This window comes from Microcebus murinus, chromosome 8 (genome assembly GCF_040939455.1).
Source record: "Microcebus murinus isolate Inina chromosome 8, M.murinus_Inina_mat1.0, whole genome shotgun sequence".
NCBI classification, from domain to species: domain Eukaryota; kingdom Metazoa; phylum Chordata; class Mammalia; order Primates; family Cheirogaleidae; genus Microcebus; species Microcebus murinus.
In genome coordinates this window covers 19159673-19303851 of record NC_134111.1, presented here as the reverse complement: position 1 = coordinate 19303851, position 144179 = coordinate 19159673, and the positions used below count along the sequence as shown (strand labels likewise).

At 38.1% G+C, this 144179-nt stretch overlaps 1 protein-coding gene, 1 long non-coding RNA gene and 2 pseudogenes across 2 annotated transcripts; 3 read left to right on the top strand and 1 right to left on the bottom strand.

Annotated features, from left to right (window-relative positions):
• Positions 1-22023: 22023 nt before the first annotated feature.
• Positions 22024-25359, top strand: LOC105857628 (uncharacterized). The gene is made up of 2 exons (XR_012920492.1): positions 22024-23077; positions 25101-25359. It is a non-coding gene; the product is annotated as an uncharacterized LOC105857628 (long non-coding RNA).
• Positions 25360-37206: 11847 nt separating this feature from the next.
• On the top strand, positions 37207-42620 carry LOC142872317 (mini-chromosome maintenance complex-binding protein-like; annotated as a pseudogene).
• A 14187-nt stretch (positions 42621-56807) lies between these two features.
• Positions 56808-142556, top strand: DARS1 (aspartyl-tRNA synthetase 1). The gene is made up of 16 exons (XM_012740094.3): positions 56808-57245; positions 59278-59335; positions 62385-62477; positions 79113-79215; positions 101900-102002; positions 105103-105183; positions 106205-106264; positions 113245-113356; positions 114492-114626; positions 116518-116665; positions 120723-120869; positions 122152-122194; positions 123972-124052; positions 125457-125568; positions 125771-125842; positions 132921-142556. The coding sequence occupies exons 1-16, from the start codon at positions 56826-56828 to the stop codon at positions 133010-133012; spliced, it is 1860 nt and encodes a 619-aa protein (XP_012595548.2). The 5' UTR covers positions 56808-56825; the 3' UTR covers positions 133013-142556.
• On the bottom strand, positions 74987-75623 carry LOC142872343 (nucleophosmin pseudogene; annotated as a pseudogene).
• Positions 142557-144179: the final 1623 nt, after the last annotated feature.

Below are 144179 nucleotides of genomic sequence, written 5' to 3'. Positions count from 1 at the left end.
CAGCTCTCCCAGTGTATTGTCCTCATGATTATTTTCTGAGCATCTAAATGTGAGTTATATTGAAATCTTAATTCCCTACTTTTTTCCTCCTGTGAATCAACTTCTTTGTCATTTCACTGCTCATTAGCACCTCTACTAGAGAACACGGGAAAGGAGAGGAAATTCACCTATAATTACACAATATCAAGAAAAATTTGATTCAGTCAATACTGTAAGAAAAAGAGCCCTAGAACAAAATGACTTTACAGATCATCACTTTGTCGTGGTTAAGATGACTTAAGATGTGAGTTTGTGCAAGACAGAAAACCTGAGTTTGTTTAAGCGCTAAAAACGTGATCACTTCACATAAGAGAAAGTCCGTGGGTCACCAATCTTTAGACTGGGGCAGCGGCTCTGCAGTGGCATCAAGAACCCAGGCTCTTGCTGTCTTCAGGCTCTGCCATCCTCAGGGGGTTGACTTTTCATCCTTATGCTTGTACACAGGTGAGATGGTTATCCCAATCCCAAGCATCTCTGTCCCCTACAACTGCTTTCAAGTCATGAGCAGAAGGCAGCGAACAAGCCATCTTCCCATGTCTCTGCCACTTGATCTAGGCAAATTTCTCTTCCCAGAGCCCCTCCACCAAACAGCTCCTTAGATCACACAAGCCAAGCCTAACTGCAAGGCACAGGCTGAGAGAAGTTGTGTGTCATTCTGCAGCTTCTATTCTATACTGGGAAGTGGGCAGGAAAAGGGAATTTGAAATGACTATAGAGTTAGCTGATCAATAGTATCTGCTACAGGGAAAAACTGACCTGCTTGACAAAAAAAAGAAAATTAAGGCCAAGAAAATTTAAGAAACATACATTTAACATTTGTTGGGAAACCACTGTGCGCGGGACCCACAGTTAGTTGGTGACAAAACCAAAGCTAAGAACTGGGTTGACCTGACCCCATCTCTAAGCATGTGGTCTGTTCAGCAGCAGAAGAGAGGAAGGTGTAGGGTGGATTTTTTTGCATTAGACAGATGAAATGACTAAAAAAGTGACAGGGAGCTTATTTGATACTTCTTGAGTAATATAGACACAAACACCTTTCTACTAGATATTAGCATTGGTGTAAAAAAAAAAAAAAAGCAGCCCATGCATGAGAGAAAGAGAAAGAGGGAGAGAGATGCATCGGGGAAGAAATCTTGAAACTACTGGCTAGTATAAGACTTGGGAGAATTAGATATAGATTTCTTCTATGCTAGGTATCCACAAGGAATCAAGATTCCACCATCCACAAGACTAAAAAATAAAAATATAAAAAAATTCCACTGTTTTGGAACCTATTTGTCATCTCTGATTTCATAGTGAAGAAGCTGAAAGTAAAGTTCAATGACTCAAGTTAAGTCTCAAGGAGACTCGATGACACAGTTCAGATCAGCGATCAGTGAACGGTTTGTATGATCTCAGGCAGTAGAGCTTGAGCCATACGTTTAAGTAGAGTATTGTGTTGCATTGCTATGAAGGCATGTCTGAGGCTGGGTAGTTTATAAAGAAAAGAGGTTTATTTGGCTCACGGTTCTGCAGGCTGTACAAGACGTATGTCTGCACTTATGGCGGAAGGCCAAGGGGAACAGGCATGTCACATGGCAAGAGAGGGAGCAAGAGAGGGGAGGAGGAGGTGCCAGGCTCTTCTCAACAACCAGCTTTCACGTGAACTGATAGAGCAAGAGCTCATCACCGTGGAGAGGCACCAAGCCATTTGTGAGTAATCTGCCCCTGTGACCCTAATGTGGGCCCCACCTCCAACACTGGGGATAAAACTTTAGCATTAGATCTGGAGGGGCCAAATATCTAAACTATATCAAGTATATATTTTATGTTTCTGAAGCTTGTCAGCGCTGAGTCCCCAGACAGCTCAGGCAGAGGCAGGGATACTAATCTGAATCACTCTTGGAATTCATCCCAAAGTGGGGACTATGACCTCGATAAGTGGTCCCCAACCTTTTTAGCACTGGGGACTGGTTACATGGATGATAATTTTTCCATGGACTAGTCGTGGGTGGAGGAGTGATGGTTTCTGGATGATTCAAGTGCATTACACTTACTGTGCAGTCAAACCTCTCTGCTGATGACAATCTGTATGTGCAGCCACTCCCCAGCGCTAGCGTCACTGCCTTAGCTCATCTCAGATCAGCAGGCATTGGAGTCTCATAAGGAGCTGCAACCTAGACCCTTGCATGCAGCTGAGAGTAGGGTTCTCACTGTTACAAGAATCTAATGCCAAGGGCTAGTCTGACAGGAGGTGGAACTTATGCTGCGATGCAAGCAATGGGGAGTGGCTGTAAACACAGATGAAGCTTTGCTGGCTGGCTGCCGCTCACCTCAATTAGGAATTGCAGCCCAGTTCCTAACAAGCCATGGATCAGTACTGTCAGTGGCCCAGGGGTTGGGGACCGCAGACCTAGATAACTGTAGCTATGGTCTAGTCATTATGGCCCTGCAAGTAATTTTACAAGGAGACTTCTAATGACAATGGTAAATTGTTCAATGTGTAGCTTACAAATGAAAATAAGAAGTTCGAAATTATACTCTAGTGTGAATATTAACATCCCCAAATGACCAGCACACCTTTGTCCTGAACAAATGGTCACAACAAGCCTATGCCTAGAGGACATTGACACAGGTCCTCCCTCAGATACACCAAGGCAGGATGGGGAGGGTGTCGCCAGTAGGGCAGGAGCGAGTGGGTGAGTCTCCACCTCTGCTCAGACCCCAGGCCATTTCCAGGACATCTTGTGTGACACAAGAAACTTTATTTCCTGTAGCATTAAGGAAGGCCTCCTACTGTCTGGAAAGTTTGGGCAGGATTTGAGGGGTGGGAATTTCACTCTCTTCACCCTATTCCCTGACTAAAACATTGTTTTGATCTAACCAAGGCCAGTCCTTTGGAGAAAGACAGAGCCCTTTGTTCTTTGCAAGGGAATCCACATTAGATTTGGCATGGAGGCCCAGTTTTACCAATTATGTCACCATGTAATAATACTGTGACTATGAAGAAACCCCAGAAAAAATATGAATGTATAAACATGTTCTTGTCCTGTTGTATGCAAATGGTTTTTGTTCCCTAATTCAGATTATTAATACAACTGCTCTAGAGAGATTCCAACGCTAGAGACAAAGAAGCTCTAGAGATGATGTACTTAGACTCTCCCATTTGACAGGACAGAACAGGACACTCTAATAGTATTAAGTAGGCAGTCAAGCCAGGACCACAATCCAGAGCTCCTAAACCATTCAATTCTCTTATATAATGAAGAGATAAAGTGCTTCCTTCTGTGTGGATCTATCCATGACCACCTAGCGTGGGAGACGTCTCCCTTCCTGGGATCCAGAACATACCTTTTAATGAAGAAACAGTTTTATAAAGAGAAATTGATAAAGTTGGAATCATACTATACTTCATGTGCATTGTGGTCTTTTATGGACTTACTAGGCAACCTCACTATTACTTACTGTTTCTATGGGGGGAAGATGTGTTTAGAGTTCCAAACAACTCATTGGCAATGCAGTTTTAGAATCAAGGCATTCCATAAACAGCCTGAGACTATGACCCCTGAGGTATAGCTCTTGGAAATTCTTGCATCATTTCCTTGATCGCAGATGCACCGTGACTCTAAGAGGGCTACAGTGGCTGGTAGGGGGTTCCCAACCGTGGGGTCTCCCACCTATGCCTTTCCAAGCGTCAGAATGGCTGCATCCCCAGCAGCTGAGGCAACAAGTCCTTCCTGAAGATGGATCTGAGATGGACGCTAGTGTGGTGGACACAGACATGGCCACCCGGATCCCCTGTCCAGGCAGGGCTTGCTGCCCAGCTGCCAGGAGTGTGGCCAACAGATGGCCTCCAGCTGTCTGCTTTTTCAGTGTCAGCTTCAGCTAGAAAGAGCCCTTTTGCCCAAGACTGTGCCTTCCTGGCGTCGTCTGCATCTAGTGACCGAGTGAGAATAAAGGCCCAGACAGTTTAGTTCAGCATGGGAAACACAGGCAGGCAAGGCTGTCTCCAAATTTCCCCCACAAATTGGCCAAGGTTTTGATGGTCCTGCATTGTGATTCAACTTTTTCTTCTGCCCAATTCTATCTCCCTCTTCCTTTGACAGATTGTTTGCAATAGACTATGCTTTTTAGAACAGTTTCTGGTGTACAGAAAAATTGAGATGATGGTACAGAGATCCCACACACCCTGTATCCAGTTTCCACATTACTAACACCTTATGCTAGGGTGATAAGTTTGCTACAATTAATTAGCCAATACTAACTGAAGTTGGTAGTTTATTTCTATTTCTTTAGTGTTTACTGAATGTCCTTTCTTGGTTCCAGGGTGACATCCAGAGTCTCACTCTGTTGCCCAGGCTAGAGTGCCATGGCATCAGGCTAGCTCACAGCAACCTCAAACTCCTGGGCTCAAGCAATCCTGCTGCCTCAGCCTCCCGAGTAGCTGGGACTACAGGCATGCACCACCATGTCTGGCTGTATATTTTCTTAGTTGTCTAGCTAATATCTTTCTATTTTTAGTAGAGACAGAGTCTCACTCTTGCTCAGGCTGGTCTTGAACTCCTGATCATGAGCAATCCTCCCTCTTCGGTCCCCCAGAGTGCTAGGATGACAGGCGTGAGCCACCACGCCTGGCCTACACTCCTCTCCTTTTACAGGTTTTGATCCCAGTTAATGTCTTCATCCCAAATTCCATCTTAGAATCTGCTTCCAGAGAACCCAATCTGTGACTGCTGGTTGCCTACCCAACAGCCATTCTCCCTTCTTCTTGCTAACAGCATCTCAATTTCTGACAGGCAGCAAAGGGTCCAGCCCTAGGACATGAATCACAGTGGGTCTGATCCAATAGGTCAATCCCAACCCTGTTTGCTGGTGACTGACCCAGGGGAGGGCCACATGACCCTGTCCTGGCCAGGACAAAGGGGACATCTGCCAGGGGCTCTCCAGGAATATTTCCCTCCTTGATTTTTTAAATTATCATAAGGGTTCAAGGAGAAAGTCCGTTTGTTTGTCTGGCCCACTTGTCTCTCTGTCTGCTTTTAGTCACTGCCATGTGACGTCTGAAAGTGCCACAGCCCCGGGCAATGAGGCAACAGAGAACAGGCAAAGGCTACTGGGTCTCTCGTGGCATCATCAAGCTACAGACCCCACACTATAACTGGAATTCTTGTTAGGTAAATAATGAATGTCCTTATGTTTAAGACACTGCCAGTTGAATTTTCCATTACTTGCAGCTAAAAGCATTTCTAACACGCATTCTCTCAGGCCAGCACAAGAAAAGGGTTTACTATAAGGATTCACATAGTGAAAACGAAGAGAGAATCTCAGAAAATTTGAAGAACAGGGCTAGGCTTCATATAGCCTGAATTGAACAGTAGTTCCAAATCCAAGGCAGGTGTAAAGATCCTCATTAGTAGTTTTAAAAGTCCTCACTCCAATGCTCAACTCTATATATCTTTTCTCTGTTTCATAACTTCTACTTTCTCGTTAATTATGACTAAGTTAAGACATCTTAAGTCTCTCTTAATCTAATGAGCTTTCAGCTTCGGCTCCCACTAGAAATTCTCAATATATCTCTGTTTGAAATCCCTCAGGAGAAACTATAGTTGACCCAACTCATTTTTTTCTACCAGGACATATCCCAGGACACTGGCCAGCCTACAGCTTATCTGTCTTTGTCATAAGTATATCCTGTCTTAGTCAAATCAGCCACGCTTGGTGGAACAAGGTCACATGGCATAAAACCCAGCCATGGAGGGCTGCCCCTTCAACAGGACTATTCATGAGACTGAGGACTGGTCAGTTACAGGGACACATAGAGTTTAGCACAACAGCACTTAGGAGCAGAAAGGTGGAGATACCAATGCCTTGCACTCAGCCTCACTTCTGCTCTCTCCCTAACCCAATTAGTCTGGTTCTAATACTTTGGGGGAGGGGGGTTAAAATCTTTATAACTGGAAACATTCCTATCTCACACAAGTAAAAGACAAGATGTCTCAAAATACATCTTTGGTTACTGCTAGTAGGAAAGAAAAAGAGAGGGGCCAAAAAAGAAAGTGTGGGGTGGGGAGAGAAGAGAAGAGAGAAAGAGAAGAGAGGAGAGAGAGAGAGAGAGAGAGAGAGAGAGAGAGAGAGAGAGAGAGAGAGAGAGAGAGAGAGAGAGAGAGAGAGAGAGAAGGAGAGAGAGACAGAGGGAGGGAGGGGAGGAAGAAAGAAAAAAGCAGACAAAGAGAGTGTCGTATTTGACAGGCACAAACAGGTGTTGAAGGCAAAGACTTGGCACTTTCGCAAGAAAAAGAGACAGAAAGCAAAGCCATGGAGGAGTGAGGTCCAAGCCAGCTCCCAACTCAACCCAGAACCAATAGGAAACAGAGAAGGTTTCATGGGAGATGAATGTCTTAATGGGTGACATAAACTAGACTAATCCCACAGGCTCCGGCAGCACAGTCCTGCCCCACGGAAAGCATTCCATGGACTCAGCCATGCCATGGGCCATTCCATTCTTCCCACGGGACTGTCATCTCCCTTACCTTGACATCAGTGTGACGATACATTTTTACTGCATAGCTCATCGGAGAGGCCTACATTAATTCCATTTCCAAAACAACAAAAGTACCCAACTTACTCCCGGGAATAGACAAGCAACGGGAAAATCCAGCCCAACATATCTAAAAGCACAGAGTGAAACTATGAAAATGGGATTTTGCTCCATGACTACCAGAAGTTTCTTGCAAGCATTTGCTTTGCAGAAACCTTGGCTTTCATTCCTCTCTTGATTTTTTAAGCTGGTCTTTGAACACTACTCAGTAGGTAGTTGGCCCTTTTGATGTTTGGCACTTGCATAAAAAGATGAGTTATTTAATTTTCTGCAAAGGCGACCAAGCCTGTTCTATATGTAAAGAGGCAAGCGGTTCAGGCATATGTGACCGTGAGGGAATGAAAGCTTTTCTTCTTTGAAGGTTCAAAGTTAACATGTCATTTGAATCCCAAGGAATTGTGCACTGGACCTTGAAATGTGGAAACTAAGTTAGGCAACTTGAAGTGCAAGGTTAAAGCAATTATCAGGAAAATTAAAATGAACTGAAGAACTGCTCGTGGTGGAAAACTTTTCTTTTTCTTTTTTGTTTCCAATTAACTAGCTTGGCTATCTTCTCACCAGATAGAATGCTGGCAATCCAAAGGAAAACCCAAAAGAAACTTAAATTGTCTATGTCCACAAAAGCAGGACAAATTACAAGTCTGGCTTGATTACGCAGATGGGTTAGAATATAGGCTAATGAGAAAGGTAGTTTAGTCTGAATGGTCCAGATTGGTCACTTATTTGGAATTGAGTTGATGTAGAAGCTTTTAATTTGTGTATAAACAAGGCCCGAGGGGAAGTGAATGACACTCAACAAATTTAGTGAATATCTGTATGTGTTAGGCTATGCGCTAAGCACTAGATACAGAAATACAAATTTAAAAAACCGACAAACAGGCCGGTCACAGTGGCTCAGGCCTGTAATCCCAGCACTCTGGGAGGCTGAGGCAGGAGGATCACTTGAGGCCAGGAGTCCGAGATCAGCCTGGGCAACACAGCGAGACCTTGTCACTACAAAAAATAGAAATATTAGCCAGGCATGGTGGCAGACCTCAGGAGGCTGAGGCGGGAGCATCACCTGAGCCGAGGCATCTGAGGTCGCAGTGAGTTATGATGACACCATCACACTCTACCCTAGGCAATTGAGCGAGACCCTATCTCTAAATAAATAAATAAAAGGGGAAAAGAAGGAAAAGAAAAAAAACCCAAATATCTACCAAAACTATTCTATGAAATGAACCTAAGAAGGATAAACTGAAAATAAATTAAATATCCACAGAAATTATGGGTTTTTGAGGATAATGAAGCATTTTGAGTATCATGAACTTTCAAAAACCCCTAGACTACTTGAATCCAATCCAGTTACCTTAAATGGAATTGAAGATCTTCTACAATTTGGTCTCAAATACAGTACTTTCCCACTCTTATCCTCAACCAAACATCTCCAGCCCCACACCATACACTCCATGGTCAATGCAACTATTTTCGGATGTACTGTCGCTATGGTTTCCGTCAAGCCACTCTCTCTGCCTGGAACATCCTCCCCTCCTGCATTCCTCCTAACCCCACTCTCTCCGCCACCAGTCCTTCTCTGTCCTAGCATATCTGACTGTTGAAGCCCACTTTTTTTTTTAGCGTGATTAAATGCAAAAGTCTCCATACAGAACATCACTGATTCCTCTAAGTCACAATTACCATGTACTTTAAGGTCTCCTATTATATTTTGTTTATACCTCTTGTTGGGAGCACATTGCTTTTACCTGGCACTGTAGCATGTACATATCAACATCCCCTACTGCACTGTTACTATTCTGAAGGGAGTCATGGTCTGAATTCATTTCCTTAGTCGTGCTAGACCTGCAGAGTAGGTACACAGCACATATTCATGAACGTGTTGAACTGAGTTGAAGAAGGACAAGCCAGGTGCACAACTGTTCTCCTTACATAAGCACAGCCAACAAATAAAATCCAGATAGCCTATGAAAATTTTTCTGTATATTTTCTTGTTTTCTGTATCAGCATGTTGCTTTCTCCATGGGTTTCCCCTCCAGGTTTCTGTAATTCTTGATATTTCTCATTTTTAAAATTTATTTTTGTTCGGAGGCACTCTTCCTTTGTGTGTCTATCTGTACCAGGAAGCTGGGCCACGTCAGGAAGGCATGGCCCAGTATATGGCTGACAGAACTTCCTTATCATCAGAACATGCCCCTGCCCAGACATTTCAAGGAAATGCACATTTTACGAGAATGTTCACAAAGCTTTCAGCTAGAGGAGGTTTCTTTAATCCAGAGCATGTCAGTCAGTCACACGAGGAGAGCGTTTGGACAGACATATCCCAAATAAGGAGTTTCCTATTTGCAACAAAACTAATTAGATCCCTGGGCTAATTCCAGCTAACTCTTCCAAAGACTGAAAGAGGAAAAACGGACTGGGGAGAGGATTATTTTATGTCAAGGACTATAAAAATTCAAGATAGAAGGGCAAGGAAAAAGGAAAAGGCAGCAGGGAAAGTATTCCTTATATGAATCAGGTTGCTTTTGACTTCATGGGCTTCTGAGGTTTGAAGGAAAAGGATGGTCAACATTATTAATGACAGCCCAGAGACAGAGTCATTCATTCAAGCATTCAATCAATATTTACTGAATGTCTAATACACAGCAGAACTGTTCACAGGATGAGGCAAGGCAGACATTGTCTCTGTTCTCATAGAGCCTTCAGTCTAGTGAGGAGGTCAGATCTTAAACAATTACACAATTAATTGTGGGACGTGGGACTGTGGGAAGGCGTACAGTGCCATGAGAATGAATGGCAGGGAAGGACAACCTAGTCTGGGAGTCAAGGAAGTCCTCTCTGTGGAAATAGCATCTCAGGTAGACCTAGAAAGACAAGCAGATGTGCACCACGTTAAAAAGTGAAAAGAACTGGTTTCAGGCAGAAAGAATATGAACATAGGTGCAATCAGGCCCAGAAGTTATAATCGGAAGATAGACGTAGGAGACAAGAAAAATGGAGTGTGGATTTATATATAAGTGTGGACCCAACCCTGACTGTCCCCACTAGCCAGGCCTCCTTATGTGTTCTTATAGCGCCTGTCTCTGTCTTCCACAGTCCATAATCGTGTGTGTGTGTGTGTGTGTGTGTGTGTTTGCCCACCCAACAATGTCAGTCTCCATTACCAAATTGCACGACCCAAGAAGGAGGGAACCACTTTCTGTTCCATTCACTGTCGCACACCCAGCACCTAACACAAGATCCAGAACGTCACATACACTCAATAAATATTTGTGGAATGAATGAATGACTAAGTGAATAAATGGTTGGTATAGGATGAAAAAACGCTGCAAGGAATTGGGTTCCAGTTCCGGTTCTAGCATTAATTCCCTGTTGATCTTGTATATTTCTTATATATTTCTTACTTCTTTTTCCCTATTTCTTGTATATTTCATTGGGACTCATTTTCCTCCATGACCAAAATTTAAATGTTGAACGCCATTATCTCTAAACTCTTTTCCAACTCAAAATTTAAATGTGTTCTATTGTATTTAAATGTGTTCTATCCCCAATTTAAATGTGTTCTAGTCCCTCAAAAAATATTTATATTTTTTGTTCTTTTTCTTGTTTTTATATTTTCCACTGAATAGTGTATTCTTTCCCATCGCTTATTATTAATATTTGCTGCTCACAGGCAAAGCCCAATACACCAGATGCTGTGTATAAAATGGAAATTTTAAGTCCATCCTACCTCGGCCAATGGAAGCAAATCCTGAAGAGTTATCTTTCCCTCTACCCATAAACATGTGGGTTATCAAAAGATTAACATCAAAGCTGATTACTTCACCAAGCCGAGTATCCCTTTTATTTGCTTTTACTGCTTACATACTAACATAAAGCCAGTTAAAAAACCAAATTCAAAAGCTGTTTTCATTTACATTTTTGGCTTTTCCAGTAAAGCAGGTTACCTAAAACTAATTCACCACCAGAGGGGTACAATTTCTCCTCTACATCCCATACTGAAACACACGCACGATAGATTTCCAGCAAGGTGCATTTTTTTCCTGAAATTAAAGCACGTATCGGTATAAAGACTTACACATGAATGTTCACGGGTTTTATTTGTAATCACCAAACACTGGAAACAATCCAAATGTCCTGTGATAGATGTATGGATAAACAATTGTGGTATGTCCATACAATGAAATACTGCTCAACTATAATGAAAAATGAACTATTAATGAAAGCTACAATCTGGGTGAATGTCAAGTACTGAATAAAAGAAACCAGACGAAACAACACTGCATGCTGCGTGGTTACTTTTATATTTCTAGGAAATGCAAACTAATCAATAGTGACAGGAAGAAAATCAGTGATTGCCAGGGGATTGTTGGAGTGGGGGAGGATGAAGTAGGGTGGAAAAGTGGGATTAGAAAGGGGAATGAGGACACTCTGTGTTGTAATGGATAGCAGTGGTTTCAGGAGTGTACACATATGTCACAATTTATCAAACTGTATGCTTAAATATACACACTTATTATATGCCAATTGTACCTCAAGAAAGCTCTTTTTAAATGTGTATATAATGCAAAGACTCAGAAAAATTGGATTTTATGCAATGTTAAATATGTCTTTTGCACTGGGGCCAGATTAAGGCATTTTTCAATCTAAATGTCTTACTGGTTAGTTCAGTTGTCTATCATAGGCTATTGAAATTCTAAAATTATAAGTGATAAACTAATTTGTGCAGCTCATCTCATTCTGTTTTGTTCCATGAATTGTTCTTTTGGCAAATTTGTGTTTGGTTGGGAGGGTAACAGGGTGACAGCATGTGGAGAGAAAAGAGCCTCAAAATAAACGAAGTAGGTCATTTCACGTTCTCCTCTTATACAAAAGACAGCACACTGTATTTCTACAAAAATGTATTTTATATCTACACTTTTACTGAGCATCTCCTTGCAAATATCAGCTCCTAGAGACAGAAATCACATTATTTATGAGTGTTTCATAGAGCAATTGGAGCTTAAACATACTATTTGATGAGAATGAGCATGTTCCAACCAAATCTTAATCTAGCTCTAAAGTTCTATTTAGTTATTTTGCAGCCACTGAAACAAGTGTGGCCTTTTAGGGCTCTAAAAAAGGCGAATGAGCAAATATAACCCGTTCTTTTAGACACCATCTGAATCTCATGAGGTTCACTTTGTATAGCTATGTTTTAGATTCTGGGCATGCGGGCCTTTATTTATCTTCATGGCAGACTAAGTACTCTCACTTCTGCAGGCTTTCCCTGGAGATCTGCTGATGACCATTTCAGTTATGGGCTTCTCAACCAAAGGGTATTTTACCCACAATTGAACTTGCTTCAGCCTGTCACCTCTAGATATCATTAACTTAATCATATTTTAAGCCTATTCCACTGCATTGAAAGGAAGAGAGGAAGATTAATATATTTTATAAACAGTAAGTTAGGTGACTCTATTCAATATAGCGATGCTTCAAAAGGTTTCCACTTTTACAGGTAACATGAATAGCTTTTCTCCAATGAACCAGCTTCTTCATTTCCCTCTTCCATGTATTGGTTTTTCTTTCTTGACATCCTTGAAATGACTGCCCATTGAGAGGTACAAATTGGAGGATTGCAAGCTCTATCTAGGACAGTAAATACTCCTCACTCTGAACATGGATTGAACATATCATCTGAACCTCTTCATTGTTACTTTTAAAACTCTTCTTCAGAGGCTAAATATGAAAGGGCAGAAGAATTTGAGAGGTTTATATCACCTTTAATCAACACATTTAGAGCATTACCGTTGGTGCCTAGTATGGTACTAGACCAGCAGGAAAGACAAAATTATGCCAAGTTATCACAGAAATCCAATGAGATTCTATGGAAGAGAATCCCCTGTGCAAGGCCAAAGAGTTTGGGCAGGATAGGGAGCCACCAAAGGTCTTTAAGCAGGGGAACAACAAGATGAAAGTTTTTAGGAAGATTCATCTAATGGAATATGCAGGATGGATAAACTGAGGGCAAACTACAGGCAAAAGCTGGAGTAGTTAAGGATTGAGATTATTAAAATTAAGACACAGAAAAGGTAGTGGAAGCCAAAGGTAGTGGAAGTGGAGAAAGGAAGATAACAATGGGTAGAAAATTGATACTGGAAGTACAACATCAATTAGGTGAGTACCTAGTATTTTTCTCTATTATTTTTATTCTTTACTCTCTCTCTCTCTCTCTCTTTTTTTTTCTCTCTCTCTCTCTATATATATATGTGTGTGTGTATATATATATATATATATATGCATACACACACGTGTATACACGTATACAAACACGCAGTTGTCCCTCAGTATATGCAGAGGATTGGTTCCAGGACCTGCCCCCCAACATATACCAAAACCCAACATATTCAAGTTCCACACCATATTTCTCAAAATGTGATCTATAGACTATTGATATTAACTAGGGCACTTGATTTTAAAAATGTAGGTTCCTGGGCCTCCCCTACAATGTAACAAATTATCCTCTTTATGGGAGGGGCTTCAGAAATCTAGCTTTTAAAAAAAATTTCCCAAGTATTTCTTATGCACACTGATATTGGACTAGAGCTAAATTTTTCAGTATACAGGTAGACCCATTATGGAGTGTGAAATCAAATCTTTGAATTATCATGAGCATTTTTTATATGATACACAAAAATAAAATAGACTAGAATATATCAAAATGCACCCCAGTTATTAGGATATGGAATCAGGGTAAATATTCTTAGGATAAATTTTGTGAACACATGCATTTTATCATATAAAATATATACAATTTAACATAAATAAAATGTTTGCATGCATGTGTATATATATCACATAGTGATTATGATATATATGAAATATCATGAGATTACATTTATATTTCTTATAGTCATTGTGTATTCTTTCCCCATGAAAACCACTAGCTAGAGGACAACCTTCCCTTTGGACTGCTTTCTCCACTCAGTTTTTATTAAGCTCTGAGCAACAGTGAGTCTGAAGTCATACATATGAGAACTCTGTAGCAAGATAGGTGTCATATGTCCTAAACTGCCAGCCTAGCTGAGGCAGGAATGAGTCACATTTGTGAGTCAGGCAAAAATCAGAAACGGAACATAAGGCCAGAGACCTCAACAAACTCCCTGAAGACCAGGCCAAGGGTCTCCTCGGGACAGAAGTTGGGATCCAGCAAACACAGAGGTGGAATCAGAAAGTCTGGGTTCACCTCTGAGGCTGAAGCTCCTCCCCTGTCTAACCACTCGCTCACTCTCTCTTCCTAAGTACTACCTCTCCTGCTCAGGAAAGATCTGATCTCTGTGAAGCCGTGCCTTATAGCTGATGCATCTGTTCCCTGCCTTCTCCACCTAAGAAAGATCCATGTCTCAAGGCCAAGCTTAATTTCTACCTCCTCAGTAAAAACTTCCCGAACCACAGTCAAGGTTCCCTTCTCTGAATTTCTAAATTTTTTATTCATTATTCCAGTTTATCTTCTATGCATTCATGTGTTTATGCAAAACCAATATTTATTAAACACCTGTGACATGTCAGATACTGTAAGGGTCAGAAATTCTGATGGCTTTGAATTCCCCACACTATTGGAGCCAATGACTTATATTGTTTGACTATAAGGCAAACAGAAATTGTTAACTAATTGACTATTAATATATACTTTTGCTTCCTATGTATGTTTTTCTTTTTTCTTTTTCTTTTCTTTTTAACTGGGAAATAATAGATGTAGTAAAAGAACATGAAAGTTCAGAGCAAATTGAATGGCAGGCAGCTATGCTCATTTTCTTGTAGCTTTATAATACAAGGCTGCTCTTGTGTAGACGTGACCTTCATAAATCATATTTAATTAAATTAAAAACACTTATCAGGAATGTATCTGAATACATTTCAAGTATCATTTATCCTAAAAAAGCAAGTCCGTTGAATGCATAATAACTTTTTCATTTATTTCAGTTTCATCAACCTGAGATGCTTAAATGAATACTTAATATACTCACATCTCCCTAGGAATATTCTAAATTAAACACTAACAATGACTTGCTCCTTTCTTTGCTAAACGAGCTTTAGGAGTGAAAATATCACCTTTATGCATTTTTAAACAATGAAATAAAAATAAATATGTTCTTATTTTGAAAAAAGTGAGGCAAAAAATTTACCCTGGCTGTCTGTGATTGAGTAATTTGAAAAAACTAGGAAGCTGGACTCACTAACCCTCTTAACAATAAAGCTTTTGAAATACACAATAATATATATTAGTTGCAGAACATTTTGAAAGCAGGTAAACACAAAGAAAAAAATTTTATTAATCACCTGTAATTCTACCACCTATGAAATAACACTTGGAATGTAGCCTTATAGGTTTGATTTAAGAAGTCTTTAGTTTATTGAATATTTATGTGAAATCTGTGGATTTACTAAGGATAGGACTTTGTCATCCAGCCTTTGATATAATGGTCAAAATCAGATAGAAGAAAATAATATGGAACAGGCAGTCTGTTCAGAGAAAATTCATTAGGCACCTTTCTTCATGCAGCTATTCAAGTGGGGGAGAAAAACTGTTAACAAACGGTAACTTTATCACCAGGACAAGATATGCTATTATTTCCTTAATAACCAAATTACTCTGAGATATTACTTTCACTCAAGAATGTTATATGCTTAATAAGAAGTGCCAGTATGGGATGTGCTCGGCATTTTCATACTCATTTATTGCAATACCTCAGAGCATTATAGAATGTTCAGTTGAAATGTAATTTTCCAGCTAAGTTACATCTCTGCAAAGGGTTAGGGAAACTCAAACCTTAGATTTTTGTCCTAGAGATTTTGAAGTTTAATGTTATGACTATCTCACATGCCAGGGTAAATCCAACAGTGTTAAGTTACACTCATGAGAATAGAGTGAAACGAGTATGCAATCACCAACTTAACAACTGACTTACAACAACAACAACAAAAAACCCCAGAGACTTAAACTGCTGCTTCAAAGGAAACATAACTAAGGTCGGTATTGCAAAGATGAAAGAAACTTGATTCCTACATATTATTAATGTCAATATGTCAATGCCTATCTGACTATAATGACAATATAAAAATGGAAAGAGGTCAGGATATCTAAGCATGATGTTGAAGTCCAGACCAAATTAAATCTGATCGAAGACCAAAGAAATGGTAACTACCAAATCTTAACTGCATTCTGTTAAGTTTAATTCAAAGTGTACCCATAATTTATTTCTGAGATCTCCAAGACATCCTGACTAGCACTCTGAAATTTTTTACCTAACAGTTCAGAGCTTGAGATAGTTTAAGACTCTAAGCCTACAATAGCATATTTATAGATAATTATATGCTGTGGGGTGCAGAACATGATTCCCTGATCTTTTGATAATGCTAGGAGGCGTTGAATGAGAGCCTGAGTGAAAGCAGTAATTCAAAATTTCCTTCCTTTGTGATTTTTTTGGTCTAAATCTCACCATTGCTTCTTTTTCATTGTTTGGGCTTTATTGTATTAAAGGGCAGGGCAAGTCTGATAAGAGCAAAAGAAAGGCTCACCACAGTTTGGAGAAGGCAATGTGGATTTCCTCCAAAATCAGCACAGAGACCCACCCTGGGGGCCTGGAACCATGGGAATTTCCTACTGAAGGATGTACCAGCCTGTAACTTAATTTTCACTGTAAGATTAATGGGACTTCCAGTATGGAACATTCTCTGACTCTGGGTAAAATCAAATACCACAAGTTAGAGGTTCGGGTGAATTTCTTTTTTATGGATACTAGCATATTGTCAAGGAGACCCACAGACTGCAAGAAGGGAGAAAAAGGATTTCTCCTGCAGCTCCTGTGAACTGTGAAGAGTTGAAATTCTATGCTTGAGGACAGCAACTACACAAAGCCTCAGAAGAAAAAAAACTTTTAAGCCACTTCTGAAAACCCATGAATGTCACATGTTATGCTCACAGGATATCTTATCCAAAAGGATTTGCTTCTTTCCACTGTCAACTCCCAGCTGTGACTGTCACATTCTTGGGGAAAAACTATGCTCCATGTCCACTTAAGCCTGATCTGCCTATGAAAGCTACAAACCACAAATATGCAGCCATTGGTGCATCCCCCCCTCCCAAATCTACCGTAAACACTTTGGATGCTACTTGATTAATTAACATGGTAAGTGATTCTACTAGAACGAGGGTTCTAAATATGGGGTGATTTTTGCCACCAGAGGACATTTGGCAATGCATGGAAACATTTTCGATTGTCACAACTGGGGGTAGGGGGGTGGTTGCTACTGGCATCAGTGGGTAGAGGCCAGAGATGTTGCTAAATATCCTACAAGGCATAGAAGAGCCCCCCACAACTACGAACTATCATGCTCAACATGTTAATAGTGCCAAGGTTGACATGCACCAAACTATAATGCTATTCTTTTTATAACTGCTCCATGAAAATGAGCATATATCTGGGTAGGGATGAGATAGGAATGTATTTATTTGCTCCCATATTTTTCCAGCCCTCAACACCCTGCCCTCTACTTTTATGTAACTGGTTACCATTCTGCTTTCACCTAAATCTATGGCTTCCTACTGAGAGACACAAAGGGTCACTTTTAGCACAAAACAAATGTTTCTGTCTTCCAGGAGCCAAATGGTAAGTGCTAACTTTTCAAGTGACTTCAACCATTTTGATGAATTAAGCTGCTTCTCTAGCTGGTGATGAAAAATGACCTAGATAATAGTCTCTGCAGCTGTTGGGAGGTTTGTATGGTGTGTGTGTGTGTGTGGTGTGTGTGCGTGTGCGTGTGTGTGTGTGTGTGTGTGTGTGTGTGTGTGTGTGTTTGGTCTAGATTAGCTGCCCTGGCTACATCAATTCATACACTTTACCAAGCAAAATGTCACATGCCTAAAATAGGGTTGTCAAAGAAACCAGATCAACCTGGAAGGAAACATGAAACCATGGGAAAGAAGATAAGGCTGACCACATAATCATCTTGTTTGCAGAAGAATCAAAGTCTTACAATGCCAAGGCCACCTGCTGAAGTCCAGGAAAAGAAACACTGGAAGAAGACAAAAATGCCAATAAGGATACAATGACAGGCTACACTAGAAATAAAGGTTGGAGGACAGGAGAGGGCACCTTCTTTTCCCATATCTACCTCATAACCATCCCCCAGAATACAGGTATTGCTTGCCTTCTTTTAAACATGTCAAAGGATAATCCACATCCTCCCTTGGTTACCCATCACAGAGCTCACAGCCCTATTCTGATCAAAGGCAGATAGCTCTATTTCCAGGGATGTCTGAGTCTGGAAGCAGAGTGGCCTAAATGACCCGATAAGCCCTTATCTGATATCATCCTTTGACAGCGGAGCACATTTTCATTCCACATGCCTGGGTTACACAGAATATAATGTGAAGAAAAAGACCAAGCCCTTACCAAAAACCAGAGCCCATTATTTGGGGAGGAGGGGACTTGAACTTATAATAAGACAGAGTGACATAAAGGAGAGTCCCTTGCTCCAAAATAAGTTTTCCACTATCACGTGCTTGAAAGTCCCTCACCAGAGTTCGCGCCTCCTTGCTCCTCACGCTCCAGCTACAGAAGGAAGTGTAGGTTTTCACACTTCAGGATTCTGTTTCCTGCTCCCATTTCCTTTGTCCCGCTGTTCCCTCAGCGGCAAACACTGTCCTCCACCCTCATCCCCATTCTTGTCTTCCTTTCACTAAGATTAGGCTCAGGTGTCATTTGTGGGGAACTTCCCTTTCCACCCATCCACCCATCTGTGTCTCTACAGTAACCAGTGTATCACACCCTTGTCACACCTAAGGCATTTTTCACACCCATTCACATTTCCAGTGGATCTCAAATGCTTAATGAGCAAAATATTCACTTGAGGAATTTCCTGAAAATATAGGTTTTGATTCAGTAATTGTGAGGTGGACCCAGAAAACTGCATTTGTAAATAAAACCTTCCCTAGTGATTCTTTTTCAAAATAATCTTTCAGCTTTATTGAGGCATAATTGACAAATTTAAAAATGATGTACATTTAAGGTGTTCAATGTGGTGTTTTGATGTAAGTATACCTTGTATAATGATTCCCACGATCAAGGCAATTAACATAACCATCACCTCACATAGTTACCTTTTTCTGTGTGTAGTGATAAAACACTTAGGATCTATTCCTTTAGCAAATTTCCAATATAACAATACATTATTATTAACCATAGTTACCATGTTGTACATTAGGTCTCCAGATATCATTCATCTTTTTCTTTTCTTTTCTTTTCTTTTTTTGGGACAAAGTCTCACTCTGTTGCCTGGACTAGAGTGGTGTGGTGTCAGCCTAGCTCACAGCAACCTCAACCACAGCCCAGCAAACTCCTGGGCTCAAGCAATCCTTCTGCTTCAGCCTCCCGAGTAGCTGGGACTACAGGCATGCACCACCATGCCCAGCTAATTTTTTTATATATATATTTTTAGTTGGCCAATTAATTTCTTTCTATTTTTAATAGAGATGGGGTCTTGCTCTTGCTCAGGCTGGTCTCGAACTCCTGAGCTCAAATGATCCATCGGCCTCAGCCTCTCAGAGTGCTAGGATTACAGGTGTGAGCCACTGTGCCCGGTCCTCATTCATCTTATAACTGAAATTTTGTTCCCTTTTACCAGCATCTCCCATTTCCCACATCCCCCAGGCCCTGGCAACTGCTATTCTACTCTCTGCTTCTCCACATTCAACATTTTTAGACTCCACATATCAGTAATATCACACAAAATTTGTCTTTCTGTGAACCCCAGTGATTCTGATGCTGGTGTCCACCAAGCCACATGGAAGAGCTTGGCCTTGTCTACACTCCAAGCCCCATGATGCTCAAGGCTGGAAGCTATCCTTAATTCATCTGCATGTCCCCGGCCCAGTCTATGACTAGCACAGGGAAACTCCGCACTTGATAACAGTTGTTAAATGAATGAATTCTGAAACACCTGCGATTGAAAAAGCCAATTAAGATATCAAAGTCTCAATGTGGAGCAGTTGAGAATGTGAGAAAAGGCCAGGCGTGGTGGCTCATGGCTGTAATCCTACCTAGCACTCTGGGAGGCCGAGGCAGGCGGATTGCTCCAGGTCAGGAGTTCGAAACCAGCCTGAGCAAGAGCAAGACCTTGTCTCTACCATAAATAGAAAGAAATTAATTGGCCAACTAATATATATAGAAAAAAAATTAGCCGGGCATGGTGGCGCATGCCTGTAGTCCCAGCTACTCGGGAGGCTGAGGCAGTAGGATTGCTTGAGCCCAGGAGTTTGAGGTTGCTGTGAGCCAGGCTGACGCCACGGCACTCACTCTAGCCTGGGCAACAAAGCAAGACTCTGTCTCAAAAAAAAAAAAAAAGGATGTGAGAGAAGAAAAAGAAATAAGAAGGCAGAGATGATGGAAAACCCCTGAAATCAAATTTCCAGTTGCTCCACATTTTGCCAAGGAACACTATGCCAGTGCCTCCTTCACTTTCACCATTGACCCTGGCTACTAAGCCTCCCTCTGCCCACCATGACGGGGTTACACCAGTGCTACCTGTGGGCTTTTATATCACCTTTATACTGCAGCTCACATCTTCTTATTCCTATAGTCAGTCAGGAAGAAGGTGTACTTTATGTTGAGTGCCCTCTTGTACTTTCTCATTATCCATTCTTTTTCTTACTTTAGCTTTACTTAAGTATAATTGATATACCAAAACACGCACATATTGAACATATATATCTCAATGAGTTTGGACATATGTATATACCTATGATACCATCACCATAACCAAAGTGTTCAATATATCTATCATCTCCAAAAATTTCTTCATGTTCATTTTTTTGGGGTGGTGGTAAGAACACTTTAACATGAGACATATCCTATCAACATATTTTAAAATGCACAATACATAGTATTGTTAGCTACAGGTACTACGTCTTACAGCAGCTCTCTAGAACTTAGTTATCATCCATTCTTAATAATTGGTAGTGCCAAGCCTGAGACAGAATATTTTAGAGTTCAATCTGAAAGAAGGCAAGGAGAGGGTCTCATAATATCATACTACTTTTAGACAAATATAAAGAAAAATCTGAATTCACACAACTAGTAAAAATAGGAAAGGAGTACAGACCCTGGTTTGTAAAGCAAAGTCTTGTCTGTGCTCTGTTTGGTATTGTTGTTAGCCAGATTAGAAAAGAAAAAAAGGAGTGTGTGTGTGTGTGTGTGTGCGCGCACATACACACTCATATGTGGGCGTGCGGTTAAAAATGAGCAATTGAGCTGGCCAAGAATTTTCTAGTTTCCTGCTGGAGAAAAATGAGTTTGATTCTTTGTCCTAATGTTTCCCATCCTGGTTCAGTAGGAGCTGAAAATATTGTTTGCTCAACCCTCAGGGTCAGAGTTCTGTGTAATTGGAATGCTATTTTGTTTTCAGGCCGTTTGATGTTAATTGCTTGATTACCAATATAGTGGTGTTTCATTTTGGGAGGTCTTAGTACCACATGTCAACAAATACTGGGAAAAACATTCCTTCATGTCTCCAACACACACACACACACACACAAACACAATAAACTCTGACTTACTCTCCTTCCCACAACAAATCCCTTTCCAAACATTCCATCTAAAAAGCTTTCCATATCAATACTTTTAAAAATAAATTTTTTTGTTTTGGAATAATTTTAGATTTACAGAAAAGTTGCAAAAAGTGTACGAAATTCTCATATACCCTTCCTCAATCTCTCCTAATGTTAACATCTTACATAACTTAGGTCCATTTGTCCTAACTTGGGGATGACAAACTGTAGCAGCACACTGCCTGTTTATAGTAGAGCCTGCAAGCAAAAGTCATTTGTATTTTTAAATGGTTGGAAAAGATCAAAAGAAGACTAATATTTCATGACATGTGGAAATTATATGGCATTCAAATTTCAGTGTCCATAAATAAAGTTTTATTGAAACACAGCCATGCCCATTCCTTTACATACTGTCTGGTTGCTTTAGCACGGCTATGGCAGAGTTGAACATTTGCGGCAGAAATCATCTGGCTCACAAAACCCAAAGTCTATACTCTCTGGTCCTTTACAGAAAAAGTTTGCTGACTCCTGGTCTAAACTAAGAAATTAACACTGTTACATTACTATTGACTAAACTACGGGTGTTGTAGCACTAGTTTTTCCACTGATGCTTCACGATGCAATCCCGTGGTGAGCCTCAGTCTGTTTACCCACCAGGTGCATGATAGGTAGGTCCAACTTTGGAAAATATTCCTGCCTAACAAATAAGTTTCAGCTGGCCGCTTGAAACAGGGTTTGTTTTTGTTGTTTGTTTGGGGCTGTTTACGTGTTTTACACAATAGGCGGAGACAATTGAATACAACATCTGGGCTAGGAAGGCTGTGAACTTGAAGATGGGAGGAAGAGCTATATTTGTTCAAGCAGTTCACGCGCTGGGCCAAGTCAGGGCGCCAACTCAGGCCCTTGAGAAAAGGGGGCTCCCCGTATGCCCCCTCGTAGGGAATGGGGCCTCCCTCTGGTCCCACACAGTCCCGGTCCCAGCTCCCAGGCCTTTGTCTCTTCCTCCCCAGCCCAGCCTGTGAACGCCGTGCCTCCGCCATTCACCCGGCCGCCGCGGCTTTCAGCGGGCTCCGCGGGCGCGGGCGGGCGGCGTCCGGTTGCCCAGCAACGGTCCGAAAGGCAGCTCACGTCGCCGCCAGGGCCGAGACACATCCGCACCAGCCAGTCTGCGCCGCGGGCCGGTGGCCTGATTTCTCCCCTTCCTTTGTTGTAGCTCACACAAAAGACTACGACTCCAGTGTGGTCACCGGGCCCGCGCTGGATTACACGCCAGGCCATTCTTTGGGCCGGAGCCTTTGGGGGGGCCGGGGTGCGTCCCCTCCCAGGGCCAGAACTCCGGGCCTCGCCAGCGTCTGCGACCTGTCTCCCTCCCTCCGCCACATCCACCCACCTACCGCCTTTGTCCCTTTCAGCTGGCGGCCAGGCCCGCGCTTGCCTTTTGGCCGCTCTGAGATCGCTCTGGCGGCGGCCGCGGGCGTCCTCCCCGCCCCTCCCTTCCTCCCAAAGCCCATTCAGTCGCCCGTCCTTATCTCTCCCTCGCCCGTCCCTCTCCATCCCTCTCTCTCCAGTTTCCAAGGCTGCCGTTGCCATGGAGCTCACACAACTTGAGGGCTGAACAGGGGGGTTTTCTATGGTGTCTGCCAAACTCTCAAAACTCGGGAGGATGAAGGCCGCCCAAAGTCCTTGGGATTCCCCCAGCGCTGAGGAGAGTGACATTTAACTCACCACCCTCTCTACTCAGTGACCCCAGTGTTCAACAGCGTGCTCGGATTCTGGGAAATTCAGCGCTGAATTGGGAAGATAATTCGAGTCACGCTTAGGGACAATTTGCTTGTAAAAGCTGGACGGGGTCCCCCTCCAAAGAAATACATCCCAGGGTATGAGCTGATTTTTCTTTAACATGGTGCAACATGGACGTCAGCTATTTAGTACCAGACCTTACTTAAAGAGGGGGGAAGTGCATGGAGGTAACAGTATGCTACCCGACTTTTTAAACACCGTTATCAATGTGAAATCCCTGTTCATTAGGGTCCCCAAGCGTGGCTCCCACCCACAGCGCCATCCTCAGGCCAGGGGTGGGAGCGCAGGCGCTTGCCCCGCCTTACAGCACGCTGGCGGAAATCCAGGTGCACCTTGCACCTGCCATCTCTTTGTGTTTCTCATTATTCCCACTACCCTCCGCATAATATTCCATTAAAATGTAGGCACAATGAAGTAAGGTAGGCCATGAGAGGGAGTTAAAGTATATAGTTGTAACTTTTTTTTTTTTTGAGATAGGATCTTGCTTTGCAGCCCGGGCTAGAGTGCAGTGGCATATCATCACAGCTCGCTGTAACCGCAAACTACGGGGCTCAAGTGATCTCCCTGCCTCAACCTCCCAGGTAGCTGGGACTACAGACGCACACCACCAAACCCTGCCAATTTTTCTATTTTTTTTTTCCAATTTTTCTAGCTCTTGCTCAGGCTGGTCTCGAACTCCTAGCCTGAAGCAAGCAATCCTCCTGCCTCAGCCTCCCAAAGTGCTAGGATTATAGGTGTGAGCCATCCTTCCTGGACTACAACTAATTTTTAATACAGAATTCATATTATGGGGATGGCAGGGAGAGAGCAAAAGCCTGTATGACTTTCATCTATCTTAACTTTTTCAGTTGGTTGATGTAAACTCCAGTTACCATAAATCAGCCAAGCAGGGAGCATGTGCAAATATTTGTCAACCAATGTGGCACAAGCACTGACCCATCAGAACAGACGTACTGATGGCATGAACCCTGGCATGTAGCCTGCATGAGGGTGAACTGCCAAACACTGCTCCTGATGGCCCCTGGAGTCACAGCCCCATGCTAGGCAGTTGGTGGGCTTTGAAGGGAGGCCCAAAAGGCAAAACATTGTCTTTTCCTCAAGATATTTACTATGCAGTTAAAAAAAAAAACTAGCATACACAAAATGATACCAAGTATTAGCAGACAATACAATTAACTATTCATAGCTTGGAATTTTTTATTAATAATAACTAAACTTTCACAACAACCCTATGAAATTATTGGTATTATGATTACCCCCATTTTACATATATGGAAACTGAAAGAATCACTAGAGACTTCTTCCTCCAGCTTTCGTCTACGTAAGGTAGACAGAAAAAGAAGAGGGAGATCTTTATTAACTGCCTGCAATGTTGAAGGCCCGGTTCAGGGAAGATGGGTCATGCGCACAAATGACCACACTTTAGAAACATGGATTTAGCAGCCATGTGCAGGACAAATAGGAGAAAGAATAGCTGTGATGAAGGGCACTTTTTAGGAGAAGTTTGGAAGAGTCTAGTCCAGGTCAAAGATTATAGGAAGGAAACTAGGGGAATGGTGTTAATAGTAAACTAACTTCAGTTACCTAGCAAACCCAGAGGAGCAAAAGTAATGTCAGTGTCAGTGGGGATCCTGGGGAGGAGGAGCTCCAAGCCTCAACCACAGACCAGAGGTGGCAGTTGAGTAACAGGGCCTTCCTTCAAGACAAGCAGATGAAGAAAGGATAGAAGTGATGTAAGAGGCATTTAGGAAAGAATCTTAGCCGCTGATTTATGTGGGGGATGAGACAGAAGAGTAAAAAGTGGTGGAGGTTTCAAATGTGGGGAAATTTGTTATCATAAATAGCTCAAGTGGGCTATAAGAATTCACTCGGCTTAACACTACTCCTGACGCCCCCTGAAAAGTGCTTACCTCACCTCCAAGCAGTTTACTGTCAGAAAACCCGAACCAATACATAATATTAAATTACTTTATGTTATGTAAAACAGTGCTAGGCACTTAGTAGAAGCTAATTGAGTATTTATGGATTGCTTAAATAAATTGAGGAACAAAAGATCTGTGCAAATCCTAAAACTTTTCTTCATATCAATGTATTTTTCAGCTTTTTCCCTGTGACTATCTGAAGGCATCCAAGGCATGGAGGTGCAATGGCAAGGAGCAGGAGACTTGGGTTTTTGTCCTGGTTCTGGCTCTAATTTGCACGTAATACATTAAGAATCCATTTAGTTCCTCTCTGTACTTGGGTATCCTTGCCTGTTAAATGTTGAGGTTGGACTAAATAAACTATGAAAATCCAAATTTTACAAATATATGTCTACCCAAAGTACTTGAAGAAAAATAAATGAAGCATTTTGCACTTAGCAGAGTTTGGATATTTTCTCTAAAGATAATAGAAGTGCGTTTTGCTAAATGGCAAAGGAGATGATTGTAGTATTTCTAGGCTCTTTTCCTATAAGAATCCTGGCAATGTTCACTAGTTTGGAGCGACTTTCCCATCAATTTTGAGTTCCATGATTTCACACTCATGGATATTTCCTCAGAGAAGTGGTTTCTTTGGTAACTTCATGCTCATGATCATCTTAGCATCAATTGGAATTACCCAGACATGTCAGCAGGAGAATAGGCTTCTTCTGGGCAGGGGGAAAAAGGAGCTGTCTCCTTTTATTACCAAAAAATAAATACAGAAGACACAAAAGATTTTTACCACACTTGTCACATATGGTGGAGTAAGCTGAAGATGAAACTAAAATTGCCTCCATAAAACAAAAGGCTTTGTGTGTATTTCAAAGGCATTTTATGTTGCATAACATGGAATTAACCCCAGCTCCAGCCCTTTGAGCATTATGTGTATAAATATATTCTGAAATGAAAGTATATTGAATTCCTCCTTATGCTTCTCTTCCCAGGAAAATAGAACACTATTTAAAAAAAAAAAAAAAAAAGGCTGAAAGGAAACATTGTTTAAGGAGAGCTTAGCTATAAACAATGAAGTACCCTAAATAGTAAACAGTTCCAGCAGGTTGTACCAGTGGTCAAACTCACTGTATACTTCAGCTTAGTATTTGCTGTATTTCTAAAATCTAGACTTAGTTTTATTATTGTCTGTTCATTCCCGTGTTCTTTCAAGTGTGGCCCGTGGATCAGCTGCAAGAGCATTATCTGGGAGTTTGGTAGAAATGAAGAATCTCCAGTCCCATCCAGACTTGCTGCACCAGAATCTGCATTTAACAAAACACCCAAGTGATTTTTATGCTACCACCAGAGAGGACTGCTCTAGTCCACAGCATGCATCCAGTAGAGATGACGTTCAAAAGTGGTTTGTTTATTTTGAAATGACAGTTTTCCTTTCTGGGGAAAAAAATTGTGGAAATTATTGATTACATAAGTCAAAAATGGTACTAGACCCTCCCTAGTGACAGAAAACAATAAAATACAGCATGCTATCATTAGTATAAGAGAATGCCAGCAGAGGCCTATGATTAATGAGGCTTGAGTTTGGGGTAATGTTGAGACTCCTCCATCCTCATTCTCTTGACTCAAGCTTTATGTGACCAAACACTCACTTTTGCAAGATGGCTGAGGTTAAGAGTGCAATCTGGCCACAGAAAGGAGAAAAGCTCACTGACCCATGCTGACCCCTGACCTTGACCTCATTAGCTAACCAAATGAGCTAACCAGCCACGGACATCAGAGAGCATTATGTGTTGATTAAGCCAGAGCATGAGAAGAACCAGCAGAAGATCAGTTATACAGATGTTTTTACCTTGATCACACATATTTATTAACCATAAATATGAGGAGCACATATACAAATTCTCTTCCATCTTCCAGCATCTTTTCCCCATTGTATTGCAGATCAAGGACTTGAAGGCAACAAAAGGTTCTTCTCTTTCATAGCTCTCTAGTCTTTCCCTTCAAAGTACTTAAGACACATTGTAATTATAAATGTATTTTTGTTTTTATTCTTTTACAATAGTCTCCATCACTAAATTCCCTAAAGGCAGAGATCTTCTTCCTCTGATTTGCCATCTATACCCAGCACTTAACGATAACTTCGGTGCCCAGTAAGAGTTCAAGAAACATTTGTTGAGTGATGGACTAAATGAATAAATATGTGAATAGTGAGTCAGAGCTCTAAAAGCAAACCTATTAAACTATTTTGCAATATTCAATAAACATTGAATAAAATATTATGCTAAGGAGTGGATTTACAAATTTGCCTCGCCTTTTAGAATTTCACATTCTTGTGGAAAAGATATAAATAGATTTATAATAATATTAACAGCTAACATTTTAGTCACTGTTCCAGACACTTACACATATTAACTCATTGATTCTAACAGGTTCTTTGGACATTATATTAATATACATTATATTAATAATTATCTCCATTCTGCAGATGTGAAAACTGAGGCACAGAAAGGTTAAGGGACTTGCCCAAGGCCACACATCTAGTACTAGGTGGAACTGTACAGGAACACAGGCAGTCCTGCTCCAGAAGCCATACTCTTAATAAGGCGCTTTGGTAACTTGCCTTCCAATAAGCCATCCATGGGAAGACTCCATACCATGAGAAGTGATCAGGGAGCTATACACAGGATCTAAAGAAGCAGAGAAGGGACAACTGGTTCCAAACCCAGCCTATGCTCTTCAAACAAATAAACAAAAGCAAGCACTTGCTGCCAGTGAAGAATCCTCTGGCAAAGTCCCTGTGGTGGGTGCAGAATGCAGCACAGTGTTCTCCGGGAGCTGGAGTCAGCCCGCCCAAGGGTCAGCCTCATCCTTCCTCAGCTGGCTCTTCTCAGCCTTGACAGCAACAGAGATTCCAGTCCAATAAAAACATGTATTATGGCCAGGCGCGGTGGCTCACGCCTGTAATCCTAGCACTCTGGGAGGCCGAGTCATGCAGATTTCTGGAGGTCAGGAGTTCGAAACCAGCCTGAGCAAGAGCGAGACCTATCTCTAGTATAAATAGAAAGAAATTAACTGGCCATCTAATATATATAGAAAAAATTAGCCGGGCATGGTGGCTCATGCCTGTCGTCCCAGCTACTCGGGAGGCCGAGGCAGCAGGATAGCCTGAGCCCAGGAGTTTGAGGTTGCTGTGAGCTAGGCTGACGCCATGGCACTCACTCTAGCCAGGGCAACAAAGCAAGACTCTGTCTCAAAAAAAAAAAAAAAAAAAAGAAAGAAAGAAAAAGAAAAACAAAACAAAACAAAACAAAAAAACACGTATTAACCTACATTGTGAGCTTGGTGCAGGAACCAAGCTCTGGCTTCAACCGTTTAATAGATTCAGAGGAAGTTGGAACAGGATATCAATGACATTCACATTTAGAATTTAGGACACAACAAGATAATCACTTACCCAGGCACAATACATATAACTGTTTTCCCTTTGGGCCTCTTCTCTACCTATGTTCTCCCTTTCTCTCCTCCAGTCTTGACATACATTAGGGTCTTTCAAGTGGAATCACTTCCTTTAATTCCTCATAGGTTATGAGTGTGACCTCTGGTTCCGCTTCATGTGTTTCAAACTGAGATACCATCAGAACTCACGTTTCCCTTCCAGGCTTCAAAAGTTACTCTGGTGTGCAGATTACATAAAATATATTCTCGGTTCCTGGAAATATTTTAACAGAACTGGAATTTGGGGGAAATTATACACTGGCACAATTTTTAAATAACTTAATTAGACCAGTCAGGTTTGAGAAAGGAAGAGGTCATTAAATTTAAGTCTTCTCAAAGGCAGCTATCTTTAATTAGCTCCTTGGTCAATGAATGGATAAAGCTGGGACCTTTTTCTAAGGAACCAGTTATAAGAAGTAAAACAAAAGAAATCTTCCACTAAATTAAAAGTTACTGGGTATAGTCTTTGTCCACTTTGCCTCTTTCTACCTTCTGCCTCCCTTTTTGGATAACTTTATCTTTCAACATGCTTTCTTTTGTTTCTTTTCCTCATTCCTTTTATACTTAGAAGGTAGCTGCATTTTTTTTATTCAAAAGAAAATCTCTTCTTGCAGTGATTCCATTTACCCCTTGGAGTTTGGTTGTACTCCTTCCTTCCCCACTCATTTTCACCAGCCCCCTCCAAAATTCTTTGCCCTCTCCAATTCTCTTTGCTTGTTCTCCTATCACCATAGTTTATCTTGTTCCTATTCCCTCTTATATACTTGGATGGAACAAAATGTGCAGTATGAGACAAGGGTATTTTTCTAGGTGCCATTACATTTATCTGTATTCTTTCCTATCTGTGGATATGTTATCACAGAACTTGGTCATTCCTTGGAAAACACTACCAATCTCCACGATCCCCATTGTTTTAGCAATACACCAATTTGTAGCCATATCAAGTGGAACCAATGGCCAGTATGAATGTTCAGCACCCTTCCCTGCAGCGGCCTGGGTGAAGGGGACCACTGAAGTAAGGGCACAGTGAGTGGCAATGGGGTGGGGTGCCGTGGTAGCAAGTGTTCTCATTAGAAACCATTCTGTTGATCTCATGTTCCCTGCATGGGCTGATAGCAGAATCTGAGAGCTTTAAACTTAACATGAATAACTAACCACTTACCTGTGATTTTCTAGCCACGTCCACTTTCTGTGTAACTGAAATACTTTTCTGTTCCTGATTTCAGACAAGCAGTACTTTCAATATGCCACTGACTAAGGCACACACAAAAAAAATGAATATGAAATCTCAATAAAATTTGGAAGAAATATAAATCCAGTCAAATATGCATTTAATAACAATGCATTTAATAACAATGTTTTATTATTAAACTTATGCAGCATGGTATGGTTCAAATGCTTTTAATACTTGGGTAACCACCTCCTATTAACTAGTGCTTGCTAAGAAGAATAATCATAAGCTACCTGAAGTTCTCATTACCTTCCTAACAGAGTTGTGACCATTCAGCCCACTAAAAGCATAAGCAAGAATAGGGGCAATTTTATTTGCATTGTGAAATATCAATTTCATTTACATCCAAAGAAAGTATGGATGAAATAAGTACAGTTGAGTGGTTGGACTGAGGTGGTGTGTAGCACTGCCTAATACATCAAGTTTTCTGCTCATAGTATTTTAAAATCTGTTTCCTTATTAATATGAAATGTAATTGATGATTTGCTATGCATGCAAATAGAAATCAAGTTGGAAGCTTGTTTCTTCCATAGGTCTTCTGCAGTGTCACTGTTCAAAACAAAGTCTCTTTCAACAAAATGCCCACATCCGACAAGTGATGTTGAAATGTTAAGTGATTTGTAATTCCTAATAATAACTTTCGTTTTGTTAAGTCCCTTTTTTTCTGCCCAATAGCATCCTTCATAGCTTTAATGACCCATGTAATTAAATTACAATTCAGAATGAGAACTTCCTGGAAACAAATAATACTAGAAATATAGATTTTGCTTAAAATCAAAGCAATGTAATTTAAAGACAAATGGCTAGATGTGATTGAAACTGGGGGAGGCTGGGCCTGAAACAAGTGCTTCTGATAAAGAAGTGAGTTGAAGATGTGTGAGAGGGCAGAGACCCACACCCCAGAGGCCAAGGTCAAGATTAATTCACTCTCTAACTAAGACAGATGAGAATCATTGCTCAGGAGCCCACAGAGATGAGGGTCATGCATCAAGCCCTGATGCCTATGGATCTCAAATGCTGCAAATGGCCGCTGAAAACTCATCAATTCCGTTTCGATGGGGCGTCTTAATGACCTGGGAACAGGGCCCATGCAATCACGTAGTTCAGACTTGGGGGAGTTTCTGCCCACAGACTTTCATCATCATGGGAGAACATTGTGCTATTTTGTCCCCTGAAAAGAAATAACAGCACAACTTCACAGCTGATGCCTGTGAATGAGGCCCTGCTGTCTTCAGAGAAAAGGGAATGTCTGACGGAAAAGCATGGCGAGATTCTCAATCTGGATTCCACTGCTTTCGTGGTTTTTAAAAGGTGGAAAAAAATGTTAAGGTATGAAGTGGGTGTGAGTGCATGTATGTGTGGGCATGCATGCCCTCAACCTCACTGCTAAATATATTGTGAGATTTCTTATTGCTAGACAAAGCAAATTAGCCATGCTGTTCCAGGTGGTCAGAGGACAAAGGAAAGAGCTCATCCTCCTCCCCCCAGTCCCACCCCTCCTACGGTCTGGGAGAAAATGTCTCCCAGCTATCGTAGTGCACTTTAGAGGATGATTAGCCTGGTCAGGCCCAATTCTAGCATAGCATTTGGGTAGAGCACATCTGTTAGAATATCTAGACTGATTCTCCTATGTCTGCTCCCTAGAGACTCAATTTAACACATCTACCAGACAGAGATTACAATCTCTTGATATCACATGTTATCCACAGATCAAAACAGCAGGCCACATAACAGCTCTAGCTCCATCTAGCAGTTTCCACAATAGCTCAGCTCTGACCCATTATCTACAATGCCCAGAACTCATTTCACCTTGGAATTGTGAAGAAATAGCCAAAATTCAGATTAGACAGAAACTTCCCTGTAGGTTTCTCTTTCTGCCCCTTAGGGACATTTACTGTATCTTTCTTACATCCTTTTAATCCACTTTTTGAAATTACAACAGTTCATAGCTTTATGATACCTTCAAAATACTAGAGAAGAGGTTTTCCTAAACTTAACCTTTGCTGAACTTGGAAAATCCATATGGAGAGATAAGTAACAATTCACAAATGCCAACTCAATTTTGTTTGGTTTATGCTACCTTTAATTATCTGCATTTAAGCCAATGAGATTATTTCTCTTTGACTTGAAGCCCAGTCTAAATTATATGGTGGTTTTTTGTTTTTTTTTTTAAATGACAGTGCTGCTTCCAGACGGTCTTCCAAGAGAGTAATATATCTTGGACTATCTAAGAATTCCTGAAAGCCAGGACCCTGAAATTCCAGACCTGTCTGTTGTCCAGCCCTTTGGCATCCAAACCTTGTTAGTGCCTTTCCCATACCTCCCAGCTAGTCTTCCCTCCCCTCCTCCACAGGGAGCCATTCACAAAGAAGGGCTGGGGACCAACAGAGTAGGGAAGTAGAGGAAGCCCAGTGGAATGTGCCTGAAGGAGCCTGAAAAGAAAGAAAAATCTTTTGGGGAGGCAGAATACTAGAGAACAGCTGTGTTCGGAATACCAACTGAACAGGGCGCTAAAGAGAAGGGTTTTTAAAATAACATTTTTGTATTAATGTAACCACCATGACACTTAGAGTTAGGGAAAAGTCAAGTGAAAAGTAAATATTCCATATATTCCACATACTCCAATTGAATATTCCCACTGTAATTTGTTTGTCCTATATTTTATACACAGGAATTTAGGACAATATAACGCCTTCCTTTAAAAACAAGCAGTTTTCCCTTCTGGCCACGGTAGCATAATAGAATACAATTGTGATCCTGGCGGGCCTGGAAGGGCCTGTGGAGGCTGCAGCCTCTCCTTCCTCGCAGCTCTGGGAGCTTCCTTCATACACCGTGCCTTGCTTGGACTGTGCCTGTTTATAGCACTGGGGGAGGAAGAAACAAAGCAATTGTGAAGCTCGTTAAGAGGCCGTTCATACGATATTAAAGGTGACCTTGCCATTTCCAGTTCTATTTATTCCACTTCCTTCCAAACCGGGGCAAATCCTTCCTTTCAGGGCAAGAGCACCACTCTGTGGATACGGTCTGTGGGAACAGAGAAGAGTTCAAGCCCTCAGAGGTTATTCATTACCCTAGTCTGGAATTAGAGTATTTCCCATTTACTCCCATGTCGGGTCTGTAAATCACTGCTACTTGGCAGAAGAAGAACTTTGGTGAAAAGCAGTTTTTGTTGTTGTTTACTGCAAAAAAAAAAAAAAAATCATCCACTTCAGTGAGGTTTAATTTCACCACCCTAGTTAACTTTTTCAAAAAAAGTAATGATCCCCTCCTTCCCTGAAATTGTGTATACATGCAAGGATTCATACATACCTACACACATAAGAAGATCTATATGATGTGGATTCTCGATGTATTTACATACATATATATATGAATTTCTTTTTTGAGCTTGGCCATCAGACGGCCTGCAAATATTCATCACTCAAACACCTAACGCTGTGAGAAAGGGAACCAGAGTTCACAGTGCGGTCTCAGCTGGTTGTTGTGGTGGTGTTCTGTGCTGTAGTTTGTTGCATTCCTCAGGAAGTAAAGGCATTTCCTGAGGCCCCCTGTGAAAGCCAGCAGGTGTAATGCTAAGTGAAATAGCACATGTAGGTATGGGTTAGACTAGGTGGGAGAGAAAATGCAAGACTCAGGCTTGACTATTTTGAACAGAAGTTCGGCTGCTCAGCTTAATAACTTCCTCGTGGACAGTGTCAAGGCATTTGCACCGGCAACATAAATGGAGTTTCCACTGTATATTCAATCTGGGAATGTATAAATCAATGTGCATCATTAAAACTATTCCTTTTTTCTCCACTGAGAACATTCTATTTTTATTTTTCACCTCAACTGTATGGATAGTCCTAATCTCTTCATTTTGTGGACAAGTGTGCTGTTTTTTGGACAGATATTGTTGAGATGGTATAAACAACTGGTAACTTACCAGAAGTGCTTACTTCTTCGCCAGGTCTTCACCCAGTTCTCCCTCTTGGTTACAATTCCAATCTTCCCCTCTTCCACTAAATGTTGGGGTGATGGGTGGGGGTTGACAGTGGGAAAGACTGCAGTTGGTTTTACTATCCTGGTCTCCCCCGCCAGTCTTGGTCTTTCCTGTTCTCATCTGATGGCTCATGTGGAAGGTTTCAGCCTGAGTTCTCATGCCACATAAAAAATCAAGGAGCATCTTTAGCACTTTTCAAGTTCATTCCACGTCTGCAGAGAACATTAGCATCTAGCTCCTAGTACACTCCCTCTGCATTCACTTACTCGCTCATTTAGTCAGTCGACAACCATTTACCCAGCATGCTTCATAACTACAGGGGATAAAACTCTGAACAAGATTGGCCCCTGCCCTCAAGTTGTGAAAATCTAGTAGAGGGGAAATATATATATATTTATATACATATATATATATTCCAATAATTCTAACACAGGAAAGAGAGTAAGAAAAATCATAGAAGATAAACAAAATGCTATGAGGGTATGGATGGGTGATCAAGGAGAACATCACTATAACATGGTGTAAGGCGGTTTACAGAATTGAGTCTTCTGGAGGTAAGACCTCAGAGATTGAGGAAGGGCATTCAGACAGTGGGAAAAGCACAGGAAAAGGCAAGGAGGCAAAGAAGTGTACAAGGTCAGTCCAGGGCACAAATAGCAAGTAGTCCTATCTGGCAGAAGCACAGATTATCTGAAGAGGAGAAAACAGAAGGGAGGGCATTGGCCTTGAGTAGAATTACTAACCTAAAACACTCAAGAAGGTTTTCCCAGGCCACAAGGCATGCTTTCTAGGCATAGTGGATTACCACTGTTCCCTTTCCTAGCATAATACCTTTTATATTTATTAACCTATTATTGGGCATTTAGTTCTTAACTATTTTACCCAATAATAAGCAAAACACTGATGAATATTTTTGTACGTGAGTTTTTGCATATATGCATCCTATTCCCTTGGAATATATTCCTAAGAGACTTGATGGGCTATAGGACATGGATTGTCCCCAGCCATGGTGAACCAAGGAGTACTCCACAGGTAGAAGGAGAAGGCCTGTCCCTCCAAACCTCCCCAACACTTGGTAGTCATTTTAAATCTTTACCAATTTGACAGATCAAAAACAATGACTAAATTGTTATTCTAATTTTCATTTCTTTGATTACTAATAAGGCTAAACATTTCAATCAAATATTATTAGCCATAAAACCAACATATAAAGTCCTTTAAATTGGATTTTATTATTAAGAAATGAACTAAGAAGAATACATCAGGTTCATTTGCATTTTGCTTCCTGAAATGAGACTGCAAAATTATTGATCACGAAACTGCATCTCCAGGAAAATAGGGGAGGGTGGCCTGATTTTCCCATTGATTGCACCTTCCCTCATCTTTGGTCTTCATTTGACCGGGAACAGCTGGCCTTTGAAAATTGGCCACGCAGTAATGCATTGTACCAGAACCCCAGTCCTACGCCTTATCTTAGGCTCTTTGAACCCTGACCTCTTCTTCCAGCTCTTTGAAGCCTCATTAAAATTTATTCCTCTCCAAAGGCATGTATCATATTTTGTTTCAAATAGGTACTTATCTTTCCCTTCTACTAAGTTATAAGTTTCTTTGAGAGTAACTTCATCATACACATGTTATCTCCTATAATGGCTAACACAATGCCTCCAACATTTCTGAATGGAAATAAATGTCACAATTTAAAAAGTATTTATTTCCTTTTCTTAAAAACACTTCTCTTTTGTTGTCATTGGGATCTCTTATTCTTGGAAAAACTTCCCCCAACATGAAAACAAAATCTCAAAAAAAAGATATAACCAAATTAAATACCACAATGAATTAAATAATGCCCTTAATATATAAGTAACATCCAAAGAGGGTATTTACTCCTTTCTAGAAACTCTCCCTTTCATGGCCCATCTGTCATCACATTATCTTGTATTCTAGTGGATGCAAATAAGAACTTATTTTTAAGGTAAATTAAATATGGTTTGATGTTTGAACCCAGTCTTTTTTTTCTTTTGATTCACAAATAACTTGAGGTATTTTTTTTCATATTTAAAGATTATTTATTTAAAAATCCCAGGTTGAAGTATTTTCTAAACGTAATTCACATTGTATTTCTCCACTGAAAAGGTTCACCTCTATTGAGCACAGGACTTCTAAAACAGAACCTTAATAGCATACTTAGCAAAGGAATAGTCGCCAGCTGACTAGATATTGATTTAATGTTCCATCATTTCCATGGTTCAATCACACCTACCATGGTGAATCAGTTGGAGCATCCTCAATGAACCAATAAATGAGCAATTTCCCCCACCAAAGGGATATGTTTGATGTGTGGCAGAGGCATACATAACTTATCACAATGTGGGGATCAAATGCAGCACTGATTCACCTTGGATCATCTAGCCTTCTGTTTTCAGTAATGGTTTATTCTTCTAATTGGCACTCACCACAGACCAGCTTTTTGTTTAAATATTTGGGCATGTGATCTATCTCTGCTCGAGGTCAGGGACCATTTCTTACATGGTTTATCATTTTCCAGGACATATATTAATAGGTGGTCAATATACATTTGTCAAACGAGAATCATATGTTAACACAGAATAGGGTCGAGCTTGCTATTAATATATGCCTGTGGTTCTCAGCCCTGGATCCCCATTAGAATCACCTGGGGATCTTTTTAAAAACTACCCAGGCCCCATCCCCAAAGCTGTGGGCTTAATTGGGTCTAAGGTAGGGTCTGAACATTCCACCCAGACTCTATGTTTTAAAAGCTTCACAAGTAATGCTAATGGACAGCTAGGGCTGAGAAACACTGCTGTATGGTGACATAAGAAGACAGGCAGGCAGACCAGCAAGTGGTCTAACCAGTACCCCTATTATGTCTTCTTTTAAAAGAGAGATCCTCCAAGTGAGGTCCATAGACCAGCGGCATCAGCATGGTCCAGCCACTTGTTAGAAATGAAAATCTGGGGGCTCCTTCCCAGACCTACAGAATCAGAAACTCTGTGGGTGAGGTCCAGAAATCTGTGTTCTGACAAGGCCTCCATTTGAATCTGACACCTGCTAAAGTTTGGGGACCACTGCAATAGACAAATCTATGTTGAACTAAAAATGGTGAGGCTGGAAATGTCTCAGAGAAACTGATTGCAAAACTTATTTCAAAACTTAAAGCAGGTTATGCTTCATGAAACAACTCTCTGAACCAGAGTTTTTCTTAGTATTCACCTTTTGGCACCTGAAAGAAAGCAAACTTCAGTGTGCATAAGAAATACTCTGCCCAGACCAGACAGTGGAGATGACTGCGGTCAACCTCTCTACACAGAGACACTCAGCCTAGAGGAGGGCACCAACCGCATATCATCAAGTCCTGTCTCCATTGCTCTATGCTTTGCGGTGGCCCTCAACACTTGGGCAAGAGACCTGTTACTCAACTTCACTTTCTACTCATTGTAAAATCAAAGGCAGCAGGAACTTCAAACCATGGACCCAACTTTCTAAGCAGGTTTGCGGGGCTTCTTAAGAAGCCAGGGTCAGAAGTAGATGTTGTTTTGCTCCCAGCTGTGGGACTTTGAGTGTAGAATGGGAACGCCCTCATCCCATCTTTCTCAAGCGCTCAACACGGGATCTGACTGCCTTGGAGGGTAAGGAGCAGAGGGGTAGTGGCAGTTGGTGTTGGCAAGGGGGAAGTGACAAAGGGAAACTCGGGGGTTGGTGGCCACAGCAGAAGTGGGGAGTGGCGCACACGATGTGGTAAGGGGATGCCGCCATGACTGTCACACCCCACCGTGACCGGTGCCTGGTTTGCCACACCTTTATCCAGATCCACTCAAGGGACGAGCAGATTAGGGTTGCTGGTTTAAAGCTGATTAAAGGCCTAACCTAAAGTAAGGCTGGTGATGTGGACCTGTGAACAAATTTCTCCAAGTTCAGCCCCTGAGCTACCTGTGTCAAAATCACCAGGGGTACTTGCTAAGGCTGCAGCCTCCTGGACCCCTGCCCCAAAACTGCTGAATCAGCAGTTCTGAGGGTGAGGGGTCTGGAAATATGCACACTAGACAAGCTCCTCAGTGGCCTCTGATACAGATGGTTCCTAAGATCTTACAGAAAGCTGCCCAAACAATATTTTGTTGATTTGAAATTCAAAGTTACCTGTTGCTTAACGTTGACTCCATGCAAAAACCTGTAACAGATACGTAAGTCTTAAGATATAGTCCCCTACAAAGAGGAATTAGCCATAAGTATTAGTAGGAAGAGGAATAGTAATAGTGATAAATAAACAATAAACCGTGGCCAGGCGCGGTGGCTCACACCTGTAATCCAAGCACTCTGGGAGGCCGAGGCGGGTGTATTACTCAAGGTCAGGAGTTCAAAACCAGCCTGAGCAAGAGTGAGACCCCATCTCTATTATAAATAGACCAACTAATATATATAGAAAAAATTAGCCGGGCATGGTGGCGCATGCCTGTAGTCCCAGCTACTCGGGAGGCTGAGGCAGAAGGATTGCTTAAGCCCAGGAGTTTGAGGTTGCTGTGAGCTAGGCTGACGCCATGGCATTCCCTCTAGCCTGGGCAACAAAGTGAGACTCTGTCTCAAAAAAAAACCAAACCAAAACAAACAAACAAACAAAAAAAACAATAAACCGTAACAAGGCAGAAGGAGATAGGAAAAGTGGCAATGAAGATTTGTGGGCATTCAAATCAGACAGATTAAAACTCAGGGTTTGGGAAAGGCATTGGGCAGGAGGTGGTAGTTCAGATTTTTTAAATAATTTTTTTCCTTAAAACAAGAATACGTGTCTAACAGAAGTTTATCTTCCCTGCAGACATCAGAGATCATTCTTGGAGGAATGGACAGGATTTCAACAAGTGGAGCAGGAAGGGGAAAAAGCAGGATTCCAGGTGGAGGGAACATCGCAAGCAGTGATGTCAATCGACTAGTATTTCTACCATTTCTGGAATTTGCTCTTAGTAAAAATCCTCAAGTGCCTTGGAGTTAGGGTCTGCAGAAGTCGGGCTCTCTGTTAGACTAACTGATGCTAGTTTACATTTATTGGGTACAGTGACTTCTTGTAATTTTTCCTAATTCCATAATGTATATAAAACTGAGGTATTAAATAATATGATGATAAAAGATGATAAAACACGATGCTGCTTTAAGGGAAGGAGTACAGATGTCTGCAGTTCACCTTAAAATGCATCCAACAAATAAGATAGAATGATAGAGGATGGATAGATAAGTGATAAACAAGTTTAAATAAAGGTTGACAGTAGAATCCAGGAAATGGGCATAAGATATTCTGTGTAAAAATCCTTTTAACTTTGCTGTGTGTTTAAGTCTTTTCATAATAACATGGGGATGAGCGATTTTCTGCTTCTATACTTTATGTGACCTTGAGTGAGTCCCTGCTTAGCTCCTCTGGGCTTCCCTTTGCTCAGCCATTAAGGGGTTGAACTGGTTAATCTCCAAAGTCCTGTTCAGTTCCCAAATACCCACTCATTCCCTCTCCCTCTCAAAAGGAAACACAAGAGTCACTACCACAGAGAGGCAGTCATCTAACCCACCACGACTTAGCTCTGCTAATAAAGATAGTTAATCTTCCTTAGAGCGTAGCGTGGCAGGGATGACCTAACGTGGACCCAGACAGTGTCACGCTGCTGTCTGTGGTCCTCGAGCAGGTGCCGGGCGAGTCAGACCTTGAAATTTGTTTTGAAACTGACCACCTGTTACTGTGATTGTGTGGCTGTTTTCCTGGCTTATGGGATTTTACTTCAGCTGTTGTTCTCAGGCGAGAGTTTATTTCCTCTAGGAATCACTCAGGTCACTTGCCCTAAACTTAGCATGTGAGTGTAGGGACCTTCCGGAGACTGAGTCAACTATGCAAATCTGAATCTTCTGTCAAAAATCCTGAGGTTACCTACAGACTCGAGTAATAGATTCTAAGGGGGAAAATGAGAATCCTCTTTCAAGTCTTTTATTACAGATAATCATCTCTTTGAATTTTGCTTCAGGAAGAAGGAGCCAAAGGATCAGATTTAAAGTTGCTCCTGACTCCTTCTTGTGTCCTGCTGAACAGACAGCATTGTGCTGAGTCAGAACTTGCCTGGCATTCGCTGCCTTGCTTAAAATTCCTGTGCCCATAAAATTTTACTGCGAGTTAAAACTTATCAGAGAAGAAGTCAATTTTCCCTGATAGTTTGAAGGCAATGATACAGTTTTGGAACGAATATGGATCTTAGTGATTAACTAGTCTAGCCTTCATTTTAGAATTGAAGCAAGCGGAGTTCAATGACATTATTATAAAGAGACATGATCAAGATCATAAATCTTGTTAAGGGCTGAGATAGAAATCTCCTTACATTGCAGACTATACTCATATAAAGGGGAGAACAATAAAAGCTTCAAAGGCTGTGCTTATGAATATCAGGTTATTTTCTCTTAAAAAAAAATCATAGTGTTCTAGTTTCCTATTGCTTGTCTGACAAACCACCACAAAACAGAGTGGCTTCAAACAACAATCTGTCCTGGTTCTGTGACAGAGGATAATATGAGGCTCCTCTAGGCAGTTCTCACTTGGGGTGTCTTACGCAGTCAGATGGTGGCTGGGGCTGCACATTTAGATGGCTTTGTCACTCACATAACTGGTACCTGAGCTGAGATGGCCGGCATGGAGGCTCTCCAGGCGTCCTCAAACTATGGCCCATGGGCCACATGCAGGTGTTTTTGCCGTTTGTTTCTTTACTTCAAAATAAGATATATGCAGTGTACATAGGAATTTGTTCATAGGTTTTTTTTAAACTATAGCCTGGCCTTCCAATGGTCTGAGGGACAGTGAACTGGCCCCCTGTTTAAAAAGTTTGAGGACTCCTGCTCTAGACAGTCAGATATACCACATGGCAGCTGGCTTCCTCCAGGGCAAGTGTTCTGGGTGGGCACTGAGAGGCTTCTTCTCACCCCACCATGGAAGCCCAGCAGCACTGCTTCTGCTACATTCTACTGGCTACTCGGAACCAGCCTACATTGAAGGAGGAGGACTATGGAAGGGCATAAATAGCAGGAGGCAGGACTTATTGGGGACCATCTTTGGAGACCACCAAAGTACACATGGTATCACCATTACCTTTTGAGATGAAATATGTTAGCATTTTGCAAACAAAGAGTGGGAAATCATTCTAAAACATATGGCTTGAGCCAGGCTAACAAACTAGAGGCCAGCATGGGATGGACAGAAGAACATGGAGTTTGGAGTTAGTATATGTTAGAAAACTCCAAGCACTATCATTTACTAACTATAAGACCTCAAGCAAGTAATGTAATTACCTTGAACCTGAGTTTCAACATGTATAAAAGTGTAATAACATCCATTTCCACGTATTATCTGTAAAAAATAAATAATGAATGTTAAGCTCTTCATACATAATAGTTGCTCAATACATTTTAGTTCCTCTTACCCTCAGCTATCTCTGGAATCCAGACCTCTAGACAGGTAATCACTGAACACATGTTTGAGTGTCTCAATGGGCCAGGTTCTGTACTAGAGGGTGGTGATTCAAGCATGAAGATGGCATGTTAATTAGAGCATGAGTCAGAGCTCATGCTCTGACGAGGGGAAGAAAATATAGAGGCATGCAACCTACTGAGCAAGGTACTACAATGAAGGCAGACTACATGCTAGCTTAGGAGCACAAAGGAGGGAATGGTTTACTCTATAGAGCAGCAGTCCCCAATCTTTTTGGCACCACGAACCGGTTTCATGGAAGACAAGTTTTCCATGGACCAGGGTGGGGAGGGGTGGGATGGGGTGTAGTGGTGGGGTTTGTGGAGCTCAGGCTCCATTTCCTAACATGCCACTGACCGGTACCAGGCCAAGGCCCAGGGGCTGGGGACCACAGCTACAGAGCAATCCTCAGAGAGAAAATGACACTTGAGTGGAATCAAGAAAAACAAGCAGGAGTTTGCCATCCACAGGAGATGGGAAAAGAAAAATCAACAGAGCAGATGTAGCATGTGCAAAGGCACAGGGGCATAAAACACCATTAAGAAGTGAAAGCAAGGCCGGGCGCGGTGGCTCACGCCTGTAATCCTAGCACTTTGGGAGGCCGAGACGGGCGGATTGCTCAAGGTCAGGAGTTCGAAACCAGCCTGAGCGAGACCCTGTCTCTACCAAAAATAGAAAGAAATTAATTGGCCAACTAAACATATATAAATACAAAAAATTAGCCGGGCATGGTGGCACATGCCTGTAGTCCCAGCTACCCGGGAGGCTGAGGCAGTAGGATTGCTGAGCCCAGGAGTTTGAGGTTGCTGTGAGCCAGGCTGACGCAACGGCACTCACTCAAGCCTGGGCAACAAAGTAAGACTCTGTCTCGAAAAAAAAAAAAAGAAGTGAAAGCAGCTGTACACTGAGAATGAGGGTACAGGGACTCTTCCCTCAAAAAGAGCCCAAAATGGAGCTAATCCTACCTGGGAAAGGAAAGTCATTGAATATTTTAAGGAAAAGCTGAAGGAAAATAATGCTTCTTAATGAGTACCATCTTTGAATGAAGTTCCCCTTCATTGTTTGAAGCCAGACACTTTTGTGAAATTTCATTGCACGATTCAGGATGTGTTTGAGCCTGAGTTTTACATAGGAGTTTATAAAACAGTTAACCAAAACACAAAAGCATGTATTCTTCATTTTGGAAAATACAGAGATGTAGCAGAGTGTGGACCTCAATAAAAAGTTGATTTAAGCTCTCCCCAAACTACCATTTTGGAAAGAGAGACTGTTTATTCCAGTGCCTGAGGAATCTGCATGGGTAAAAGAAGCTGATGTTAATGCAAACCGAGCTCAGGTCGGTTTTTCAGCATCCGACGCTCCCAGTCGCCCCAAGAGAAGTTATGAAGATGGTGAAGATATGGACCTACAGCCCGATAAACAGAAAAACCATTTGCAGGTGCTAGACAACCAGGGAGTGTTGGTGGTCTTCCGTGGTGTGGACAGCCAAAACCTTTAGAAACTGAAACTCCTTGTGGGTGATAACTGAACTCCCTGAAGCTCTCTTCTTTTGATTTTTCTGCTGACAGGAGAGAAGGTTCCTGTGTGCCTTGCGAATGTAACAGAACTTTTAGAGACTTGACATTGACACAGATGTGTCATGTGTCTCAGACATTAAAACGGAAAACTCTTAAAAAAAAAAAGAAGAAGAAATGAAAGCAGTTTGATGGCACTGAAGCATATGGTTGGAAGCATGGAAGAGGGGAAATGAAGTCAACTAGAAGCACAGATGAGGGGGCCACTTTGGAAGGCATCATGGCAGCCCAAGCAGGAGATGATGAGGGCTTGAGGGACAGCTGAGTTGAGATGAAGAGCAGAGGAGGGATTAGAGACAGAGCCGACAAGTAAACTGAAAGGCCTGGTTCACTACCCAGAGAGAGGGGATGGAAGGAATCCAAAGATAATTCCTAGATTTCTGGCTAAGATGATGCAGTGGATGGGATGTATGGTCATTAGCTCATAGAGTGTATCCAGGAGGAAGAATGGATAGGTGAGGGAAGAAGCTAATGAATTTGGTTTGGGATATATGGAGATTAAGATGTCTACAGGGCATCTACAAGAGAGCTGTTCTGTATGCAGTTGAATTTATCAGTCTGGAGTTTTGGGGGAATTGATTAGGCAGGAAAAAGAGGGGAGTTACCTACCACCTGCCAATGTGAAGTCTTTTTAAATTAGCCTTTTCCAGACCACTCAGGTAAATTAATGATGTCTGTGGTCACAATGATTGCTTAAACAGCCGTAGCTGTTGGATTTGAAGAATTTCTTTTTCTAAAATTTTCTTCTTAATTGGAAGGTGTTAGCAAAAAAAGTAAGCACAGCCATTGGTAAAGAAGTGAAGGAGTGCCCCAAACAGGTCAAATACTTACAATGGTTCTCACAGCAGAAAAAATAAATAAAAATTCCTGTATTGGCCTGGCGTGGTGGCTCATGCCTATAATCCTAGCATTCTGGGAGGCCGAAGCAGGAGAATAATTTGAGCTTAGGAGTTCAGCCTGAGCAAGAGCAAGACCCTGTCTCTACTAAAAAATAGAAAGAAATTAGCTGGACAACTAAAAAAAAAAAAATATATATATATATATATATATATATATAGTTAGCTGGCACATGCCTGTAGTCCTAGCTGGTTTGGAGGCTGAGGCAGGAGGATCACTTGAGCCCAGGAGTTTGAGGTTGCTGTGAGCTAGGCTGATGCCACAGCACTCTAGCCCGAGCAACAGAGGAAGACTCTGTCTCAAAAAAAAAAAAAAAATTCCTATATCACACACTAACCAACAAAACCTGCCACACTTTAGTTGATTCCATAATAATCACAACTAAATTATATACAAAAACAGCCCATTGTCATAGAATTTCATTCTCCTTAGTTACAAGGGCAGCAAATATAGTTAGGGTCTAATAAAGGTGAAAGAACTACTGAGAGTTTGGTTTAACTATTTTCACTAAAGGTACTAAAGATCAGTATCATTTGTACCTACCCTTCTCAAGATCTTCTATGAGCAGTAGGAACGAGGGGCTATGAGTTCTCATTCCTACTCTACTGTTTCCTGTTGCAGTTGGTTCTCAAATTTTAGAAGCTGTAGAATCTCCTAAGGAGCTTTAAAAAAAAAAAAAAATCTAGATGTCAGAGCCCCAGCCCCAGTGATTCTGATTCAGTAGGTCCAGGATAGAGCCCAGGTATCTGCAATTTTAACAAGCATCCCAAGTGATTCTGATGAAACAGTATGACTGTAGGCAAACCAAATCAGTTCTTAGGGCTCAATTTCTTCATCTATAAGATGGGAATAATGACACCTGCCTTGCCTATTCTCAGGGCTTTTTTAAAGTCCAGAATAACAGTGATATATGTAAAAGGGCTGTGAACACACAGGTAAGATATTGGTATTGTCTGGGGCAGTGCATCAGAATTACCTGGAAGTCTCATTAAAACACAGATTGCTGAACCCTACTGCCAAGGTTTCTGACTCAGTAGGTCTGTGGTGAGACCAGAGAATTTGCCTTTCTATCAAGTTCCCCAGTGATACGGGTGCAACCAGTCAGGGGACCAGGCTTTGAGCACTACTGACCTGGGGACTCGAAAGCATTGGTTTTAGGTCAGTTAACTGAAAGCTGTTGGGTTGGCTCAGAAGGTGCCAGATCTTACCTTAGAATTGTCTGGGCCTATGTTCTCACTGTTCATGATCCCCAAAACTTGATTCATTCATCCGATAAATATTTATTCAGCACCTTTGATGTACCAGGTACTGCTCTGGGCACTGGAAATACAACCCTGAACAAAACAGCCATGAAAATGAATTAATAAAATAACCCCAGATGACAATCAGTGCCATAAAAAAAAATATGAAACAGGGTAATGGGATAGAGAGACCGAGTTGGGAGTGGTTCTTCATAGAGTGGTCAGGGAAACGTTCTCTAAGGAAGTTACATTTATGCTGAAGCCACAGTGAAATAAAAGCCAGCCATACTAAGATGGGGCAAGAGCATTCCAGGCAGAGGGAACAGAGAGTGCAAAGGCTTGGAGGCCAGAACAAGCGAGGAGAGTGGGGCTGGAACTAGTGAATGACAGGTGGAATGTGATATGGGATGAGAGCGGGGAAGGCCAGAGAATGTAGGATCTTGCAGGCCTTGGGGAGTGTGGATTATGAGTCAGGTCTACAGATCAGATCTGTATAGATCAGCCCTTCCCAAAGTTTGATGCGTATGCAAATCACCAAGGATCCCACTAAAATGCTAATGCTGACTCAGTAGTTATAGGACAGGGTCCAAGATTCTGCACCCTCTGCTGCTGTTCCTGCAGCTGGGACCTGGACCACACTTTCAGTAGTGACAGCCATAGAAGAAAATGCTAGGAAGTAAATAGGTTCTGTCTTCCTTCAATTAGGGAAACACGTGGATATAAGTTTAAAGGAATGGGGAATGATAGGGACTGATGGAAAAATCATGAAGTTGGGGAATTGTGGACATGAAAAATTATTATTCAGGAGGATCTATAATGTTCCTTTCAGCATACAGCTCAAAAGATTAAAAGGTTGTCACCAAAATGAGGAATCTAAATAAAATAATAATTCTCTTGATAGTTTATTTAGAAGTGGCTACAATAGAACTTCCAAAGTGAGTGTGTCTGCTTACAGTTTAGTGCTGCTGCTTTATCTTTGCACCCCACCCACCTGCTTGCAAAAGTAGTGACTATTTCCACAACCTCTTTAACCCTCCATGGCTCCCTATGGCCACTGCCTCCCCCTCAAACATTCTCTCCAGCCCTGTCACCCAATGTTGCTGGCCCTTCTTCCTCCATCTCCTGAGTAAGGGCCTGGGACTTGGATGGGATGAGAGGGGACTCAGAGACCTAAGGATAGCAGGGAGAAGAGGGCATTTCAGAGACCTGCCTGTTGCCTCTACTGTACTGCCTGGAGTGCAGCCATGAAACTACAGCTAGAACCTGCTTCCCCTCCTCCATGCTTTTCGGGGGGGGTGGGGGGGGTGGGAACTGAGCAGTTTTACGTTATAAGCCATATGGCTTTTTCTTTTAAGGAATGATCTTCCTAGAATGCATCCAGAATCCCAGCTCAGTCAAAAACAAAAAACAAAACCCTTAAAAATCGGATGCCTCTTTGTGTAAACTTCTATACCACACGATAGATCCCTTGTTTGTTATCATAGTCATGTGTTTCCCCCAAATTTCCTGTTTTTTAGATGATTTGTGAATTGAAAATTTTGTCTGTGGAAGGAAAGCCACATTATTGAAGCCATAAACAATAGAATGACTATGGCTTTAATCCTTTGAATAAGGCTTTGTTTCCCATTGACCGAAAACTTCCTAAAGGAAGGAAAGCTAGGAACATTCAGGAAGGATTTGTATTTTATTTTACAACAGTTTTGTGAAGTGGGAAAAATCATTTGAAAGCCTTAGACTCCCTTTCCTGGTTGATGGGCATCAGAACACACAGCCGTGCTGGGCGCTAGCTGCAGATGGTGGCTTCCCCGCCCACCAAAGACTTCCCTGCCCAAAGCCAACTTAGTTTTGTTATTGTTATGCTGACACCAACAGACGTTCATCCTGTGCTGGAGTTTCACATATTCCTGGGACATGGCTAGGAACAGGTGCACCCACAGCTTATCGCAATTTATTTGCATGGATCAAAAATGTTTCCCTAATATATTCCACGAGGCTTATATTGCATACTCCTTAATTTATGAATCTCCTGTTAATTAAAGAAATGTAATAATAACAACTGAAAATATAGTCAGCAACAACTGAACTCTTAAGTTACATTAAATTATACCCCTCCCTGATTGTATTTTCATTTAAATAATAATAATAATAATTTTCTTTTACAATAAAATGAAATCAATGAGCTGCTTCATCATCCTTACAATTTGAGGAAGAGGATCTGTGGGTAAGACAAGACAGCTTTAAATCCCAAAATGCTGATGTGGCCATTGCTGCTTTGCACAGATTCTGTGCCAGAGGCATAAATTATGGAGGTCAGTGCACGGGCTGTCAGGCCCCATTGCAGACGTCAAAAGGGCCTCTTGGACACCTGCCCCTTCCAAGATTCTCAGTGATATCATTCTCATTTATTAATCCCCACTGAATGAAGAGTACCGCATGCACCCCCTTACGGGCATCGGCCCTTAGGGTTTTGTCTCAGGTATGTGTCTAGGGACATAATTTAGATATTCATCTTCCTGAGAATTATGTTTCAGGTAGCAAATCCTAATTATAGGTCTGCTCCTTAAGTGACTTCCCAGAGACAGAAGGTGCAGCTGATGTTAGGATTGGGTCTTTGTTAGCTGTAATTAGAGAGAGCGATACCTCTTCATCCACAGAGTCCTGTCTTCATGGCATTACCTGTGCCTGTGGGATACACTAGAGAAAAGAGACCAGTCTTTGGTTGAGAAAAACAGGATCTATTTCCAGTGCTTCGCAAGCAGTGCCTGCTTTGTCTTAAGCCAAGGAAGGCCTTCGAATTACTTTCAACAGAAGATTTAAAAAAATGTTCTATATTAGGGTTTTCAGTCTTTTCTCCAAGCATGGACCTCTTTGGGAATCTGTTGATAATTATGAATCATTTCCTCTCAAAAATGCACATACATGTAAACACAGGCAATGTTGCATACAATTTCAAGAGATTCACGGACCACTCCTGAGCCTCAGATTAACAGCATTTGATCAAAACCCAAATACTTTTAAAACTTATAGAAGTCAGTTTCTTTTTCTTTTTGAGACAGAGTCTCACTCTGTTGCTGGGGCTAGAGTGCCGTGGCCTCAGCCTACCTCACAGCGACCTCAAACTCCTGGGCTCAAGTGATCTTCCTGCCTCAGCTGCCAAACTAGCTGGGACTATAAGCCACCACATCCAGCTAATATTTCCTATTTTTAGTAGAGACGGGGTCTTGCTCTTGCTCAGGCTAGTCTCAAACTCCTGAGCTCAAGCTATCCTCCTGCCTACACCTCCCAGAGTGCTAGTAGAAGTCAGTTTGATACCACATACCTCCAAAGCATTTAGAGGACAAAACTAAAATAAGTAAAAAGAGAAGAGTTTAAAAGACAGCACTTTTCTAAAATAGATTGTGGTGATTATCTTTTTTCCCTGAGCAAACGTTGTATAGTAGAGCATGAAACACCTGCTCCACCCTTTGCAGCTTACATGCTAAGTCTACAGGCTGTATTAATGGTCCTATAGATACACAATATGTACTGTGTATGTAAATAATAGCTACCCTGATGGCTGCCTGGTATTTATGAGGCCAAGGGCTTTGACTACAGGGCTGACTTACTTACTCCTCATAACAAGCGCATAAGATAAAGATCACTGACCCATTCTTCAGCTAAAGACATGGAGGCTCAGAGGAGAAAGCAACTTTCCCAAAGCCACAGAGTGATAAAGCAGCAGACATGGAGCTCTGACCCAGGGCTGTCTGTCTCCAAAGGCCTTGTTCTTAACACAGTAGAAGGAAGAAGGCCTACTGAATTTTATACCTAGCTTTTAAAAATGTCCTTCAGAGTCCCTGGGGGCAGTTATCAGGTAAATAGGAAGCAGGAGGACCTCAAGGGCTGCCTGAAGCAAAGTCACACCCTTTGCCCTGACAGCTGCAGCATCACAAGCAAGGAGACTTTCCTCCACTTCGGGTCCGACTGGCACGGTTTGGGCTGGTTTGGGCTGCCGTGGCCATTGTTATTAGAAGACGCTGTCCCCTCCTGCAGTCGGAGGGCGATGAGGGACTGGGGGCTGCGCTCCCGCCTGGCTCCCAAGGCGCAGGGGACCCGCGAAGAGCTCCGCCCGCCCCTGCACCGCCTGGGGCCTTCCGCCAGTTCCTCTTCTCCGTCCCCTCCGCCCCCTGGCTGCCTGTCACTCTGCTGCCCTCTGCGGTGGCCGGTGGCCGCACAGGGATGCGGAACCTGGGAAAACTGGGCGAACGCTCTATCCCACGCTGAGCTGGGAATGGAGGAGTAGTCGACTAGTTTAGACTTTCCTAACATTAGACTTCTCCAAATGTAACTGGCAGCAGGGGACATAGCCCAGAACCTAGAAGCAATAATTGAGGCAACCAAAGCCTTGAAGGACTTTCTGAACTGAAGCAGGAGGACCAAGTAACACAGATTAAAGAAATAACACGCCACTCACCTAAGTCATTTTAGGATTAACCTGGTAAACTTGAGGCATTACTTATGGGAGGCAGGACATCACAGTAGCTAAGCATGTGGCTCCAGCGTCTGATGGCTGGGGTTCTAATGGTGATTTCCAACACTTACTGGTTGACTTTGTACAAGCTTCTTTGCCTCTCTGTGCCTTAGTTTTCCCACCTATAAAATGGGTATAATAATAGAACTAGTTTAAAAAGTTGTTCTAAAAATTGAATATATGAATAAATACATTACGCTTAAAACAGTGCCTGGACCATCATAAGCACTGAAAAAGTGTTAATTAGTATTGTGATTATTATTTGGCCATTTTCATAATCACTGAAGGGTTAGCCTCCTTGCCCATAGGGATAATCTCACCAAATAAATTATTTAACCTTGAACCTTCCAGTTCCCCACAATTGCAGAAAGTCTGATCTTTGAGATAAGTTTCAGTTGGATAATGTTAAAAAGGAAAAAGCAGAAAGACTTTCGTAGATTTTTGAATGTTAGAGAGAAGAGAAAGCAATAAGAAATGACACCAAGATTTGTGGCCTAGATGATAAATGAATGCTTATGTTTTGTAGAGTGATTAAGATGGTGAGTGGAAGGAAAAGAGAACCGGGTATTGCAGGGAAGGATTACAAAAACAACAAGTTTGGGACTAAAAGACTATTTTAAGGGAAAGTAGCAGCCATCCAGCACTTTCGTAATATCTGGTGTCCCTGGCTTACTTCTGTTTGGGAGAGGGGCCCCACTCATTCTCATTTTATGAGACTATAACTTTTTATTATTCATTTTAGTGTTTGTCGTTTATTGAGTTGTTTCTACCCAGTGTGTTTACAACTCACATAAAATACTGAAGACAATCAAATATACAGAAACAAGGCTGGGAAATGCAACTTGCCCAGTGAAAATGTCATTAGTATCTAGTGGCAGCTGCATACTGTAAAACAATTGGAATAGCCTCAGATAGAAGGCAGATGAAAAACAAGGGAAATGACTATCTAGATGCCTTGATGGAAAACAGTTTTTAATAGAAGGTGGTTTTAAATGGGCTGTCAGAGAAAGGGGATAAGTTGTCCAAGTGAGAAACCAGACAATCCATCAAGAACAGAATGCAAAGAGGAGAAAAAGGTAAAGTTCTCATGGGAACAGGATATAAAATTGATGACAATAGGCTTCCATAGAGGATGAAGAGCAACATAACAATGTGTGCTATGTATTATTTGCATAAACTCCAAAGAACTTGGCATGATTTGCATTTTCCACAACACAATCATAAACCAGGAAATAAGAAAAAATACAGTGAGTATCAAGCAGTCAAAATAGGCACTGGAGTGTCCAACTTTACTCAGAGGAGTTCTCAGGTCCTCACTTTACAAATAATTCCAATAAACTTGGCTGTTTTTTCAAACTCAATCATTTCAAATGAGATTCGGATTCACCATTTCCATGTTATGTACCTTAACAGTAGCTCACACTTGCTGAACATTATGCACCAAGAACTGTTCTAAATTCTATCTAGACAGCCTTATCACCATAGCAACCTAAGAGGTAGGGACTAGAATTATCCCCATTTTACAGATGAGGAAACTGAAACACAGAGAGGTTTTTTAAAGTACCCCAAATCACATAGCTCGTAAGTAGGAGAGTCAGGATGTGAACCCAAGATAGTCAGGTTCCTATATCCTTAACAACTGGGCGAGGCTAGGCCAGTGCATAAGAATCACCTAAAGCGCTTTGAAAACACAGATTGCTGGGCTTTATCCTCAGTTTCTGATTCAGAAGGTCTAGGATAGAGCAGAGACTCTACCTTTCCAACAAGTAGTGTATGAGTTTGCCTGGGCTGCAATAACGAAGCACCACATAGTGGGTGGCTTAAACGAAAGAAATTTATTTTCTGACAGTTCTGTAAGCTAGAAGTCTGCGATTAAGATGCTGACAGGGTTGGTTTCTTCCAAAGCCTCTCTCCTTGGCTTGTAAATGGCTGTCTTCTCCCTGTGTCTTCATATGGTCTTCCCTCTGTGTGTGTCTGTGTCCTAATTTCTTCTCCTAAGGACATCAGCATATTGGATTAGGACCCACCCTAATCACCTCATTTTAACTTAATCTCCTCTTTTAAAGCCTTATCTACAGATACAATCACATTCTGAGGTATGGGGGGGGGGTTAGGGCTTTAACATGGGAATTGGGGAGGGGCAGGGGGATTATAATTCAGCCAGTAACACCACACAATGCTGATGCTGATACTGTTGGTCCAGGGACCAGAGTTTGAGAACCACTGAACCAAACAATAGTACGTGCCATGGACTGTCCTGGGTGTTTTACATGTGTTGTTTTTTTTTTTTTTTTGAGACAGAGTGTCACTTAGTGGCCCAGGCTAGAGTGAGTGCCATGGCGTCAACCAAGCTCACAGCAACCTCAAACTCCTGGGCTCAAGCAATCCTTCTGCCTCAGCCTCCCGAGTAGCTGGGACTACAGGCATGCGCCACCACGCTTGGCTAATTTTTCCTATATATATTAGTTGGCCAATTAATTTCTTTCTATTTATAGTAGAGATGGGTCTCCCTCTTGCTCAGGCTGGTTTCAAACTCCTGACCTCGAGCAATCCGCCCGCCTTGGCCTCCCAGAGTGCTAGGATTACAGGTGTGAGCCACCATGCCCGGCCTGGGCCTGTGTTTTCTCATTTTGATTATTATGTCATATAATCCTTACATGAGAAAAATACCATTATCCTTATTTTCTTGAGAAAGCTAAGGAACAGAGATGTTAAATGACTTTCCTCAAATCACACAGCTAATGTCGTGGACAGCGTTTGCTGTCTGTTCAGCATCCGTTCTCTCCTTTCTCCTTCCTAACAGAATTTGATTTTATTCAGGTGTCCATCCCTCTCTCATGTATCCGTGTGCTCCAGTAAAATCCCACAAAATCCTGGGGCCTGATTGGCTGACTGATCCCATTGCCCCTACCAGTAACTGATCCAAGCATAGGCGCATGATCCAATTTTGGCTAATGAGATGTGAGGAATTTTGAAGAGAGGTTTCTATGTTTAAGACAGCAGCACAGTAAGGTACAAGGTCTGTCTGCTTCTCTGATGTGGTCATGACTGGATATAATGCTGAATTAGGTGCAGCCATCTTGCTACCAACCTGAGGACGAAGCCTACAGAGCAGGGAAAGAACTGCTCGATCCTTGATGACATTGCTAGATGGCTGGATCAACTAAATCCAGATCCAACTAAATCTCCCTTTTTCCACACTTCCTATTGTGTGAGCAATATACTCCTTCACTATTTAAAACAGTCTGAGTCAGGGTTTCTTCTCATTGAATTCAGCTGGCATACAGGGTGCTAAGATTTGAATTACATGCAAATATGAGAGAAGCAATAACTAAATCCAGCATGACAGCAAGGCTGGAACCAGAATGAATTTGCAATACAAGAACTCAAAAAGCTGGGCAATTTGCAACAGGATAAATACTACACGATTCCATTTATACGTGATATCTAGAGTAGTCAAAGTTGTGAAATCAGACAGAATGGTAGTTGCCAGGGACTGGGGGAAGGGAGAAATGGAGAGTTGTTGTTCCATGGGAATCGAATTTCAGTTTCTCAGAAAAAGTTCTTGAGATCTGTTATACAACAATGTGAATATAGTTAACATTACTGAACTGTATACTTGAAAAAGGTTAAAAACGTAAATTTTACATTATGTGTTTTTTTACCACAATTTTTTTAAAAAGCTTGGCAAATGGGAGTCATTCAGGATAGACAAAGAACCCTACACACTCCAGAGCCCTTAAAGATATTACTCTAGATATAGAACCTTGGCCTCCTTGTTCCTCCCACCTTAAAGCCTTTGCACTGGCTGTTCTTCTGCCTGGAATGCTCTTCCCCTAGACATGTACATGGGCACATCTCTCACTGCCTTCAAATCTTCAAATGTCACCTTCTCAATGAGGCCCTACCTTGACCACCATATTTAACATGGCAACCCACTCCACCTCCCTGCCCCTAGCACTCTCATTCTCCTTACCTTGCTCTACTTTTCCTTTCTTTTTTATTATCACTTTCTAAAATGTTATATAATTGACTTATTGGGTTTAATATTTATTATCTACCTCCATCCTCTAAAACAGGAGTCCTCAAACTTTTTAAACAGGGGGCTAGTTCACTGTCCCTCAGACCGTTGGAGGGCCAAACTAAAGTTTAAAAAAAACTATGAAAAAATTCCTATACACACTGCACATATCTTATTTGGAAGTAAAAAAACAAACAGGCAAAAACACCGGCATGTGGCCCGCAGGCTGTAGATTGAGGACACGTGCTCTAAAACATAAGATCCACAAGAATAGGGATCTCTATCTACTTTGTTCTCTGATGTATCCCAAATGTCTACACCTGGCACATAGTCAGCGCTCAATAAATACTTGTTTAAAGAATATATGAGGTTGGTGTACATTCTGGTAACTACAGGCATCAGCTCTAGACCTTGTATTACAGTGACATTATAAAATAAAACATGAAAAGCTACTTCTGTGCTAAAATGGCAGCTCTAATCTTGCTCCTTCCCCTAATCCCACCAAAACTACAATCAAGTGGATGGGAGAACAAGAAAGGAGATGATAGCTCCAAAATGTGGGAAGCTACAAAGTAGTAATCTACTTAGCAGATATAAAAAAGCTGAATCCTAAAGTAGCCGTCAGGAAAGCTGAGAAACAACTTATTTTATACCATAGAAACCACAAAAGACTCAGGAAAAGCAGCACCAAGTACCTCCAGAAATGAAGGTGGGGAGTGGGGATTATAAGGACTGTTTGGGGGAAAGCTACATGAGAAGTGTGATCCCTGCATCCCTCCCTACTCTACTCTCTTGGCAAGAGTCCTCTCCTATCCTGTGGGTACTTTGACTTCAGGAACTGGGTACCATACCATAACTAGGGGTACGGTACTTAAACTAGGGGAATTTGGTGACCAAATACATATTGGATAAAAAATATTCCTAGAACACTGGCAGTCAAACCTTTACTCTTAAGGCAGGAGATCAGAAGAGTTGGTTTTTGTTTGTTTGTTTTTCCCAGAAAAATCTGACCAGCCAAAGGGAAAGATCTAAAGATCCTGACACCCATCAAATGGCCCAACCAGATCATCACACAGTAAAACTAAAAATTGACAACCCCCCCCATGCTCAGAGCTTCTAATTAGCTTTTTAGTCCCACCTTTGACATAAGCAGGCAATCAAAGATTCACCAAACAGCTGAGGTAAGTCTGTAACATGGAAGATAGAGACCAGAAACAAACAAACAAAAAAAGCAACTTGTAAGAAATGGGCTATGTAGAGAGAACATTTTAAAATTTTTACTCAAAATATCACTTTATTAATACGCACAGTAAGATGAGAAGATTTTATATACACGTTAAAAGATTAGGATTCTATTCCTTTAAAGGACCATTCAAAGAACAAAAAAGTACTTTAGGAAGCTCTGAACATAATGACGAAAATAAGAAACCTTCAATTGAAAGATTAGAAGATAAAGTTGAAGGAGTATCTCAAAAGCAAAGGGCAATAAGATGGAAAATGGAGAGAAATGACAAGAAAATTAGAAGACCAAAAAGGCCAATGCATGAATAATAAGAATTCAAGAAAGAAAGAAACGTCCAGAACAGAATTTTAGTTCAACTTTAAATTAACCCAAAGTGATCTAAAACCCAATGTAAATTTAAAGAAAATTTCAAAGAAATTTTTCAAGAAAATGGCCCAGAACTAAACGAGTTTCCAGATCGAAAGGCCTGGATGGATGACCAGCACAATGATGGATTTAGACCCACAGGCTGTCATGCATTATGAAATTCTAGAGCATTAGGAACAAAGAGAAGGGCCTTGTGAGCTTCTTTTTTCCAGGGGTAAAAGAATCACATACAACGGATGGAGAATCACAATGGTGCTTCAAACCTCTGAACAGCAACACCTAGAATGGGTCCTGTGGGTCCATGAGCCTACCCATACGTCATTTTCCCGATTCCTAAATGTATCATTTGGAATAGATGTATTGGTAGTTGGAAAAGCCCCACAATGATTCCCGTCAAGACTGGAACACACAAGACAGCCAAGGCCAAGATCAAGGCCTGACTGATTCCATCAGTAAAGCTGTAACAAAACGCTTTTAGATTTAGACAGTTTATTACTTAGTGAAAAGAAGAGTAAGTCAAAGGTTCCATCTCCCTGTGATCCTTGTCCCACACACCAAAAAGAACAATACTGAAACAAAAGGGACCAGATATCTGCAACTTGAGTTGTGGGACACCCTGTTGCTAAAGAGCTACTTCTCCATGCCAACCATCCAGTTTTATATTCTGTAGCTTTACTGGGGAAGGAGGACAAGAAGTTTCACACCTCATCAGAACCAGGGAGGTGATGCGACACTATCCCATGACAGCCCGCCAGGGAAATGGGGAAGTGAATGTGAGATGGCCTCCCTTCCTCTCACGTTCCAGGAAGATCACAAGGTGTTCTCCCAATATTCGGATTAGCTGCAGTTCAAGCCCTTGCCTACGTGGCTTATTTAGATATCTGCAAGGTAGCCAGGGTGACACAGCAGAGCTGTTTCCCCTACAGTTTCTTGGCCTGTGGAATAAGGCTACCATATTGCAGAAAGCTAAGAGGAAAACCCTAAAATCGCTTCCCCAGCCTCCAACTGAGATAGTAAATCACAAATAACATCACATCCCCAGGGGAATGGCAGAATTTAGTGCAACCCGTAAAGACCTGATGGTTGGTAGTCTCCATCATACTCCTATTGTCACCAGTATGGTTCCTGCAAACATCAGATCCAGGAGGTTGACATTAGACTACTGTGAATTCAACCAAGTCATAGGATCAATTAGCTGCAGCTGTGGTATCTTTACTGGAGCATATTCATGAGTCTTCAGGCATCTGATATGTGGCCACTAATCTGGCAAATGCTTCTTTTCTACCGTTATCAAGAAAGAGGGCCAGAACCAAGAGTATATATTTAAAGTCTTACTACAGGGCTATTATCTAAATAAGAATAATCTATCAAGGAAAGGGAGCCGAAGGAAGAAGTGCATGGAGAGACCTCATGGACAGATGGAAAGATAGGATCCCCACCCTAGCAAAGGAGTAACAGACAGGACTTGCATTCAGGTTTTAGAAAAGCCTAATTTGGGGAGATTCATCCACTGAACAACCAACACTATGCACTCCCTCTAACAATGCAACAGATCCAGGCAATCAGTGCACTTGTGTGGGGTTTGTTGTCGTTGCTGCCGTTGTGTTTATACCTAACATTTAGATACCAAGCGGTACCCCACTGGCCTTGGCAAGCCAGTTTCACCCGTGTCCCAACACGCAGAGCCAATGGTTTGCAGAGGCCTCCTCTGACCCCAAGCAGGCTACGTCGCTGCTGGGAAGAGTACGGTGGGAAAGTTCAAGAGAGGAAAACCGAGGCCTGAGCTTGGGTGGGTATTTTAGTGAATTGCCATTGGTTAAAGCCGGAGGAGCTTAAAGGGCTGGAAGGACAATGGAGTTGAACAGCGGTGAAGTTCGACCACCTGACCACGACCACGGCGCACCCCTTAGAGTCAATCCGCGGCACTTTAACAAATTCTCCGGAATTCCCGCCAACTTCGGGAAAACTTCCATAGGGGCGGGGCAGGAGGGGGAGGAGACTCGGCGAGCGGCAGCCGGCGCTCCGGGATCTCGAGATAGTCGCGGCTCTCGCGATCTTTCCGAAGCAGCCCCCTCCACGCGGAGTCCGAGCGCGTGTGCTGAGGGCCGGAGGGCGGAGACTGTGCGGGAGGGAGAAAGCCCCTTTGGCCTGCTCTACGGAAGCCTGCGAGGGAGGGTGGTGTCCACTGCCCATTTCTGTGTCCTGATGCCCAGCGCCAACGCCAGCCGCAAGAGTCAGGAGAAGCCGCGGGAGATCATGGACGCGGCGGAAGTGGGTTTCCTCTTTTCCTGGGCTTGGGAGGACAGACCCCTGGGCCGGCCGGCTCTGAGGGAGGGAGGAGGGTGAGCTGGGGGCCCTGCCTTCGGGAGCTCTGCCTTTGGGATCCCTGTGGGCACTCACCCTGCGGGCCGCGGGCCTGGCGTCCGGGCGCCCCGAGCCCCCACAGGGCCTGCAGGGCAGTTGCCCCAGCGGCGGGGCCAGACCTGCTCCGCACCGCATTCCTCACAAGGTCACCTGGGAGTTCTGGCCCACAAGAAGCGTGTCCCCGGGCTAGGGTGGGCGTGAAGCACCAACTGCCCCGGAAGTAGGAGCTGGGGGACCACCCTTTAGCTTCCCTGGGTTGGGCACGTTCTGCACGTAATGCACTCCCCCTCCCCCAGGAAAATTTGAATAACAGGGTGGTATAATAACTGAGTACATAATTGATATGTACTCAGCCCTCATGTTCCCAGTGTTTTGGCAAGTAAAGACACTACTTAGCAAAACCGTCTGCCAATATATTTAATGATCAAGTTTTCTATGTGACAGCTTTAAAGAGTACATGTCTTTTTCCTTTTCTCCCTCTGAGTGACCCAGTGATGTGTAGGTATTGATGGTTGCAGAGAATTCGTTCGGGGTGAAGTGACCCCAAATCACGTGAGGTTGTTCGTAACAGCCCGTGATCCTTCAGTGCTTTTCAGAAATCAAAGTTCCAAACCACCCTACAAGTGATGTGTGTTGTAATATTAAACCTCAGTTCCTGCCTGACTCCTGATTTTTGTGTTGAGGAATTCTTAATTTGTGGTAAACTACATAAGAAATAGGTCGTCTTGGAATACCAAATGGAATAAGGGTTGCTGAAATAAGAATAGTACTAATTAGAATGTATGACACTTTTTTGTGTCTTCACACAATTTAACCTGTTTATGCTGCCCTCTGCCTTCATTGTGTAACTGTATCTCTCTGGCTGGGGTTACCTTTGTCCTTAACGTGTATTTTTTATATATATGTGGAAAAAAAATGTTCAGTAAGCACCTTAACATGTTTTGGTTTACCTTGGTATACATAAAAAATCCAGTATCCTCCAGATCTAAAAGAGGATTTCAGCAGGTAGCTGCAGAGTGACAGAACTCATTGTTTCATACAGATTTAAATTACCTTGAAAAAAAATCTAAGAAATTATTTTTGTGTATTCTTCATCTGATTAATTACATAAACAGTGCACCCTACTGATAGCAGAGGTGTAGGTATAAGGTAAACAATGTGGCAAAGTTATGTCATTTTATAGCTAAAGTGATCTGAAAAGATCATTTAGAGGTAAAGTAAGATTAAAATAAAAGGCCACATATCTATTTAGTAAATATAGTTTGTTAATTGTCTGGACCGTAGGTCTCCTGTTTCCTTTTCCTAACTCTAATCTGTAACAAGAAATTTGATATTATTATATTGTCAGTGTTGAACCCTTGTAACCTGGCATCCTAAAGCTAGTTTTTAGAAACAGGAAGCTGGTGGATTTTTTGATGATGTTTTACAAAAGGAAAGTTGTAGCCAGCTTTTACCCAACATCTCAAATTTCTAAAAACTGTGGACATCTGGTGCTCAAAAAGCTTACCCAAAACTTTGGTTCTCTTTGAACATCTCTTCCTGTAATAGGAAGTTAATAAAACTGTGGTACTTCATCCTACTCCCTTCACAGAGGAAATATATATTCCTGCTTTGAAGTAGTTTCATCTCCTTTTTGAAGAAGGCAGTTAAGATGTTGTACATGTGTGTAAATTTTATCTGAGAGTGCTATTAAGTATGGTACATCCATCTAGGAGTGGTGAGATTAAAAACTAACTGGAAACTGGGTGCTTTTCTTTTTTCTATAGAGTACATAAATAAATGAATGACAGATTTCCCCATTATAAAACTACTGACTTCTCTGAATTAAAAAAATAATCCTGAAAGTTAAATTCATTTTTGTATCATTATTTGTATTTATGTGTTTACTATGCTATTAGTCTTTACATAAAAAGTAATGATGCAAAAACTTTTTTTATAGGATTATGCTAAAGAGAGATATGGAATATCTTCAATGATACAATCACAAGAAAAACCAGGTTAGTAGCTATATGACAATAAATAAAGCTTTTTTCTTTCTACTCCAGGAAAGCTCTTCATAAAGTTTTAAAGGTTGGCATAACTAAAGACATAACTCTGAAGGCATAATTCTCAAAAACTTAAATGATATTAATAACACAAATAGATGCCATAACCTTGTGTGAACGTTGTCAGTGTAGGGTACCTAATCTAGAAAAGGAAGAAAATACTTTAAATGAGTATTGTAGGTTAAATGACATATTTTAAATGGTAAATTACATTTTAAAAATATTCCTAAACACTTAGGTAAGATTTAACTATGGTATAGAGGATAAAAGAAGAGTGGCTAATAACTGCCTTCATCAGATGCAGCCTTTTTGCATGCTTTAATGAAACTATCTCCTTTACTCAACCCTGCCAACTTCTCTGACAGTTTTGGCTATTATTAAACAATAATTCTACTTGACTCTGCAAACATTTATTTTCTCATTTAATCCTTAAAACATCCTTACAAACTCAAAGGAATCAAAGTTTAAAGATAAGAAACTTGCCTCACACAGCCAGAATCTGCCAGATTTGGGATCAGAACTAAGGCTGTCTGACCCTAAAGCCCATGGCTTTTTCCATCCTCTTTATTCCTGTGGCAGTACTATGATTTGAGTTTTAAAGGTCCTCCACCACCACCACCCCATTTTGTTTACTTTTAGCCTGAGTAGGAATGAAACTAACTATTCTTAGACCCCAGTCTATCACAGCTTCCTTTTTTGTTAATGTATGTTGACATCTTTATATTTCTTTGAAATTGACTTGTCTAATGTTGTTTCTCTCAGACCTGTAGATTTTCTCTTTGTAAATGTTTACCTTTTATGTGTGTAATTTCAACAGACTTAATCTTAGTCGGCTATTTACCAGTCTTTATTCTTTTGGTAGACACATCAAATGCTCCAATGAGTATTTCCTTTGAGTGTCATGTCAGTGCTCAAAAAGCTGTGGATTTTGGACCATTTCAGATTTTCGGATTATGATACTCAACCTATATAAAATGGACCACAATGCTATGAGTAGGGGATGACATTCCCCTGCCAGGGCAAGCAGTAGGAGACACTAAGACTTTCTTTTCAGCTTTGGTATCTTACTCAACTGAATTTCCTTGAGATACAGCACAGAGAAGCTCACTGTAGTTTGAAACCTTTACATAAGCCCCAAGCAGCTGTTGACATAATTGCTATTCCTATTTGGCCAGCAAATCCACAGACTGCCATGTTCTTCCACTTACAAGTTTCCCCCACCAGAGGGAAAGATAATCCATGTATGTAATATGTTTATAGTAACACAACAATAAAATTCTACCTTGCTTTTTACTTCTGTAAAAATCCTAATCCTTTGGTTTCCTTTCTCATCTTCTCCCATTTCTTCAAATTCCTTCACTCTAGTGCCAGTGACTCTTAAAGGTGTGGGATAGGCATGAGTTTTTCAAACTGAAACCCTACTGCTGATCAATGACTCAGCCTGTTATGCTGGTGGGAGTATAACATATGCTTCAAGTATGTTGAGATACATTAAAGGTTGAGAACTCCTGTGCTAATTAATTGGAATGCCACAAGAAAAGAAGGATTGTTACCCTTTTTCTCTTCCAAATTGCTATTAAAATTACCCTAATCTTCACATAAGTTTTTAAGTCCACTCTTTTAGATTTAGGCTATTCTATTTTGTATGGTTTTGAGTTTTAGTCTTGGTGTTTTCAAATATACCTTTTAAACTGTGCTCTTTCACACTTTCTTTTGCCTGAGTTTACAGAGCAGACTTGAAAGTTGGTGTAACTCATAAAATCTGTTGGCAGTGTTTTGCAGAAATCGTCTTACTATGCCAATGGCTTTAACATTCCCCTTTCATTCTTTTTGCTTTTGGCCATGAGAATCATGGTATTCTATAAATCAGTTTCTCTTTACAACTTCGTGTTTGCTTCAGGAGACAAATTATAAATACATTTAGTCAAAGCAGGTAAAATATACAGTACTTATTATTTGACTTAATTATAATATCCCAAAAGGTATTCTTGATATTGTAATGCCATATCTATTACTATGTTTTTAGCTAATACTTAATTTTTTCTCTGATAAAATTATTGCATGTTTAGAAGAATAGCAAAATGTTCCTGAATATTATGTAGCTGACTTTACATAATGGTTGTTTTGTTACTGTTTCCTGTTTGGGAGACTCTAAGTGGTTGTAATATTTTGTCTAGTATTCAGAGACATGATAGTTAGGGCTCATGTACAGCCAAAAGGCTCATATACCTATAGGAAACAAACTATGAGATGGCATTAAGCATGATTGAAAGTAGCTTCTTCAAGGCTTTCTCTGCCTTTTGGCTCTGCTTTTTTTAGGATATTGGCCTCATTCCCTCATCCTGCAAACTCGTGTAGTGGGAAGGGTGGTGGCTGCAGCCTTGGGTCTATACCATGTCAGTTCAGTGACCTCAGGGAGCAGAGCTTCATCCCCAGCATCTGTGTATTAAGTCCCAGAAAAGGACTTTGATTAGCTCAGTTTGAGTAACATGCCCTTCCCTGGATCAGTTACTATGTCCTAGGGAATGGAGTGCTGCAACTGTCCTCCCCTGTAGCTTGCTGACTTATATACTATGACAGGCAAAAGTGCCCCATGTCCACTAAAGAATAGGCAGGTGAGGACAGGCTGTGGATGGCCTTATAAGTTATTGAAGTTTTCTGTTTACATTTTGAAACTCTTTGGCTGCAATGTAGACTAAATTAGAAGGGGACCAGGGGATTGTCAGTTAGGAGGCTATTACTATAGTTTAGGTGGGAGATAATAATAGTTTGGCTTAGAAGTATGGCAATGAAGATGATAGAAAATTGGATGGATTTTTGAGATATATTTAGAAAGTACAATTCACAAAACTTGAGGCAAATTGTATATGGAAGGTGATAAGACATTGTTGTTGAAGATTGAGAATTTAAGATGATACCAAGTACTTATGCTACCTGTCAGAAAAAATTGTGATTTCTTTGTATATGCTGAATTTAAAAATTGTTTCACTATTTTTTGCAGATCGAGTTTTGGTTCGGGTTAGAGACTTGACTGCACAAAGAGCTGATGAAGTTGTTTGGATACGTGCAAGAGTTCACACGAGCAGAGCTAAAGGTAAGATTGATTTAATGATTGAAGTCCTTTTGGTAAGAACTCTGTATTTTTGGTCTTATAAATTCTTCGCAAAGTATTTGTCTTTAAAGACAAAAGAATTGTTTTCTTTCTTAAATCACTGTAAAGTATTAGGCTATGGTTAATCAATTTTAGGTTCCTGTAAGACATCGTTAAAAATGATTTGCCCCTGAAGACTTTGATGAAACCTATGACTTCAAACTACATTTCTAGCATCTCTCAAAAGTTTAATTATTTAAGTGAAGAGAGTTTTTGAGAAGGTTCTCATGGTTATAACAGGAACTTTTGAGTGAGAGAGATCTGTTTGAATCCTGGATCTGCACTTACAATCTGTTACCCCAGGCAAATTGCCTAACCTTTCCCATCCTCAGTGTTTTCTCTTAACATGAGTATGTAATAAAACCTAGCTTAGAAGATGTTATGTAGTAATATTTACAATGCCTTTAGCACTGTACTTGGTGCAAAGTAAGCCTTCAATAATTAAGTGATGTTAATGAGTATGACAGTTAACTTACTTGCCTTCCATTATAGTTTTTTGTATATCTTATTTCATGTAGTAGGCTCCTGGAAGGTCCTACTGCTTATTTTATTTCTTTGTTTGGTGCACAAACAACACCTAATAAGAACCCTACTGAATAATAGATGAATAAATAAATACTAAACAAGGTGTTTTATATACATATAATAGAGCATTGTCTTCTGGGTCCTATACTTACTGCCCAGTAGCTCACTGTAATTGAGATCAGCATGTACTTTAAGAAACTAGAAAACAATTATAAAGCATCACATAAGCAAACAAATACACAGGTTGAGTATCCCTTATCTGAAATGCTTGGGACGAGAATTCTTTTAGATTTTGATTTTTTTTTTTTTTAATATTTGCATTACCAGTTGAACATTCCAAATCTGAGATCCAAAATGCTCCAATGAGTGTTTCCTTTGAGCATCTTGTTGGTGCACAGAAAGTTTTGGATTTTTGAAACGTTTCAGAGATTTGGATTTGGAATCTGCTAGTGTTTTTTTTTCCATTTGTGACAAATTATTTTGGTCTCTTAACTGACAGTGCCTTCCTAAAAATCTGAAACAAATTGCAAGGACTTTGTAATGATGATACAGGCTGATAGGGGGTTAAAGTCTATCTGTGAATGTTAACTGTTATGAACAGACAAAAGGTTAATAGCTTTAAAAGCTTCCTAAAATTTTTTTAAGTTTTTCCTAAATTTTTAATTTAGGAATTCATAGCAGTTTTTATTTGTATAAAGTCTATATTATTCTATCTATCTCAATAAATAATTAATGGATAGTAGGAATTTTGGAAGGATTAAATGGAAATACCTTTTTCCTTTTAATTAAAAACTAATACACATACAAACAGTGCAAAAACTAAAGAATAAAGCACAAAGTGTAGCTCACTTGTTGCTCTATTCCTAAGGTGATAAAAGGGCACTGAAAAAGTTTGAAATGATATTCAGAATTGTTTTAAATAAAACCAAACAGTTTTTTCCTATTGCAAGAACGAATATACCAGCTCTATATCATCATTTGCAGTATTTTTAATTTGCAAAGTAGAAACATTTGTTCTTCTGGATTATAGAAGTATTAACAGTTTATTGTAAAATACTCAATGTAAAATTAAATCAGGTATAAAGTGGAAAATCAACTATAATCCTTCTTTTCAGATTTGTTTTTATGAATGTGTGTGTGGGGGGTGTATTTGAGCTAAAAGTTTTACAGTACTTTGTATTTTTTTTTTTTTTTTGAAGTAAGGTCTCACACTATTGCCCAAGCTGAGTGCAGTGGCATAATTGTAGCTAACTGCACCTCAAAATCTTAGGCTCAAAAGATCCTCCTACTTCAGCCTCTCAAGTAGGACTCCCTGGGACTACAGGCATGTTCCACCACACCCGGCTAATTTTTTTTTTTTTTTTTTTCCGTACAGATGAGGTTTTCCTGTGTTGCTCAGGATGGTCTCAAATGTACTATTTTTTAACTTGTACTTCTTTTTCATTTTATCTTGGACATCTTTTCATGCCTGTGCATATAGTCCTGCCAGGCATCATTACTTTTTAATGGTTTCTGAGTATTTGTTTATATATTTTTTTCCCATTTGTGTGAAGTTCAGGTTTATTCATTGTTACTTTAATTTGCATTTCACTAATTGGTTAGATTAAACTTCTTTTCATGATGAGTAAGACATTTTAAATTTCTTTTGTATATTGTTCTTTTCCTGTTCATATTTTTATGATACAAGAACAGATTTTTTTTTTCGGCCGGGCGCTGTGGCTCACGCCTGTAATCCTAGCTCTCTGGGAGGCCGAGGTGGGCGGATTGCTCAAGGTCAGGAGTTCAAAACCAGCCTGAACAAGAGCGAGACCCCGTCTCTACTATAAATAGAAAGAAATTAATTGGCCAACTGATATGTATATAAAAAATTAGCCGGGCATGGTGGCGCATGCCTGTAGTCCCAGCTACTTGGGAGGCTGAGGCAGAAGGATCGCTGGAGCCCAGGAGTGTGAGGTTGCTGTGAGCTAGGCTGACGCCACGGCACTCACTCTAGCCTGGACAACAAAGCGAGACTCTGTCTCAAAAAAAAAAAGAACAGATTTTTTTTTCCTAAGTCTATTTGCATTTCAGTTTTTTGAGGGAAAGAGAGGCCCTACCTTCCCAGCTGAGCCATGGAATCAATCTGAAGAAGAGGTGAAAACTGCGGATCCTGTTTCAGTCTACAATAATTGTAGACTGAAACAGGATCCGCACTTTTCGCCCTGCTGGCGGGTGGGCACTTCTCATCTCTGAGAGTAAGCGGCCTGAGGGAAGGGGGAACCCGGACCCGCACTTTCCAGCTCTCACAAAGGCCAGCTCCAAGAAATTATTCCTGAAAGCATGGTGAATGGGGCTAACTTTCTTGAAGTAACCTTGATGAAAGGGGAGATAATTCTTTAAAGAATGGTTAAAGAGTTCCCCACCTTAGAACTTCATATAAATGAATCATATGATATGTACTCTTTTGTACAAGTTATAGATATCAGTAGTTTGTTCATTTTATTAATAATTATTGAATAATAGGTCTTTGTATGGACATACCATAATTTGTTTAACCAAACACCTATTGATGGACATTCCAGTAGAACTTTTTCTATTTGGGGGCTGTTCTGAATAAAGCTGCTATTAACATTCATGTAAAAATCTTTGTGTGCACATATGCTTTTATTTTTCTTAAATGGAATTTCCGGGTTTTAGGGTAGGTATATGTTTAACTTTACAAAAAACTGCCAAACTTTTCCAGAGTGATTATATCATACTGTGATTTTGAAATGCCATCTCGCCTTGAAGGAAACTAAAGCTACTTAAAGAAATAGCAGATATTAGGTGTGGGGCAGGAATTGTATGAGGTGAACCTGGAATATCTTGTCCCAAGAGGTAGCAAAAAAGATAGAAAAGATTATGTGGGTCATATGGGAAGGACTTAGGGACCAATTTGAAGTGGCTACCATAGGCCAAAAATAGCACAGTTTGAGTATCAATAACTGAGGTAAATTTAAACATATCAGATATATTTAAATTCATAAGTTTATAATAATGTTATGGCAAGCAAAAAACCTAGTTGGTCACCAGTGAAACCAGTTCATTTTGAAAACTGGTAAATACCATTTTTGTATGGATTGTGTATCATTGGCTAACCAAATGGTAGATGTGGGGAAGTATCTGTTCAGAGAACTATTCCAGCTAATGAAATGAAAAAAGAATGTTAGAGCATCACCATTTTGCCCCTAGTAAATAATCTAGGCATTGATAATCAGTGATTGCTAGCATCACAAAAGAGAAATAACCAGAAATATTATAGATCTACTCATGGAAGAACACCAACATTACCTATGAAGTAGTCTTACCCAAAAAATTGTATCTAAATTTCATTAAGCCTTTGGGTACAATTACTAATTTATAGCAAAACCACAGGACAAAGGAATATGTTAAATGATAACGGGATGCAGTCAGTGAAACCCAGAATATAAGAAACTACTGGGCAAGAACAACCTGGTTTCTTCAATAAATAAATTATAAGGGGAGGGGAAACCTATGGATTAAAACAGACTTAAGACACCTCTCAACCAGTCACTTATTTGGATCTTGATTTAAATATACAGTAAAAAAAAACAAAAGTAGAACAATTGAGACTCTTTGAAATTTGAACATTGACATGATATGTTGAAGAATTAATTTTCTCAGTTGAGATATTTGCACAGTAGTAACTTTTTTTTAAAGACCTCATCTTTTAGAGATTTATACTTATATATGTATAGACAAAATAATAGGGCTAGGGTTTGCTTCAGAATATAGTACAGGAATTGATAGGTGGGTGGGCTAAAGCTGAAATGAGAATGGCTATAAGTTGATAATTATTGAATCACCTGAGATGGTAGGTAGACAGTTGTATCTTTTACAAATAATGAACTTTTTGTCCTTTTCTTTCAAATGTTTGTATCTCATTTCTTGTTTCTCTTTGCAACAATTAGTAGATTCTCTAGTACTGCAAGGATTCTCACAACGAAGAATTTTTCAGGCAGCAGAAATTTAAGCTTCTGATAAGTTATTTTAAAAGACTGTGGGAGTTCTACATAAAATGTCATTGGAAAACAATGCCAGAGTTTTAAAAGTAGATTAAAAATGTTTTTATTCTAGGCCAGGTTTTCTGTTTATCAGAAATAGATGTTGAATTTTATCATACTTTTTTCCCAGCATTTCTTCCCCTCAAAATATAATTGTGTTGTGTGATGTACCATGTTTCCCTGAAAATAAGACCTACCCAATAAAATAAGCCCTAGAAGGATTTCTAAGCATTTGTGCAATATAAGCCGTACCCCGAAAATAAGACCTAGTTATGGGTGTGGCTATGCAGCATATCTGCACAACCCATGCATTTCGTTGCGGAGCAGTAAAGAAGATGAGCAGCCCTTCTCATCTGCCCCATGAGTTGCTCAACATGAGAGATTGGGGCCAGTGGTTCTAAAGGAAATAGAGTCGCAAGAAATTCAGGATGGAATTCAGGGTTTGGAGAATTATGATGATGTTCCAGAAGAAGACAACGTAACTATATTTGAATAAATGTAGATTGCTGTGCCATACTTAAAAAATAACACATCCCCTGAAAATAAGCCCTAGGGTGTCTTCTTGAGGAAAAATAAATATAGGACCCTGTCTTATTTTTGGGGAAACACGGTATATATAGAGAGAGGGTTGTTATACCATTCACTATGCTTTTGTATTTGTTTGAAATTTTTCATATAATAAAAAATTTAAAAATACAGTTGATAGATTTCATATTCACAAATTTACCTACTGTCTAAAATGTATTTGTAATCCCTAAATCAATTCTTGCATGATTCTGATGTCATTCTTGGTCATATCAGACATGCACATTTACAGTGACAAAAAATTTGCCTCACCCAGTACACACATTCCAAATTAAAGTCAAATGCAATGATACTCTTCCTTCTTGTTTCAGCTTTTGTACTATAAACAAATGTCCTTTTCACAGTCTATTTAATGCCACATTTTTGCCTTTTTTTTTTTTAAGAGACCAGGTCTTGCCTATGTTGTGCAGGATAAGGTGCAATGGTTTAATTCACAAGCACAGTCATAGCACACTGCAGCCTCGAACTCCTGGCATCATGGCATCCTCCCACCTTAGCCTCCCAAGTAGCTGGCACTACAGGGCACACCACCGTACCCAGCTTGATTTTTGCCTTTTAAAATGACCCCCAAGTATCCTGCTAAAGTGTTTTCTTATGCTCGTAAACACAAGAATGCTGTGCTGTGCCTTTGGAGAAAATACATGTGTTAGATAAGCTTTGTTCAGGCATGAGTTACAGTGCCCTTAGCCATGAGTTAAATGTTAATGAATAAACAATATATATTAAATAAGGTATCTTTAAACAGAAACACACACAAAACAAGATTATGTATTGATCGGTTGACAAAACTGTCCATAGGCTTGAAGGAACCTAACCTTGTATTTCCCCAATGAGTAATGATTCAATATTCCCTAATTCAGTCTTGTGGCAACTTTATAGAACATAACTGCCACAAATAACAAGAATCAACTGTGTGTAATTGTAGTGATTTATAATAATGGATTTCTTAATGTTGAACCATTTTTGGATTCTTGGAATAAACTCAATTTGGCAAAAGTATAGATGGCATTTTTTTAGTATACTGTTATTTAACTTTGAGTTATATTTTTTTTGGCATTTTACATCCATAATCTGGTTTTTATCACTTTTAACTGGAAAATCCTATTTTGCTTTTAAGTGACACGTAAGTTACCCAAGTAATACATTAATGCCATCATGTGAATTTTTCAAAGAACACAGAAATAGTGATATTCCCTTTTTTCTTCTCTACTATGTATCCTTTGCACTAGCCTTTTTTTTTTTTTTTTTTTTTTTTTTTGAGACAGAGTCTCGCTTTGTTGCCCAGGCTAGAGTGAGTGCCATGGCGTCAGCCTAGCTCACAGCAACCTCAAACTCCTGGGCTCGATCGATCCTTCTGCCTCAGCCTCCCAAGTAGCTGGGACTACAGGCATGCGCCACCATGCCCGGCTAATTTTTTATATATATATCAGTTGGCCAATTAATTTCTTTCTATTTATAGTAGAGACGGGGTCTTGCTCTTGCTCAGGCTGGTTTTGAACTCCTGACCTTGAGCAATCCGCCCGCCTCGGCCTCCCAAGAGCTAGGATTACAGGCGTGAGCCACCACGCCCGGCCTGCACTAGCCTTTTCCATTCACTCTTACTAATTTGTTCAGTGTATTTGTAAATCTGTTTTTAATATGTGTATGCACACACAGAGTTTTATTTGGGGTATGTTTTTAGTATGTTTTATTGTACTTTACATATTACTTTTCAACTTTTTAAAATCAGTTAACAGGGTCTCTTGGAAATGTTTCCATGATACTGGATATAGGTCTGCTTGGGGCAGTATATCTCTAAGATAGATATCTAAAAGTGAAATTGGTGGGTTAAAGGGTATGCATATGTATATTTAAAATTTCTAATAACAGATTAGCCTCCCAAAAGGCTATACTCAGTTATAATCCTACAAGTATATCCCAGTACCACTTTCTCCACAGAGTCCCCACCAGCAAGAAGGCCCTCACCACATGTGACTTCTCAACTTTGGACTTCCCAGCCTCTAGAACTATAAAAAGTAAATTCTGTTTTCTTATATAAATTATCCAGTTTCAGGTATTCTAATATGTAAGCAACAAAAAATGGACTAAGACAGAAAATTGGTACCGGGCGTGGGGTGTTGTTGGTAACAAATACCTGAAAACATGGTTGCAGCTTTGGAACTGGGTTATAGGCAGAGGCTGGAAGAATTTAGAATAACAAGTTAGAAAAAGCCTAAATTCTGGTAAGGGCTTAGAAGACAAGAAGACTAATGAAAGTTTAGAACTCCTTAGAGATTAGTTAAGTGGTCACAATGAGAATACTGATAGAAATATGGCCAATAAAGGCCGTTCTGACATGGTTTCAGATGGAACAGAGGAACATGGTACTGGACACTGAAGTCAGTGCCCATCCTTGTTATAAATTGGCAAAGAACTTAGCTGAATTGTCCATGCCTGAGGGCTTTGTGGAATGCTGAACTCAAGAGTGATGAACTAAGGTATCTTGTGGAAAAAATAATCCAAGCCACGAAACATTCCGACTGCGGTATGGCTACTTTTAACTGCTTACATTAAGCTGCATGAGGGAAGAAATAACTTGAAGATGAAATTTATAATCAAAAGAGAAGCAAAGCAGAAAATTTGGTAAACTCTCAGCCTGGCCACATAAAAAGTGAAAAAAGTATGTTCAGAAGAGGAATCCAAGGGTGTAGCCCAGCAGCCATTTCCCAAGGAGATTAGCACGGATAGAAGGGAGTCAGAAGTTATTCTCAAGACAATGTGAGACCCCAAAAACATTTCAGAGATCTTCAAGGCTGCCCCTTCCATCACAGGCCTAAAGGCTTACGAGGCCAGAATGGTTTTGGAGGACAGGCCGAAGGCACCCTCCACTGGCTAGCTACCCAGGGTCATTTTGGGACTCTGCTCTCCAATTTCATCACAGTGCTTCTTGGCCACCCAAGCTGTGACTAAAGCAGCCCCAGGCGTGGATTGACTGCTACTCAAGAAGATACAAGCTGTAAGCCTTGGTGGTGTCTATGTGGTACTGATTCTGCAGGCGTGCAGTAAGCAAGAGCTGTACAAGCTTTGGAGCATCCATGCAGATTTCAAAGGATGTTGCTGAAAGCTTAGGGGTTCGGGCAGAGACTTGTTGCAGGGACAGAGCCCCCATTAGAGCAATACCCAATTGCCTCAGGGAGTCTCCACTAGGGCCTTGGAGCCATGGAAGTGAGGCCACTGCAGAGAGTCCCCATTAGGGTAATACTAATAATGGGTATTAAGTAGAGTAATACTTAGTAGAACCATGGGAGCAGGGTTGCCACTGGAACTTCAGAATTGTGAGGTCATTGGTAGCATGCAGGGCCTACCTGGGAAAGCTTCAGGCACCAGAATGCAAACCATATGAACAGCCATATGGGCTGCACACTGCAAAGCCATAGGGGCATTACTGCCTGAGACCTTGGGGACCCAACCCCATCCCAGTATGTCCAGAAGCTAGCATAGGGAGTCAAAAGAGATTCTCACACTTAAGATTTAATGTCTGCTCTGCTGGGTTTTGGACTTGCTTAGGGCCTGTTATTACTTTGTTTGACTTATTTCTCCCCTTTTGAATGTATGCCCATTCAAACATTGTATCTTAGAAGTAGATAACTTGTTTTGATTTCACAGACTCTAGATGGAGCTCTGGACTTTGGACTTTTGAGTTAGTGCTGTAACAAGTTAAGACTTTGGGGCTATGGGGATGGAATAAGTACATTTGTATGTAAGTTTGAAGGGGGGCAGGGGTGGAATGCTATGGTTTGAATGTTTGTCCCCTAAGAAACTCATGTTGAAACTTAATGCCCAACGTGGAGGTGTTGGAAGGTAGGGTCTGTAAGAGGTGATTGGGTCATGAGGGCTGTGCCTTCATGAATGGATTAATACATTAATGGAGCCGGGCGCAGTGGCTCACGCCTGTAATCCTAGCTCTCTGGGAGGCTGAGGCGGGCGGATTGCTCGAGGTCAGGAGTTCGAAACCAGCCTAAGCAAGAGGGAGACCCTGTCTCTACTATAAATAGAAAGAAATTAATTGGCCAACTAATATATATAGAAAAAATTAGCCAGGCATGGTGGCGCATGCCTGTAATCCCAGCTAATCAGGAGGCTGAGGCAGGAGGATTGCTTGAGCCCAGGAGTTTGAGGTTGCTGTGAGCTAGGCTGACGCCACGGCACTCACTCTAGCCTAGGCAACAAAGTGAGACTCTGTCTCAAAAAAAAAAAAAAAAAAATACATTAATGGGTTATCTTGGGAGTGGCATTAGTGGCTTCATAAGAGGAAAGACCTAAGCTAGCATACTCAACCCCCTTGCCATATGTTGCTCTACACTACTTCAGGACTCTTCAGAGAGTTCACACCAACAGAAAGTCCTTACAAGTTGCAGTCCCTCAACTTGGGACTTCCCAGCCTCCAGAAATGTAAGAAATAATTTTCTGTTATATAAATTAGCCTATTTTAGGTATTTTGTTATAAGCAACAGAAAACAAACTGAGACACTTGCCAGTAGTGATTGTCAATGTTTTTGATTTCTGCAAATGTAGATTATCTTTAAAAATAAATAAAATCTTATGCTGTGAATTTGTAGAAATCCTGATTGCAACTACTTCCTTCTTCCAATATCTTACATAAGAAAAATTATATCAATAAATATGACTTACTTAGACCCATTCTCATTCCTGTGCTTTAACTCCAGAAGTAGTAACATACTAAAAGCTGGACTTAAAGAAATAATATATGCTGGCAATTTGAAGTAGAGCAAAACTTTGAGAAACCATGAATAAGGAAGTGGAAGTATCAAAGTTACAGTGTCAAAAGTATGACAATTAGAATCCTGTTATGCAAAATAAGTCTATTTATATAACAAAAGTCTGCATGTTTTTTTTCTTAAATTAAGGACAGAGTTTTCAACATTTTTAAAAATTAAAATGAGATTTCTTACAGTAACATTATGTATAACCTCCCAAAAGTGAAGTGTTCTAGATAGGAGCAAAGAAAAACTTTTAATGATATGCTAAAAATGGTTAATTTCAAGCATGAAAGTGTTTGAGCTTAAGACTGTATATTGAAAGAGTGATTGGAAAATCTGTGGTTCCTTTTGAATTTTGTACATAACCTTGTGGAAGTCATTGGCACAAAATAATTCTCTTTCAATACTATTCTTCCTAAAAACTTACTTATATTTTCAGAATGGCTAGGGTTTTTTTGGTAGTCAGTTCAGGATTTTTAATACCATAGGTGGGAGCTCCAGCTTATATCCACACAAGACCGTTTTAGGGGGAAATAATAAATGGAAAATATTTTAAACTGTTTAGGTCTTTGTTGTTTTATTCCTTGATTAATATAAATGAAAGAAAATACTAGTGTTGAATGTTAGGAAGTTAAGATACATTATCTAAATGATGAATTCAAGAGTTTAGCAAGTTAAAAGACAGCAGAAAAAGACGAAAACATAGAATTTGCTCCACATCTATAACCTAGTTCTCAAACGAAGGCCTACTTCACTGCTGAGTCATCACCATAATGGAACTGAGAGTAAGCCCTTTGTCCTGAGTACCTACCATGTTTGTTCTTCAGTTCAGAAATAAAGACTGCACTATAAAGGAAGATTTCCAACTTTACATTTTTCTAGAATGGTAGTCCTATGCAAATTTAAGAAATAAACTGCCTTGTCTAAAAACTTAATCAAAATGCAACGTAAATTTAAAATATCTAAAAATAGTGAACTTATTCAGTGGTTTTGAACATTGACTTTCTTTTCTTTTCTATAAACTCTCTTCTGTGTTGGAAAGTTCCAAGAAGAAAGATGAATAATATGTAGCAGTTGATTAATCTGTCCTTTGAGGTTCCTATACTAATTTAGGCAGTGATGACTTTTTTTTTTTTTTGAGACAGAGTCTCACTCTGTTGCCCAGGCTAGAGTGAGTGCCATGGCATCAGCCTAGCTCACAGCAACCTCAAACTCCTGGGCTCAGGCAATCCTGCTGCCTCAGCCTCCCGAGTAGCTGGGACTACAGGCATATGCCACCACGTCCGGCTAATTTTTCCTATATCTATTAGTTGGCCAATTAATTTCCTTCTATTTATAGTAGAGATGGGGTCTTGCTCTTGCTCAGGGTGGTTTCAAACTCCTGACCTCGAGCAATCTGCCTGTCTCGGCCTCCCAGAGTGCTAGGATTACAGGCGTGAGCCACGACGCCCGGCCTAGTGATAACTTTTTACTAAACTGGGAAATTATATATTTGCTTCTTAGAATAAAAAATAATATATAGGTATGGTAAAAATCAAAATTCACAATTGTATCTCCTCTATCTCACCAGTGTCTTCCCTATAAAATAACTAGTTGATTCTTATATATCCTTCCAGGAAAAAAAATACACATTTATAAGCATAATCATATCCTTTTTTTAAAAATTCATACAAAAAGGATCGTGTACATACTGTTCCTCCTTATCTCTCAGTATATTTAAGGTAGTGTTTTGTAAAACATTGAACTAATAATAAATATTACAGTACAATGTGTCACCAATCAAAGCCAGAGAAAGAACAATTTTGTTTACTAAACCATGGCAAAAGCTTGGTCTCAAAAGTACTTGATAGAGATAGTCTGAGTAGATAGTTCTATTTACTGGTAAACTAGTACTGATTTTTGTTCTGAGCCTTTCAGAAATCTTTTTAAGTGGACCATTGAGTTCTAGTATTTGGAAGTACTTTGAACACAGAAAGCGTGGGGCCCATAGTGTTGGTTATGTGTAGATCCGTTCCAGTAATGAAGAAAGACTACATAAATATGAAATAAATGATAATAGAACTTTCATTCTTTTATATAAATAATATTGTGAATGTCTTTCATACTTAATTTACTTAACCTATATTCCAAGACATGTCAAAGATAACATTTTTAGGCCTTTTAATTCTTATTGCCAGATTGTTCTTTAGAAGCATGGTGCAAATTTGCCTTGCCATCAGAGAGGGTTTTTTTAAATTACTGAGTCTATTTCACACATATATTTTTGTCTCCCCACCATTTCCATGTCTGACCACTGCTACTACAGTGTCCTGTCATAACATTCCATACAAACTTAAAACCAAGCAAAGGGTGGAGTTCCATCTTTAAAAACTAAACAGGCATTTTGTACAACAGATTCTTGGCAATGGAACATGGACAATATTTATCAAACACAGTAGGGAAAGTTCTCAGTCTGCATTATAAAAAGGATAGCCAGATATCAACTGTTACAGAAATGAAATAAGATGGAAAATTTTAACAAACTATTTAAACTATTTTCTCAAAGAGATTTCTTCCACTGCCAGAGACCTTGAATAGCCTACTGGTAAGTCATCCGGAAGCAATTCTTCACATAATTGATGAACTTGGCTTCCACTTTGGGGAGAGAACCACCTTTTTCTATACTTGCTAGCATTTTTGCCTTAATATCTTCTACAGCACTAGGTCATTTTGGTGTTATAGGTGTTTTTTCCTGTTTGAAGGATTTTGATCTTGGTGTTGATGGTTTTGAGTCTTTTCCATTTTGGTTTGATTTTTGTGCATTTTTGGCTGGAGTATCTCATAAGGATTTCTTCACAGGAGCTTTTTCTTCAGTTTCCTCATCATCAAAATCGTCATCATCATCTTTATCAGCAGCAAATTTTACTTTCTTCTGTGGAACCTTGCTACCACCTCCAGGGGCAGGTCACCTTGCAGATATACTTAAGAGTTTCACATCCTCCTCCTCTTCATCTTCTAACTGCATCTCCTTCCACAGCTACTAAGTGCTGCCCACTAATATGCACAGGCGGTGAACCACACATCAACCTTAAGACTATGGGCGGTGTTATTTCAAAGCCCCCAAGGGAAACTGTTGGCTGTATAGACATTTTCAAAGTTGTTAGTGTTACTTTAATTGGACTGCCTTCATAATTCATTGCCTCTGCTTCAGCAGTGTGCAATTCATCCTTTGTACCAGCCCCCAAACTGACCGTTCTTATTAAACTGATCGTGCTCATTTTCATAATTATCCACATTAAAGTGATCATCTTTGTCAGCCTTTAGTTCACAACTGAAAAGATAGTTCTGGGGCCTCAGGGGGCTCATGTCCATGTCCATCAAATCTTCCCTGGGGTGGTGGCACACACTTAGGTAGGAAAGAAGGCAGACGGAGATACATGACTGCTCCAGAGAACAGCCATACAGGATGGAATCACACCAGGGCCATGAGAAGGTTATAAAGGAACATTTTTGTTTAATTCTCCCAAGCATTGGATAATGTTATATTTTTTTAATTCTTTGCACGTTCGAGAGGTAAATAATGTGTCGTCATTATTTTCTTCAACATGTATTACTTTCATTACCAGTAACATTTTTTCTTTATACTGTTTTTACTTACTGTAGTTTTCTTCTTTTTCTGTCATATTATCTGTTCTGGTCTATTGCTCATTTATCTATTTAGATCTCAATGTTCTTTTCTCATAAATCTTTAAGATCTTTATGTATAGGTTATGTGCTATTCAGTAAACACTTTTTTCCCAGAGTGTTATTGTTCTTTTGATGTTTTATTTATATAGACATGCTGTCATTTTTAAACACTAAGGTTTTCACCTCTTCTATAGTACAGTTCAATATTCTGTTTCATTTTTTACTTGTTTTTTTATTTGTTGGTTTTTTTTTTTAATCTCCTGAATTCCATCTAAAATTAGAATTTCTTTTATCTGATGGAGTCTGTTCTCAATTCTTCCTTAAACTACATTGATCTAACTATTTTTGTGCTGGTACATTTTTATGTGCTATGTAGGTTTATAATATAGTATGCTCATGGGACTTGTCTCACTACTTTACCCCCTTTTCCCCCATCTGTTGCCTTTTTTTTTTCCATAGGAAGAGATTTAATTTTTATAATTACATCTATTAATATTAAACACATTAAACATTTAAAGGGAACAGTGAGCATTCTTTACTTCACCCATAACCATTGATTTCATTATTTCTCTCTGGCAGGCATGTCAAATCTTAGGAGGTATGTTTGCTTCTGTGTTTAAGCCTCCTACACCTTCCTAGGTTCTACTTACTGCTTGTGTTTAGTTTTGCTTGAACCTAGCCAAGATTTCCCTTCAGCCTCTACCTTTCTTCCATGCTTACCTCTCTGTACAGTTCTCTTAAAAATATTTTTTTCTGATTAGAAAAGCAGTATGTATTTATTGTAGAAAATTCAGAAAATACAAAGAACAGAATAATTCCTTATAATTTCACCATCCTTTTTCCATCTAATAGTCTATCACAAGTGTCTACCCAATAGTTACCTTTGTGTTCCCAGCACCCAGCATAGTTTTTCTGTATAATCATCTTGCTGTAAAATGGAAATGATAATCCTTAAATAGGTAGCCAGTAGTAGTGGTGCTATTAATAATAATTAATAGTTAACATTAATTGGAGTCTGTTACAATTTCAAACATACTGTAAAATCGTCAAGATTATAGAAGAGACCCATGAGTAGTATACTATCATGTTTTCCATTTTATAAATGAAGAACTGAGGCATAAAATGGTTTAGTAATTTTCCCCCAGTCCTCTTCATAGGAAGTGATAAGATATGATCCCAGGCCTTTTGATTTCAAAGCTTTTATTATTTTTTTCACTAAACAGTTACTCTAAATGTTAACCCCTAGTGCTGACCTATAGACATTTTCTTGTGCCCACTCTTTGTAAGTCCTTTAGAGCTTTCCATTCTCTCTCTAGGTCTTTTGTGTAGCATTGGAGTTCATCACTGGCTGACAGCTGAGTCTGTGCAGCCTGTGTCTGCACTGTTAGAGCAGCTAAAGTACTCTGACTAAATGGTGGCTAAGCCCAGCGCTGTTGTATGCATCTTCCATTTCATGCTACCATTCTGTTCTAAGTGGGGTGATGTCTGGCTGTAAGTTAGTAGTAGTTCCTAGGATAATATATTTTGTGACTGATCATACTCAAAAAGAAAAGGGAAAGTGTCTTTTTGTTGATTAAAAACCTGTCAATCATACCTGACTTCGAAGGCAATAGATTATGTCTGTGTCAATACTTTGTTTGCAACCTGGCTTTTTTTGCTCGCAATTGCTATCTGATTTGCATTTCAAATTGTGTGTATGTTGAAAGTAATAACTGTAAGTCTGCTTACATTATTGCTTTCTTTTCTCTTTTTCTTTTTGCAAGGACGATTCTGTTTTTTTTTTAATTTTATTTATTTATTTTTATTTTAGCGTATTATGGGGGTACAAGTGTTAAGGTTAATTATATTGCCCATGCCCCCCTCTCCCCTCGAGTAAGAGCTTCAAGCATGTCCATCCCCCAAACATGCAAGGGTGATTCTTAATGTAGAAGATAATTCTCAGTTTAAAAACCAAAATCTTCAGCTAGGCACAGTGGCGGGTTCCTGTAGTTCCCACTACTCAGGAGGCTGAGGATGGAGGAGGATCACTTGAGGCCAGGAGTTTGACACCAGGCTGGGCAACATCGCGAGACCCTAGCTCAAAAAAAAAACCATATATATATTTATACACACACATATACATAAGTAATCATCTTATGTTTTACAAAACAATCTGATGTGAAAAGTGGTCATTTCCCAGGATTTGTTCAGAGACTTTAAAAGGATTTGCATTGGAGGAAAAGGGATGGATGTCACAGGATAACTAGTAACTAAAATATATTATAAGTGATATTTTTCAGAAAGTTAAGAATAAGGAATGTCAGTTCTTTATGAAAAGAGAGGGAATCAAGAGGCTCAGGATATATAAAAAGGAAATTGGTTATAGTTCTTAGAATGATTTTTTTATAGACAAAGTAAGTTATGTAGAGTTTTAAAAAAAGTGGTGGAACTATTATAAAAAACGAAGGATTAGGAAGGTGATAAAGGAAAATAGAAAGGAACTAGTCCGTCAATCTAAGTGCACTTTGATAGGAAGAACTCTATACATGGACCATCACCATAGAACATTTGTGTCCTTGTTATTAAGCACTTTATTAGCACTTTTGTGTCTACATTATTGAAATATCCATGGTAGTTAGTACAGTGCCTTGCCTGTAGTATATACTAGCTTTTGAATGAATGTTGAAAGTGATCTGAAGTTATTTGAAATTTGTTTATAAATGCAATAACAAAATAATTTTCTTGATTTAGAATATTTTTTTAAAGTAGTTATTTGCCTGTGTTCTTATAACACATTAAAAGCATTTTTTTGTTACTTATAATAGGAACTTGGGTTTCTTTAAGACTTGTCAGTTGAATATGAGGGTTTTGGCTTTAGAAATCAAATGGATACACATGTGTATGTGTCTGATGAATATAGTAAATTTTGGCCCAATTTTAAAGTAGAGAGCATTTTCCTTCTTTGTAAAACCTGAAGTAGCATGTCCTTAATACACTTGTATTCTTTCTGTCTTATTCAGGGAAACAGTGCTTCTTAGTCCTACGTCAGCAGCAGTTTAACGTCCAGGCTCTTGTGGCAGTGGGAGACCATGCAAGCAAGCAGATGGTTAAATTTGCTGCCAAGTAAGTAAGCAATTATATCCTGTTGTCAGAATAAACAATGGTGGGAACCAAGACTCCCAGGGGTTTGGACCATTTTCATACATTAACATCAATGCTTCGTTTGTTTAAAAATGTAGTTATTTAAATTGTCAGTTCAGTGTTGCTGAATACATTAAACTTACAAAAGAGAAAATATGGAGCACAAGCTTGAAATTCATTTGGAACTGCTGAAGCAGCACTCTCTATAGACAAGTCACATTTACTTTCAAGTAGAGTAACAAAAAGCCTGGCAGCCTCAACATAGCAGAGCAACTTTATTTTGTTGTGTTTGTTGAGCTTCATTTCCTCCCTCTCTCCCCAGTTTGAGATTTGCATATTGAGCAACAAGTTTTCTAACTGAATAATAAAAGTATATAAAATAATGTAGTTTTGCAAATTATTCCCTCCCCAAAGAAGTAAAACAAATGTAACATGTTACAACTTTTAACTTTGACACCAAAAAGGTTTGGGGAGAAAAAGGTAAAAATGCTTTTTTCCCCCTCTAAAAGTCTTATCTGGCCTAGAGTTCCTGTAGAAGCACATTGTTTTGTTCAGCTTGAAAGAGGCAGGATATAGAGGTAGAAGTGTGGTTGTGTTGTAGCTCTAAGGTAATAAGAGTAGTTTTTCTTGGCAGTTGGGGGTGTGGCTAGTTTTGTTCATGCTTTTCTCAATTTAATACAAATTTTATTTCCATGATGATCTAAGAAGACATGGGAAAATTGACGGTCTTTACATTTTAAGAAATAAAATCATTTCATAGGTGTAAAAGAAAATTCAATCAACGTAAATGTTATATTTTTTCTATTGATTATTTAGATCTCTGCTCTTTTGATGTATACTTTCCAAAATGGGTTAATATAGATGGAATTATGAATTTCAGAATTAGAAACTAAAAATTTATCTAATATTTGGGCCCTTCCTGATCTCCCAGCACAGTGTTTTACATATAGTGAATGCTCAAACAGCTGGTTTTGGTTTAAATATTTATTAATCAACTTCAGTCTTATTATATCATAATATTACTTGCACTCAGGTTTAAACACTTCAATGCCATGAATTATATCAATTCATTGATGAATTTAGTGGTAATAGTACTGCTTACAGTATGGTAGCCCCACCTCTCCTATCTCCCAGTCCTGCTGCCCAGAGACTGCCACTTTCATCTCTTCTATTTGTGTTTTCTTGTAATTAGTTTTGCTTGTTTCTCTCTCCCAGTTAGTGAAGGTATATGTTTGTGGGGTACATTTGTATGTACCTTTTAATGTTAATGTGTACCGTATGAAGTAGAATGTAAATGAGCTTGGTCCCTAGAAATAAACTTATCTACACAAGACAACAATAGAAGTTGGGTCATCTTTGAATATCTACCCTTTACCAGTAAATATTAGACCCTGTTCTTCAGCAGTTTCTGGGTCAGAGTTTATTATAATTTGTTACTGTTAACACCAGGGTGGCATCTTGCTCAACCTTCAATGGGCCTTGCCTTTCAGGTAGTGTTCATGTTATTGGAGAAGAGCTTATATGCAGTCTTGGACTCAGCTATGTAAACTGTATCTGGTCTATAAAGTGGTGATAACATACACCACGCAAGGTTATTGCTGGAGAAGATAGACACAGGGTTAAGCACAGGGCTGGGCCTGTAAACAATAGCTACTATTACTGCTCATTCCCTCTGTGACTGAAGTTGGGGGTTTTCCTGAGTTTGAAGTCGACTGGCCCACAGTAAAACAGATAGCCAGTCTTTCAGGGTGTCAGCCAATCTGTATTAGTGTTCTTGAATGCGAAGTTTCTATTTTAAGAGTCCAGATTCTTTTCTCTCTCCCTTTAAAATGTGGATCTACCTCCTATTTCTATAAAATATGCATACTGTAAAAAAATTATAAGAAAAAATGGAAGATAGTAGAGGCCAAGTTCTTAAGAGTTAGGGGGGTGTTGAAGGGGAAATGTGCCTAATGTGCTAGTACAAATGGTCAGCACCAACACAGCCAGTACTTTTTATGTCGTTTTTTAAAATAACTATTGAGTTATACCATAAAATTCACATACCATAAAATTCACCTTTTTTAAGTAAAAAAAAAAAAAAGAAAGAAAGCTATAGAGCCTACTATAAAAGAAAAAAAGATGGCCCTGGAAAAACCACGGACATATATGCTGAATCCTATCAAATATACTGAAAAAATATTGCAAAAGTCAACATCATGTCAATAAAAAATTACCTTTATGGTTTTTGTCTTTTGTGTATTAATTTGTTTCTGTAAAGTAATATATGAAGCTAACAGTTTTATGGAGAATATGTTTTCCCATTAAACTGCATTATAATCTCAGTGTTACATTCCTAAAGAAAAGAGTCTGGTATAAAAATCTTTTTAAAATCCCACTTATTCATAGTATTCACTGAGAGGCATTTTACTTATAAGTGGACAATTGATCCATGCAAATCGAATCCGTGAAATGTCTTTAGAAGTAGACACCTTAAAGTAGTCCACACATAAGTTATTCTCATTATTTTGGGTCTTTTCAGAAACTCCTAGGACTTAACTAAGTAAGAGCAATTGACTATCAGATGTCAACCAAAGCTTACCAGCTGGATGAGCTACTTGCAAATGGTCTCCCAAACAAAACTGAACTCACTAATGCCCCAGTAATATATAAATTAAAGAAAGGCTTTCATCCGAATGGAATGGCATAAGGATGATCTTTCTTTTAAACAAGGAAAGAATTCAGATAATTTAGCCTGGTTTTTATAACTCCTAAAGTGGAACTCAATCAAAATCTAGATCAATTCAAGATCAACAATTAAGTTGTGACTTGATTGTTTTAATAGCAAAGAGCATGTAGCTATTTTTAGTCTCTTAAGAAAAAATTGAACTTTATGTGATAAGCAACCTGGGGGAAAAGGTTGAGCTGTTGCAAATCTTAAAAGCCTTTGATTGGTTGTCTACAAATGAATGGAGCCAATTTTATACAATAGGCTCAACATGTGGTATGTAGATTATAGTTATTTAACTTTTGGCACTTATTAAGGCTGATTAATTAAGACTAGGTATGTTAATGGCTTTTACTACCTTGTAAAAAAGGGAAATTCTTATGGCTAAGACTGGTGAAAAATAATGGGTTTTTAATTTTTGTGGTTGGTTAATAATTTTCTTAGGAACATGATCTCATGCTCCAGATGGATCAATCAGCTTGTGTTTTTTGTTTGGTTTTAGACTATACTTCTAAGGTAGTTCACAAATCCTGATCATTCTTGGTAGTAGAAGTCTAAGGCACACATCCTTTCTAACAGAAACTTAGCAGTGCGATATTTATATTGAAAGTACCAATTTTAAAGAAGAAAATGAAAACAGAAAAATTTTATTTTGAAAATTGTTACCTGCTCTATTCATGAATAATAATAAATCAAGTGAAGTCATATAAATTCTAAACGTTCTTTAGAATTTATTTAGGGAAAAGGTTTATGGGTTTTTTTCTTCATCCTTCGAAGTCACTTTTTGGAAAATTATCCTTACTGGGTAGGCTTAACATAAACAGTGTTTTATTTTAAATGGGTGTGCATTGACTCCATTGTGAATACAAAGTTAAGATAGCTTTCATACACATTGCTTTGAGGTCACTTGCTCTGACAATACTGGTTGATGCACTGACACTTATATAAAACAAGAATCTAAGGTGTATGGTTATTGTTGAATCATAAATAAAAAAAGAAATTCCTCTATTTGATATTAACATGAAATGAAGAATTTTTCTAACTTTCTGTGTTCTAACTATGTTTGCTATTGTTATTATTATTGTTGTTGTTATTCACTAACTATATTCATTATTGTTACACCATACTACAAAAACCCTCAGTTCATATGGACATTCTATGTTTTTAAGCATGGGAGGGATTATTCAATTTTCCGGTATGGCATCAGAATGAAAGTAATTATTTACTAAAAAAATTTTTAAACATTTGAGAGTAAAGTCTTCTGTTTGTCTCTTCAACTGAGCTTTTTAAGATATTTGGCTTCAGAATTTTTTTGTCTCTTTTTAGTGTTGTTTATAATTTTTCCCATGTTATTTGAGTTAGGACAAAATAGTCCAATCATTTACTAAACTAATATTTATTGGGGGAAAATGCTCTTTTTGCTCCCGCCTTAAGTCCATAACCAACTAGAAGTTTCTTTTTCAAAGCTAGTTTCTGACTTCTAACCATGTCCAATATTAATTCTACCTGCTGGTTTCCCAATACAGTGTTATTTCCCATTACTTTCCAGTCCATACTCTTCAGATGGGGCAGATTCTCCATGCCTGCGATGACCTCTCTTACTTTAATTCTTATTTTAAAGGCATTGGCTTTCTTCATTAAGTCTTCATTCTTTGTCACTTAGCTTAAGTCCATACCCTTCATGATCCTCATTAATTGATTTCTCTGTTCATTTCTTAGGGATCCACATATTTATATTCTTAGGATGCTGGGAATTTTCTCTTTATATGTTTTTTTAATTTTAGCATACATTTTGATAGTAATCTTACAGTTATGTAAGGGTATTTATTCCATATCATCTTAAAGACCAATTCACAATGGAAAACTGCAATGTGAATTTAATGCTTCATCAGCATTTACTATCTCATTTACAGTTGTGTTCATGCCGGCTGAAGCCAAATGATACCCATGTTCCATATGAATGAAGGTTTCACCATATTTTGAATAGAGACACATGCTGAACAAGTTGGGTCACCAGGTGGTACTTGATAGTTAAGTAGTCAAAACTCGAAAAAGCCTGTACCATTCAGGCACATGTGTTGAATCCGATTTTTGTCTATACAGGGGCAGCAGATCACTAATGGTATAATAGTTTCCATGCAAGGAAAAATGCATCTATTTCTAGTTCTAGTGGTTATCAGATTAGATATTTGATAGCCCATTTGATATAAATTTCTTTTTTGTCCCTTTTTTGAGACCGAGTCTCACTCTGTTGCCGGGGCTAGAGTGCTGTGGCGTCAGCCTCGCTCACAGCAGCCTCAAACTCTTGGGCTCAAGCAATTCTCCTGTCTCAGCATCCCAAGTAGCTGGGACTACAGGCATTCACCACTATTCCCAGCTAATTTTTTTCTATTTTTAGTAGAGACTGGGTCTCGGTCTTGCTTAGGCTGGTCTCTGAACTCCTGAACTCAAGCAATCCCCCCTCCTCAGCCTCCTAGAGTACTAGGATTACAGGCATGAGCCACCATGTGCCCAGCTCTGATATAAATTTCAATTAACAATGCTACATTATTAACTTTCACATGGGCAAGATAGTTTTATAAAATGATCCATGATACTTTATTTAAATTGTCATTCTTTAATTGCTCTCTGTAGAATTTTGGTTAATTATGAGGCCTAAATATTCTAAACCTACCTCAAAGTTAATGTTTTATATAACTGAGCAGATATTTTTCATATTACTAGTATTCAAGTCAAAATATAGAAACAGATTAAATGTAGAACTTGCTCTGAAGCAACAATCTTTACATAATAAATATTAGCAATTGTTAGTAAAACTGTAAATAATATTAATTTGAATTTTTTATTTTCTTTAAAATTTTATTTTGATTTTAAAGTTAAGGGCTATGAGCATGAGCATTTATACTAGTTGTATATTTGTGGGTATTTAAGTAACATGTTAAAACTAATTTAACTAATTGCTGAGGGCGCTGACATTTTTTACTCCACTCCATAGTAGTATCAGAAGGGTGGGGAACCTATGGCCTCAAGGCCACATGTGGCCCCTCAGCTGAATCCAGACTTCACAGAACAAATGCCTTTATTAAGAAGATTTGTTCTGTAAAACTTGGATTCAGTCAAAAGGCTGCACTCAGGGATCCAGAAGGCCACATGTGGCCCTAAGACCTCAGGTTCCCCACCCTGTGAATGATATTATGCAAACTTTTCACCACACTTGTTTTGGACTCCAAATTCTTGGGGTTTTAGTGAAGAAAAGTGAGCTCATAAAATAAGCCATCTTAGAACTACTAGAATGATTTAATTTTTGCAAAGCTCCAGTGCACCGCTGAGTGTAAAAGAGGTCCAGAGATCCCAGAGGCTTGGCATCCCATCAGCTAGTGACAGAGAGTCTCTCATTGACCAGCCTCTACTCAGACTCCTTTCAATCTTTGACTAAGCTTCTACTTTCTGACTTTTTGTTCATCTCTACATTGTTCAATTTAAGCAAGATTTCTGCTAAGTTACTTTAACTGGACCCCCTCTCCACCCTATATGTGATCACCCTCCCTGTCTAATCAGATTCCTCAGCCTCTGCCATCTTCCCTGTTCCCCTGCCCTGTGATGTCTGATCACTGTGGCCTGCCTTCAGCAAGAATCCTGCTAGGTCTGTTTAGCCAGAATCCCCTTTTACCCCTAATGTCTCCTCTTAGTAATTTTCCATCTACTGATCCCCTCCCTACTTTTTGGCTACAAATTCCCACTTGCCCATACTATATTATGAGTTGAGCCCAGTTCTGTGCTGAGATCTCTTTTCTCCTATAGCAATAGTCTTTAAGTACTACTGTCTGGCTTTGGTTTTCTTATGAAGCCATGTGACTTCATAAATTGTTTACTATTTGCTTGTCTTAACTATATTCTTTAAGCTAAGACTCTTTAAACATTGTTATTTCTACTTGCCTGGGAAATATAAAAGTCAGATCTAGTGTGGTACCAATTCACTGTAATTGAAAGAATTACTTGACCTATAAACAAAGCTTGTGCTTGCCTTAGAATTGAAACCAACATTTTTATTATCAAAAGGTAGCTTATTATATTTAAAATACTTACCTAATTTTTGTTTTTTGGATGCTATTTTGATTTAACCAGCAAATATATTGTTTCTTATGTTTGAGTGTTTTGCAATTTTTTGCCTCAGTGAATTGTACATTTAATTTACGACGAACATTGAAGCATTTTATGTTGGTGCATTATTTGAAGAACTGGAGTGTAGCAATGTTGTGGCTTGCCTCTTTTCTAACTAATCTTGTGAAGATTTAAAAGTTATTAATTTGAATGTGTGCAGTTATGTAGATCTGTGAGTACATTTCTCATTGAGTATAGTAAGAGTCAACAAATTATTTCCGACAACTAGAAAGCTAACAAATTTGTTGCTAGTTTTGCTGAAAACCTTTAATAGTTAAGTTTCTATAAGTATTAAAATTTTAATAATTAGTTTTTATTGATATTAGAATATGTAAATAGGCAAATGGGAAAACTATTAAAGTAAATAATGTCTCTTTCACCATTATTGATTTTTTTTGTTTATTTGTTTGGGGGAGGGAGAAATAAATTGACATACTTTAGGAAAATATGAGTTTATAATTACCCCAAATTATAATTTTGTTCATCACCTGGCCTCTAACTTCCAAGTTTATTTCTGCTGTTAACAAGTAATAGCATATACCAGTATATGGATTTTTTTAAATGTATTTTAGACCTTTATTGTAAATCTTTGGTCCCTAAAATGATGTGAAATAAAAGCCAAAAACCACTATTCATGCAAAGGTTATGCAGCTCACTTTCCATCCTTATCTTAGGTATATTGAGTAGATTATGTGAATAATGATGGGATACTCTTTAGTAACATCTGTAGCAAGTGCCATATGTTTTTGAGATGAAAGATCATGGGGAAAAAGTCCCCTCCACCTTGACACAGGATTTTTATTGCACGTGAAATATTATTTATAATGTTTAATAGACTTAATCTAGAATTAAAATTCAGTATAGGCTGGGCACGCCTTCAGTATAGGTGGCTCACGCCTATAATCCTAGCACTCTGGGAGGCTCAGGCTAGAGGATTCCCTGAACTCAGGAGTTCGAGACCAGCCTGAGCAAGAGCGAGACCTATCTCTACAAAAAATAGAAAAATTAGCAGAGCATGGTGGCACACACCTATAGTCCCAGCTACTTGGGAGGCTGAGGCAGGATAATCACTTGAGCCCAGGAGTTTTGAGATTACAGTAAGCTACGATGATGCTACTGCTCTCTAGCTAGAATGACAGCAATACTCTGTCTCAAAAAAAAAAAAAAAATTCAGTATAATGACTGCACTTGATTTTATCTTGCCAAGTTTTCCAGTGTTTGCCATAATTTTTATAGCTTTTTGGGTGCCTCTTATTAATCCTTGTACCAGGCCTGAAAGATATAGTATAGTGGTTACCAGCATCTTCCCCCTATAGGCAGGGGAAATAACAGGTTTGCTTGCAATAATAGCAGTAATAGCTGACTGTTACTATATAATAAATATGGAACTGTGATGTGCCATACTTATATTTTCCCACTAACTCCTCACAAGAACCCTATGAGGTATAGATACTGTTTTGTCTTTTTTTATTTCTTGGCCTATTCTTTTTTACAGATAAGGAAATAGAAATGTGAAATATTTAGTCTTTTGACTAAGCTCTCTTGGGCCTTAGGACTCACCCTCCCACCTCAATGTTATCATGCCTGAGACAGTGTAATGATGTTAGTTCAGAGCCCTCCATAATATAGGTCTACTTAAAATACAATCTTTTAAACACTACCACCAAGTTATTGAGAGTCAAAACTGAAGGGGAAAAAAGTTTGGTTTAAAAAGTAGAACTGATTATATCACAACAAAAAATATTTTTATGTTTGAGTCATAAATTCATGTTTTCCAAAGGAGGAATTTAAAAATTTTTAATCATTAGTAACACTAATGAAAATTTTTTACTGTTAGTAACATTAATGAGTTTGCCTCTTCTACTTTGTAAAGCAGTAGTTGTTATCCTCAGGAATCACCTTGTTGTTAAAAAGCACACTATAAAACTAAGGGGGGAAGAGCTTTGGAACCTAGAGAGTTTCATGTTTACAGTTACAGTTCTTTTTCCTGCGTAATTTCAGTGATAAAAAATTAGCTAGTTATAAACATGAAACCTAAACATCACTTAGCAGACCTAACAATTGCATCTACTTTTGCTTAAGCTTTTTTTTCCTTATCTGCCCTGCCATTAACACAATACATGTTACACATTCTTATCACTCTCATTGTTGTGAGAAATATGGGTCGAGGTTACTCAACAAAGCAGCTGTGTTATATATGCAACTGATGTGGAAACTAAGGCCACAGCCTCACAATTTAGAATAAGAATTTATCCTTTACTAAAATTCTGGTTTCAGGAAGGAAATGAAAGAGTTTGGCTAGATAGATTAACACATCAAATTGCAGGGTCTTGTACAAACTAAAATCCCCTCCTAGAATTGCTCTGTCTTCAGCGAAAGAAAAGAGATCTTTTCAGGACATTCAGGTATGGGTATTGTTTTAGATTAGCTTTTTGTAGAGTGATACTAATATACTTTCAATTCTGTTAGGTAACATATACATTCCTAAAACTCACTATGCAAAATTGTGCAGTGAAAACCATAGACAGTACTTATGGAGAAAATGGGGCTGATGGCATAATACTCAAAAACTTCATCATGTGGAGAAAGAGGAACTCCTCCTAGGCACTGTTAGTGAAAATGTAAATTAGTACAGCCACTTTGGAAGACAGTATGGAGGTTCCTCAAAAAATTAAAAATAGAACTACCATATGATCCAGCAATCCCACTATAGGGTATATATCCAAAGGAATGAAATCTATGAATGTCTGCACTGCCATGTTTGTTGCAGCACTGTTTACAATAGCCAAGATCCAGAATCAACCTAAGCATCCATCAACAGATGAATGGATAAAGAAAATATGATATAGATACACAGTGGAATACTATTCAGCCATAAAAAATGAAATCCTGTCATTTACGACAATGTGGATAAACCTGGAGGACATTGCGCTAAGTGAAATAAGCCAGTCACAGAAAGACAAATACTGCATGAGCTCACTCGGAAGCTAAAAACGTTGATCTCATAGAAGCAGAATATAATAGTTATTGGGAGGGGAGAGGGGCAAGGGAAAGATTGATCAGTGGGTTCAAAGTTACAGATAGATAGAGGAATAAGTTCTGGTGTTCTCTTGCGCAGTAGGGTGACTATGGTTAACAATATTGTATTATATATTTCAAAATAGCTAGAAGAGAGGATTTTGTATATTCTCACCACAAAGAAATGATACATGTTTGAGGTAATGAATATGCTAAACTCTACTTTGAATTTTACACATTGTATACATGTATTGAAATATCACACCATACCCCATAAATGTGTACAATTATGTGTCAACTAAAAAAACACTTCATCAATGGCACATTTTGTAAGAAGACAGGAACGTAACTTTTTAAAGGTAGGTTGAACAGTTTTATACATGTTGAATGATTAATAAATACATAAATACTATAATAAATATAGCACTCTACCTTGAAAAAGAGATGCAGTCTATAAGTTATGAGGAAGTGGTGGAAAGGACACTGTCTGCAATCAGAGGGAAAGCCCTAACACCAGTTGTAGATGGATGTGGCTCCTAATATGGGTCACAGATAGATGTTTGAGTTATGTGCATTTTGCATATTCCTGCACGGCTGAGTTTGCCTGAGTACTATTGCCTGCATTGACCTACTGTTTCCCACTGATGAAATCTGCTGTAGGCAAATGCAAAATTCTTATTATGTTGCTCAAGCTGTTCCTTGAAATATCAATGGTGTTGGGACAAATTCTCATTTTCAAAACAAGTGGTATAGCAAAACTGACTGTACTCTTGAAAGAGATACTGGCATTTTCCCAGTGAGCAGATAAAACGTGAGTCTTACCTGTTTGCTTGCTGTTTATGTGGGGGGGTGAGGAAAATAATGAAGTAGAAGATGACTTCAAAGTTTCTAGTTTGAGAAATTAAGTGGAAATAACACTGTTAATCTGGAATAAACTGCCAGGATGTGCTGTCTCTAAACATGACCTTCTCTCTAGAGCTGGGATGGGCTCTTTCTCTGTAGAGCACTTAGCCAAAGAAAGGGTGGATACTGAAGAGAAATGGGGCCCTGTTAGCAAAGAAGAAAGGCAGTCTATTGGATAGGTAAGCAACAGTATCTCCTGAGCTTATCTATGTTGAGTAAATGGAAGAGGAGTCCCAGCCTTTTGAGTTCATGAAAAGCCCAAAGACTGAAATAGGTTGATTTACCCAAAATCCTTTTATTTTTCTGGCTAATAGTATTCTGTTCCTCCCATCCCAAGTTTTCTCTCATTCTAAATGTTTTCAAGTGTCCATATGGAACACCCTGGCTTTACTTATAATTCTTCTTCACCATGACTCCATTTTAACAGCTCACTCCTGTGGCCACAGCTTGGATTTTTCTCCTCAGAACTTTACCATTTTAAACTCCAGTGGCCATTTTCTCTGACTGTAATTTCCTCCCCTCCCCTCCCCTCCCCTCCCTTCCCTTCCCTTCTCCCTTCCCTTCTCCCTTCCCTTCTCCCTTCCCTTCCCTGCCCCCTGCCCCTTTCCCCTTTCCCCTTTCCCCTTTCCCTTCCTTTCCTTTTTTTGAGACAGAGTCTCACTTTGTTGCCCAGGCTAGAATGAGTGCCTTGGCGTCAGCCTAGCTCACAGCAAACCTCAAACTCCTAGGCTCAAGCGATCCTCCTGCCTCAGCCTCCCAAGTAGCTGGGACTACAGGCATGCGCCACCATGCCCAGCTAATTTTTCCTATATAATTTTAGTTGGCCAATTAATTTCTTTCTATTTATGGTAGAGATGGGGTCTTGCTCTTGCTCTGGCTGGTTTCGAACTCCTGACCTTGAGCAATCCGCCTGCCTCAGCCTCCCAGAGTGCTAGGATTACAGGCGTGAGCCACTGCACCCGACCTGACTGTAATTTTCACCAGTCGGCCTCTCCCATGCCTTCTAATCTTCTGTTGGACTTCTTCAGAACTTCTGTCTTTTTTTTATCAGTCTCCACATTTTCTCCCAGTCTTTTCAGGCTCCTTTTGACCTCATGCAACCCCATGTGTGCATTCGTAGGACTGCTCTCACTGTACCTTTGTCTGCTGTTTCTCATCTCTTTGTTTCTCTTGCCCTGCAAACACTCTACAACCCCATACAACATTAGATGTTAGATGACTCTAACATCTAATACAAGGTTAGAGTATATTGTGTATTTGTAGTATAATGGATTGATTTCTACTTCTGAGTGGGCCCACTGGTATATATTCTATTCTATAATGAAAACAGAGGCTTATAGGCTGCCTGTATTTTTGTAGTTTCACTGGACTCTTCAGGACCTCATTCCTTTTTATCTCTTACTTTATCAGTCTTCTGGTATAATTAAAAACAGCACATAACCAACCAAATCTAAACCAATCCTAGCAGATTCTGTGCTTAAATAAAACAAAAACTCTTACTTATAGATGTTTTCAGCTTACTTTAGAAACTTGATGGCCAATGAAGCATGAGGTAATTCAGAAGAATATTTAGTAAAACATTCTCTTTGGGAAGCTACCAGCTCAGTTAGTGGGCCAGCTAACCATTCTGCCAGAATCTGGTTTGGAAAATAGTATGGACTGAAATATGTTCTTGAGAAAAAGGCCATTTCTAATTTAATCAATTTTATATATTAAATGCTTGCAATTTTCCTTAGTGCTAGAGGAGTACCTAAGGACTGTTTGTTTATTCTCAAAATGTGTCCATTTTGAATGTTACTACCCAAGGAGACTGGACATTAAAACATGTGAACTCATACACAACAAAGTGGAAGCAATAATGGTATTTATATGTTAATAACATGAAGCTCTACATTTAACTCTATTCCCTCTGGCCATATACCAGGTGGGAAAAAGCAAGGACTCCACTATTAAAAATATCAAATCAGATAGTTCCAGCTGGGGTTTCCTAATCATTTAAAAGGCAAAATATGAGGTCACTTTTAATATCTTAAGTAGATAACGATCTTAGCATTTACTTTAGATATTAAATCTAAGGTGTTTATCTTTTGCCTTTCTGACTAGATGATACTGCCAGCAGTTTCTAACTTTTGAGTATTTTCCTTAAAAGAAACATTGGGGTCTAATGTGGAATCAACTATTTTGCCTCACATTATCTGTCCTAGGAATATTCAATCCATCAATATACTAATCCAAAAAGTTGACTCACTAATTGGATTTAAGTGCCACAGGACTCTTAGACACATTATTTTAATCAATTTGTTGGAAAGATCAATTTTCTCATGGCTGAATGCATATAAAAATGAAGCAACTGAATTGAGTTACATAGGAAGGTTAGCACATCTAATTCTCTAGAGATTTTAAGAACAGGTTCTTAATTATATGTCTGAAATTGTTCAAACCTCAGGGTCTTTAAATGAAATTTGTCTAGAAGCAGGAAGATGCAGTACTTATCCAGGTCTGTGTTTTTGGATCCCTGTCTTATGTTAACATTAATTATTTAATATTTAGTAGCTGATACTGACATTGAGGTAAGAAGTTATCCTCAGTTTTCTTTTTTTTTAAGTTATTTTTTATTTCATGCTGCTTTAAAGGAATAGAGTAGTAGTTTGTGTTAGTTATGGTAGAGTCTTGTAAAGTTAAATTTTTTAGAAGCAGTCTTGGAGGCTTTTTTGTATTGACTACTATAGAGGACAACAATGAATGTAAACATACGGTTTAAAGTTTAAAACTAAAGTTATAGTGACCACTACAAAGGGCTACGATTATTGTGAACAGCAGTTTTTAGAGTTAAAATTTATGTATTGCTATTTGTGCCTATATAACATTTCCCCTTTCCCCAAACATAAGAGATTTTTTATTCTAAAAATAAGGCATATTCAGTACATTATTTGTGTACATATGTATTTTATTTTGTTTTTCTTCGTATTAGTCATTGTGGTTAAATGATTTATTGGTAGCTGGTGAGTCACAAGTATGTTTCTCATTCTCTAATGAGTCACCTAGCTACATGCAAGTTTGTTTATTTTCTTTCCTTTCTAGATCTTTCATATGAAAATAGGTATTTTACTAGTTGTTTAAAATTTCAGTTTGCTACATTAACTATTAGGTCTCGAAAATACCAAGATAATACTCATAAGAAGTCTCATCGACTTAGAAAACTTTTATTTAGCACCTGCTCTGGTCCAGGCACTCTGCTGGGCTTTGATATACAGAGATTTATGAATAATACATGTATCATATAAGAAACTTAATTTGGGGAGAGGAAGAAGATAGATAAGCAACTGCATTGCAGAGGCATGTTATAGGTGCTGTGGTAGGAGTACATATTATCTATAGGAAGATATCCCAAAGGAAGGTGAGCATGTGGGTACCCTTTGAGCATCCATGTGGATAAATGGGTGAGCATAGGCTAAGACATTATACCATTGCAGATTGCTACTCCTTGAACAATTGCACTTACATGGTTTATACCTCTTCGTAGGAACAGGGTATTTTTCATTTGGAGGAGAAACAGTTTCTATATTCAGCCCTGTCCAGTGTAACATTTGTATCTAAAACTTGGACAAAGGTAAAGATGTACTTAAAAAATAGATCTCAGTAGCTCTTGGGAGGCCGAGGCGGGCGGATTGCTCAAGGTCAGGAGTTCAAAACCAGCCTGAGCAAGAGCGAGACCCCGTCTCTACTATAAATAGAAAGAAATTAATTGGCCAACTGATATATATATAAAAATTAGCCGGGCATGGTGGCGCATGCCTGTAGTCCCAGCTACTTGGGAGGCTGAGGCAGAAGGATCGCTCGAGCCCAGGAGTTTGAGGTTGCTGTGAGCTAGGCTGACGCCACGGCACTCACTCTAGCCTGGACAACAAAGCGAGACTCTGTCTCAAAAAAAAAAAAAAAAAAATAGATCTCAAATCTGGTGTGAAAAATTCCCAGATAGTTTATGGCATTAATCTTTCTAGGTTAAATATAGCTTTAATTATTTTGAATTGTTTTATACAAAGACTGCTGAATTTAGACTGAGGCTGACAACAACAGGAGGATATCAAGAGACATCAGTGTTACTGGGTAAGGTAGCACTATTCTTAAGCATTTGGGACACTATTACTAAAGGGCCTATTATTTTCGGTTTCTGTCACATAAACTATAAAGGAATCTGGAAGCTCACGAGCTTCTAAGAATGAGAGTGTATTATCTCAAAGTAAGCTAATGATACATTTTGAGATATTTAAATTTAGTGCTAATTTATGAGTCTGTAACAGATCTAGTATAATAACCAGTAAATGATCATCTTATTAGCTGTGTGGATGATAGACTTAATTACTTAACCTTTTAGAGTCTCAATTTCTCATCTGTAAAATGGTGATAATACCTACCTTGTAGGCCTTTGTGACGTTTAAGTGAGATAGTGTATATATAAAGCACTTCACACAGGAACTGGAACATAAAAGGAAATTGCTAAGGGATAGTAGCAATATTGGTACTTTATGAATTTATATATTGAAATCACTTTCATGTGAGCTATAAAAATAAAAGTGTGTCAGCTTCATCAACAGAGAAAATGAACAAAACTACCATAGAAGAATGACACAAAATTTATGAAACATTTCATATTTTCTGCAATTGAGAAAAAATGTGGAGGAGTATAGACCAAACAGAAAAAACAGTGGTTTTAGAAGAGGAGAATGAACATATAATGGAGGACTTAAATTTATATATTTATTTAACATTTGAATTCTGGATAATAAGTAAATATATACTTTAATAATCAAAACAGGTTTTTAAAACAATGTTTTTTAAACATTGTTTCAAAAATAGGTTAAAAACATGAGAACAAACTCTGTCATTTCCCATCACTCACTTATAAAGGGCTGTCAGGCCTCTTCTTTGTATTCCAAGAGGACTTGGCCAGAATCAATATCTCATATGGAGATCCAGCAGCAAGAGATAGATGAACTAGTTTTTTCCCCAGATTTATTTCTCTACTATTTATATGAAAGATGGTGACTTCTTTGACTAGAGTTATATGTTGTTAAATATTTTTTCACCAGTCTCCTACACAGAAATGATACCTTCAACAGTGACCTCCAAATCATCTATTCTAGCAACACCTTTTTCTCAGTGTTTATGATTCTTGTTCTGTATATACCCCAGTGATCTCCAAAGTGTGATTTGCCCAAGAGTACTCACTGGGGAAAAGAAATTAATTAAACTTACTTCCTTCTTTTATCTGAAAGAGTGAGAAAAAGAATTTGAGTTTCTCTAATAGTTAATTTCTCAATAAACACTGTGCCTATCACTTGGACTGCATCTCAGAAGGTCACGTGTCACCTCTACAGCATGTGGGGTTTTTGAAGGAAGATTACAGGATACTAGTAACAAAAAGGAGCTAGCTAGCAGTGGAGCCCTCATTCTGGTTCACAGTAGGTGTATTGTAAACAATTTCAGTTTATCATTCGTATTAATAGTTAACTGGCTTTAAAGAATTATATTACAATAAACTGACCCTCAGAAAATGGACAAGTGGGGCCCTGGGATGGATGGTCTCGTAGGCAGATGGTCTAGAGAGGAACACAATTTGGGGGGCTGATAGAAAGGGGGGCATTTCTTGGTAGGATGTGAGCTCTAGTGAGAGCCCCAAGGTGACAACAGCTGGACATGTGGCTGTGGGGTGAGGAGGGAACAGGCTGAGCCTGAGAAGACCCAGGAAGTGTGTTGGCGGAAGGGGGAAAGGTGGTAACTGGATCCAGAGAGCAGTGCTGTTCAAAGGCCCACACTTTTAAGGGTATTTTGGGTCAATGCCTGGCAGGCCTCATTACTGTCCTTTCTGTAGGGAAGGAGCGATGAGTCCCTAGGTGTTGATGAAAGAAGGACATTCAGGGTTACTCTCTCTTAGTTGGGTGTTAGGGGACAAGAGGAGACATAATAGGACACTATCTCATTGTGGGGGATAAGAGAATTTTCACCCAGGATAGAAAATTAATTCCAAATTAAATCATTATCTCCTTTCCACTTACCTCCCAATTCCTAGGCCCTTTTATTGACATCTAAAGCTTTTTGGCTAGGCAAGCAAGTTGTTTATGTACTAAATACATTTAAATGTTTTTAGTTAGGAAATAATAATGGGGTGTATGGGTAGTTTATTTCAAAATACTTACACGTTACAGTTCAGAATGCCTCCATGACTCGTGTTGTGCCATGAAACTTCATTATGATGTCCTTCATAGTTAAATTGATTCTCACTTTTGAGAAAAAGAGTATTAAAAATGTGGGATTTCGCCAGATTACTACATTGTTAGATCTCCTTATTAAGTGAGTAGGTTTACCCTAAAAAAGAAAAAAATAATAATAATAATAAAAGAAAGAAAATGGACAAGTGGCTCAAAAGGATTTCTACAAAGAAATCATAGATTGAAGGTAAAACTAAAAATGTATGCACAAATAAGAAAATGTTAATACTAGCATTTCTACTCATAGAATAAAATCTTTGTATCAGCTACATTATTTTTTTTAATTTGTTTTTTTATTTTAGCGTATTATGGGGGTGTTTCAGCTACATTATGAGGCTTTAAAAAATATTACAGTGTAATCAAATCTGACAAGTTGTCAGTACCCCTCAAATTAGAAGTTATCAGGAAGACTATGTTAAGTATGGATTTGTATTCATTCACTACTGCTAACTATGAACCTCACCCCAAGTTTATAATTGTCTAAATATAATACCTAAGTTTACTAATACATGCACATAATTTATAAATAAATAAAGTATAGATATATTGGGCTATATACCCCTCAATTTTTTTTTTTACTAATAGAGTAAATCAAATTATCAAAAGTGTTTGGAGATGGCTACTCAGTCCTTTGATATGTTAAGTATTCTCTCCTTTTTGAAACATTTTACTTTATTGGCTTCTGGAAGACCATTTTGTTCCAGTTTTTTTTTTCTTTTCATTATTTCCTCCTCTTCCTTATCCAGAGTTCTATCACGAGGTTCAGCATTTCTGAAGGATAGTAAACAATAGGGGGAAATGAGATTGCTCCCCCAAAACCTGATTTGTTTGACAAAAATGAAGAGGTAATCTCAAATGAGTAGTTTTAAAATTATTTCGAGCACTGGTGGTTTAGAAATGTGTGTTTGTGGCCTCTGCCTCCTTCCCATGAATAGTCACTTTGAAGAGAACAGTAATAATTTATTTATTTATTTTTTTTTTTTTTTTGAGACAGAGTCTTGCTTTGTTGCCTAGGCTAGAGTGAGTGCCATGGCGTCAGCCTAGCTCACAGCAACCTCAAACTCCTGGGCTCAAGCGATCCTTCTGTCTCAGCCTCCCAAGTAGCTGGGACTACAGGCATGTGCCACAATGCCCGGCTAATTTTTTCTATATATATTAGTTGGCCAATTAGTTTCTTTCTATTTATAGTAGAGACGGGGTCTCGCTCTTGCTCAGGCTGGTTTCGAACTCCCGACCTCGAGCAATCCGCCCGCCTCGGCCTCCCAGAGAGCTAGGATTACAGGCGTGAGCCACCGCGCCCGGCCTAAGAGAACAGTAATAATTTAAATGGTTAAATTCTGTTTGATTAAAAATCAACTCTAATATTTCATAGTCAAATTTTAGTGTATATGTTTTTTAGGCTGGGCACAGTAGCTCATGATCTCTTTTCATTACATGATACATGTTGTAGGTTCTCAGTGTGTATGTGATGAAATACAAATAAACTTTTACTTTTTTAAAACCCTTATGTTCAGATGATTGCTTTGATCCCAAAGATTTTTTATTTTATTTTATAATTTAAGTTTAAGATTGTACTAGTCAACTGTTGAAAAAAACTGTATAATAAGCCACCTGGAAACTCAGTAGCTTGACAGTACTATCCAAACGAATCTACAGATTCAGTGCAGTCCCTATCAAAATCCCAGTGGCATTTTTTACAGAACAGAAAAACCTATCCTAATATTCACATGGAATCTCAAGGGACTCCAAATAGCCAAAACAATCTTGAAAAAGAAGAATAAAGTTGGAGGACTCATACTTCTGATTTCAAAACTTGTTATATAAGCTAAAAGTAATCAAAACTGTGTGGTACTGGCAAAAAGACAGTCAGAGACCAGTGGTGTAGAATAGAGAGCCCAAAATTAAGCCCTCACTTATGTGGTCAGTTTATTTTCAACAAGGATTCAGTAGCCATTCAATGGGAAGTCATATGGCCAAACTCTAAGCCACAAGGCAGAGCCACTTTTTGCCTACCCTGAAGCCATGACAAGGGTATGGATGTACACTGCTACTATAGGGAAATGAAGACATGAGACCAGTAATTTGGTGTACCATAGAGATATGCTAAGAACTTTAAAATTTTTTGGCAACATTAAAGAATAAGGCATTACTCATTATCAAATTACTTTAAACTATGAAGCTTACTCCTTCACTTACTGAAACTGATTTGACCATTTTAACAGAATTTTCGAAGTCTATTTTTATGTATTCTTTTTAGTTTTTTTTAAATGACAGGAGGCTATTATAATGAACAACTATTACTGTGCTAGTTAATGATGTGGCTTTTTGCCACTCTCCTGTTTTGGGTTTGTGTGTATATGTGTGTATATACACGTATCTACACATGTACATATATATACACACACACACATAATCACACACGATCTTCAGCAGTCAACAGTTACTTAATCCCACTTAATCCCACTTCTGATATTTTTACCAGACTTTTTTTTAGCTTTTGTGGTATAGATATGAAAACTGATAATCAAGATTGATAGAACTGTAGGTAATGAAACTATCTTTAAAGGTATTAGTGAGACCCCAAGTAGCAAAGTGTGTGTCACTAGTGTTGGGAACATAGAATTCTTTTCCTTCAGAAAAAAATGGTTATTGCTTGCTTTCCCCCAAGTTGCATGTTTTATAATTATTTAATCGTTTGTTTAAAGAACATAATAGCCAACTCAAAATATTTTTATAAAGTACTTTGCATAAAGAGTGGTACTTTCGTTCCACTGTTTTGTAGTTCCCTAAATAAAAAAAAAAAAAAAAGAGTGGTACTTTCGGCCTAGCGCGGTGCCTCACGCCTGTAATCCTAGCACTCTGGGAGGCCAAAGTGGGCAGATTGCTCGAGGTCAGGAGTTCAAAACCAGCCTGAGCAAGAGCAAGACTGCATCTCTACTATAAATAGAAAGAAATTAATTGGCCAACTAATAGATATAGAAAAAATTAGCAGGGCATGGTGGCACGTGCCAGTAGTCCCAGCTACTCGGGAGGCTGAGGCAGCAGGATTACTTAAACCCAGGAGTTTGAGGTTGCTGTGAGCTAGGCTAACGCCATGACACTCACTCTAGCCTGGGCAACAAAGCGAGACTCTTATCTCAAAAAATAAAAAAAAAAAGAGTGGTACTTTCTACAATTGTATTTTATAAAGACAATTTTACTCAGAACTAAACTATTAAGTTGATGTTTGACAATTTCTAATGAATGACATTAAGTCTATTGTGCCTATTAGCTAGAGCATTTTAATATCAGAGCTGTACAAATTTATCTTATTTGTAGAATGATTAATTATATGGAGGGTCAGAGGAGTGGTTAGAAAATGAAAGAGGTATAAAATATAATGTGGTGATAGTGTGTTTTAGGAGGTGATGGTAATAATACTTAGCTCTTGAAAAGATGTGTTTAATTTACTTCGTCTATTTCTCCTGCAATGAAATAATTCCCTGGAGTTCTCTTGCTTTCTACCATGGATTTTCATTTTCCTGGCACATCCTCTGTAAAAAACCCAAGGCTTTTAGTTGCTTGTTATTAATAGATACAATACATTTTGTATCTATTGTAGATACAATAGAGAGTAGACATACTTAACTTGAGTTAGCTTAAAGAAGACTATCTGATAATGGAATGCCTTCTAGTAGGGAGTCAAAGGGGGTGAGGTAAGAGAACCAGGGAGATCCGGGACATAGAGGAAAGGTAGCAGAGTGGAGCTCTAGTTGGAGTAGGTCATGTTACTTGATGAAGCAGTACAGTGGTCACTAAGGAGGAGAAAACCTTCCCCATGGAGACACGTGAGATAAGCAATAGAATTCTCCCCAGGCCTAAATCATATACCTAGGTATCACATTTACTCATGCAAATAGAGAAGGTCAGCTGGTAGGTTGCAGTCACATTGAAGATAGATTCACTGGCACTCAATTGCCCAGTATTAGAAAGCACTTATAACAGTAAACTGAAGCCTCTTGATCCTTTCAGGTCTCAGAGGAACCTTATCTTAGTTCATGAAACTTCTTTGCCATAGTAAATTCTGAATTTCTTCAGTGTACAAGATTTTATCTAGATATTAGCTGATAGCTCTAGTGCAGGAGACTTATGAGAGTGTGAGAGATATGTATACTATTGATTTTTTAAAAAGGTAATTAGTAACAGATATATAGAATTCTAGGCAGTATAGCAAAATGAAGTGAAAATTTTTCTTCCCCATTCTCCATCTATTTTGATCCTTTTCCAACCCTAAACAAAAATGTTCTTTGAAATGGTTTGTGAGTCAGGCCCGTGGCTCATACCTGTAATTCCACCACTTTGGGAGACTAAGGTGGGAGGATCACTTGAGGCCAGAAATTTGGGATCAGCCAGGGCAATATAGTGAGACCCCATCACTACAAAAAAAAAAAAAAAGAAAGAAAGAAAAATTAGCTGAGCATGATAATGTGCACCTATATGGTCCTAGCTACTTGGGAAACTGAGGTGGGAGGATCCCTTGAGCCCAGGAGTTCAAGGCTGCAGTGAACTATAATCATACTACTGCACTCCAGCCTAGGTGACAGAGTGAGACTCTTTCTCTTAAAAAAAAAAAAAAAAGAAAGATATGGATTGTGGTGTTCTCTTGTGTAAAATAAGCACCGTCCAGTTTCTGGAATGTCTAGTAGCACCACATCTAAGAACCCAATTCCTTATCAGAATGAATATAATTAATTTTTCCATGAAAGTTAAATCTTACCCTCTTCGCCAAATATTTTGTAACACATTCTGTATAAGAATATACACAAAAGTAAAACTGGTACATTTTGTATGGAAATCCCCATTTTGGATTGCACTGTTTCTGCCTTGGTATATACTCGTGATCAAAAAATAATCGGTGTGTTTAATAAACTACTTCATAAATTATTAATATATATTTCAGAATTTGGTGTTCAAAATTCAAGTTTGTCACAAAATAAACTGCTCAGAAGATGCATTTATTTTATACTCATCATGTCTTAAGCTTCATGTAGAGCAGCATTCTTTTATGTGGGAATACATAATCCAGTAGACTTTTGGTCATAAATCAATGATGCGGTATACTCAGAAACTAAAGACAATGAGGGTTTAATTGCATATCAGCACCCTAATGTCCTCTTATTACCTTGAAACCTTTTCAGTTGACCTTCTTCTATTATTTAATTCCATTACATAGTAGTAATTGCATTTATTGAAGCCAATATTTCTCATTATAGGAAATGCTGATCTTAGTGAATCTCAAATATAGGGAGGGAAGTGTTCTTTAATAAATAATTTAAAAACTTTTTACTACTTTTCCCAGTTCAGTACTGGTCCTATTACCTTTTTTTTATGTCCAGAGTATTTTATAAGAGATAACTAAATTATGGCATCAAAAACATTCTCTTTTTAAGGAATCTCACAAAGTATGCTACATAATCGCTTATTCTAAGTAGGTTAACTAGACTGGCTTTATCTCAAGTGGCTTACTGTATTATAAAGAAAAGTTTAGCATATTCAGTTTTACTGCTGAAACACCAAATAAGTTCTGACGATGAAATGATTAAAGTTGGGAATTTTTTTCTCTTGACAGCATCAACAAAGAGAGCATCGTGGATGTAGAAGGTGTTGTAAGAACAGTTAATCAGAAAATTGGAAGTTGTACACAGCAAGATGTTGAGTTACATGTTCAGAAGGTAACTCTTTTCAAAATATAAAAGTACATATAGAGATAGGTTTGAGTAGTTCTTACACCTTTCATATCAAATCTGTATGTTCTTAATAATTAGAGTTGATGTAAAATATTGAGATTTATAAGTTGATTACTAAATCAATTAGCTTTTGTTATATTGATGTAACAAATCGCCCAATTCTTAGTGACTTAAAACAAACATTTACTTACAATTCTGTGATGCACCCAGCTGAAATGGCTCATTCGCTCCATGTGGCATTGGCTAGGCTCACTGATATATATGGGGTATCTATTCCTGTGGCCTCCCCTCATCCAACAGGCTAGCCCAGACATATTTATATGGTATCAGAGGCAAGAGAGGGAAGCCCTAGTATATAAACACTTTTCAAGCTTCTGCTTGTGTCTTGTTTGCTGAATATGCCATTGGTCAAAATCAAATGGCAAAACAGATTTAAGAAGTGGAGAAATAGATTCCACCTCTTCATGGGAGGAGAGGCAACATCCTTGCACAGGAACATACATACAGGAGCAGGAGGAAGTATTGCAGCCATTTTTGCAGGCTACCATAGTCACATAGAGAAAAGTATAAAACACATCTGAAAAGTTTTATTCGCTAATAATAGCAAACCTATATTTCTTTGAATTTTCTTCTGAATATGTACTTTCAGAGGATGATTAATTATACTAATTCTTAATCATATATCTCATTATAATCATTACATTTGATATTTTTACAGCATAGAGAAATCAAGAGACAATACCATATTGGTCTTATATTCCAACAGTAACTTTTTTTTATAAGACTTATCCCTCATCTTTTATTCTCTCAGACATAGAAATTAGAAGTGCTCATTATGACTGACTTGAAATACTGTGAGTGAATTCACACATATTTGGAACTACTAAAATAACCCTAGCTGAAGACTGTGGCTCACATCTGTAATCCCAGCACTTTGGGAGGCTGAGGCAGGAAGATCGCTTGAGGCCAGAAGTTTAAGACCAGCCTGGGTAACAGAGTAAGAACCCGTCTCTAAAAAGAATTAAAAACAGTTAACCAGGCATGGTGGCATGTGCCTGTAGTCCCATCTATTCAGGAGGCTGAGGCAAGAGGATCACTTGAGCCCAGGAGTTTGAGGTTGTAGTAAGCTACGATCATGCCCCTGCACTCTACCTGAAGTGGAAGAGCAAGACTCTGTCTCAAAAAAAAAAGAAAATGTTGTATTTTTTTACTAACCTAATGACAGATTATCCCTTCTCTTTCTGTAAGTCTCATTTTGAACCAACCCCACCAGGAAATCTACAGCAGACTAACCAAAGGGTAAGAATAGAGATAAATGAATAAATCCATTTAGGCTGACCAAGAAAGGTAATCCCTCCCCCATATCTTTTACTTTAATAAAAAAAAAATTTCAATGACTACAGCACTGAATGTACTTTACTATCTTATTACCTAGTATACAGTACAACCTTAATAAATGTTAATAATAAATTTTAAGCCAAAGAAGCTTATAGACAAATTTTGCCTTTATAAGAATAATTATAAAGTACTTCACAAAGCATAAAGTATTATATTCGAAATAGAATCTTTCATAAGTAATGACTTTCCCTTATCATTTATTTATTTATTCAGCCAGGACTTACTGATTATATATACTTTATGCCAAGCACTATGTGAAGTTCTGGTAGTAGTCACAACCTAACAAAGGAGAAAATGAATTTCCACTAGGTATAAAAGTAGGAGGTGTAAGCTTCAGTTCTTCAATTTGGATTGGAGATCAAGTTTCTGTTAACTCATCAAAGGGAACCCCACCACTTGGGTATAGGGAGTGGTGACAAATATTTCTATTTTATTATGAGAAAAACTGGACTATCCTTCTACACTCTTTCTTGAAATACATGCTAAATGCAGTCTGCCACCTGGAAGAATATAATTCCCTTTCCTGAATAAATAAGATATATTTCCTTTTAGTGCTTTGGCAGGTTTTCCAGGCATAGTTAGGGATAACTAATACACTAACATATTTTTTAAGCCAAAAAACTCTAGTTCAGTCTTTATGACCTAATTGGTTTTTTTTTGTTTTTGTTTTTGTTTTTTTGAGACAGAGTCTCACTTTGTTGCCCAGGCTAGAGTGAGTGCCGTGGCGTCAGCCTAGCTCACAGCAACCTCAAACTCCTGGGCTCAGCAATTCTACTGCCTCAGCCTCCCGAGTAGCTGGGACTACAGGCATGCGCCACCATGTCTGGCTAATTTTTTGTATATATATATTTTTAGTTGGCCAATTAATTTCTTTCTATTTTTGGTAGAGACGGGGTCTCGCTCGGGCCGGTTTCGAACTCCTGACCTTGAGCAATCCACCCATCTCGGCCTCCCAAAGTGCTAGGATTACAGGCGTGAGCCACCGCGCCCGGCCTCCTAATTGTTTTTTACCACTAAAATGTGAAATTAGTGTGAGTGAATACTGAGGGAGTTTAATAACATAAAGGAACATCCTCTAGGGCAACTCCCAACCAGAAGAGCAGCAGGAAATGTAACATGTTTGATGAGAAAGGGCAATGAAGGGATCCTTGGGAAAAGAAAGAATGAGAAAAGTGTAGCAGAGCTCGACTGGTCCTAGTCATGGTACTGGCCAAATGCTGTTAACAAAAATAGCAAGTCATATGTTAATGGCCCCTTCACAAGAGTAAAGTGTTCTCACATTCATTACTCTATTTGATTCTTACAGTAGACCTCATTTTAATTGAAACTCTGAGATTGATTTGCCTAAAAACAGCTTTATATGACAAAGCTAGGCCTTAAACCCAGTGTCCTCCACTCTAGCCTTTACTTATTACATTGGTAGCCACCTTAAAGTTTAAAGAGTATTTGTATATGTGTTATCTTATTGGGTTGTTCCAGCAACCCATAGAAGTAGGCAAAAAATATTATCCTCATTTTTTAGGTGAAAAACGTATATCATCTTGTTTGATTTCAGCAAATAGTTTCAGTTAAAGATGTATGCAAATGTTGCTTCATTTTTAAGTCAAATGTAGATTGTTTTTTTTTTCAGCAAAAGATAAAAAGTTTTGTGTGCTTCTAGCTATTTTTGGCAATCTCTCACTTTCAGATTTATGTGATCAGTTTGGCTGAACCTCGCCTGCCCCTGCAGCTGGATGATGCCATCCGGCCTGAGGCAGAAGGAGAAGAGGTAAAAATTATACTTATGAAATATTATGCTTCCTCTATGTATTTAGTTTGTAAAACATTGAAAACCTGATGCCCTGCTTTTATCCTAAGGATATCTGTGAATTGATTTGAGCTCTATTTTTATTTAAATTTACAATTACATCAGCAGTTCTCAAACTTTGGTCTCAAGATCCCTTTTACATTCTTAAAAATAATTGCTTTTAAGCAATTTTTGTTTTTGTTGATATATCTATAAATATTTATAGAATTAGAAGTTAAACCAGGAAAATTTTTAAATACGAATTTATTACATTTATAAATATATGTTTACATATGCAATATTCTTATATAAATAATAAAAATAACAATAAATAATATATTTTATGAAAAATCACCATTTTCCAAAACAAAAAACAATTTAGTGTCAAGAGTGACATTGTATTATATAATTACATATCTTTGTAATGTCTGGCTTAGTAAATGACAACTATTAATAAATTCTCATATCGACTCTGCATTCATTCTATTGTGATAGTATATCTACCAGATAGCCTTTAGAAAACTCCTCAGTACACTCATGAAGAATAAGGGAGAAAAAGTATTAAAAAATATTATCATGAAAAAATAGGTTTGACTTCATGGACTCCTCAAAAGTCTCAGGGATCTTCATTGCTCCCCAGACCACATTCTGAGAACCACTACTCTGTGTCAGCTTTTGTCTGTTAATTCAACCTGGGGCTGGCAGGTTAAATCCAGGAATCAGTAAAGATATAGATGGTTAATTCTTCTGACATCCCAGTAATAAGGCATGGCTTTTGGAGGTGGAAGAGGGAAAGAAAGCAGTAACATCTGTTCATTCTTTCTCTTCTTTCCATCTCTTTATTTCTCTTGCCCTGCTTATTGTTTTTACCATTATTTTGGATCTCTAATTTGGGGGCATAATATTAACATATACCCATAATCACTTAAAGGTAAACATGATTTCTAAAAGTGTTTTTTGCATTCTTCAAAAAGTTTATGTGTTTTTTTGTCCTTTTTCTTAGGAAGGAAGAGCTACCGTTAACCAGGATACAAGATTAGACAACAGAGTCATTGATCTTAGGGTACGCGTCATTGATTTATTAAGTGATGTAATTATGCTGAAGTCAAGATGGGTGGGGATACCATACCTGTCTCAGGCTTATAAAGCTAATTGGCATTTGCCTATATGTAAGTATGATCATACAAGAAACAATTTACCTTTCTGACTAACTCTCCCCTAAAAAGAACTACAAGCAACAAGAACAGTTGATATTGTCGGGATATGGACTTGCTTTGTGTTTAAATGACAAATAAACTTGAAGCCAATAAATGGGCTTGCTTCCAGGTGATACCTGTTTTAGACAAGTTAGTCATCCAGTAGAAACATAGCTATTAACATCACTACAGAATTGTGAAAAAATTTATATGCACATTTGAGAACAACCAGGTGGAAATGAGTAATTAATTCCTCAATCCTTTGAATTTGATCTAAACGTAGAATTAATAATAATATAGAAGCAATTTGCCTTGGTGGTTTATACAATAATCTCATATGTCTTCTGTTTCTCTTTCTGGTTTGGTTGCAAGTGAAAGAGTGTTCAGTGGTTTCATTATTATGACATTGTAGCAAAACCAATGTCATCTTTCTTTCTTAATATTTTGACCACATCTTCCTCCTTTACTTAAATATTCTACCTAAAGCTCAAATTCTTTGTCACCTTAGGAGTTCTTTCCAACTCTATCTGCAGTCGTGTGTCTGCCCTTATCATATACTCATTTGTTACTCCTGATTATTTGCTTTTATCTGCCTTTACCTTTTACATTTTAATTTGTATAGGAAAAGTGAGCAGTAATCAAAAGTCCTCTTGATACTACCTAGAAACCTCAAGTTTTTCATATATGTTGGCCACAGCAGTTAGACATCATTCTATATTTGCCCATTCTGTTTGTTCACACAAGTTATTACTTGTTTGTGCCTCTAGAATTTGGCCTGAAGAGTTTTTGGTTTGGGGTTTGTTTGTTTTTTAATTTAAATTTATTGCCACCATTGAAAAATGGGAGTTTTCACATTAAAATATGAATAGCTTTTCTAAAACAGTTGGAGGAGAATCTGGCTCATGAGCTAGGATGTTATATGGGGCTAGGTGCCCTGCACCACTCAAGAGCATCATTCATTTGTTTCTTTCATATTATTTGTGTAGCCCAAGCAAGTGTTCACATTTTTTAACTGTTAATATGTCTTTACCTTTTGGTAACATTGTGTACATTAGTAACTTTAAATCTTTAAGTTCCTTAGTTTATGTCTAAACTACTATCTAATTTAACCTCAAACCAGCTCTTTTATTATAGTCTCTGAGCAAAGTCAAGAGTTGGAGAAGTTGAAAAGGCAAAATCGTTATTCTCCTTCTATAATATGAACATTCCAATATATAGCCTTATATTGGTTTTAGTGTAACCTAACTTTTCTCTCATATAATGCATTGGTTTTTGTATGAACTTTACAGGCAGGTGACCTAATTAAAAATACTCTATTTCCCAGCTCCCAAGAATGTTAAGGCAATTTTCATTCCTGGAAAAGTCTAAATTAAATATCTTTGTCTGGCACCCTTTTTATACACAGCATTCACCTATCTCATATTCTGGATTGCTGTAGCAAATTAGCTTCATTCTTAGAGAGCAGCAGGTTTTTAGGAGGGTTTCCTGGGGAACCTGTTAGGGGAATTCCATTCCGTTTAGATCAGAATTATTCTCTTTATGCCTCCTCACTCTTAGGTACAGGTGAAAGTTGTCAAAGTAATAGTTGTTTGGTCTTCCTCTGGGAATCATTCTTTAAGTACTTTTCCCAAAAAAAGCAAGGTAAAAAATTTTTTAAAAAAGAAGTACTTCTCTCACAAATGAACGTATTTAGTTGGTTCAAAACTACAGCCTATTTCTTTTTCTAACTGCCCCCCCACGCACACTAAAGCTCTTTAATCTACAAAATAGTATATATTGATTACCTTCAAAGAAACTCATCATTTTGAGGGGAGATAAGACTATTAGTGTGAGGTCATCTTAGTATAAGTCTGTTCTCTCTCGGGTTGAGCCTTTTTTTTTAGATAAGGTCTTACTCTGTTGCACACGCTGGATTGCAGTGGAGTGATCACAGCTCACTGCAACTTCCAACTCACAGGCTCAAGTGATCCTCCTGCCTCAGCCTCCTGAGTAGATGGGACTACAGGCATACGCCACCACACCCAGCTAATTTTAAAATTTTTTTGTAGAGACCATGTCTTACTATGTTGCCTAGACTGGTCTCATACCCCCAGCCTCAAGCAAGCCCTCCGCCTCCCAAAGTGCTGGGATTACAGGCATGAGCCACCATGTCTAGATGAACTGAGCCATTTTTGAAGGTGTATCATGTTAGTTCTTTTTTGCCACTCTGGTTGACATGGGAATAAGGGAATTCCAAGGGAATAAGGCAACCTAGGATTCACAGGCAACCTAACCCTTAAGAGACCCAATGGCTAAAGTTCCCTTCCTTTACCAGTATACCACATTACCCTCTGTGCTACCTCTGAGACCACACTAACAAAATAGCCCATACTGTGTACTTCCATAACATATTCCTTTCTTTATGTTCAGGTATGTTTTGGAGTAAGGGGGTTAAGAAACTAGATATCTGAACATATGTACGACATTGCTCAGTAATGAACTCTACATTGACCCTGTGGGTTAATGAATGGACAGTACTGCTGTTATGGTTGTGTTTTCTTCTTATAAATTATGTATTTCTTTTGCTTTGCAATTGGTCATCTTTGTCTTTATCCATCCTTTCCTCCACCATTCTTTTCTCTTAGACAGACTATTTACCCCTTACATCAAGGCAGGTACATGAGGTGATTCTCCATCTACATCACAACATACTACATACATACTATTCCTGATGAGCTTAGAGTAGCCTCACAACACTCCATGCAGCCTCCACTAATTGATTAAAAACAGCCTAATTGCCATCTCTCTCAGAAAGTGTCTAATAACACAGCCATAAAATCCAGAAACAACTGAAGAACAATTGGATAATTTATAATTAAGTGCCTATCTTCTAACTGATTGCCTAGCTCATTACTTTCAATAAATTTTTTCCAAACTAAAAATCAAAATCTACACTCCTGAAATAATTTTTGTGCTCTTACAGTATGAGAGATTATCTTGGCAGTATAGCTTTGATGCCAATATATTAAAATTTATATGACATTTCAGTGGCTTTGTAGTGTTTTTCCCAGTATAGTACCCTTACCACTGGAGGTACACAGTGATTTCTAGGTGTTACACAGGTGAGCATTTTTAAATTTTGTTAAAATTTTTATTCTCATTCTACACGTTTTATTTTAATAGCATGTAATGTAACCAGCAAATAAAATCCGTGTTTTCATGGATATTATTGCTTAGGATGAGCCAAGTTTTAAAATGTGATTTAAAGAAAAGTAGTAAATAATACTAAAAGTGGTACCCTGTATAACAGAAATTATAATAGAAGGCAGAAGACAAGTTTAAGAAATGCCGGCTTGTGTCAGCAGTGGATAGAATATTGGGGACTTGGGTCTACCATGAAAATGACAGGTGTATGATCACCACAGCTATAGGAGTTCTATGAAAGTAGATCTGGATAGTCTGAAATAGTCAAAGGGAGGTGATCTCAGGGATGTTATTACTGTTGCCTCAGCACCAACACTTCAATCAGAAAAATTTTTTAGGCATGCTGAGCACTACTATGTTTATCACAGGGTCCATCCATACCACATACATACTTGATCAGCCAACGTTAGAATACGTTTGGAATGTCCTTGGCAGAGTTAATCTGAACACTGCTGAAATCCCCTCATGACGGTAATATGGTAGAAACTGCAGACAATTCAGATTCTTTCTCACAAAGATTACTTTTGCTTGATTAGAAATTCCACATCAACCTGATTTTTTAAATAATAGTTCCTTTTAGAATTCAATCCAATTATCATTTTAGAAATGCCAATATTATTTTAGAAATGCCTTTGTACCCCCTTTTCTACTGTCTCTCTTGATCCTTTTCCAGCTTCACAATAGCATCTTTATAACCTGAGTTTATAAGCCGTAAGTGACCCTCTAATAGAATATATTTTACTGTAGTGAAATACAACTCTGTATGTGTGTCAGTAACTTGAAGTAGGTTTTTGAAAGCAGAAGATTATGCGATTTGTTTTGATTGGATGAACTGAATGTTTCACTAAACTTCATAATATAAAAAGCCACAAGTCTTTCTCTCTGGTTTAACTGTAGACATCTTAAAAATGAATAAGTAGGCCGGGCGCTGTGGCTCACGCCTGTAATCCTAGCTCTTGGGAGGCCGAGGCGGGCGGATTGCTCAAGGTCAGGAGTTCAAAACCAGCCTGAGCAAGAGCGAGACCCCGTCTCTACTATAAATAGAAAGAAATTAATTGGCCAACTGATATATATATATATATAAAATTAGCCGGGCATGGTGGCGCATGCCTGTAGTCCCAGCTACCCGGGAGGCTGAGGCAGAAGGATCGCTCGAGCCCAGGAGTTTGAGGTTGCTGTGAGCTAGGCTGACGCCACGGCACTCACTCTAGCCTGGGCAACAAAGCGAGACTCTGTCTCAAAAAAAAAAAAAAAAAAAAAAAATGAATAAGTAAACAAATTACAAAGATCTTTTAACTTATCTTCATTGTTTTACGAGAAATTGATTTGTATCTTTGTGAATTATAAAATAATGTTACTTAAATATGACCCAGTTTACATGAATTTTTTCAGCCCTGATCTGCTGAAATTCAGGGTTATTTAAATAGCATTCTTCACAGTGAAAGAAACATAGAATAGCCATCCCATCATGTTTTCATAGGGTGCTACTGTTTTACTAAACACTCATCTAGCCATAGGATAACTGTTTTTTTAATGTAATAAGACCTAAAGGTAAGGTAAGGTCTTGCTTATTTTGACTAGGGAAATGGACAAAAATTAGTATAAAGCAGAGATATTACCTCTAGAGCTTTCTAGTCACCATCAGCTTTCTGGTGACCAGAAAGTTCATTTAATGACCAGAAAGTATTTAAGTCATTAAATATGAAATGTTCAATTTCTTACCAGAAGTTTAGTTTATTATATCTGAAACAAGAAGCAGTACAATTAATCAAAGTAGGGACCTAAACTATCAACACAGTTTTGCCATCTTCACAGTAGCTTGTTTATGCCAGCGGCAAAGAAGGCTGGAGAGTGAGTGGTGATGAAATCGCAAAAGGCGTTTTCCACAGCTTGTTGAGAGTTGAATATTTTTCCTTGCAAGAAGTGGTCCAAAGCCTGGAAGAAGTGGTAGTCAGTTGGTGCAAAGTCTAGTGAACATAGTGAATGACAGAGTTTCCAAGTCCAGCCTCTGTAGTTGGAGCAGCATTGTTTTGTTTGACAGGTGGTTGAGTGTTGTCTTACAAGAGGATTAGCCTGTCTCTCTAGACCAATCTCAGCTGCTTCATCATAAGGATCCTCATCATTTCATCCGATTGGTTGCAGTAGACGTCTGCTGTAATCAGTTGACTAGGTTTCATGAAGCTATAATGGATAATATAATCGCTGGACTGCCCAACAGACACCATTAGCTTTTTTGGATGAATATTCGGTTTTGGACTATGTTTTGACACTTCATCTTTGTCCAACTGTTGTGCCAAATGCTTGTGATTGTCAGAATCCATTTTTCGTCACAGGTAACAATGTGGTGTAGAAATGGTTAGCAAAAAAGGGCAAGCTTTCAGACGATTTCTCTTCTGACATTCATTTAATTCATGCAGTATCCAGATACCTAGCTTCTTTACCTTGCTGATTTGTTTTAAATGGTCCAATATTGTTGGAATAGTAACTTCATTTCTTGCTGCTAATTTACATGTAGGTTGAGATAGATTCGCTTCCACTACAGCTTCAGCTCATCATTATCCACCTTAGTCTCAGGTCGCTGATGTGGTTTATTTTCAAGAGTAAAATCATCAGAACAGAACTTCTCGAACTGTACTGTGCATTCATTAGCCATATCCTTCCCAAACACTTGGTATTTCGAGCTAAATACCAAAATTGATATTTCGAACCAATACACTGCATTGATTCCAGGATGAAACTCATATTCGAAAATAACACGAATTTTTTACTTATCCATGGCTTCCCAAAAATTGCTCCAAAAAAAATTTGAAAGATAATCACAAACCAAACCATGTGTTTGAAAGAATGAGGATGTCCCATCACAATAAAAATGAAAGAAGTGTCAAAGTGAAATGTCTGAGATATCAACTGCTAAACTTAGTACTTAAATCAGATATTTCATACTTAATAACCTAATAAAATAGGAGAACCAGAGAAATAGGAAGGAAAGGGAGAGAAAGTAGAAAGAAAAGGTGACCATAGTGGACAGTTAAAATACTGCTATTAATTGCATTCTGGCACTGATTTCCATTCTGGGAAATTGGTATCATGGGATGCCTATTTTATTGTTTTTTCCCCTTAATTTCTTAATATAATTGTAGCAAACACATGACTATCTGCAATTAATGTAGTATTGTAATGATTAAGATAAAAGTACATGGTGGCTTTATTCATTTGTTATCAAATGTTAAAATATTACTTTCTTTAAGGGAGCATTATGTGCTGAACAAACATTAATACATCTCACTTAATGGCTGCCTTTAAAAAAACAAAAAAATGCTAAGAATTCAGAAGAAATGTGTTTCTTTATTAAGAAATATTTTTCTTTTGTGGAATTCCTACAGATTAAAACATCTCAATAAGCATTTCTTGTGAAAATAGCTTTATGTGATCATATATAGTCATTACATTTCAGCATGCCTTTCTGCCTTGTATTATATGATGTTGATTCATGTGCTTTTGTCTTCTCCCCAACTATTTAGGATTTTAAAATGTTGAGAGCAAGAATAATTATATTCACTTTAAGGTTTTCACAGTTCCTAGCACACACAGTGAAAGCTCAGGAAATGTGAGTGCTTAGTAATTAAATGTGTTGATTTAATTAGGTTTTATTATTGTTTTATAGACATCAACTAGTCAAGCAGTCTTCCGTCTCCAGTCTGGCATCTGCCATCTCTTCCGAGAAACTTTAATTAACAAAGGTTTTGTGGAAATCCAAACTCCTAAAATTATTTCAGGTATGCTTCAAAATGTTTTCCTTAATTTTAAAAAATAAATTTACTTTCCCCAAAGTTGCTTAAATTAATTTTTTTAAATCTGAGAATCCCATGTGTGCTTTAAGGTTTATTGCCATTAGACTGCTTATTTTGAAGACCATGCTGTGTAACAACAGTCACATATCACCAGCATCAGTAATACTACATCTTCTTATTCCGGGAATCATTTTGTGATAATGATTATAAAATGAAGCAATAACACATGAAGCAAGATTCTTGCTATGTAAATTAAATCAGGAAGCACTTTCATTATATAGGTTTCTTTTGAAATTGGTATTGCAATTTTCTTTTGTACAAACTGCATTATAAAATCACTAAATACTACTGATGGGAAAAATCTCATTAATACTCCATCATTTTTGTTTTCTGTTTTTCTTTTTGAGACAGGGTCACATTTTGTTGCCTGGGCATGAGGGCAATATGGTGATCATAGCTTGCTGCAACCTCAAACTCCACTCCTGGGCTCAGGTGATCTTCCTGCCTCAACCTCCCAACTAGCTGGGAGTATATAGGTGCCCACTGTGATGCCCAGCTAATTTTTCTATTTTCTGTAGAGACAGGGTCTCACTAGTCTCAAACTGCTGACCTCAAGCGATTCTCTGCCTTGGCCTCCCAGAGTGCTGGGATTACAGGTGTGAGCCACTGTGCCCAGCCAAATCCTCATTCTTATATGAGAATCTTGTCTTTATCATTTTGCCCTTTCAGAGTTGTTTAAGTAACACTAAAAAGTGTATTATGAATAGCATTTAGTTAAAAAAAATGGAACATCATATTCTTAATAATTATAAAAAGATTAAGAATTTCTTTTTTTTTTTAAATTTTACAACTCCAAAGTAGCTTTAATAGATTTGAAATTGGTGCAGAAAGACAGAATGTATATCCAAAGAAGTGAAATAAAGGTATATCCAAAGAAGTAAATCTGGCTTAAATATAAACTATTTAGGATCACATATGAGAGGACATGTGTAGACTATAATTTAGCTGCAGTTTTTGATTTTCCTGTTTTTCTTTCTTTAGAATGAACTACTGTTGTTAACTGAAAGTTTACATCGATAAGCTTACAATTGATTATAATTTATAAATGGTTACATTTCAGCTGCCAGTGAAGGAGGAGCCAACGTATTTACTGTGTCATATTTTAAAAATAATGCATATCTGGCTCAGTCCCCACAACTGTATAAGCAGATGTGTATTTGTGCTGATTTTGAGAAGGTTTTCTGTATTGGACCAGGTAAGATTTTGGCAGTTATGTTTTTTTCCAATTTCATTAATTGTACAGTAGTTATGGCTTTAGAAACACATTTTACATTTATAATGTACAGGTATTTTGAAAGGTTAAATTCTTTTGTCTACTGAGCACTCAAACACTAGACTTTTAAGTAGAAATGACAGTGTGTTTGGATAGGCATTTTCTGAAAAAAAATAGTATGCTCAATAGTTCTTTAAACAGTTAAGCATCATTCATATTAATAGAATCATAAGTATTAAGTATTCCTAACAGAAGAGAGAGAATGCTGAAGAAGATTATCTTGGGCATATCTCATTTTAAAAATGTGTATCTGGAAAATATACAACATTTGAAATTACCTAAGTATATTATTTCTATACCAAGTGCAATTAGAACAGAATTAGCTCCCATTTGGACTATCCTTTCAATTTTCCATCAACACTAAAGAACAGTTAGTTGCAGTCTTTGAAATAATATATTTTGTCATCCTTTATAACTCTTTACTATTGTACATTTACAATATACCTCTGTCTGCTTTGCTACCAATTTTCTTCCAGAGCTGTTCTGTTTCACTGTTATTGTTTGTACTGTCCTTACCATTGGGGATATGGTAAAGTCCATTAGAAATTACTAATAAGTGTCTTATATTTAATGAATTATATTAATGTGGTTTTAAAGGTATATTGGCTAAAAGTCAAGTGCAAGCACATAATCACATGTCAGATTCTTTTATGAAGCTAATTATAAGCAAAAAGCCAGTTTTACTTCATTCCTTAAAACTTAACCAAGTTATTTTATATGTTTTTTGATAACCTAAGAAAATTAAATACTTGCTAAATAGTGAAACTGGCAAGATCATTGAGTCTTAATTTTCTGAATTTATTAATCAGTTATTTGTTGAACACCTGCTACATATATAGCCTTGAGCTAGGTATCATGTATGTAAAAGAAGACTCAGTACTTCTAAAATGTTAATGTGCACACAAATCACCTGGGGATCTGTTAAAATGTAGATTCTGATGAATAGATCTGGGGTGAGGCCTGAGATTCTGCAGTTCTCACAAGCTCTCAGGTACTATAAGTGTAAAAAGAGGGATAAAATGGAGTTGATTAGAGTCATCATAAAAGAAAATTCAAACTGAAATGTGCTTTAAGGACAGAGTAGTATATATAGACAACAAAAATGCATTCTAGGCAGAGGAAGCAGGGTAAGTAAAGAGCATGGACTACAGGAGAAAACAAAAATAAGATCAGTTAGTATTAAGAGGAAATAGGAAATATAGGTTAGAATTGTAAAAATATAAAGGTTTTAGACTTTTTGTCATTTTATGTCTTACTATAGTAGTCATTTGGGAACCATTGTAAGTTACTGAGCAAAAATGTGTTATAGGAATATTAATCTGGCAGTGATGTGAAAGATGAGCTGAGCTAGAGTCAAGAAAGACTGGAAAGGAAGAAAATGCATTAAGGATATTAAGAGCTGGACTGAGGTAATAGCAAGAACATGTATAACGTTGCTTCATTTGTACAGAGCTTTGTTTAGCTTGAGTCAGGGTTTAATAAAACTGAGAACTCTCTATATTAGTCATAATGGAATCTATTTTTAATTATTGAGAAGGTATGTCAGGATCTTGCATTCCCTCAGGGTTCTCATGAGCCTTATTTATTTATTTACATTTGCTACAGCTTTTACTACATGACCTGTAGGAGTTTGTAATGAATTTACTGTCCAAGAGAATGCTGAAACAGATGGCTTATCAAAGGTCTTCCTAGCCCTGTAATGATATAAAAATAATACTATTGGAGTACTACTAAATGGAATTTTGTATTTAAATCCCCATTTATCCAAAATTTAAATACTATTTCCAGTTTGTTTCTTTTATTAACTTCATAGTATTCAGAGCTGAAGACTCTAATACCCACAGACATCTAACGGAATTTGTTGGTTTGGATATTGAAATGGCTTTTAATTACCATTACCATGAAGTCGTAGAAGAAATTGCTGACACTTTGGTACAGATATTCAAAGGACTTCAAGAAAGGTAAAAAATATTTTATATCCCTGGATGGGATATAAAATCAGTTTGGATTCTTTAAAAAAAAAATGCTTTCATTGAAACATGCGAGCTAAGTTTCTGTTGGGCATTTATATATATAAATATATATAGATGCAGATTTCATTAGTTAGAAAAATCTACATTCAAAGTAGTGCATCTGGATCCAAGTCAGAGGGCCTCCACTAGTTAGCCTCTTTTTGGTGATAAGTTACCAGATTGTGAACAGCTCAATTATGTTTGTTTTTTCCTTTATACTGACATTCTGAATGTCTGAAGAAATAGAGCATGTGTTACTTTTATAGCAGTTTATTTTCCGGGCAGTAGTATGAGGTAGTGGTTAATAACTTTGATTCAGCCACATCCAGATAGCCTAAGTTCAAATCCCAATTCCACTGCTTATCTTTGTGGGCAGGTTATTTAACTCTGTGCCTCAGTTTCCTCAACTTTTAAGTTGAAATAGTATTATTACTCACCTCAAAGGTAAAAAATCCCTGCAGTCTACTCATTTCTAATCTTTACTGAATCTGTAATTGAAATTCCTGTAACAAGATTAGTAAGATAGCTTCTTCACCTAAGTCAGCTGTTCTCAGTAAATTAGTGGGTTGAGGTCAGGGATTTTACTAAACACCCATCTAAACTATAGGATAACTATTTAGGATAGCTATCCTAAATAGGATAACTATTTTTTTAATGTAACAAGCAAGACCTAAAAATAAGATCTTGCTTATTTTGACCAAAGAAATGGACAAAAGTTATCTAAAGCCAAGATAATTACCTCTGGAGGTTTCTGATCACCATTAGAACTGATTGAGGCTGAATCTGTGTCAAAGAAGATTAATTTATAAATCAGATTGTATTTACATTGAGTGCTCAGTAAAGATTAGAAACTGGTGAACTGAAAGGACTTTATCTATTTGGGTCTGGTGAATCAACAACATTTATAGAAATAGTAGACTTATACTAGATGTTCAAAAATTGAATTATCCACTTTAGGGGTCTTTCCCCCCCCCCTTTCTCTGTACTTATGACTATATTTGAAGTATTAGGTAGGGTATGATAAACTTTAGCATTTTAATACTGATGAAGGACCATATTTAAATTTTTTATTTTAAGACCGCTGGTTTAACTATTCATTGTTGGTATGTTTCATTGATATTTTAAATGAGTTCAAAAATACAACTTTTATTTATTCGAGTGCAAGGCTAATAAGTAAATTTAAGAATATAGGAATTAATCACTGATCCTATGTAAAATATTGTAGCATAAGCACCAGTATTTTCCAGGCATTCTTTTCATTGCTTTGTGCCTTTGATGACTAGTTAATTGCATGTTGCCTTTTTTTTTTTAACCTTTGTCCTCTGAAACATTAGATACAGTTTATTTTAAGCACCTTTCATTCAAATAGTTCATGGAACAACTACTAATGTTTCTTTATAAAACTAAATATACTTTGGGACTATGATGAAGGAACATAGCTTTTCTCATTTTCTTTTCACATTTATAATTCAATAAAGTTTTTGAAACCCACTTATTTTAGATATTGATAGCGTCTCTATTTAATATTGGAGTTTGAAATTTCTACTTTGATTTTTGTAGCAACAGATCAGCATGAATTCAGGCCCCTTGGGATTAATCAAATTTTTCCTTACAAATCAGAGTCAGACACCATTACTTGCCGAACTTTTTCAGTAGACCTAAGGTAGCAATTTGAAAGTAAAAGCTTGCTTTCTATATTATAGAATGTAAGTCAGTTAGGAATTTTAAGTTTCTGTGATCTGTGTCGCTTGTTATTGAGTTACCTGGCTTATGTCATGTTCCTCTCGTGTTTATCATTAGTATTTATTTCTCACAGGGGCTGGGTGTTCGGAGGTCACTTGTTGAGTACAGTGTGCATTGCTTCAGTGATGGATGCACTGAAGGCCCTGATTCACTACAATGCAGTATATCAATGTGGCAAAATTGTACTTGTATTCCATAAATACGTACAAATAAAAAATGGGAAAAAGTATTTCTCATAGAAGAATTATATACAAGTGAATTTTAAAATGATAGTCATATTTTTGTACTATCATTGATAGACATGAATGGGAATTGATATCCAAAGCAAGGCTATTTAAAAATCATTTATTGGAGAAAAATTAATTATTGGGGTTTTCTTAACCCTTCTTATACCAAGATTTGAATAAATCAATGGCTAAGCTTTATTGTTCCCATGAAAGTCTTTAAGACCAATCAAGAAGTGATATACTTGGGAGGCTGAGGCAGAAGTATCACTTGAGCCTAGGAGTTTGAGGTTGTAGTGAGCAAAGATGATGCCACTGTACTCTACCCAGGGTGACAGAGAGAGACCCTGTCTCCAAAGAAAAAAAGAAGTGATAGTGTTTTAATTTCTAGATAGAGAATTCTATATATAGAATATAAACATACTTTTTAAAAGTCTATTAATTATGGAAAATTTCAAAAACATACAAAAGTATGGACACTACCCTAATGAGCCACCATGTACTCATCACCCAGTTTCAGTTTCAACCATTGCCAACCCATGGCCCTTTCCTTTCCTTTTCCTTTTCCTTTTCCTTTTCCTTTTCCTTTTCCTTTTCCTTTTCTTTTTTTGAGACAGTCTTGCTCTCTTGCCCCACTAGAGTATAGTGGCATGATCATAGCTCACTGCAACCTCAGATTCCCAGGCTCAAGCAATCCATCTTCCTCAGCCTCCTGAGTATCTGGGATGACAGGCGGGGCACCACTACCCCCAGCTAAATTTTTCTATTTTTGGTAGAGATGGGTTCTTACTCTTGCTCAGGCTGGTCTTGAACTCCTGACATCAAGTGATCTTTCCTTCTTGGCCTCCCAGAGTGCTAGGGTTACAGGTGTGAGCCACTGTGCCCAGCATGTCCAGTATTTTTTATCCATTTCCTCCACTACCTATTATTTTGAAGCAGATCTCAGCTATCATTTCATCCATAGTTTAACAAAAATATACTTTTTTAATCTCAATAAAATATCATTTTACATATTCAGTTCAGTGCAGTAAACATTGTCTTATGCCTACTATTTATAGAGTAGGCCTTATGCTTTAAATTTAGACATGAGACTAGCGACAAAGAAGCAATCAGGGGTGAGCAGTAGGCCAAGGAGTGAAGCTTCATCTGTATTTGCAGCTGCTCCCCATTGCTTGCATCACGGCCTGAGCTCCGCCTCTCCCCCCAACCCCTTCCCCATCAGTGGAAAAATTGTCTTCTGTGAAACCCATCCCTGGTGCCAAAAACATTGGGGACCACTGCCTTATACTTATAGGATTATCAAAATGGGAAAGAAATTGACACTCCCCTAAACAGACTTACAGTATGATGGGAATAGGGGAAGATAAGGTAAATATTAATTTGATCCTCCTCAGTGATAATGAATATTTTTCAAGTATTAAAAAATAAGTGTTTTATTACTATTTTTTTTTTTTTTTTGGAGACAGGGTCTCACTTTGTTGCCTAGAGTGCAATGGCATAATCATAGCTCACTGCAACCTCAAAACTCCTAGACTCAGGATCTTCCTGCCTCAGTCTCCCAAGTAGCTGGGACTACCGGCATGTGTCACTATGCCTGGCTAATATTTTTTTATTTTTTGGAGAGATGGGGTCTTGGAATGTTACCCCAGATGGTCTCAAACTCCTGGCCTGCAGCAGTCCTCCTACCGTGGCCTCCCAGAGTGCTGGGATTAGAGGCATGAGCCATGTCCCCCACCTAGATTTTTTTTTAATGCTTCATAAAATGGGCATTTTGTATTTCAAATAGTGTTAGCTGATACGAGTTATAAAGAAAGTTTTTAATACTTTAATGACACTGTGATTACAGAAACTCGAGATTAAAAAATGGTGTTAAATACTTTAAGTATTTAGATTTCATTCTTTAACTTAATAATTTGATAACGCCTTTTCTGGTACATATACTGATTAGAGGAATTATTTTATATATTGCCACAGTGACCTCTTGTGGGGGAAACATTTATCTTACACATTTTATTAATTCTAAATCATTGTGCAAATAGGTTTCAAACTGAAATTCAGACGGTGAATAAACAGTTTCCATGTGAACCATTCAAATTTTTGGAGCCCACTTTAAGACTGGAGTATTGTGAAGCATTGGCTATGCTCAGGGAAGCTGGAGTCGAAATGGGAGATGAAGAGGATCTGAGGTTTGTCTTTGTGATTTTTAAAACTTTAGTAATTAGAGTTAAGTTATGAGAGAATAAAAAATATTAATAAATTATTATTTTCTTTACCTAGCTCATAAATTTTAACTTTAGTATATATTATGTTGTTTTAGATGTGTGATCTGAAATAAAAATATTATGTTTAATATATTATATATTAGATATGTATATATAATACATTGCCTAAGGTTCACTAATTTTAAGTATACCAGTTTTTATTTTTCAGCCTCATATTTGTAACCCTTTAAAGAATATAGGGAGTTTTCTCTGATTTTTTTTCATCTTATATGTTATATCTCTTTCCAAATCAGTTGGTGTCAGAGAGGGTATATGGCAGTCTAAAGCCATCCCCATGCAGGATTAGAGCATAAAACTGTTAACATCTCCAAAGTTATAAAACTTACTATTTTATTTGATATATAGTATTATATTATCTAAATTCAGATCATACAACTTATAATTTTGAAACAAATTATGTAGTTTAATAAAGATTGAAAATTACTATCTGTATTTTATTCAAGGGTTCTTAATTAAAATATTTAGATTATCATAATACATATGTCTATAAAAGGGAAAGGGGATGGTTGTTATCCTTTTTTAGGGTTTTTTAAAAAACATATTTCACTCAAAACCCTTCATTTTTGTTTGTATAACATAAAAATATGGTTTTAAGCATCTCCTACATTGCTAGATGACATTAATATTAAGGCAAACCATAAATTTTATAAAGTTGGGCAATATTTTCATATTTTAGAAATTATTCTTAAATAAGATAGAAGTTAAAGTAGCTATCTCTTGGTTACAGAAATTTAACTTGCTTATATAAACACTATTAGATTTTAAAAACTTGTAAATACTGATTTTTATTTTATAAACCTTTGATAAGGAATACCAAAAAGGGGAGATTATTTAATGGCAAGACTAGCCCATATTGGTATAGTGAGCTTTTATTATATGTAATTGTAGGAAATTATTTCATCCACAATATTTCTGAATCAATAACATTGCTAAATTCTGTTTATGACTTTAATTAAATATTAGAGCAGCACCTACTAAGCAGAGCACTAAGTCACTGTACTAGATACATTCATAAGTGGTTTTCAGTAGTACTTGCCTGTTTAAAAAGGAGTGAAATGACAACTGTGTGTTTTGGCCAAATATTTAATCCTTTAAGAATTTCAACTAAAAGTGGTGTCTTACTAACTTAAACTTTTTTAAGTTGCTGTTTGATCTTCAAACACCTGGTTTCATGTTTCTTTTTCAGTACACCAAATGAGAAACTGTTGGGTCGTTTGGTAAAAGAAAAGGTAGGACTCTTGCACATGCTTCATTTCTTTTTCTAAATCTGAAATGTATCCCGATATAAAAGAACATTTGCAGAGGAGACTAATCTTTCCAAAATGGTGATTCTAGAATAAATAAAAACCAAGGGAAACAATGTTAAAAAAAATTCTTAGAAAAATGAAAAATATTTAGACAGGCTCTGCCTAGATGATTTTTCTCTTTCCTGGGCACCTTTGGATTCCATCTGCCCAAATGATTTTATTAACTCAGTATTTGATATTTGTTCTAATTTGTATTGAGGTATCTCTAGAAGTGGTATCTATATCAGATTGTCAGAAATGACCTCAAAATTATTTAAAATTATTTAGAAATGGTTTTCCCTGTGTACCTGTACTATCTCATGAAACTTGAAGGTGAATGAGCTTCCTTTCTGCCTCTTATGTGAAAGCTGCTTTCCTATTTCATTTTCTAAAACTAAAACTCCTAAGAGGATAAAAGCTAAACTTACTGTGGTCTTTTTTAAAAATTTAAGAGAATGGTATAATAAAATGAGAAAAGTCCTTGAGCTCCTCCTGCTGGTTGCATGTGAAACTGTTAAGCTGACTAGAGAACTCAGTTATTTCTGAAATCATACAATACTGTACTTGTACCTTTAAAATGCTGTGTCAGCAAGGCTAATCTCTGTTTGTCAATTGTTGGCATTCTCTCTCTTCTCCAGTTTTAGCAAAAAATTTTAAAGTCAAAAACTGTTGAAATTCAATTGATTTCTTTTTGATTAAATCTAAGTCATATAGTACGTATTCTCTACAAAAATGTCGTATTTTCAACTTAGTGTTATTTATTTCTTTCAATTGTAGTTTTCATTTAAAGAAAACTACCAAGCTTCATTTTATATCTAAACAAAAATTTAAATTGTTGGGAAAATAATCCAGGTGTTCTGAAGATGAATATTGTAAAAGATAACAGTTTTTCCCAAAATAATTTGTAGACTTAACATAGTTTCTGTAAAACCCAAAAAGATTTTAGATAATTTAACAAAACAATTATAAAAAGCATCTGAACAACTAGATAAACTAGAATAACAAAGAAAAAAAAGAAATCAAAGATGTTTATTGTAGCATAATTTACATTGAGGGAGAAATTAGAAAGAGGTTACGTGTCCAAAAAAATAGAATATTTAAACCATGATTGAATAGTAAATAATTCAATCATAGCTTAAATTAAAAAATTAGATAGTGTGGCCGGGCGCTGTGGCTCACGCCTGTAATCCTAGCTCTTGGGAGGCCGAGGCGGGCGGATTGCTCAAGGTCAGGAGTTCAAAACCAGCCTGAGCAAGAGCGAGACCCCGTCTCTACTATAAAGGAAAGAAATTAATTGGCCAACTGATATATATATATAAAAAAAAAAAATTAGCCGGGCATGGTGGCGCATGCCTGTAGTCCCAGCTACCCAGGAGGCTGAGGCAGAAGGATCACTCGAGCCCAGGAGTTTGAGGTTGCTGTGAGCTAGGCTGACGCCACGGCACTCACTCTAGCCTGGGCAACAAAGCGAGACTCTGTCTCAAAAAAAAAAAAAAAAAAAAAAAAAAATTAGATAGTGGAAGAATTTATGACACCATGGCAAAATGCTATAGGTTACAAATGTTATTTGAAAAAAGCAGGATACTCATTGTATATATGATGTAATCATAATAATTTTGAAGAGCAGAAATTTATGTACAAAAAGTTAATTACCAAAATGTTAGTCTTTTACTTTTTTAGTTGCATTTATTCTTTTTAATTGCATTTATTCTTTTTATAGTATGATACAGATTTTTATATTCTTGATAAATATCCATTGGCTGTAAGACCTTTCTATACCATGCCTGACCCAAGAAATCCTGTAAGTAATTTGGTTTTAAATAACCTGTTTGGGGGAAGAAGAAAAACTATTGTTACTGTGTCAAATTGTAAAATGGGAATAATGGTTTTCATTAATAATTTGCAGTTATGGTAGACATGCTATTATATGTATTACCACTGGTGTCTGTTACTACAGTTTGAAATAATATTGTAAAATTTGAATAGTATAGCAAATTAATCCTTAAAACCTACATTAATAAAGTCATTTTTCTGAAGATTTATGAGGAAAAAAGACTATGTAAATGATAAATGGTACTATTAGATTTGCATATTTTAGCAAATCATCTTATCATTATCCTTGAACTAGGAGTTCACATTATGTCCTGGGAATAAATAATCTAAATAATGTCTTGTGGCCTTTTACAGTTTTTCCATTGCAGTGGTTTCTAAACTTCAATGTGCATCAGAATCACCTGGGCTTTTAAAAACACACATTGCTGGGCCCCATCCCCAGAATTTTTGATTAGTTGCTCTGGAATGGGGCCTGGTAATTTGCATTTCTAACAAGTTTTAGGTAATACTGAAGCTACTGGTCCAGGAATCATGCTTTGGGAACCATTGGTTTATTAAAAGACAGGGGAAGTAAGTTAAAACTGCTGTTATCAAATACCTACAAGGGAACAGGTTAAGCTTTGGTAAATTGACTTTCAATCTGGTTTTCTTAAAGTAAAAAAAGAAAAAAAAGTTTTTGATTAAAAAAGACTAACACCTGGTGGGGCACAGTGGCTCACACCTGTAATCCTATCACTCTGGGAGGCTGAGGCAGGTGGATTGCTCAAGGTCAGGAGTTCGAAACCAACCTGAGCAAGTGTGAGACTCCCCATCTCTACTAAAAATAGAAAGAAATTAATTGACCAACTAAAAATATATAGAAAAAATTAGCCGGGCATGGTGGCGCATGCCTGTAGTCCCAGCTACTCGGGAGGCTGAGGCAGAAGGATAGCTTGAGCCCAAGAGTTTGAGGTTACTGTGAGCTAGGCCGATGCCACAGCAATTACTCTAGCCTGGGCAACAAAGTGACTCTGTCTCAAAAAAAAAGACTAGCACTTGTTGATAACTTGAAGTTCCAAAAGAAATCCAAAAATTGTAAAGCATTTTAGTTGATAAAGTGAAATAAAGATTAGCACTACTTCTTAAAAGTTAGATGTGGTGCAGTGAGTTGTTATTGGAGGATATGAGAGAAGGAGAGCACAAAATCTGATGTAAACAAGAAATTATTAAATAGCCCTCAGCAGTTTAATTCTACTTTACAAAACAAAATTGCATCATTAATTGTAGGAGAAATTGAACTTCATGCGGCAGAGACTTTTTTTCACACATGTGTAATGGAAATAGGCTGATAGCCACTGGAAGAGTGGGGTGTTTTGTTTTGTTTTTCCTGCAGAAACAGTCCAACTCTTATGATATGTTCATGAGAGGAGAAGAAATATTGTCAGGAGCTCAAAGAATACATGATCCTCAGCTGCTGACAGAGAGAGCTTTACATCATGGAATTGGTAAATAACTTAAAGTATATTTAGGAGAGTACATGTTCTGAAAATAACACATTGTGTTATTAAAATTAAATTTTGTGTTACAAAATTAAAGACTTTTTAGAAAGTCTTTTTATTTTTATCTTCATTGAACAGTAATTACTTTTGTAATTTTTTTAAGCTAAATAAGTTGATAAATTTTGTTTTGTTTTGGGTCTTTTTGTAGATTTGGAGAAAATTAAGGCCTACATTGATTCCTTCCGCTTTGGAGCTCCTCCTCATGCTGGTGGAGGCATTGGTAATATTCTGTTATTGCTTACAAATAAGTTCATAAGTGCTAAGTATAATAAAAATCTGAACTATAAAAATTGTTTAAAGCAAGCATGACTTAAGTAAAAATATGATTTCTAAGGGAAATCTGTTTCTAAATGAACAGCTAACTTGCGTGTTCTAAAATATAATTGTATAATTGTAATAAATTATATAAAATATAATTGTATAAAGTTCTAGCCATTCTTTTTCTCTTAAGAGTTTAGAAGCCAGTTGTCTTATAAGTATCCTATTTTCTCTGTCTTAAATTAGCTCAAGGAGCTGCTAAATTTTTTATCGAATTATAACATTTCATTGACTTTAAGACTGCATCTACAGTATATGTAAGAGATTGCTCTGCAATTTAAAATGAGTAAATATTTAAAGCATCTTTGGATGTCCGTAGCAAACACTCTTAAAAAGAATATTTTGAATGTATGGTTTTGTTGAAGTTTTTGTTTGTTGTTTTGGGCATTTTTTGGTGAATAGGCAGTATACTTACAGAAATTTCAAATTAAAAGGATATAAGACAGTCTTTATAACCTTGGTGCAGAGAAAACTGATATCCACTTGCAAAAGAATTAAATTTGACACTTACCTAACACCATATACAAAAATTAATTCAAAATGGTTCAAAGGCCTAAATATAAAACCTAAAACTATAAAACTCTTAGAAGAAAGCATAGGGCAAAAGCTTCACAACATTGGAATGATTTCAAGTTTCAGGTAATACTGAATACAAATGATTTCTTGGATATGACACCAAAGGTACAGATAAAAAATAGACAAATTGGACTTAACCAAAATTAAAAACATTTGTGTATCAAAAGATAATTATCGGCCGGGCACGGTGGCTCACGCCTGTAATCCTAGCACTCTGGGAGGCCGAGGCAGGTGGATTGCTTAAGGTCAGGAGTTCGAAACCAGCCTGAGCAAGAGCAAGACCTCATCTCTACTATAAATAGAAAGAAATTGATTGGCCAACTAATATATATGGAAAAAAAATTAACCGGGCATGGTGGCGCATGCCTGTAGTCCCAGCTACTTGGGAGGCTGAGGCAGAAGGATCGCTTGAGCCCAGGAGTTTGAGGTTGCTGTGAGCGAGGTTGACTCTAGCCTGGGCAATAAAGTAAGACTCTGTCTCAAAAAAAAAAAAAAAAACAATAATTATCGCCGGGCGCAGTGGCTCCTGCCTATAATCTTAGCACTCTGGGAGGCTGAGGCGGGAGGGTGGCTCAAGGTCAGGAGTTCAAAACCAGCCTGAGCAAGAGCAAGACCCCATCTCTACTAAAAAAAGAAAGAAATTAATTGGCCAACTAAAAATATATAGAAAAAATTAGCCGGGCATGGTGGCACGTGCCTGTAGTCCCAGCTACTTTGGGAGGCTGAGGCAGTAGGATCGCTTGAGCCCAGGATTTTGAGGTTGCTGTGAACTAGGCTGACACCACGGCACTCCAACCAGGGCAACAGAGTGAGATTCTGTCTCAAAAAAAAAAGATAATTATCAACACAGTAAAAAGGCAATCCACAGAATTGGAGAACATATTTGCGAATCGTGTATCTGATAAGGGATTAATATCCAGAATATATTATAGAGAACTCCTGAAACTCAACAACAGCAAAATTAGGAATTTCCAAAAAAGTGGAAAAGCAAAGGTTGCTTACTACATACAAAAGTACAGCTAGATAAGAGGAATAAGTTCTAGTGTTCTATAGCACTATTAGGTGACTATAAAAATAATTTATTGTATATTTTCAAATAGCTAGAAGAGCAAATTTTAAATGTTCCCAACACAAAGAAATGATAAATGTTTGAGATGATAGGATATTCTAATTACCCTGATTTGATCATTATACATTGTAATCACGTATCAAAATATCACCTTGTACCCAAAATATGTACAACTCAATGTCAAATTTAAAATAATAATAAAAGCTTAAAAAGAAACTAAAAAGTATTAAAATATTTTTAAATGGGCAAAGAACTTCAATAGACATTTCTCCAAAGAAGGTACAGTATACAAATGGCCAATAATCACGAGAAGATACTCAACATCTCTAATCATTAGGAAAAGCAAATTAAATATACAGTTTAAAAACTAGAAAATAACAAATATTGGCAAGGATGTGGATAAATAGGTGCCCTTGTTAATGTAAAATGATACAGCCAATGTAGAAAACTGTATGACAATTCTCAAAAACTTAAAAATAGAATTACCATATGATCCAGCAGTTCCACTTCTGGGTATATACCCAAAAGAATTGAAAATGGGGTCTTGAAGAAATATTTGTGCAACCATGTTTACAGCAGCATTATTCATAGTATCTAAAACATGGAAGCAACCCAAGCTTTCATTGACAGATGAATGGAAAGCAAAATGTGGTATACACACACACACACACACACTAGAATACTATTCAGTCATGAAGGGAAATTTGACCTATGCTATAAGACCTTGAGGATATTATGCTAAGTGAAATAAGGCAATCACAAAAAGGCAAATACTATCTGATTCTACTTATATGAAGTATTTAAGAGTAGCCAGACTTATAGATGCAGAGAGTAGAATGGTGTTGCCAGGGGCTATAGGAAAGAAGAAATGAGAAACTACTATTTAGTAGGCACAGAGTTTGAGCTTTACAAGATGAAAACAGTTCATGGTCCACCAAAAACCTGTTAGAACTAGCAAGCAAATACATTAAATAGTAAAATTACAGGATATGGAATTAACATATAAAAATCAGTCAATGCTTTTATACACTAACAACAAACTATCCAAGAAAGAAATGAAAGCAGTCCTGTTTACAGTAGCATCAAAAAAAAAAAAAAAAAAAAACCCTTAGGAATAAATTTAACCAAGAAAGTGAAACCTCTAAAACATTGATAAGAGAAATTAAAGAGGATAAAAATAAATGGAAAGATACCCTGTGTTTATGGATTAGATAAGTTAATATTGTTAAAATGTACCACCCAAAGCAATCTACAGATTCAATGCAGTCCCTATCAAAATTCCAATTATCTTTTTCACAGAAAAAGAAAACAATCCTAAAATTTGTGTAAAACCACAAAAGACCCCAAATAGCCAAGGCAATCTTGAGACAAAATAACAAAGTTGGAGGTATCACACTGTCAGATTTCAAACTATACTACAAAGCTATAGTAATCAAAGTAGCATGGCACTGATACAAAAAATAGACACATAGACCAATGAAACAGAATGGAGAGCCCAAAAATAAATCTATAGATTTATAGTCAATTGACCTTCAACAGAAGTGCCAATATAACACACAGTGGAGAAAGTAGTGTCTCTTCAGTAAATGATATTGGGAAAACTGATTACCTACATGTAAAAGAATGAAATTGAACCCTTCTTTCACACCACATATACAAATTGACTGAAAGCAGATTAAAAACTTAAGACCTGAAAATGTAAAACTGCTAGAAGAAAACATAAGGAAAAAGCTTCTTGACATCCATCTGGGCAATGAATTTTTTTATTTTTTTTTTTGGATATGACCTCCAAAGCACAAGCTACTAAAGCAAAAATAGACAAGTGGAATTGCATGAAACTAAAAACTTCTGCACAGCAAAGGAAACAACAGGGTGAAGAGACAACTTCTAGAATGGTAGATAATATTTGCAAACCATACATCTGTGATAAGGGATTGATATCTAAAGTATATAAGGAACTCATACAACTCAATAGCAAGAAAACAGCCCAATTTTAAAATGAGCGAAGGACCTGAATAAATATTTCTCAAAAGAAAATGTACAAATGGCCAATAGGTATACGAAAAAATGCCCAACATCACTATTAGGTAAATGCAAATTGAAACCACGATGAGAATCACCTCACACCTGTTAGAATAGCTGTTATCAAAAAAGGATAGTAAGTGTTGGTGAGGGTGTAGAGAAAGGGGAACCCTTGTTTGTAAACAACTGGTGGGAATGTAAAATTAGAATAGCCATTATGAAAAACATTATAGCTGTTCCTCAGAAAATTAAAAAATAGAACTACCATATGATCTAGCAATCCCACTTCTGGTTTGTATATCCAAAAGAAATGAAATCAGGCTGGGTGCGGTAGCTCACGCCTATAATCTTAGCACTCTGGGAGGCAGAGGTGGAATGATTGCTTGAGGCCAGGAGTGCGAGACCCTGTCTCTACAAAAAATAGAAAAACTGAGCGTGGTGGTGCACACTTTTAGTCCTATAGACCTAGTTACTCACTTGAGCCCTGGACTTGGAGATTGCAGTGAGCTATGATGATGCCACTGCACCCTAGCCCAGGTGACAGAGTGAGACTGTCTCAAAAAAAAAAAAGGAAATCAGTATGTCAAAGAGATCTGTGCACTCTCATGTTCATTGCAGCATTATTTACAACAGCCAAGATATAGAAATGACCTTAGTGGCCAACAACCAATGAATGGTAAAGAAAATGTGGTACAGTTTGAGTGTCCCTTATGCTTGGGACCAGAAGAGTTTCTGATTGGGGATTTTTTCCAGATTTGGGGATATTTGCATTATAATTAGTGGTTGAGCACCCCAAATCCAGAAATCTGAAATGCTCCAATAAGTATTTCCAATGAGTGTCATGTTGGTGCCCAAACAGTTTTAGATTGTGGAACGTTGTAGGTTTTCAAATTAGTTTTCAATCAACCTGTGTATATTTACAATGAAAAAGGAAATCCTGTCATTTGCAGCAACAAGAATGAACCTGGAAGACATGATGTGTAGCAAACTAAACCAGGCACAGAAAGACAGATACTGCATGATCCCACTTATATGTAATATCTTTAAAAAGTTGAATTCATAGAAACAGAAAGTAGAATGGTTGTTGCTGGGCGAGGTGGGGCAGAATGGGGAGATGATACTTGTCAGAGGGTACAAAGATTCAGTTAGGATGAATAAATTCTAGAGATCTGTTGTATAGTATGATAACTACGGTTAATAATGTATACTTGAAAATTGCTTTAAAAGTAGATTTTAAATGTTGTTACCCATAAAAAAATAAGTGAGAAATATTAATTGATTTAATAATTTCACAATGTGTATATATAATATACATATCAAAATGTCACATTGTATATCATAAATATATATAATTTATTTATCAGTTATGCCTCTATAAAGCTGGGAAAAATTTAAAAAAAAATAGCACCATTAAAGGTCATTACATAGGTTTTTTTTTTTTAAGAGATATAGATGGTAGTGATGGTTGCACAACACTTCATGTATCTAATACCGCTGAGGTGTACACTTTAAAATAGTTAAGATAGTAAATTTTATGTTACATGTATTTTAACACAATTTAATTGAAATGGAAAAAAGGTAGAAAATGGTTTGTATTCACCTCCCTACAAAAAACTGTTGTTTCTAGTTTTCTGCTTAACATTGTGAAGATAATCTTTGCATATACAAAAAGACACACATTTTTAAAAAATATTTTTACACAAATTGTAGCATACTATAAGCCATTCAGTGCTTTGCAGTTTTTACTTAATATAAGTTGTTCCTTATCAATAAAGAGCTTTTTTCACTCTTTTTTTAATCTGTAGAGGCCACGGAAAGGATACACCATAATCTTGTTAACTAGCTTCCTGTTGATCTATAGGTTGTTAGCAGCCTTTTATTATTACAAACAATGCTACATTGAATATATAGTTTAGTTTTTTAGTGGGAAATTTAGGGCTGTTTTTTCTTAGAGTATTTAGTAATGTGCATTTTGCATAAATATTTTTTAAATTTCTGTAACAATTTAATATTTTAACCTTAATTATGAAGAAGGAAGCTTGCATAGTTATCAAAATGCCACCTGTTTTTTGTTAATTAACATTTGAAATTTTGTTAATTAACATTTGGGATATGGTGGGGTTTTTTTAGATTAGTCTTAGATCACCATAATACAAGTCTCAAATTTTTATCTGCAGATGTCTTTTGGTAAAGAATAGCGGTAAAAATTTTAGTTCTCTTATTTATATTTACAATATTCCTTTAAAATCTTTAAAATTAAAAATCATTGCTGGCCGGGCGCTGTGGCTCACGCCTGTAATCCTAGCTCTTGGGAGGCCGAGGCGGGCGGATTGCTCAAGGTCAGGAGTTCAAAACCAGCCTGAGCAAGAGCGAGACCCCGTCTCTACTATAAATAGAAAGAAATTAATTGGCCAACTGATATATATATAAAAAAAAAAAAAATTAGCTGGGCATGGTGGCGCATGCCTGTAGTCCCAGCTACCCGGGAGGCTGAGGCAGAAGGATCACTCGAGCCCAGGAGTTTGAGGTTGCTGTGAGCTAGGCTGACGCCACGGCACTCACTCTAGCCTGGGCAACAAAGCGAGACTCTGTCTCAAAAAAAAAAAAAAAAAAAAAAAAAAAAAATCATTGCTATATAAAAATATTTTTTGACCTTGTCTTCCTTGTGTGTCATTTTACTCTTCTAAAACTTTAGTAGATAAATCAAAATGCACTTAGAAGTTTCATTTGCTAGTTCTGCTCTGCTGCTTAGGTGCTACTGGATCTTAATTCTTGTCAGTAATACAGTATGTAAGCCACGTGCCAAAATCAGTCTCTTTTCTACACTCAAAACACTTAGTATAATAATGTACTCTAGAGCATTTTGTGGTAGGAGCTACCATGTTAAATGTCTTTAGAATTAAAATAAATGTTTTGGTACTTCTATTAATAAACATCCTTGAACAGGTTTGTGGCTCTCATCCTCACTGCCTGGTCTACATAATCAGAATCTGATACTATTTGAAACATGCAGGCTTATAAAGTCTTTTGGTTTTTTATCATTTAAATCATAGATTTTGTTCATTTACATAGATTTTTGTGGTTTGTATTTCAGGATCTTTCATTTAGTTCTTTCCACATACAGCAGCATCTCTGTTTCTGAATCAATACCCAAAACATTCAATTTTAGATAAACTCAAAATAATAGAAGTCATTTTCCTTCCTAACAAGGAAAAGTATTTAGTTGAACAATGATATTATTAGTTCATCCTAAGTTACTAAGACCCGGAGAGGTTTTTAGAAAAGGAATTAATGATTATTTTGTTTTCCCCAGGTTTAGAACGAGTGACTATGCTGTTTCTGGGATTGCATAATGTTCGTCAGACCTCCATGTTCCCTCGTGATCCCAAACGACTGACTCCTTAAAGGAAGCCACACTCGTAATTCTTTCCAGTAACCTGCTATTGAACAGGCTATACCTTAGGTACTTAAAATTTGCACTGGAATAAATGTCTTACCTAAAGTGCTACTCTTATTTTTGGAGTAACTTAGTATAGATTAGTTTAAAAGAGAAGATTTTTATAACTTTGGACATGCTTCAGTAAGAAATGCTTTGACATTCTAGTGAGAAATTCATATGGTTGTGTCAAAAATTCATTTTTCAAGGCCTGGTACGGTGGCTCATGCCTGTAATCCTAGCACTCTGGAAGACTGAGGTGGGAGGATTGCTTGAGCTCAGGAGTTCAAAACCAGCCTTAGCAAGAGCAAGACCCCTTCTCTACTAAAATTAGAAAATATTAGCCAGGCATTGTGGCAGTGCATCCGTAGTCCTAGCTACTCAGGAGGCTGAGGCAAGAGGTTCACTTGAGCCCAGTAGTTTTAAGGTTACAGTGAGCTATGATGTTAAGAGTTTTAAACAGTTAAAATTTTACAAGTTTTTTTCTTTTCTATATTACAGTGGCAACAGTATTAATGTCTTAAATTTTCAATATTTGAACTTTTTAAAATTCTGACATTGAAATAAGAATAATTGGGGAAATATTTGAAATTTTAATGAATGTATAATTGGCATATCATGGAAAGTAAGTCAGAAAGTATCAGTTCTTAAAAGTTATGCCCAGAAATTGTGTAAAGCAGGTGAAGAATACTGGTTAGAAAATATTCAATATAATATTGTATTAAATTCTTAAATTCTAAAAGTGAATTTCAATAAAATTTTAAAGTTAATTATAGTTTGTCTTTGTGTAACTTTGGAAATCTGATTTAATAACTGGTTCTTGGCATTTATAATTTGGGAAAAGAAAAAATACACGACTAATTTATGTAAATGCATGAAAAATGATATATTCTTAATGTATTCATTTCAAGATATAAGTTTAGATGGGTGTAAGGATAGAGTTCTTACAGCTGACAGCTTGGTTTGGTTAACAGAGTTCATTTCACATGGATTAAAAGATATTGCAGGCCAAGTGTGGTAGCTGATGTCTGTATCCCAGTGTCTCAGGAGGCAGAAGTGGAAGGATTACTTGAGGCCAGGAGTTTGAAACCAGCCTGAGCAACATATTGAGAACCTGTCTCTAAAAATATTTTGAAAATTAGCCAGGTATTGTGGCATGTGCCAGTAGTCCCAGCCACTGAGAAGGCTGAGACAGGAGGATTGCTTGAACCCAGGAGTTCCAGGCTGCAGTGAGCCATGATTATGCCACTGCACCCCTGCCTGGGCAACAGAGCAAGACCCAGTCTCTAAAATAAACAAGTAAATAAGTATATGTACATACTTATACACGCACACACATACTGCAGAATTTTCTGCTTCAGTATTAACTGGTACTGGTACTTAGTGAATGTCAATAAAATGCATTCCCATCTTACCCACCAAAAAGAAATTTCTGTGTAAGAGTTATAATTAGGAACACTTTCTCTCTAAATTATTATTATTACAATTATTACATATTAAATAAACATACTAATGTTTATTTTACAGTAAACCACAAGTAATGGCAAGAACAAAACAATGTAATGCAGATATTTTCCTACAAGAAAAGAAAAAATAATGCAGAAAAATAGAATGAAAAAGGAAGTTACACCTGGACCATAAACATCTGCCCATTATTTTTGAAAGTTAAAGGGAACATTATTTAACCATCTAGATTGTGAGCTCTTTGAAAGTAGAGACTTCGTTTTTTATATTTTTCTTTCATATCCTACCAGAATATCTTGAGTGTAGTAGGCACCCTAAAAGTATTTCATAAATACACACCAAGAACAAAATGGACTATTACCCATATTTTTCTATATTATGTAATTGCAGTGCCCTAAAATAGTACAGTAATATTGGTCCTAGTGCTATCTCAACTTTGTATAATTACAACTTCTTTCAAAATAATGTGTGTGTAAAATGATCATCTTTTTTATTATGAAGTATTTCAAACATGCTGACCAAATGAGAACATGTACTCACCATCCAGCTTTATCAAATCTTAACACTCATATTTGCTTCAAATATTTTAGAGATAAGAGTCTCACTGTGTTGCCCAGGCTGGTCTTGAACTCCTGTGCTCAAGTGATCCTCCTGCCTCAGCCATCTGAGTAGCTGGGATTACAGGCACGATTCACCCAGCACCCAGCTCTCAAATATTTTATTTTTTAAGGGGAGAAGAAATTGTGGATATAGTAAATGCTTCTTATGTACCACTATTATATGAATTCATTGTCTTTTATTCTTTTCCATGTTTTTTATATTTTAACTAAATATGTTTATATAAATGTTTAGTATTATCTTGCAGATTTATTTGATATGTGCAGAATAATTTGAAAGACTTGGAATTTCCCTCTTTTTAGTCTTCTAGTGGACAAACATGGTAATCTCTTCATTTATTGGTATTCTTTTTTTTCTAATTATAGTAAAATATATTGGTATTCTTTTATATCCTTCAAAACTATTTTGTTTGGTTTTTGTTTGTTTGATGTTGTTTACTCCCATAGGGATTTCATCAGCATTTTATTCTCAAAATTATCAAAGAATTTAGTACCATTAATGCGGGAGGCAAGCCACCTTCTGTTTTAGCTCTACATCCTTGTCCTTTGTAGACCCAAAGATATTTTAGGTGAATCAGGACAGCCTTGCCGAAGAGCTGCTAATCTTGTGGTGAGAGGAAAGGAATTGGCAAAGTAATTTACTGTTTTTTTGTGGGCAGGATTTAATGTGTACTCTTGAAAATAGATGGTTCCATGTAACAAAATTTAAAAACGTTTTCTAAATGACCCACTTTACCAGATGTAGTGGCTCACACCTATAATCCTAGCACTTTGGGAGGCCAAGGCCAGAGGATTACTTGAGGCCAGGAGTTTGAGACCAGCTTGGGCAACATACCAAGAACCTGTATCTACAAAATATTTTTTTAAAATTAGCCAGGCATGGTGGCACACACCTGTAGTACTACCTACTCAGGAGGCTAAGGTGGAAGGATCACTTGAGCCCAGGAGTTTGAGGTTACAGTGAGCTATGATTACATCACTGCACTCCCACCTAGGTGACAGACAAGACCCTGTCTCTTAAAAAAAAAATTAGCCTGGCGTGCAGTGTGCCTCTGTAGTCCCAGCTACTTGGGAGCCTGAGGGGGGAGGATCCCTTGAACATAAGGGTTCCAGACTGCAGTGAGCTATGATCATGCCACTGCACTCCAGCCTGGACAACAGAATGAGACCCCCATCTCTGAAAAAAAAACAAAAAATTACTTTTTAATTTTTAGTTTATGCTAGAACACCTTACAAAATTTTTTCTATTGGAAATGAGATTACATTTTTAAATTGTTTTAAATTACATTTTAAAATGTAAAACATTACATTTTTAATTGTTACAGAGTAAAGAACACTACTATCAATTTTTATATGTTGCCTGGTTTTATGCAACAATATTCCTGAACTAAGTACTAATAGTACGTATTAAGTCTTAAATATTCCTGCTTTCTCGAATGGCTAAAAAAAAAAAAAAAAAAAAAAAAGTCTTAAATATTTTCAAAGTAGACAGACAAGTGTGAGAAAAAATAGTATGAAAAGTAAAGAGTATGGATTTTGTAGACACCCTGCCTGGGTTCACATCCTGGCTGGTGTTGCAACTTATTAGCTGTATAACCTTGGGTAACTTGCTTATTCTCAACTCTAATTTGCATACTTCTACCTCAGGGGACTATCATGGGAATTAAAGAGTGTGAAATACATAAAATACTGTCTGGCAGATAAAGAGAGTTTAATCTCTCCCTGTCTAATTCTTATAGCATATTTGCTTATTTCCAAACTTTCTTCTATTCTGTTGATCCATGTATCTATCCTACACCCATACCAGTGTTTTGATTTCTGCAGTCTTAAGTCTTGGAATCAGATAGTGCAAATCCTCCAAACATGTCCTTCTTTTTAAAGATTTGTTTTGACTATTCTAAATCTTTTATGTTTCCATATAATTTTTTTTTTTTTTTTTTTTTTTTGAGACAGAGTCTCACTCTGTTGCCCAGGCTAGAGTGCCGTGGCGTCAGCCTAGCTCACAGCAACCTCAAACTCCTGGGCTCAAGCTGGGACTACAGGCATGCACTACCATGCCTGGCTAATTTTTTTATATACATATATTTTTTAGTTGTCCAGCTAATTTCTTTCTATTTTTTTAGTAGAGATAGGGTCTCACTCTTGCTCAGGCTGGTCTCGAACTCCTGAGCTCAAATGATCTGCCAGCCTCAGCCTCCCAGAGTACTAGGATTACAGGCATGAGCCACCATGCTCTGCCGCTTTTCCATATAAATTTTTAAATTATCTTATCAGTTTCTTCAAAAATCCAGCTAAGATTTTGATTGGGATTGCATTGAATCTAAAGATCGATTTGGGAAGAATTGTCATCCTTAACAGTATATTGTCTTCCAGTTCATCAATGTTAAATAATTACTTTTTCTTCAGTCTTTAATTTCCCTTTTTAGTGTTTTCTAGTTTTTAGTGTTCAGTGTATAAATTCATCACGTCTTATTCTCTTCATGTACTTTAGGAAAGAATGTGTACTCTGCCCTTGTTGAGTGTAATATTCTATATGTAGTGTTATTGATAGTATGTTTAGAACTTCTGTGTCCTTGCTGGTTTTTATTGGCTAATTGTTGTATCAGTTGCAGAAATAGGGCAGTTAAAATCAATTTCACAATTTTGAATTGTCTTTCGCCCTTTAATTCTATAAATTTTTGATTGATATATTTTGAATCACTTTTATTAAGCACATACATTATTGTAACTGTTAAGTCTTCCTGATGAATTGGCCCTTTTATCATAATGAAATGCCCCTTTATAACTCTGATAATGCACTCTCTTGAAATCTGTTTTATCTGATAATAGAGTAATTCCCATCTTCTTATGCTTATTGTTTGCATAAGAAGTGGCACCATCGTAGTTCACTGTAGCCTCAAACTCCTAGGCTCTGTGTCTTTATATTCAAAGTGGGTTTCTAATAGATACCATATAGTTGAATCTTATTAATCTGCTCTGAAAATCTCTATTTTAATTGGAGAGTTTATTCTGTAACATTTGACGTAATTATTTGTGTGGTTGGATATGTATCTGCCATTTAGTTGTTTCCTACTTGCTGCCTCTGCTTTTTGTTCCTCTATTTTTCCTTTCCTGTCATTATTTAAAATGATTATTTAAGTATTTTTTAGGATTTCGTTTTAGTTTTCCTATAGATGTTTTAGCCACACATTTTTGCATTTTTTTAGTGATTGCTCTAGAAATTACAATATGCACATCCTTAACATTTTTTTTTTTTTTTGCTTGTTTTGAGACAGGATCTCACTCTGTCCCCCTGGCTATAGAGTGCAATGGTGTTACCTTAGCTCAATGAAGCTCGAACTACTAGGTTCAAGGGATCCTCCACCTCGGTCTCCTGAGTAGCTGGGACTATAAATGCATGTCACCATGCCCACCCAGCTAATTATTTTGTTAATTTTTTGTAGAAACAGGTGTCTAGCTAGGTTGCCTAGGCTAGTCTGGAACTCTTGGCCTCTTCCTGCCTCAACCTCCCAAGGTGCTGGATTATAGATTGAGCCACTGTGCCTGGCACCATTGTTTCTTATATCTGCATATTCCATCTGAGTGCCTTTTTATTGAAGTACCTATTTAATATTTCTTTAAGTTAGGGTCTCTTAATTATAAACTCTAAAGAGTGCAGCACTCTTGAACATAGTTTTAGCTTAGTATAAAGTTACATTTACTTTAGCAGTTAGCAGTTATTTTCCCTTAGCACTTTGAAATGTTACAGCATTAAATTCTGACATCCGTTGTTACCTATGAGCAGTTTGCTGTCAGTCTGTCTTTCCTTTGTAATTCATCTCTTTTCTTTGGTAGCTTTTAAGTTGCCTCTTTATCCTTGATGTTCTACCAGTTCCCTTGATCAGTTTGATAGTTACTTGTCTTTGCTCAGTATTCAGTGTGCTTTTTGTTGAGGACCATTGTCTGTTTTCAATTTTAAAAAGTTCTCAGCAATTATCTCTTTAAATATTGCTTTTTTGAAACTCCAGTTAGATAAATATTGGGCCTCTCAACAATTCTGTCTCATATTTTTCACTTTTGTCTATGTGCTGTGTTCTGGATGAGTTGCTCAGTGCCATCATCTAATGTGTATAATTCGTCAAATATGCCTAGTCTAAAATTAAGCCAATTTGTTGCATTTTTTTATTTCAATGACTATATTTTCCATATCTAAAATTTCTAATTAGTTTTATCTCTTATGTGCCTATTTTTGTTTATATATTCTTTGGTGGCAATTATGCCATAATTTATGTCTTTCAATAAATTCTTTATGAGACTCTCTAACAAAATACTTTTCCTATGTCTTGTTTTGTTTTGGTCTGTTCTTGTGTGTCCACATGAAAGGGTTATCACATGTAACTCACTGGACCATCTTGAGGTAGATGCCTATAATATAAAAGAAAAAAATAATATTTAAACAGTGACTAGATGGTGTTGCCCAGCATAGTAGGGTTTTTTTGTTGTTTTTTTTTTAAGACAGAGTCTCGCTTTGTTGCCCAAGCTAGAGTGAGTGCTCATAGCAACCTCCAACTCCTGGGCTCAAGCAATCCTTCTGCCTCAGCCTCCCGAGTATCTGGGACAACAGGCATGTGCCACCATGCCCGGCTAATTTTTTCTATATATATATTAGTTGGCCAATTAATTTCTGTCTATTTATAGTAGAGACGGGGTTTCACACTTGCTCAGGCTGGTTTTAAACTCCTGACCTCGAGCAATCCGCCCGCCTCAGCCTCCCAGAGTGCTAGGATTACAGGCGTGAGCCACCGTGCCTGGCCCAGCATAGTAGTTTTTATGCCATACTAAGTTGTTGCCCAGTTCAGATATGCAGTGACTGAGGCTCCATGGGAAGTTCTCTCTTCAGCTGTTGCATAGAGCAACAAAGTGTTCTGCTAGGGCACAAATATGTACTGAGGCTTTTGTCGTGGACTAGCTCTTGGGTAACTGCCTGTGGTTCCAATTTTTTCTTTTTCTCTTTGATTTACCTACAGGTAGGAGCACTTTGCTAACTCAAGTTAGCACCTGTTAAGATTTTAACTGATATTTTTAAGTGAATGTTATGTAGTACATTACTATATAGGTGGTTTAGATAAGAATGTTTTTCAACAAATACAGGCTCCTGCAATTTCTAGAAGTATGTAGACCATTAAAATAGCCTGTTTTCTTCTTTCTAAAGCCATTGTTATAGACTTCTAAATGACACTGTCTTTGGCACTAACTGTGGAGATAATACAACATTTTCCTAATTTTTGTTTCAGTTCAATCTGCTGGTGCTTGAGGATTTCTCTAGACTTCGAGTTGTATTTGTTATCTACTGCCCAAGTTTCTCAAAATTCATATATACCTGGATTAAAAGAAACATTTTTATTTTGCCATCTTCTGCCAAATGTCAACATGTACACATAAGACTGGTTAACTCACCACTTAGAGTAGCCCTTTGTTCACTGTGTGATATCTTACATTACCTCATCAGTATGACAGAACCCACATCACATCACAGAACCCATAGCCCCGGTGTTCTGACTCTCTCCGGATGGATGCATCTGTCATGTCTTCCCTTTGCTCAGCCATAAAATGTCCTTTCATCTCTTGAGACCCTGGCAAAGCTCCTTCAACCCTCTTTCCCCAGGCCTGCTTACAGGAATGACTCTTCTGCTCCCAAAGCTGCTCAGGATCTTCCAAGTACTCACCTATCCAATTGACTATACTGCAGGTTGTTCAATCCATAAAAAACTTGACCGTCTTACTATCAAGACCACATGGTTTTGCACCTAATTTTTCTCTAAAATTCCTGTTACTTTGTTTCTTCAACTGGGTTAAAACTGAGTTTTAAACAATTTGGTATAGCAATGTGGAATCAGAATACTTTAAGTTCAAATCTTGACCTGACAGCAGGTGTGTAATTCTGAGTACAGAATCTACACCTGTACAGTGGAGTTAACAATGCCTACCTTGTAACATTGTAAGGATTAAATCAGACAGGTGAAAACTCTCCTACAGTTCCTGGCATATAAAATGTATTCACTGAACAGGTATTATTGTTAATGCTAAGGGCAGGGACCACATCTTAAACTTTTTATAGTCCCATATTCATAGCATAATAATGAGTATATGGCATGTACCTAATATAACTTACAAACTGGTTAGTTTCAGGAGTTCAGAGATGAAGCTGTAAACAATAAACTCAAGATAAAATTTATTTACACTAGCAGTTTTAGTTTTATATTCACATCTGACTTGTTCTGTGTACCTTTAAATCTGGCAATATGTGTATATATTTACTTGAAAGACCAAAATAAGAACCACAAGCCTTTAAAAATAAGCTGTCTTGCTAAGAGAGGTAGCCACCAGTTTGCGAAGTCTTAACAGTTTTCCTCTGTGCTCTTCCTTCAAATCCTTATTTGTATCTTGACCTAATTAAAATGAGCCACCAGGCTCTTGGTTGCTGCCCTAAGAGTTAAACTGGTGACTACCCCTGTTTCTCATGGATCAAGATGTCATCACATCCCTAGAGCAAGGAAATGCTCTATCTACTTTCAACGTCAGTAATCTTTATGGAACTCTTTTTCCAAATAACCTTTTAAAACCTTAATCTCTTAAAGATGTTCAACTTCCCTGATAATCAAATTGAAACAACAGTGAGATATCAAATAAGCAATGATGATAAAATATGCTTATAGTTCACCACAGGATGGAGAACTGGAAACTTTGAGCCACTGCTGGTGGAACCTTTCTGGCAGGCAGTTTAGCAGGGTGTATCAAAAAGTGAATGTGCATATCCTTTGACCTAGTAATCCCATACTCTTAGAATTTATCCTAAGAATACAGATGCACAAAAAAGATGTGTATGAGGATATTTATTACAGCATTGTTTTTACCAATAAAAAAAAATTGCCAACAACGTAAAATGTCCATTAGTAGAGAATTAAATAATGCTATATCCATATTATAGAATGCTAATCAGCCATTAAAAAGCACAGTACAGGCAGTCTTCACTTTGCACAATTGTGTGGGACTTTAATGATCAGGAAAACCGAAACTATGCATGCAAAGCAATGTTAACATCCAAAGGGCAAAATAAGATTATTCCATGATCTTTAAAAATTTTTGTCAAACATTAAAAATTCCCTTACTGTTGGTTATAAGAGTATAGAAAAATGAAAAAAATAGTAAAACTAATATTTATTTAGTGTACTGTAATTTAAAATTTTAGAAACATTGAAAAGTAGTTTATGCCTTTGTAAAGAATATTTGCAAGAGTAATGTGAACAATACTTCCCTTCTTGTGTAGCTTTCACTGTGGAGTAACCATTTCTCCTGTGCTTTGGTGAATTGTCATATTCCATCCTAAATTCAGATCAGCTTTCAACATTTTGACCTCTGTACTTTTTTTTTTTTTTTTTTTTTTTTTTTTTTTTTGAAACAGGGTCTCACTTTGTTGCCCAGGCTAGAGTGAGTGCCATGGCATCAGCCTAGCTCACAGCAACCTCAAACTCCTGGGCTCAAGCAATCCTACTGCCTCAGCCTCCCAAGTAGCTGGGACTACAGGCATGCGCCACCATGCCCGGCTAGTTTTTTCTGTATATATTAGTTGGCCAATTAATTTCTTTCTATTTATACTAGAGACAGGGTCTCGCTCTTGCTCAGGCTGGTTTCGAACTCCTGACCTTGAGCAATCCGCCCGCCTCGGCCTCCTAGAGAGCTAGGATTACAGGCGTGAGCCACCGCGCCCGGCCTGACCTCTGTACTTTTAAAACCATGAAATATCTCAGATATTTTAATGTGAACCTTTTTGCTATTATCACTTACTCTAGGACATCATCCTTTCCATCACAACCACTTTCCTCATCTATGTCAATAAGTTTGTCTTCACAAGGTTCCTGTGGCTACATAATCTGGAGTTTGTCAAAAGGTGGCAGAGTCAACACTCGCATAGTCAGCTTTTTCTCTTTAACAACAATTACGTTTGATCAGATTTCACTTCCGGAATTATCACTTTGTGTTTCTTTGCTGCACTGTCATCCTTGTTGGGTAATTCCCTCTTTTGAATAACTTTTTTTGTAAAATACCACATGGCTTCCTCAGTGGGAGACAAGGAGGCAACACAACTATACACTTTGTGAATGAACTAAATGTGTGCAGTGACCAATCACTAACAGATTTTTAAAGAAGTGACAACGGATTTTTAAAGAATCTAGTCACTGATCATGATACACACCAGTTATTTCTGGAGTGATTTGTGTGTGACCTGAAGAGCTAACAGTGAGGCTTGTATTTTATGCCATCACAGTTAATATACCATGGTAACTGAAATTTGAACTGTGTTGGGGAGCAGATGTAATCTAACTAAACAGTATATTCATTGTCATTGAAAGCTCTTCCTTTGAGCTGGACATTCTCCACTTGCCCTTCCCTTTCCCACTCACTGGCCTTTTCCACTCTGCTGTGTACCCTTTCCCACTCACTTCCCTTTTCCACTCTGCTGGCCAGCCTCTATGGATGCATCAACCAACCACCTTCCCAATGGCTTCTAGTTGGGTCTGGTCATTGGAAGCCACTAACAGAACAGATGGAGGGAGAAGAGAAAGATCAGGATATTTATTATATTTTCCTTCTTTGCTGGATTACATTTTGGCCATGGATGCTTTCCTTGCTTGAAGGCCACAACTCCCTCTCTACAACTATATAGCTTCTTTTCAGCCTCCATAGCTGCTCTCTTTGCTCCTTCAGACCTAGAGGTGGTAATCGTTTCATCCTACAGCTGATAGCTCTAGGGCACTTCTCCCATTCCTTTCTGGTTTCCTTTATAGCTTCCTGTATTTTTGTTTATGACCACTTCAGAAAACTCTTCAAGCATGCTCCTTTGAGTGTGCTGTATGTTTCCCACCAGGACCCTGACCTAGATAGCTACTGTGCCACACTGTTTAGGGAAAGTTATATATATCCAAATATGTAAATGTACTCAGAGGTCTGAAAGGATAGAAACAGCAACATTTTTAAGCAGTTGCCTTTTTCCCATCTGCTTGTAAAGATAAGTAGA

Excerpts from the sequence above, each read along its gene's own strand:
- DARS1 (XM_012740094.3), top strand. The coding sequence starts at position 56,826 with ATGGAGTTGAACAGCGGTGAAGTTCGACCACCTGACCACGACCACGGC. Across the intron at positions 113,357-114,491 it reads AACTCCTAAAATTATTTCAG|CTGCCAGTGAAGGAGGAGCC; the intron begins GTATGCTTCAAA and ends GTTACATTTCAG. Across the intron at positions 124,053-125,456 it reads TGCCTGACCCAAGAAATCCT|AAACAGTCCAACTCTTATGA; the intron begins GTAAGTAATTTG and ends TTTTTCCTGCAG.